The sequence below is a fragment of the Dama dama genome, chromosome 18 (genome assembly GCF_033118175.1).
Source record: "Dama dama isolate Ldn47 chromosome 18, ASM3311817v1, whole genome shotgun sequence".
NCBI lineage: Eukaryota > Metazoa > Chordata > Mammalia > Artiodactyla > Cervidae > Dama > Dama dama.
The window spans coordinates 100,551,101-100,693,826 of record NC_083698.1 but is presented as its reverse complement, the minus strand read 5'-3'; the positions used below and the strand labels follow the sequence as shown (position 1 = coordinate 100,693,826).

The 142,726-nt window shown below is 47.8% G+C and overlaps 1 protein-coding gene, 1 long non-coding RNA gene, 3 pseudogenes and 16 gene segments (V, D, J or C); all 21 read right to left on the bottom strand.

Moving 5' to 3' along the window:
• Positions 1–49,397: 49,397 nt before the first annotated feature.
• Positions 49,398–49,997, bottom strand: LOC133073078 (T cell receptor beta variable 6-4-like). The segment is given in 2 exon segments: positions 49,398–49,801; positions 49,887–49,997. Coding segments are annotated over 2 exon segments (453 nt in total).
• Positions 49,998–53,724: 3,727 nt separating this feature from the next.
• LOC133073077 (T cell receptor beta variable 6-4-like) lies at positions 53,725–54,310 on the bottom strand. The segment is given in 2 exon segments: positions 53,725–54,083; positions 54,171–54,310. Coding segments are annotated over 2 exon segments (480 nt in total).
• A 309-nt stretch (positions 54,311–54,619) lies between these two features.
• Positions 54,620–56,014, bottom strand: LOC133072573 (T cell receptor beta variable 9-like). The segment is given in 2 exon segments: positions 54,620–55,770; positions 55,902–56,014. Coding segments are annotated over 2 exon segments (453 nt in total).
• Positions 56,015–60,072: 4,058 nt separating this feature from the next.
• Positions 60,073–62,647, bottom strand: LOC133072577 (uncharacterized). The gene is made up of 3 exons (XR_009696770.1): positions 62,529–62,647; positions 60,897–60,959; positions 60,073–60,165 (listed from the first exon to the last, which is right to left on the bottom strand). It is a non-coding gene; the product is annotated as an uncharacterized LOC133072577 (long non-coding RNA).
• Positions 62,648–68,139: 5,492 nt separating this feature from the next.
• LOC133073075 (T cell receptor beta variable 6-5-like) lies at positions 68,140–68,697 on the bottom strand. The segment is given in 2 exon segments: positions 68,140–68,480; positions 68,567–68,697. Coding segments are annotated over 2 exon segments (390 nt in total).
• Positions 68,698–69,397: 700 nt separating this feature from the next.
• On the bottom strand, positions 69,398–74,458 carry LOC133072572 (T cell receptor beta variable 9-like). The segment is given in 4 exon segments: positions 69,398–70,136; positions 70,263–70,357; positions 70,863–70,921; positions 74,331–74,458. Coding segments are annotated over 3 exon segments (557 nt in total).
• LOC133072569 (uncharacterized) lies at positions 71,819–75,563 on the bottom strand. The gene is made up of 3 exons (XM_061165961.1): positions 75,364–75,563; positions 74,440–74,799; positions 71,819–72,617 (listed from the first exon to the last, which is right to left on the bottom strand). The coding sequence occupies exons 2-3, from the start codon at positions 74,732–74,734 to the stop codon at positions 72,079–72,081; spliced, it is 834 nt and encodes a 277-aa protein (XP_061021944.1). The 5' UTR covers positions 74,735–74,799; positions 75,364–75,563; the 3' UTR covers positions 71,819–72,078.
• Positions 75,564–80,075: 4,512 nt separating this feature from the next.
• Positions 80,076–80,567, bottom strand: LOC133073074 (T cell receptor beta variable 6-6-like; annotated as a pseudogene).
• Positions 80,568–93,357: 12,790 nt separating this feature from the next.
• LOC133073073 (T cell receptor beta variable 6-5-like) lies at positions 93,358–93,896 on the bottom strand. The segment is given in 2 exon segments: positions 93,358–93,761; positions 93,848–93,896. Coding segments are annotated over 2 exon segments (453 nt in total).
• Positions 93,897–98,442: 4,546 nt separating this feature from the next.
• Positions 98,443–98,980, bottom strand: LOC133073072 (T cell receptor beta variable 6-1-like). The segment is given in 2 exon segments: positions 98,443–98,846; positions 98,932–98,980. Coding segments are annotated over 2 exon segments (453 nt in total).
• Positions 98,981–100,162: 1,182 nt separating this feature from the next.
• LOC133072566 (M1-specific T cell receptor beta chain-like) lies at positions 100,163–103,730 on the bottom strand (annotated as a pseudogene).
• A 2,037-nt stretch (positions 103,731–105,767) lies between these two features.
• Positions 105,768–108,139, bottom strand: LOC133072567 (T cell receptor beta variable 6-9-like). The segment is given in 2 exon segments: positions 105,768–107,812; positions 107,899–108,139. Coding segments are annotated over 2 exon segments (465 nt in total).
• Positions 108,140–108,724: 585 nt separating this feature from the next.
• On the bottom strand, positions 108,725–109,671 carry LOC133072924 (T cell receptor beta variable 9-like). The segment is given in 2 exon segments: positions 108,725–109,471; positions 109,597–109,671. Coding segments are annotated over 2 exon segments (453 nt in total).
• A 1,456-nt stretch (positions 109,672–111,127) lies between these two features.
• Positions 111,128–112,150, bottom strand: LOC133073071 (T cell receptor beta variable 6-1-like). The segment is given in 3 exon segments: positions 111,128–111,139; positions 111,615–111,946; positions 112,033–112,150. Coding segments are annotated over 3 exon segments (393 nt in total).
• Positions 112,151–113,150: 1,000 nt separating this feature from the next.
• LOC133073070 (T cell receptor beta variable 9-like) lies at positions 113,151–114,310 on the bottom strand. The segment is given in 3 exon segments: positions 113,151–113,224; positions 113,776–114,132; positions 114,262–114,310. Coding segments are annotated over 3 exon segments (480 nt in total).
• Positions 114,311–120,585: 6,275 nt separating this feature from the next.
• Positions 120,586–121,197, bottom strand: LOC133073069 (T cell receptor beta variable 6-1-like). The segment is given in 2 exon segments: positions 120,586–120,989; positions 121,073–121,197. Coding segments are annotated over 2 exon segments (453 nt in total).
• Positions 121,198–123,970: 2,773 nt separating this feature from the next.
• Positions 123,971–126,556, bottom strand: LOC133072923 (probable non-functional T cell receptor beta variable 6-7). The segment is given in 3 exon segments: positions 123,971–124,946; positions 125,023–125,163; positions 126,426–126,556. Coding segments are annotated over 2 exon segments (471 nt in total).
• Positions 126,557–130,914: 4,358 nt separating this feature from the next.
• LOC133073067 (probable non-functional T cell receptor beta variable 6-7) lies at positions 130,915–131,553 on the bottom strand. The segment is given in 2 exon segments: positions 130,915–131,342; positions 131,429–131,553. Coding segments are annotated over 2 exon segments (477 nt in total).
• Positions 131,554–135,792: 4,239 nt separating this feature from the next.
• On the bottom strand, positions 135,793–136,539 carry LOC133073066 (T cell receptor beta variable 6-5-like). The segment is given in 2 exon segments: positions 135,793–136,331; positions 136,418–136,539. Coding segments are annotated over 2 exon segments (588 nt in total).
• A 1,736-nt stretch (positions 136,540–138,275) lies between these two features.
• On the bottom strand, positions 138,276–138,827 carry LOC133073065 (T cell receptor beta variable 5-1-like). The segment is given in 2 exon segments: positions 138,276–138,646; positions 138,779–138,827. Coding segments are annotated over 2 exon segments (420 nt in total).
• Positions 138,828–140,533: 1,706 nt separating this feature from the next.
• Positions 140,534–141,071, bottom strand: LOC133073064 (T cell receptor beta variable 6-9-like; annotated as a pseudogene).
• Positions 141,072–142,726: the final 1,655 nt, after the last annotated feature.

Genomic DNA, 142,726 nt, shown 5'->3' with positions numbered 1-142,726 from the left:
AAATTCAAACATCAGCATTGGCTCCAGTAAAGGCGGGGCTAAGATGTGTCGCCGAGTGGTAGCTCGTATCCCCTGAGATGAATGTACACCCCTGACTACTGTTTCCCCAGCAGCCAGTCTTCCCCACTGAATACAATCTGCTCACTAATTTTACCGTAATTCTGAGCCAGGAGAATAGAAAGCATCTTCCTTGCAAACAGAAGACAAACAGAAGATAGAAGTAGGAAGGTTTGGTCTGACCTGCTGAGTTCCTCCTTTAAAAAATCTCTAATCAGTAACTCAGTTCTCTTACCAAAGAGAAGAGGGAGGGGATGGCAGAGGGGCTAGGGTATTGCTCCAGGAACTCCCAGAGACGAAAGTGGGCAGTAGATGTTCCCCTAAGACTCTGAAGATTTATGTTCTCTCAACACCTTGAACTCGACCATTGCGTCCATGATCACCAAGAGATGAGCATCTGGTAGGACAAGTTTATTCCCACCTTCTTAAGGGGCTCCCCCCAGTATTAATTACTGCTCTTTGGGATCTACTCCTGGAGCCACAGCGGGCAATTAAGCTGGGCCTCACAGGACGTGAGATGGTGCACAGCAGTATAGTAACTAAAGAACTCCCAGGCCAGGCTGGCGGAAACACTGGGAATCAGCTCTCCGTTTCCTTTTCCCTCTCCAGTCTCTCCTGCTGTATTTCCCATTATGACCAAACAGAGGTTCCAGGACACACTTACATGACATCATAGGGACTTCTGATGTGGCTCAGTGGTTAGGATTTCACCTTCCAATGCAGGGGGTATGGGTTTGATCCCTATCCAGGCAGGTAAGGTCACACATGCTTCAAGGCCAAACAACCAAGAGATAACACAGAAGCAATATTGTAACAAATTCAATAAAGAATTTAAAAATGGTCCACATCCAAAAGAAAAAAACCTTTAAAAAAAATAACATCATGATGAGCTACCAATGATTAAATGCCAATACTCAAAGTCGCCCCAAACTTAAATAAATACTACTTCTGTTATGAAATTCTAGAAAACAGCAATCTAAGTCATTAATTTTTTTCATCAATTCACACTCTTTTTTCAAATCTGGAATGCTCCAGGCTTTGAATAGTATTTCCATTACAGCATTTTGTTTCTACAAGAAAGATCCCAATTTAATCATCTTATTTCCCTCTGTGATTACCTAATCCTTTAAGAAAGATTTAATTGAAGTTCTCAAAATTATAAATACCTTTAAAATTCATTCTGTTTCTCCTCAGACACAGTGGTGTTAGCAGCAGTCACTGGAATTGAATACCTTCTTTAATGTTATGTTTGTATCCTGGCCCAAATCATTAATTTCTTTAATATGTTCTTCTAGATTTTTTTTTATCTCTGCTGTCTTCCCTAGTGAGAAATGTGAAATTAAGCTCTGAGTCTTCTAAAACAAACACTATTAAAACAAATATTGCATATCTTCAATTTCCTCTGTTGAGCAACCCCATCTACAAGGCATTCTCTTGTTTTGCATACTTTTGCTTTAATATATCCTGTTTTTTCCTAAACCTTTCATAGGAATCATAATTTTGTAAGTGTATTAGGCATGGCCCTTTAAAATAGCCTATAGATAATGTTTGTACAATAATGTGAACTTTTTCAATTCAATCCCTTCCAATACTGTCCAGATTGTACTTAGCCCTTCAATCAGGTTGATTTTTAGAGTCATTCCTATCTTCCCTGCGACCTCTGAGACTGTGCATTTATTTCTCAAGGACTTTGCTTTGTGTGCACTTAGTAGCTCAGCCGTGTGCCACTCTTTGTGACCCCATGGACCACAACCTACCAGGGTCCTCTGTCCATGGGGATTCTCTAGGCAAGAATACTGGAGTAGGTTGCCATGTCCTCCTCCAGAGAATCTTCCCAAAGGGCTTTGGGGGGCCCAGTTATCTTGTCAACCTAGGTAACAACTAAGAAAACAGTTCTGTCTTTTCTAACAACTTTGAGAGCAGTTGAGCCCAAATGCATTCCCGCTTCCCTTTAAAATCTGTCTCTCCTGACTGGAGGCTGTCTTTTCCTTCTACGTAAGAACACTGAACCTTCTAAGATTTTAGCACTTTTCCTAAAGATGTGTCTTTCTTTCTCCAGTTTAGTGAATCTATACTTTTGATTTTGTTTATTAGTGGTTTGCAAATGATTAAAAAGAATCTGGCCTCAAATTTCTTGTATTTGGATCCTTTCCCACCATTTTTTAGCTGGGTGACTTTTGGAAAATTACATACAAGCTTTCTTCTTTGGTTTCCTTGTGTGTAATATGGGGTACTAATGGAATGTGTTCAGCATCTAGTGGAATGCCCATCACATAGGAAGAAGCATAGAAGAACTTTCTACTATAGATATTGTTCCTGTCTTCCTATCCTAATGGTAAGAAGGAAGAATAACTTCAAACCACTGTAATGTCTCATCCATTCTCTTAGCAATTTTAAATTCCCTGTGACAGTGTTTCAGGCATAAGTGCTCTTTTAAGTGTTCTCTAAGCTTTTGCAATAATTATGTTGAATAATTTGGGATTTCTCTGTGCACATGATCTATTCCATTTCTCCTTAAGAGTCTTCCCTATTCATTTTTTCTTCAGGAGAGAGGGCCTGGCCAGTCATGCTTATTATCACATGCTCCCTAAATTATTTCTGTCTGAGAGTTCATTAGTTACTGATAGTTCACTCTAATTTCAAGAAGAACCTTGGAAATATAGATTTTTTTCTGTGACAATCCACCTAAAAAGGCTGTTTTCATGAGTTTCTTTTTACTGTCTGAAGACTCAATATCAAGCTTGATCTTGAATTTTTTTTCCATTTATTTTTATTAGTTGGAGGCTAATTACTTTACAGTATTGTAGTGGTTTTTCTCATACATTGACATGAATCAGCCATGGATTTACATGTGTTCCCCATCCCAATCCCCCCTCCCGCCTCCCTCCCCATCCCATCCCTCTGGGTCTTCCCAGTGCACCAGCCCTGAGCACTTGTCTCATGCATCCAACCTGGGCTGGTGGTCTGTTTCACCCTTGATAGTATACTTGTTTCAATGCTATTCTCTCAGAACATCCCACCCTCGCCTTTTCCCATAGAGTCCCAAAGTCTGTTCTGTACATCTGTGTCTCTTTTTCTGTTTTGCATATAGGGTTATCGTTACCATCTTTTTAAATTCCATATATGTGTGTTAGTATACTGTATTGTCTTTATCTTTCTGGCTTACTTCACTCTGTATAATGGGCTCCAGTTTCATCCACCTCATTAGAACTGATTCAAATGAATTCTTTTTAATGGCTGAGTAATATTCCATGGTGTATATGTACCACAGCTTCCTTATCCATTCGTCTGCTGATGGGCATCTAGGTTGCTTCCATGTCCTGGCAATTATAAATAGTGCTTCGATGAACACTGGGGTGCACGTGTCTCTTTCAGATCTGGTTTCCTCGGTGTGTATGCCCAGGAGTGGTATTGCTGGGTCATATGGCAGTTCTATTTCCAGTTTTTTAAGGAATCTCCACACTGTTCTCCATAGTGGCTGTACTAGTTTGCATTCCCACCAACAGTGTAAGAGGGTTCCCTTTTCTCCACACCCTCTCCAGCATTTATTGCTTGTAGACTTTTGGATAGCAGCCACCCTGACTGGCATGTAATGGTACCTCGTTGTGGTTTTGATTTGCATTTCTCTGATAATGAGTGATGTTGAGCATCTTTTCATGTGTTTGTTAGCCATCTGTATGTCTTCTTTGGAGAAATGTCTGTTTAGTTCTTTGGCCCATTTTTTGATTGGGTCATTTATTTTTCTGGGGCTGCTTGTATATTTTTGAGATTAATCCTTTGTCTGTTTCTTCATTTGCTATTATTTTCTCCCATTCTGAGGGTTGTCTTTTCACCTTGCTTATCGCTTCCTTCATTGTGCAAAAGCTTTTAAGTTTAATTAGATCCTATTTGTTTATTTTTGCTTTTATTTCCATTACTCTGGGAGGGGGGTCATACAGGATCCTGCTGTGATCTTTGTTGGAGAGTGTTTTGCCTATGTTTTCCTCCAGAAGTTTTATAGTTTCTGGTCTTACATTTAGATCTTTAATCCATTTTGAATTTATTTTTGTGTATGGTGTTAGAAAGTGTTATAGTTTCACTCTTTTACAAGTGGTTGACCAGTTTTCCCAGCCTCACTTGTTAAAGAGATTGTCTTTTCTCCATTGTATATTCTTGCTTCCTTTGTCAAAGATAAGGTGTTCATAGGTGTGTGGATTTATCTCTGGGCTTTCTATTTTGTTCCATTGATCGATATTTCTGTCTTTGTGCCAGTACCATACTGTCTTGATGACTGTAGCTTTGTAGTATAGCCTGAAGTCAGACAGATTGATTCCTCCAGTTCCATTCTTCTTTCTCAAGATTGCTTTGGCTATTTGAGGTTTTTTGTATTTCCATACAAATTGTGAAATTATTTGTTCTAGTTCTGTGAAAAATACTGTTGGTAACTTGATAGGGATTGCATTGAATCTTTGCTTTTTAATATGCTATCTAGGTTGGTCACAACTTTTCTTCCAAGGAGCAAGCATCTTTTCGTTTCATGGCTGCAATCACCATCTGCAGTGATTTTGGAGCCCCCCAAAATAAAGTCTCTCACTGTTTCCATTGTTTTCCCATCTATTTGCAATAAAGTGATGGGACTAGATGCCATGATCTTAGTTTTCTGAATGTTGAGTTTTAAGCCAACTTTTCCACTCTCCTCTTTCACTTTCATCAACAGGCTCTTTAGTTCTTCACTTTCTGCCATCTGCATACCTGAGATTATTGATATTTCTCCAAGCAATCTTGATTCCAACTTGTGCTTCATCCAGTCCAGCATTTCTCATGATGTACTCTGCATATAAGTTAAATAAGCAGGGTGACAATATACAGCCTTGATGTGCTCCTTTCCCGATTTGGAGCCAGTCTATTGTTCCATATCCAGTTTTAACTGTTGCTTGTTAACCTGCATACAGATTTCTCAGGAGGCAGGTCAGGTGGTCTGGTATTCCTATCTCTTTCAGAATTTTCCACAGTTTTTTTGTGATCCACACAATCAAAGGCTTTGGCATAGTCAATAAAGCAGAAATAGATGTTTTCCTGGAACTCTCTTGCTTTTTCTATCATCCAACAGTTGTTGGCAATTTGATCTCTTGTTCCTCTGTCTTTTCTAAATCCAGCTTGAATATCTGGAAGTTCTCTGTTCAAGTACTGTTGAAGTCTGGCTTGGAAAATATTTAGCATTACTTTACTAGCGTGTGAGATGTGTGCAATTGTATGGTAGTTTGAGCATTCTTTCACATTGCCTTTCTTTAGGATTGGAATGAAAACTGACCTTTTCTCATCCTGTGGCCACTGCTGAGTTTTCCAAATTTGCTGGCATATTGAGTGCAGCACTTTCATAGCATCATCTTTTAGGATTTGAAATACCTCAACTGGAATTCTATCACCTCCACTAGCTTTGTTCATAATGATGATTCCTAAAGCCTACTTGACTTTGCATTTCAGGATGTCTGGCTCTAGCTGAGTGATCACACCATCGTGATTATCTGGGTCATGATCTTTTTTGTACAGTTCTGTGTATCTTGCCATCTCTTCTTAATATCTTCTGCTTCTGTTAGTAGCATTTCTGTCCTTTATTGAGCCCATCTTTGCATGAAATATTCCCTTGGTTTCTCTAATTTTCTTGATGAGATTTTCCCATTCTATTGTTTTCCTCTATTTCTTTGCATTGATGACTAAGGAAGGCTTTCTTATCTCTCCTTGCTATTCTTTGGAACTCTGCATTCAAATGGGTATATCTTTCCTTTTCTCCTTTGCTTTTTGCTTCTCTTCTTTTCACAGCTGTTTGAAAGGCCTCCTCAGACAACCATTTTGCCTTTTTGCATTTCTTTTTCTTGGGAATGGTCTTGATTCCTGCCTCCTATACAATGTCATGAACCACCATCCATAGTTTTTCAGACACTTATCAGATCTAATCCCTTGAATCTATTTCTCACTTCCACTGTATAATTGTAAGGGATTTGACTTAGGTCATACCTGAATGGTCTAGTGGTTTTCCCTACTTTCTTCAATTTAAGTCTGAATTTGGCAATAAGGAGTTCATGATCTGAGTCACAGTCAGCTCCCGGTCTTGTTTTTTCTTACTGTATAGAGCTTCTCCATCTTTGGCTGCAAGAAATATAATCTATCTGATTTCAGTATTGACCATCTGGTGATGTCCATGTACAGAGTCATCTCTTGTGTTGTTGGAAGAGGGTGTTTGCTATGACCAGTGTGTTCTCTTGGCAAAGCTCTGTTATATTTGCCCTGCTTCATTCTGTACTCCAAGGCCAAATTTGCCTGTCACTCCAGTTATATCTTGACTTCCTACTTTTGCATTCTGGTCCCCTATAATGAAAAGGGCATCTTTTTTGGGTGTTAGTTCCAGAAGGTCTTGCTGGTCTTCTTAGAATTGTTCAACTTCAGCTTCTTCAGCATTACTGATCGGGGCATAGTCTTGGATTGCTGAGATATTGAGTGGTTTTATTTCAATATCAATATCTCTCCTAGACAGGAGATTCAAGGAGTGGCAACTTACACCTAATGAATTAAGTTGTTTACTTTACCCAAAATGTTTTGAAAAAGTCCTATATGTGTTAAGTTGATATTATCATTAGAATGGGATGTCTGTAATCACGATAAAGAGGGTCCTATTAAAAAAAAAACAAACTTGTGTTGGGGTGGGGCAGGATTCTGTTAACAACTTAGAGTTGAAAAAGAATGGAGAATGCTGAGCAGCCATTATCTGGAGCTTCTTCCATTCAAATGGGGGTGGCAAGTGCAGGAAGGCAGGAAATTCAATGATCTGAGTAATTAAGGCTTATCTTATATGTGGGATGAATTTTGAGTCCATTGACAATTTCAGAGCAATCCCTAAATCCCATTCCTATAGGATTTCTCATATAAGATCGTCTATGTTAATACCTTATTTTCTGTTCTTGTTAAGCCCCAAACCCACTCACTTCTCTTGGTGAAAGAGAAGTAGGGATGACTTAGAGAGCTGGGGGCAGAACCGGAAGGGGAAGCAGAGGTTTTCTGCTCAGGAAGGGGCAACTCTGCAGCGCTGTGTCTTACTGCTGGCACAAAGGTACGTGGCTGAGTCCCCAGGATCCGTGGGCTGGATCATCAGAGCGGAGAATGACGCGTTAAGCATCTTAGCTGAGAATCGGTCCTTGGGCATCCCTGACTCATCTATAGGAGCTTCGTTGCGGAAGTAAATCAGGAACTCCAGTCCCCGCACCGAGGTCTGTCTGTACCAAAAAAGGGCAGTGTGGCTTTTAATCGGCTCACAACTCAGAGTGACTGCCTGTCCCTTTTCTGTCACCTCATGCCTAGGGGTCTGGGTGACCCCGAGGTTAGCATCTGTGGATCCTGTGAAAGAATTTGGAAACAGAATAAGAAAAATATTGGAGTCACAATAGGGCAAACCAACAGGAGGACACCACATGTTCCGAGGACTCACCTACCCCTAGGAGACAGAGGGCCATACAGCAGAGGGCTCGGGTGCCCATGGCAGGATGAGAATGGTGGGGCCAGAGCAGGGCCCTTGTGAGCATGAGCAGAGAAGTGTGTTCGGGACTGCTTATCCTGGCAAGATGTGTCTGTCAGTGACGTCACTGAACGAGCCACCACTCCCAGCTTGGCAGCTCCCTTCAGAGAAGGCCGCATCTCTGGGAGATGAATCAAGCAGGACTGAACTCAATTATAATTGGTATGAGATAGAGGTTCCCACAGATTTATTTTGATATCAACAATTCATAATGTCTTCTCTATACTCTCTCTCATCTAGATCTTGCCAACCCAATTTTTCCACTTGAATCTCATACTCCGAGTACTTAAAGATGAATTCACTGTCTCGTTACAACCCAGCTTCTCCATGAACCCTCGTATTCCTCTCACCGGTGGCTAGATGACCCTGGTCATATCACACTCAAACTCATCCATTGGTCAGGAGTTTAGTTCTGAGCGCTCCAGGATAAACAAGCATAGCAACTGCCTTGTTAGGGCTTCAGGGGCTGAACTGATGACCTGAGAACTGATTCAATTTGAAATCTCTTTTTGCAGTGAAAGATCTTTCTGAGTTTATATATCCTCAAGTTCTATTAAATTCTCAAAACCCCTAGCATAGAATTTCCCATATTTCTCTATCCCCGCCATGAAATAAGCAGAGGATTTTCATGTTCTCTTTGCAAATAAAATTCTCTAGCATTGAGTTATATACTATCCTTATTCCTGGAAAAACTCAATGTCTTTACATTAACATTTTGCCTTTTGCCTGTAAAAGGGGTCTGGTGCCACAAGCCCACTTCCCCTCATGGTTGAAGTTACAGAAAATTGAGAGAAGCAAGCCTCTGTTTACTGGATTGTTCAAGTGAGTTATTTGTTAACCAAGAAGAAGGACCAGTTCAATCCTTATTTTGTGATTAACACAGAGACACAGTACTAAGTCTTCTGAACCAAGGAGTGTTAGTCACTCAGTCATGCCCAACTCTTTGCAACCTCATGGACTGTACCCCATAGGGATCCTCTATCCATGGGATTTCCCAGGCAAGAATACTGGAGTGGGTTGTGATTCCCTTCCTCAGGGGATCTTCCTGACCCAGGGATCAAATCCGGGTCTCTTGAATTGTAAGCAGATTCTTTAACACTGAGCCACTGGGAGAAATGGAAGATATACATGCCAATTTTAAAGAGCAGAGAGTCTACAGGCTAAATTATGTTACCAGAGGTACCTGTTCCCCTTGCAGAGTCCATCCCTTTGGTTTCTGTTGGATCCTAAACATAAAACTGAGGCCATTATTATATTTTTATAAAGGATCATTGTTTGTTCCTTCCTTGTTACCAGGTACCTAGGGTATGGTAGACAGAATGATGGCTCCCCAAAGATGTCAGTGCCTGAGCCCTGGAACTGTGGATATGTTATCTTACGTAACATGGGAGAAGGAATCGGGTTCTCAATGGAATTAAGGTTGCTAATCAGCTGACATTAATGTAGGGAAACAAGCCAGGATTTTTCAGATGGGCCCAATGTAATCACAAGGACTGTAAAAGTTGGAAAAAGAAGGAAGAAGAGTAAGGGTCACAGCGATGCAGCATGAGAAGAGACTTGATCTGTCATTGTTGGCTTTGAAGATGGAAACACCCATGAGCCAAGAAATCCTGTGGCCTCTAGAAGCTGAGAAAGGCAAGAAAACAAAGGCAGCCCTGCTGACACCTTGATTCTAACCCACTTAGACCCATTTTGGTGCTTCCCTGGTAGCTCAGCTGGTAAAGAATCTGCCTGTAATCCAGGAGACCTGGGTTTGATCCCTGGCTTGGGAAGATCCCCTGGAGGAGGGCACGGCAATCCCCTCAAGTATTCTTGCCTGGAGAATTCCATGGACAGAGGAGCCTGGCGGGCTACAGTCCATGCGGTCACACACAGTCAGACACGGCTAAGCGGCTAAACACAGCACAGACTCATTTTGGACTTTTGACCTTCAAAAGCATCAGACAATAAACTAGTATTGTTTTAAGCTACAAAATGTATGGTAATTTGTTAGAATAGCAACAGGAATCTAATCAATCACAGTATAGGGGGCTCCTGGTTGAAAGAGGCCACAGCTAGACAGGAGATACAGAGGGGGGACTGATGCAGTCCCATAGAAAGAACTTGAAATCAGACCAAGGTAGCCCAGACAAAAAAATTCTCATTTCTGCCAGATCTCTTCTGCTTCAAAGGGACACATGAATCTGGAGTGAATGGCAAAACTCCATTACGTATCTTCCTGCTGAGAGCAAAACTTCCTGGGGAGAAATTCTGTTGTTCCGATCCACCCAGTCCCTGCCTGACACGTGGGTTTGCCAGAGGTGTCCCGGTAGTTGTCAGCTGCCCGGGACAGGGTCCCCTGATGAGGTCCAGGTTAGCCCTGTCCTTCTCCCAGCCCTGCCCTCCGAGCTCAGCAGAGCCGGTGGCTTGAGCTCTGTCTCGCTAAGCTGGGCTTCTCTGACACTCAAACGGCTTCTCTGCTTTCTCCACCCCAGAACCTGCAAGCTGCAGCATCCCAGTTCCGTGTGCAGCCACGACTTAAGGAAATTCAGAGAAATGCCCGCTGGGCAGGCGCACCTGTAGTTCACAGCCCGCTGGGCCGCGGTCCACGGGGTCGCAAAGAGTCGGACACGACTGAAGCGAGAGAGCACTCAGAGGTCCCGTCAGAGCAAAACCCACCGATACAACAGAGGAAGAAGGGTTGGCTTCTCGTTCCTTCACTCTCAGTCTTTACTTAAGACATCTGCAACTCCCTAACTCTAAACCCAACCCTCTGCTTTCCCTTAATGCCATCCAGGCAGCACCACCGCATAGACACTGGACGACAACGAGGCAACGGCGCCTCCTAGTGGCCAGTGGGTAGAAGCAGCACAAAGACGCTCTAACTAAACCGAGCGCCGAAGAATTGATGCTTTTGAACTGTGGTATTGGGGAAGACTCTTGAGAGTGCCTTGGACTGCAAGGAGATCCAACCAGCCCATCCTAAAGGAAATCAGCCCTGAATATTCACTGGAAGGACTGATGCTGGAACTGAAACTCCAATACTTTCGCCACCTGATGTAAAGAACTGACTCATTGGAAAAGACCCTGATGCTGGGAAAGATTGAAGGCAGGAGGAGAAGGGGATGACAGAGGATGAGATGGTTGGATGGCATCACCAGCTCAATGGGCATGAGTCTGAGCAATCTCCAGGAGTTGGTTGTGGACAGGGAAGTCTGGTGTGCTGCAGTCCATGGAGTCACAAAGAGTTGGACGCGACTGAGCAACTGAACTGACTGAAAACATAAGGGGATTGTATGTTGTACCACTAGGTACAGGGCATATGGGTATTACTATTTCTTGGTGTTAGAGGAACAGTGAATAATATTGTCTTATGGCCTAAGATGGAACCACCTGAGAGTTAGACATTGGAGTCAGGTAAAGAAAATAATATCAGTTTTTATATTGGTAATAACAGGGCTCAGATGTGAAACCATAAGGGTTGGTTTACAGTATGCTGAGTAGGAACTTAACTCATTTCTCTCTCTTCCAAACTACAGGATGACCCTGTATGGATAAGAAAGGTCTTTGCGATTCTTGATGTGTGTTGAGAAAGCACCAAAGCATCTATCTCTTATGTAGGTAGCCAGCAAGAAGAAGGCAAGAAAATGAGAGAATAAAGTAGAAAAAGAGATTAAATAAGATTATCTATTTCTCTTCTCATAGAGTAGATTCAGCAAGGAATAGGAAGATTAAAACAGGATGATTACCTTATCAAATTCCCAAAAATGGGGAATATCAAATAAAGCATTGTCCTAGAAGACTGAACTAATGGGGAGATGAAAAGATAGAAACACGTCAGTTATTCTCCCCAAATCCAACCACTGCTCTTCTGGTATACTTAAGAAAATGGCACATATATGTCCTGACATTGCAACAATTAAACAAATCCCAAATCTATTCTATACTCTGTGATCAAGTCTAAATATCCATTCCCTATCTCATTTCCCAACCTGCTATGGGGTCCAATGGAACATCAGAGGTCATACAATAAAGGTTAAAAAAAAGAAAACATTTTAAAACACCAATAATAAAATGACAAAGTCAATCTCTCAATTTGATTACAAATACTCTTTAAGTTTTTTAAAAGAAATACTTTGCTTAAAATTAAACATTAAGTGTAACATCTCTCAGTCATTTAAGCTAAATATGTAAGCAATCTCAGAATAAGAATCTAACATTGATCAATTTTATTTAAAATTCCAAATAAAATTCTTTTGACTCTAATTCTAGTACTTATGGATGAGAGCTCTCAAGCCAACCCTTCTTTGTTTAAATAGTTGGGTAAAAACAATCATCAAACTTTAATTCATTAATGTTTATTGCAGCACTATTTACAATAGCCAGGACATGGAAGCAACCTAAATTTCCATCAACAGAGGAATGGATAAAGAAGATATGGTGTACACATGCAATGGAATATTACTCAGCCATAAAAAGGAGTGAAATTGTGTCACTGGCAGAGACATGAACTGACTAGAGACAGTCCTCAGAATACAGCAAGTCAGAAAGAGAAAAACAAATGTTGTATAATATTGCTTATATGTAGAATCTAGAAAAATAGTACAACTGAATATATTTGTAAAACAGAAATGGAGACAGATGTAGAGAATGGGCTTCCCAAGTGGTACTACTGGTAAACAACCTGCATGCTAATAGAGGAAACACGAGAGACAAGAGTTCAATCCCTGGGTCGGGAAGATCCCCTGGAAGAGGACAAGGCAACCCACTCCAGCATTCTTGCCTAGAGAATCCCACGGACAGAGGAGCCTGGCAGGTTACAGTCCATAGGATCACACAGAGTCAGACACGACTGAAATGACTTAGCACATATCTATGTATATAAAGAACAAACTTATGGATACCAAGAAGGGAAGGGGGATAGAATGAATTGGGAGATTGGGCTTGACATAAATACACCACTATGTATCAAATCGGTAACTAGAACCTACTGTACAGCCCAGGGAACTCTACTGAATGCTCCAGGGTGACCTAAATGGGAAAGAAATCCAGGAAAGAGAGGATACATGTATATGTATACATGTGTATATACGGGACCACAAGAGTCTGACACGACTTAGCAACTAATCAGCAACAGCAAAGAGATGGTCATCAGTGACTGAAGTTTTTATCAGACAAATAAGTTGGATGGAGATATGGGCAGAGCCATGGAGAGGAATGTGCGTTGAGTGAATGAACATGTATTATGACTTTCAGTCTTGGTTGGATAAGCAGAGAAGTGAAACCAACAGAGGCTGAGGGGTAGTGACCATGCCTTCAAGAGGATCTCAGTAAGTTGCTTTCCAAATAGTTCCAACCAATGCTTCAGAGTGATTTCTATAATTATCTTCAAGAACCCAGGCAGAAGTTGGAGGATAGAGTCAGAGGGGGCAATTGGATCAGGGCAATTGAATGCTTTAGAAGTTCTTACTAAAAAATGTTTTAATGCTAAGGAACTACTTTCATGTACTAAGCCAGACAAGTGGAAATGTCCTACATAGCCTCTGAATGTCTGTCTCAAGCCTACATACCGTGTTTTTTATTTTTGGTGTTTTTTTTTAATTCACTTACTTAATTAGCTGCACAAGGTCTTAGTTGCAGCACACGGGATCTTTAGTTGTGGCATGTGGGATCTAGTTCCCTGACTAGGGATCAAACCCTGGCTCCCTGCACTGGGAATGTGGAGTCTTAGCCACTGGACCACCAGGGAAGTCACAAGCCTATATAGAGTGTTGAGTTGTGTTAGTTATCATGAAAAGTTAGACAATTCCAGAGCAAGAAGTTGTTTTGGGCTAGGATTTAAGACTGGTTACCAGGATATCTATTTGTATATATTTCTTTGAAGCTAAAAAATGGCTGAATAAAATAGCTAAAATTAACATCACCATCAATGACATCATAATTAACCCCCATAAAAATGGGGGAGGGAGTGTTTTCCAAACACATACTCTATGTTGAGACTTTGATGCCTAAAGTTTCCTAAGTAAAAGCAAAAAGAGAAGGATGTAAACTTGAATCATTCAGATGATGAAAAAAACCTCAGGGAGCCTGCTGTTTGCTGCACTCACAGAATCACCACCTGTATTATTAAAGTTTATTGGACATGCTTTTTGATTGCATATTACAGGAGAACAACCGTCACTAGCCCCTGAGGGCTGAATCTGTGACAAGTACTTTCATTTTGGATTCTTGAGTTGTCACCATGAAATGATTCTAATCCCTGAGTCGTAATGATTTTCAAACCACAATTTCAGCTCTTGTGTTTTAAGGAAAAGCGTGTGTTCTCCATTTATATGCATCATAGCTTATCTCTGCAAACCCACGTCTGCCCCTGGCATAATGAGGAATAAGTGGGGGGCAGGGGAGCCTGTCTGGAGCTGCCACGAGCTACAAAGAGGGAGAATCATGAAATTTGGGCAGAGAAAGGAAGGGTCTCTGTGAGGCTATGATTGAGCTGCTGGCACAGAAATACACATCTGAGTCCCCCAGCTCTGCAGACTGGATCCCGAGAGTGGAGTCTGCGCCTCTGGGCCTCTCTGCAGAAAATCGATTCTCAGGCAACTGCATAATGTTTATTTCAGTCTCTTCCTCAAAGACAGTCAGCAACTCCAGACTTCGTCCCAGGGTCTGACGGTACCAGTAAAGGATACTGTGGTTAGAAACAGGATCGCACCATAAAGCCAGGGTCTTTCTTTCCTCTGTGATCTTGTGTCTGGGGGACTGGGCTACCCCAACCTTCTGTGAGTTCTGTTGAGGTTGGGGGGAAAGATAGAATTTGAAAATGGAAAAAGGAGATGATTGAAACTTTAACTGGAAAGACAAAAACGCAGCGAGAGCTTGATGTTCTCAGGACTCACCCACTCCCAGGAGACAGAGGGTCACCCAGAAGAGGAGCCTGGAGCCCATGGCAGGTAGGAACAGCAGTGGGAGGTTCGCCATCTCAGGGTCCTTGTGGGCATGAGCAGAGGAGGTGGGGGGGGGGGTGCCTTGTCCTCACTGGAAATTCCCACAGTGACATCACTGCCTCTGCAAAGGCCCATGGCCTTCAAAGCCAACCACTATTAACTAAAACATATCTAGAGTTTGTTGAATGTCATAGACTGGGGGTGAATTCATCCAAGCATCCTCACCCATCACTCCAGAACCTGAGGAGTGGATCTCCCATCACCATCGTCTAACTCTCTGCTGGATGTTCCTATTTAGATGTGTCAAAGGTGACTCAAGTTTGAGATATCAATTAATGCCCTCTTTCTGTTATCTATACTTATCCTTCTCTTCAGAGATATCTCTTTTACCAGGTTCTCTATTTTCCCAATCAGATGAGCTTAGATAAGGTGGTGTGTGTGCATGCATGCTCAGTCGTGTCTGACTTCTTGTGACCCACCAGTCTCCTCTATCCATAGGATTTCCCAGGCAGGAATACTGGAGTGGGTTGCCATTTCCTCCTCCTCCAGGGGATCTTCCCAACCAAAGGACTGAACCCTAGTCTCCTGCATTGCAGGCGAATTCTTGACCACTGAGCTATCTGGAAGCCCCAGACAAGGTGGAAGCTGAGGTAATTGCCACAGCTTTATCCTAGGAGCACAGTGAACCAACTGACACAGTTGAAGATAAAGGGATAAAATGATGCCCTGGGTGTAGATTTAAGTTGGCAGCTTTCGTTCTGTCTGAAGGTCAAAGACCAACTTCCTCTTTGCTTTTGCAAAACCTTTGTCATGGTGCTGCCTGTACTTCAAGGTCATCAATGCAATACCTTTAATCTTAGTTGAGAAGGCAGAGAACCCCCTTATCCCTGGAAGTACAAGGATGGATAGCAATAACAATAAATGCAAAATTGAACAGAGCTTCTGGAATCTTAAAAAAAAGCATAGCAGACGTACAATTGAATTTCAGGGGTTAGTATCTTTTTTAAAATGGCTTATTTTCTTTTTTTATTGTGAAACACATTCTTCATTGTCCGAGGGGTGAGGTTGAAAGGGTTAGAGGACTGAAGAAGGCCCTGAGGGTTGGTATGAAACAAGAAAACAAGAAAATGTGTGTCAGAGAGCTGGAAGCAGTAGAGTCACGTTCTCTGAGATAATCTTCTGAGTATTCAAACCCTAGGGCTTACATGCCAACATTATCCATTTAAGACCCATAGATGTAGAACTACTAGGACCATCCATTTCGCTCATAAATTCTCTATTATTGAGACGGAAAACCCATTGGCCTGAGTCCAGTTTATGTTGGCACCAGTTAATCACCCCCTGCTGGGAAGCTTCTTCACACTGAGGTGTCATTACTTGTTCCATCCTTGTGCCCAAGGGTTAGAGATTGAGTGACAACACCATTCATGGTGGGTGGTGACCTGGGTGACTGGAGACGGGGCCCTCCCGGGCTACATACGAAATGCTTGTGGCTGAGGTGTGTGCATTCCAGGAGGAAATCCCCTCTGTGTTCCTGGCCTCCCCTGCTTCCTGGGCCGCAAAATGGAACAAATCCAAGACAAAATCCAGGTGGAGCGGGAAGGGGGCATCTCACTGCTCAGAGGAGGAAAGGCTGGCATTCTGGCTTATCTGATTCTTTTTAAGGATATTTGCAGTGTCACTGGTGTGAGCAACTCAAGACTAGCCTAGACAAGGTCTAGAATTATCTACTCTCCTCCCTTGAATCTCTCTTGCATCATCCTACACAGTATCTAGGGCACACAACTAGAAGGGGTTAGGTTTGGGGTATAGGTGCTTCTCTAGGGTTTCTCTGATGGTCTCCCAAAGCAGTTGTTTTCCATTCCACAGGTTCCTAAGAATTTGGCTGACTTCTGCCAAGGGAGCCCATTGAGAACTCTGCCCAAGCTTTTTGGGGGGATCTGAGCCCATAGGCACGCTTTGCCTACCATTAATGAAAAAAATCTAGTCTCCCAGAAGGAAATTCAGGGTACAGCATAAGCTATGTTGTTCACACTAATGGTGGGGCACAATGAGATACTCTTCTTAAGAAAAGTTTCTATCAATGTAGACAGCTGTTCACCAGCCAAGTTCCCAGGTGCCAGCCAGAGTCCAGATTTGCAGAGTCCTCAATGGGCTCCCGTGGCGGGATCATCACACCCATGTTGCTGCATTTTTGTGACCCAGGGACAGTGGGCTCTGCTGTGTGAGCCCTCCCAGGAGGAAGAGAGCATAAGGAAGTCCGTGTCTGGATTCTTCCAAACTCTGTCTGTCTTTTTCCTTGATGATCTGCCACTGAATATTTCTTTTGTAAACTAATAAATCTTAGCCATGACTACAACTCTGTGTCATATCTGATGAGTCTTTAAAGCAAATCTCCAAATGGGAGGATACTTGGAGATCCCATCACAGTGCCATAGAAAATTATAAGGGCCAAGGCTGGAAATTGACTTACATAATTGGCTTACATGCATCCCATTGTTCAGAACCAGGTCTTAGGTTCTCAACCCTCCAACCGTACGTGATATTGGAATCACAGAGGGGCCACAGGAATTTGTGAGCACGGTTAGACTCTGTCACACTGATTCTGTATCATTTGTCTGCAGCCTTCATGTCTTTTCCTAGTCTGCAGCTTGCTTTTTCATTTTTTTACAGTGTGTTTATATACAAGGGTTTAATTGAATGCACTCGCATTATAAATATTTTCCTTGCAGTTTGTGGGTTTTTTTTTTTTTTTTTTGCTTTTATTTTATTTTTATTTATTTATTTTTGGCTGCGCTGGGTCTTCATTTGTGCACGTGGGTTTTCTCTGGTTCCCGATAGAGGGGGCTCCGCTCTCATTGCGGTACATGGGATTCTCAGTTCAGTGGCTTCTCTTGTTGTGGCCCACAGGGTCTAGAGTGCAGGCTTAGCAGTTGTGGTGCATGGGCTTAGTTGCCCCATGACACGTGGAATCTTCCCAACCCAGGGACCAAACCCATGTCCTCTGCATTGGCAGGCTGATTCTTAACCACTGGACCACCAAGAAAGTTCACGTAGTTTGTGTTCTTTTGTGTTTCTCTTAAAAAAAAAAATCCTTTTGCAGATGAACACCCCCAAATATTTTTCCCTTCATCTCTCCTAGTAAAATTTAATTTTGCTCTTCACAATTGCAATTAGGTATACTGGAGGAGGAAATGGCAACCCACTCTAGTATTCTTGCCTGAAAAATCCCATGAACAGAGGAGTCTGGTGGGCTCCAGTCCAAAGGGTTGCAAAGAGTCGGACACGACTGAGTGACTAAGCAGGCACAAATACCTGAAATAGATTTTCATGTAAAGAATGAAGCAGAGATCTAGAAATAAGAAGGAGGGATGTATGTTTAGTGCAGAATAAATAGTCTATAAAAAAGATCCTAGAGTGACAAGGAACACGACACAGAGGAGGAAATAACTAAATGTAGATGCGTATGGCTGGAGCAGGAAGAGTCTGGGGAAACTCATGCAGAATGATGGTGAGGGATGGAAGGAAGGCAAACATTATAGGAATTTGTAGGACTAAAGAAAGGCAGTCGGGAATAGAGACCATATGAGTGAAGGTTTCTGACTTGTAAGGTGAAGGATAGCAGAGAGTGGGGTAAGTGGTAGATGAAGAAGTTGCAAAGCCCACAGCGGGGAGAAGAAGGTGGGACTCTGAGATTATCAAGGGGCTCTTCATGTATCTCAACTAAAGATGCATTTTCCTAAGCAGAGGGACTTCAGAAGAGAGAAGCAGCAAGCTAAGGTGTTGGGGTGACCTGCAGTCAGACTGAGACTGGCGTAGGGCAGACTTCAGCATTGAGGGTCACACTGCCTACTGCAGTCAAGCCCCTAGGCTGGCAAGAGCTCTGTGACTTTGATGGAGACAGGGACTTCCAGGTGTTTGGACCAGACCTCACAAGTGCGGTCAACCCTCAGTCTCTCTAGCCACTCTTTCTATGCAGAGAGGAAGTGGGCATGCAGCGCTGTGGGGTTACTGCTGGCACAGGAGCACACGGATGTGTGGGAGGGGATATCAGACTCTGGGGTCAGGTAGAAATCCTCTGTATTTGATCTCGAGACGCTGTATGCGTTGGAGATTTCAACTTTCTCAGTGTTGCCAACATCATAGGTGTCACGGATCAGCCTCAGCCCCTGTCCCAGGTCTTGTTGGGACCAGTACATACAGTCACGGTTATCAGTCTGGTGACATTCCAGACTCATTGTCTCTCCTGTCTCATCCTGTATCTTCGATGATCCCAACCTCCACAGGTTCTGTGGTAGACAGAGCTGATGTCGTCATCCCAAAAGGAAGGCTTGTATTGAGGTCTTGGGAATTTCAGGGAGCGATCCCACCTGTACTTACCTGCCCACAGGAGATAAAAAGCCACACAGAAGGAGTGCCTGATGACCATTTCTGGTCCAGGACAGAGGCCTGTGTCATCCAGCTCTGTTTCGGGGAAATAGAACTTGAGTGCTTAGGAATTCCCTGGAGGTCCAGTGGTTAGGACTTGGCGCTTTCACTGCCAGGAGCCGATTTCGATCCCTGGTTGGGAACTAAGGTCCCGAGAGGCATGTGACACCATCAAAAATTAAAAAAAGAACTTGGGCTCTCAGTAACTCAATGATGTCACTGTCCTTGACACATGCATGAGCTGCAAAGCTCAGCAGTCACAGACCTTCCCACGGGAGCAAGTCAATAATCTATATAAAGCTGAACAGCTCAGAACAGGAAGAATTAGTAAGTCTGCTTTAAAAAGAAATCTTAGATCTATGAGCGTTCCTTCCACCTTTTAGTAAGGAATTTTTTTCCTCTCTGCATAATGATCATATTCCTTATTTGGACACTGTTAAAAATTTTTCATGCTTCTGTGGACTAAGAAATATTCTCTTGGCAGTCCTGGTACTTTTGTGACTTCTGTACTCAAAATTTTACTAGTTCTTTTTCTTTTTTTTCCTAACCTCTGGATACTTGACTATCAGCCAACAGAGATCTTTCCATTGAAAAAGAGCTAGCTCAAAAAAAAAAAAAAAAAAAAAAGAAAAGAAAAAAAGAAAAAGAGCTACCTGATTTCCAGAATGTTTTCGGTCTCAAGGTCAAAGTCATGGGAATTTCAAGAATTATTTATGATGGGAGCCCCACCATCCATGCTCCGGTCTCTGTACCATTGGGGGGTAAAATTCCTCCCTTTGTTCCAGAGGAGGCCATGGAGAGCTAGATCACTCAATTCCATGACTGTGTTTTCTGTGACAAAAGGAATGAGGCTTGTTAGCAACGTGGATAAAATACTCGCCCAGATATCTGTACACATACTTGATGCCTCCGGGGCCACAGGGGAATGTTCTGTCTCCACGTGGCAGGTGTTCTATCCACCAAATGAGAGCGTATTGATTGAATCATAAATTGGCTATAGTGCAAAACTTACAGCTAGACAGTATCAGTGCTTACTGTTAAGTCATATATAGGTCATGGATGTGTGCATGGACGGCTCCCCTATTTCTGTGATCACCTATCTTGGTGATATCTGGATGGGGAATCCCTATGATCACACGACAATGAGGAAGGATATGGAACCCAAAGTCAGATAAGGAGGAGGGTGATGTAGAACGGCATGGAAAAGCTTGTGACTGGGGCCTGGAAAACTTGGGAAAGGGTTTTTCCATCTCTTCCCAGGACCCACTTGGTCCCAGGGACCAAAAGCCTCACAGCAAAGCAGCCTACTTCCTATGGCTGAGTTAGTGCCAAAAAGAGTTTTTCAGCTGAGACTCACATTCTTTGAAGTAGGTGCATGGAATTCTTGAAAGCTGAGGACTGTTCTCACAATAAGGTATTAGCTACCTCTAATATTAGTATTTTCAACAACATTCTGACTTTTAGGGAGAAGAGTATTTGCCAGAAACTTTCCTTTTTATTTTTAAATTAACTGCTGAGTCTCAACTTTGGTATTGCTGAAAACATACACCTCATCTAGAAGCTTTGTCTGTTTGGAGGTTTGGGCTTTTTTCGTTTTTTGCGCTGGTGTTTCCAAGCACCCAGAACAGTATGGAACAGAACCTACACACGGTGAGTAGTAAATAGTAGATCAACCATGAAGTCGGTGAAGAATAAAATAACTTCAGGCCTTCTCATTTGCACAGAATCTAAGACTTTTAAAAGATTTCTATTCTTTATATAAGATTTAGGTCCTACAAAACCTGGATCTATGTTGCACTCAACAAGTGTTTGTTGAATGACTGAAGAAAAAAATGACTATCTGAGTTCAAGCCAACTCTACTTTTGTAAATGTAATTCTAGTTGCAAGTAGGTTCAGAGCTTTAAGGGAGCAGAGACTATGTGAGTCTGTTGGGAATTCAAAATCAACCAAAATGAACGAGGAAAGATTCATTCATATAGGCTACCATAAGACTGTTTGAATGACTGAACGGCAGTATGAAGAAAAGGAAAATGGCGGTCTCTTCCAAGGAGAAGCCTCCCTTGATGACGTCATTCCATCCCTGTCAGAGAGCAGGCAGGATGAAGCACAGAAGGAGAAAACCAGGATAAGGCACCACACTGAGGTTGTGCCGGGCAACAGAAGATGGGTTCCATGAGGACCTTCCAAGAAGCACAGGGATGCCTCCCTCAACTATCCCTGATGGAAACACTAGAGTTGTGTCCTTTGGCTTCTGTCCCACCAGGAGCATTTGCACCCCTACAGCTCTGCCTGCTCTGGGTACAGGCCATGGGGGCTCCTAGGACATCACAGAAGACCCTGGGGCAGAAAGCAGAAGGAGCAACTCCCAGCATGCGTGGAAGGAGACTGTTCAGTTCAGTCGCTCAGTCATGTCTGACTCTTTGCAACCCCATGGACTGCCGCACGCCAGGCGTCCCTGTCCATGACCAACTCCTGGAGTTTACCCAAACTCATGTCCGTTGAGTCGGTGATGCCGTCCAATCATCTCATCCTCTGTCGTCCCCTTCTCCTCCTGCCCTCAACCTTTCCCAGCATCAGGGTCTTTTCAAATGAGTCAGCTCTTCATATCAAGTGGCCAAAGTATCAGAGTTTCAGCTTCAACATCAGTCCTTCCAATGAACACCCAGCACTGATCTCATTTAGGATGAACTGGTTGGATCTCCTTGCAGTCCAAGGGACTCTCAGGAGTCTTCTCCAGCACCACAGTTCAAAAGCATCAATTCTTTGGTACTCAGCTTTCTTTACAGTCAGATCTATACATGACTTCTGGAAAAACCATAGTCTTGACTAAACAGACCTTTGTTGGCAAAGCAATGTCTCTGCTATATAATATACCCTCTAGTTTGGTCATAACTTTTCTTCTAAGGAGCAAGCGTCTTTTAATTTCATGGCTGCAGTCACCATCGGCAGTGATTTTGGAGTCCCCCAAAATAAAGTCTCTCATAGCTTGGGGCAAAGGGATGCAGACTTGCATGTAACCTTCACTGCAGTTGAGGCTGAAATCAGAAGGGCCCGAGGATGTGATGGAAAACCCTAGAAGCTCCATGATGGCCGCTCTTCAGGTGAAAAAACTGTCCCCTCTTCTAGCAGATCTTGTACATAACTGCTAACGGCTTGAAAACTGGAATTTTCTGGAAGCACCACACCTTCTTGCATATCAGACTTAATATCAAACAGGAAAGACTGTCCTGGGTTCCCTTTTTACTGAAGAGGCAAGTCTTTGTAGCCAGTTTCACATAATAAATTATCAGGTGACTGTATTTGCATTTCAAATGACTTTCTGTCTGGAACACAGGTGACTCAGACAAGAGTAATCAGTTCTTGTCTTTGATCCTAGAATTGGGCACAGTAAGTAATTGTGCTAGGCCAGAGATTTGTCAGAGAGTTAACAGAGAACTAAGGTTTCTTAAGCCTGCACTTTGCATTTGGCAATCTGTTTCATTTTCTTGCATAAAATCTCTGCAAGTCACGTATCACTTGCTTCAGTTTACAAGTGGGAAAACTCAGCCAAAGCTTCTCCAAGTCACCAGCTCAAGGCAGGTCAGAATAGTCAAAGGCAGAACAGACCAAGGTCCCTGAAGTCAGAACTCTTGTCCTTTTGGCCTCCCATTTGAAAGATGTTGTGATGATAACTTGTGTCAGAGTTAGTGTTTCTGAAAGAGACTTGGGTCAGTGGTTCGATGCTGGAGATGTCTCCTGCTACCAAAACACAGAAGTGGATCAATAGCATGGGTGGGTTTGAGTCCCAGTTGTTATTTGTTAGCTGTGCCTGCTTTAGCAAATTAACTAAACTCTTCAGGAGTCAGTTTTTTCACCTTAATGTGGCTACACCACTCTATCTCACATGGTTCTTAAGAAAACTAATTGAAATAATGTATAGGGCACAGAGAAAATAAAGGATAAATAAAAGAATTTTCTATAACTTCACCAGACTAAAAGCAGTCTGCATTCACTAATAAACTTGTGCCTGTGATCTATAAGTGGCAACACCATGCATTTAATAGTTGTGACTCTTGGCTACTTTCTGTAGTGACTGATCTGGGAAAAAGTAGAAATTTCAGATTTTTTGATCAAAAGCAGTCCACGTGAGAACAAGCCACAAACTTCGGAGACCCTTCCTTCTCCAGACCCACCCATGGCTTAGAAGCACGAATTCCCTGTATTCACTCCCATTTTGCTGAAAATTCCTGGAGGGTTTCTGTTTCCTTTACTGAATCCTCTGATAGACTAGAAATCCCCCTCTCTCCAGTCACTAGTTCCTGTATTGGGGGCTATCATGCCTCATTCTATAAGGAATTAAGTCTGGGCAAACATTCTCTGGCTTGAAGTCAAATGTCCTGGAAGTTCACAGGTAGTAAGCTTGTAGTAACCACACCATGATGTGTGACCACCCACTACAGCTCAGCCAGTCTTAAGATGGAAGAGACAGTGTTCTGCTACAACTTGTTGACCAGAGCCCAGGAAACCTCATGGAATTTTAGGAGAACATTGATTTTGGAAGCATGATGATGTAGGTTGGATCCTGTCTCTGATACTTTAAAATAGGAAATATTTGGAAAGTCCATGATCTCCAGCTTGCTGTTTATTCCATGGTTTACTGAGAACTTTCTCATCTACAGAGTGGACATACTCATGTTTGTTGTTGTTCAGTTGCTAAGTCATGTCTGACTTGCTGTGACCTCATAGACTGCAGCATGCCAGATCCTCTATCCTCCACTATCTCCCAGAGTGTGCTCAAATTCATGTCCACTGAGTTGGTGATGCTATCGAATCATCTCATCCTCTGCTGCCCCCTTCTCCTCCTGCCCTCAATATTTCCTAATATCAGGGTCTTTTCCAGTGAGTCAGCTCTTCGCATCAGGTGGCCAAAATATTGGAGTTCAGCTTCAGCATCAGTCCTTCCTGTGACTATTCATGGTTGATTTCCTTTAGGATTGACTGGTTTGATTTCTTTGCAGTCCAAGGGACTCTCAAGAGTCTTCTCCAGCACCACTATCTTGCATTGAAACACATAGTGGATTCCTCCACTCTAGCACAGAGGAGGAGTGCCTGCCATTTGCTAGGAATGGATGAGAATGTTCAGTGAATCTGGGGTCTGAATGTTCAGGAGTGCTTTGACTTGAGCTCAGCAGGACAGAGAGAGTGTTAGAAAAGAAATCAAGACATCCCCCGAACTTGGTTAAGAGCCCCCCTCCTTCTCCCCATTATATCTTCTGCTGGGACAGGAAGGTTTGAGTACAGAAAGCCAGGGACTCTGCAGGGCTGTGCTAAGCTGCGAGCACAGAGGCATGAGGCCAAGTCTCCCAGCTGCAAAGGAGCCCATGTCCAGCTCAGAGCTATGGTCACTGAATTGTTGAGCTGAGAAACAATCAGTGATGTTTCCTTTGTCTCTCTATGCCTTTTCATAATACTAAGGGGGACTGGGGTCCTGCCACAAGGCCTGCTGGTACCAGCACACACTGTTGTGTCCAGAGATGGGACAGGATTCCAGAACAGCCGTCCCCCACTGCTTCTGACTAGGTGTCTTGGGACTGGCTGACTCCAGCATCCACGGAGCCCAGGAGGAAGGAGGGGAAGCTGGAGACCTAGCCCGGGTCTGACACTCCAGCAAGAGTTAAAGCCTTGGGGTCCGGGGCTGTGCCGCTGATCTCAGGGCTCCTCTGCTCCTGGGAGACAGCAGGGCACACAGCCAAGAAGCCGAGCACCCTGGTCAACTCCGGCGGAAGGAGACTGGGCTTCTCCCTACTCGGGGCTCGGGGCTCTGGGCTCTGGGGTGAGAGAGCAGTTGTGTGATTCCCTCCTTTTCCCTTTGGAGGGCTTACCTGTGACAGTACTGTTCAGACGTCCCTGTCCCTGTGGGCCCCCGCAGGCACTCTGCACCACCCCCATCCCCCCATCTCCCGCCGATCAGGCTCAGCTGGTTGAGAACGTTCTCTTTTCCCGCCGATCGATCAGGCTCAGCCGGTTGAGAACATTCTCTTTTGTCCTGTCAGCCTGTGCTAAGTCGCACAGTCCTGTCCAACTCTCTGTGACCCTGTGGACGATAGCTCGCCAGGCTCCTCTGTCCATGAAATTCTCCAAGCAAGAATACTGGAGTGGGTTGCCATTTCCTCCTCCAGGGGATCTTCTCCACCCAGGGGTTGAAATAGAGACTCCTGCATTGGCAGGCAGATTCTTTACCCTTGATCCCCCAGGAGAGTCCCCAAGGAGCAGGTAGAGCTCACTCTGTAGGGCCGGGCCAGGTGACCACCCCCACTGCCTCTCTACTGCCCTTGGAGCAGATTCTCCTGTTTTTTACATCTGGTTTGTATTATCCAGGCTGCCCCACTGAAGCCCCAGCACACTCTGTACTAAATGTAGCCTCCAAGAAAGAGAGGCCTTTGCTCCCCGCCAGGGGAAGTTCATGGCTCCCTGCTGTGACAAACACATCGGCATATCTGTTAATGCGAGAAGATTAAGATCAGCTCTCTAACTGCTAGTAGTAACTGATTCATCAAATGACCTCCCTGACTCAGGGACCAAGCCAGGACTGAGTCTCGCTTGACACCCCCTCCCCTCCCTCTCGAGCTCTCTGCATGCCCCTCCCAGGTGTTGTTAACAGAGGCTCACTCAGCGGATCCACAGTGCCCTCAAGTGGCCCCTTGTGCAGTAGTGTTATTGAAGAAGCTCAAGCAGACCTCTGTGTGTGTGTGTGTGTGTGTGTGTGCGCGCGCACGCGCGCGCTTGCACTTAGTAGTGTCTTTTGTGACCCCATGGACTACAGCCTACTAGGCTCCGCTGTCCATGAAATTCTCCAGGCAAGAATACTGGAGTGGGTTGCCATGCCCTCCTCCAGGGGATCTTCCAGGTATAGGGATCGAACCCATATCTCCTGTGTCTCCTGCATTGGCAGGTGGATTCTTTACCACTAGCGCCACCCAGGAAGCCAAGGCAGGCTTGGTACTATCTAAACTAGGATCTGAATCAGGATCTGCCAGGACACTCAAGGCACAGATCTTGCTGATTTGCTGTTTATCTGTCGGGCTCACCCATTGCACATGGTAGTGAGGGAGGCATGAGGCAAACACTTTTCCAGAAGAGAATAAAAATTCTAAACCTCATTAATTAGTGTTCCAGGAAAGGGGATACTGGCCAGTCATTAGATGCCAGGCTTCCCTGGTAGCTCAGCTGGTAAAGAATTCACGTGCAATGCAGGAGACCCTGGTTTGATTCCTAGGTTGGGAAGATCCCCTGGAGAAGGAATAGGCTACTCACGCCAGTATTCATGAGCTTCCCTTGTGGCTCAGATGGTAAAGAATCCACTTTCAATGCAGGAGACCTGGGTTTAATCCCTGCTTTGGGGAGATCCCCTGGAGGAGGGCATGGAAACCCACTCCAATATTCTTGCCTGGAGAAGCCCATGGACAGAGGAGCCTTGCGAGTTACAGTCCATAGGGTCACAAAGAGTTGGACACGACTGAGCGACAAACACAGCAAGAGGTGGGACTTTGAGCAAAGCTTTCTCTTTAACCAAAGATAATTCCAAGAGAGGCTGCCAGTGGAGATCTATCAACCAAAACATCTTCCAAGCAGCCAGGGAAACAAGCCCATCAGTTCCTTGAAGGGGAAACTGCCTACCTATATATCTTCTCTTATCTGAACACTGTATTCGAATCTTTTAAAAACTGATTTACAATTTTCAATTAAATTTGTCACCTTAAGTATTGATTTGTAGGAATTCTTTATATTCTGAATACGCACTCTTTCTCATCTATCTGTGCTGCGCTGTGCTTAGTCACTCGGTTGTGTCCGACTCTTTGCAACCTGATGGACTGTAGCCCATCAGGCTCCTGTATCCATATATTATCTAATTTTATCTTTTGATGAACACAATTTTTAAAACTTTGATAAAGAAAAATTTAATACTTTAAAAAATTAGAACATTTTTTATCTTCTTTTTTCTTTCAGAAATTTTATAGTTCAGAAGCTTTAAGACACTGGGAAATTGCTCCATCTCATATTAATTTTTGCTTTTGGCAAGGGTCAGCAAACCTTTTCTGTAAATGATCAGATAGTAAATATGTCTGGTTTTGTGCACCCCATGAAGTTTCTGCTACAACTACTCAACTCTGCCATTGCTGTGCAAAATCAGCCAGAAGTAATACACGGAAGATTGAGTTTAGCTTTATTCCAACAAAACTTTACTTATGGATACTGAAATATGAATCTCATATAATCATTATCTGCCACAAAATATTATTCTTTATATTTTAACCATTTAAAAATGCAAAATCCATTGTTAGCCCCTGGGCTGTATAAAAATAGACAGAGCCCCTATTTGGCTTATGAATCTTACTGTGTCCAGTCTTGGTTTACGGATTGAGATGAGAATTGAAAGTCATTATTTTCCCACAAGATATACATTTTTTTCCACCACCATTTGTTAAAAAGATTATTTCTTTTTCCTCTTTGGCTACTTGTAGTATTTAGTCTAGAGATTACAGTATGCCTCTTTACCTTATCATAGTCTATCTGCAGAAAGTTTCTATTAACCATCGGTTTCCCATAAATGGGCTTCCCTGGTGGCTCAAATGGTAAAGAAACTGCCTGTAATGCAGGAGACCTGGGATTGATCCGTGGGTCAGGAAGATCGCCTGAAAAAGGGAATGGCAACCCACTCCTGTAGTCTTGCCTGGAGAATCCCATGGACAGAGGAGCCTGGTAGGCTACAGTCCATGGGGTCACAAAGAGTTTGATACAACTGGGTGACTAACACTTCCCATAAATGCTCTTTATTAGGAAGTTTCCAGTTATTCCTAATTTGCTAAGAATTTTTTCTTAAAATCAGGAATGGATGTTAGATTGTATCAAACTTTTTTTTGAACATCTGTAGACATAATTGTATGGTTTTCCTTTTATAGTGTTTGATATGATAAATTATAAAGCTACAGTAAATAAGGCAGTGTATCATTTGTGCAAGAACTGACAAAACAGACCAACACATATGCAATGACTGATATATGACGAAAGTGGAATTACAGAGTGGTAAGAAAAGTACTGCTGCTGCTGCTGCTGCTAAGTCACTTCAGACGTGTCCGACTCTTCGCGACCCCATAGACGGCAGCCCACCAGGCTCCCCCGTCCCTGGGATTCTTGAGGCAAGAACACTGGAGTGGGTTGCCATTTCCTTCTCCAATCCATGATAGTGAAAAGTGAAAGTGAAGTCACTCAGTTGTGTCCGACTCTTAGCAAGAAAAGTATTATGCTTCAACAAATAATATTGACTCAATTTAATATCTATATGGAATATCATAACTTGACCTCTTCCTCATTTCATATACAAAGAATTAACTCCAGTTGGATTAGATTGTAATGCAAAAGTTTAAAATATAAAGAATTTAGAAGGAAATATAAGAAAACATGATTATTTTGAAATAGGAAAAAATTCCTAGATAGTAAAATACAAAATGCAAACCACAAATGGGGGGAGGGTAGAATAATTTTGGATTAAGAAGTTCTCCTCATCAAAAGACATCATTAAGAGAGTGAAAAAGTAACCCACAGAGTGTGTGTGCATGTATGTGCATGTGTCTATATAAGCCAGCTGAAAGGCTCATATACTTCTGGTGGGAGTATAAATTGGAAACCTCCAAGAACCCTGAATGGTTGACATGACTCTTATTCCAATCTTTTTTAACTATTCTCCTTTGACATCTTCTCAAGTAGGGTTATCTTTTATGAAAACAAAGCTGAGTTTCTATTTAAAAAAAAAATAGACTAGAGAAGAAGGAAATTAAACACAAAATGACTTCAGGATTGTCAAGAAGTAAAAAGCAATATATGGACATACATTAGCATACATTATTGTGGATGACAATTCCTTGTGGATAATTTATATCAGTGGCCATTGTCACTTAGGATTCTAATTTATTTATTGTTAAGACTAGTAGCTACAGATGACCTTCAAAGGGTTCTGCATTGGCTGGCCTACATCTGGGCACTGTGTGGTCTGAGCTGGTAACACTCAGTATGAAGAGTTCATTATAAATGTGCTAAAACTACACAGTTTTACAAGAGTGTATTTCAGTCTACCCTGAGACTAAAGTCTGATATTCTAGCCCAATTATAGAATTTTATAGTTCCTATATAAAGGGATCTCAGAAACCCATAAACAAAAATTATGACTACCCTACAGATGCTCTAGTCCTTCAAAGGTAATTTTCTGACCTCCAACTATCAGAACAGCTGAAGCCCCAAATTGACTTACTCCCCCTGCAGAGGATAGAACAGGTAGCTCCTTTTCCTGGCATTTCTGGGAACCATGAAGAGAAGTGAGCACGTAGGGGTTTGTGAACAGGAAGGAGGTGACTGTGCCACGCTGTGGTTTTGCTGCTGGCACAGAGATACACAGCCGAGTCCCCGGGCTCTGTTGACTGGATCTTCAGAGAGGAGTACGTGCCGTCAGGCCTCTCAGCAGAAAACCGGTTGTTAGGCATCCCTGATTTGTCTGGTTCCTCCTTGCCCTGAAAATAAGTCAGGTACTCCGGGCCCTGCCCCAGCATCTGTCGGTACCAGTAAAGGCCTTGGTGACCAGGAATTGGATCACAGCTGAAATTCACACTCTGGCCCCTCCCTGTGACCCTGTGCCCAGGGGACTGGGACACTACTCCAGCTCCTGTGTGACCTGTGGGGACAGAAGTGGGGGACAGTCAGGTAGAGCCTATTTGTAATCATCATCATACATACACAGACACACACACGCACACACACACTGGACCTGCTTGCTGAGGACTCACCCACCCCCAGGACACAGAGGGTCGCCCAGCAGAGGAGCCTGGAGCCCATGGCAGGGTCAGAGCAACAATGGGAGGTTCACCAGCTCAGGGTCCTTGTGAGCATGAGCAGAGGAGGACCTGCGTCACCTGTTCCCACAAGGCAGTTCCCATGGTGACATCACTGAGCCTCATTGATAGTAATCAATTAAGTATATCTAAGATGCCTGCGGGCTACCCACGTGGTTCAGTAGTAAAAAGTCTGCCTATCAATATAGGAAAGGCAGGTTTGATCCATGGGTTGGGAAGATCCCCTGGAGGAGGAAGTGGCTACCCACTCCAGTTTTCTTGCCTGGAAAATCTCATGCACAGTGGAGCCTGGCAGGCTACAGTCCACGGTGTCGTAAAAATTGGAGACAACTGAGCATGCACTTATGCAGACCGCGCCTTCATAAAAGGAACAAGAATCATAATCCCTTCCAGAAGAAGAAAAGTTTCCTGCAACTTTATTATGCAGGAAAACTGACCTATGCCCAGCCCTGAGAGTCTCTTTGGTCAGGGCATGATTTAGTAGTGCATCCCACTGAACAAGTGCTGATGCTGCGGAAGACTGAGGGCAAGAGAAGAGGGGGGCAACGGAGGGTGAGATGGTTGGATGGCATCACTGGCTCAATGGACATGAGTTTGACCAAGCTCCAGGAGATAGTGAAGGACAGGGATGCCTGGCATGCTGCAGTTCATGGGGTTGCAGAGTCAGACACGATGTAGAAAGTGAACAGCAAACGACAACTGAACAGGCAAGCTGTGGTCCCAGCCCCACCACTCCTCCCTTTGTCACCAGCCTCCACGGACAGAAAAGGAGTAGTCCAGATGGTAACTTCACCCTCACAATAAATTATCCCATTTCTATCCACCTTAGCAAGCAAAACTGATCAGAACCAGAGTGGAGTTTAGTTAATAATGTATTCCTCTGCATTTCATGCTTGTTAAGTGACCACTCAGCCCCAGCAGGATCCAGGGGTACCCTCAGGATGAACGGCATCGGTGAGAGATAGAAGACACGTGAGACCAGCCTTGATAGGGCCAAGTCTTCGAGGGAGAGAGATAGAAAGAGACAGAGAGAGAGAGAATGACCAGATGGGGGTGTTTGCAGGGTCTGGCAGACCTGGCAATGCTTTATTTTTTACCGTGGCTTTTATACCCTAAATTAGTACATTTCTAAGGCGAAGATAGTTTAACATTACATCAGCTTGTTCTTCACAAAACCAGGGTGTTTTCTGCATACTTCTTTGTTTATGAGGGTCTTGTACATTATCTTCTGGCCTTGGGGCCTATTAACATTTTATGTAAGTCAGGTGAATGTAAACCTGTTTTCTGTTTCTGTGGTGACCTTAACAGAAGAGTTACAGTCTCATAGGGCAATAGTACAGCATGTCACAACATAGTAAAAATATGACCCTGTTAATACCAACATCAATTCTTCTGCAAAAGTTGTCAGTTAAATTTATCCAAAAGTTTTACCCCATACAGACTCTGCGGCTCTAATTAGGCAGCCTCTGCCTAGCACTCCTGGCTAATAATTAACAACTATTTCATTGTTACAACACTAGGGCTAAGCTCTTATTTTTCTAGATCTATAACTATATTAACAATGGTTTCCAATAGCACAGCCTTAGCACAGTAAAAGCAAAAACACAGCAAGCAAACGTTAACCCAATAACCACTTTTATAATAACTTTTTCTTATATTTTCTAATAAAACTCCTTCACCCCTCAAAAATGCTCTATGTCTATTAGGGCTTTTATATAATCAGGTTCTTTATGCTACTTTATGATTAAAATATTATAAGCAACCATGCATATTAGCACCAAGGGCATAAATGCATTTGCCAAACAAACTAAAATATCAGCAAAGGAGTTTAAATTAAAACACTCCTTTCACCCTGGATAATCTCATAAAATACCACCACCCGGGAAACTTATTGATTAAAGTGCTAAATTGATTCTTATTTGGAAAGAGATCTGGGAAGGCCTTCTGCCTGTGTCACAGAAATTAGGGAGTAGTCTATTGAGGGAGGCATCAGAAAAACAGATACCATCTTTAAGGTGAGCACTGGGGGCAGCTTTGGGGCAGCTTTTCAGAATCCCTGAAAACCTGATCCACCTTGCCCGTCAGGTTTTCTCCCTCATGACCTTGTCATGGGTGGGATCTTGTGTGCTGGCTCCCGGCAACTCAGTTGTCTCTTTCCCCACTTCTCATTTTAACAATAGTTTCTCACAAAATTTCCTTCCCTAATTTATTTCCATTTGTGTCTCTGATGCATCTTGGGATTGGAATAATTTGCTCAAAGCTTGGCTTTTCTGGGGCTTAGCCCCAGTCAGTCACCTCTAACACTTCTCCTCTGCCAATATCATGATACTCTTACCTGCAGTACTATAAGAAATGCTCAGACCCTCTTAACCTCTCGTGTCTGACTTGAAGACCAAAATCCCCCAGTGGTTCTGTATCTTTGATTCCCACAGTGACCCTATAGCTCCCATGCCCTACAACACAGATGCAGACAAACTGTGCTTTGTAATCTGGTTCCATCACTTATCAGCTCTGAGACCATGCATGAGGCCATTAACCTACCTGTCCACCCCCATTATGCAATATGAAGCAGTTAATAGAAGCAAGTTAGATCTCTATCTACTGATCTGAAAAAAATGTCCGAAGTAGACTAAGAGAAGAAAGCATGCAAGTGGCAGTTAATGTATACATATGGCCCCACTTTTGTGGTGTATTTGGGTAGATAGGTTTGCATCAGCATTGAGAAGAAGGTAAGAAACACACCCTGAAGATGAGATTGGATAGGGGTATGTCTGGAGAGGGAGCGGGATTATTAACATTTAACATTGTCTTTATACCTTGTTGATGCTTTTTTTTTTTTTTTAAGCTGTAAAACGTGTGTGTGTATTAGTCGCTCAGTCATGTCTGACTCTTTGTGACCCATGGACTGTAGCCGATCAGGCTCCTCTATTCATGGAATTCTCCAGGCAAGAATACTGGAGTGGGTAGCCATTCCCTTCTCCAGGGGATCTTCACAACCCAGGTATGGAACCCAGGTCTCCTGCATTGCGGGCAGATTCTTTACCAGTTAAGCCACAGGGGAAGCCCTAACTATAGAACATAGCTAAGCATTATTAAGAATGCATAGAAGCAACTCAAGTGCCCATCAACAGATGAATGGACAAAGATGTGGTGTGTGTGTGTATATATATATATATATATATATATATATGTATGTATATATGCTACATTACATAATATATATTATATATTGTATATATACAATGGAATATTATTCAGATATAAAAAGAATGAAATATTGCCATTTGCAGCAATGTGGATGAACCTAGAGAACATTATGCTTAGTGAAATAAGCCAGACCAATTTCACTTAGTGAAATAAGAAGACCAATACTACATGGTATCGGCTGTATGTGGAATCTAAAAAATAAGACGAATGTATATACAAAACAAAAACAGACTCACAGCCATAGAAAGCAAATCTATGGTTACCAAAGGGGAAACAGAGGGAAGGAGGGACAAATTAGGAGTAAGGGATCAACGGATACAAACTGCTATACATAAAATAGATAATCAACAATGATTTACTGAAAAACAAAAACAGCCTAACCACATGACAGCTTTAAACTCAGATCCTTGATCAGATTGCAGAATTTGTGGTGTCTAAATAGGCAATATCCAGAGAGGCACTGATCGTGGAATACAGTATAAATGCTTATTTTAAAACATAAGCCAAGGGTGAAGGAACACAGGTGACCTATGCATATGGACATACCCTGACTGGTGAAGTGGGTGAATAATGAGGTCAATGGTGACTTCATTTTGTGCTGAGTGCGGATTAATGTGACTTCTGTTTGTACAAGAACTGGCCAGCACCTGGAGTGGAGCCTCTGACCCCTCATTCTAGAACAAGCCTTGAATAATCCTTATTTGAAAAGGAAGGTAAATGAGCGCCCCCTAGTGCCTGCATTTCCAAGCGCAATTTAAAAAATGTTATATTTTCACTGGCTCTAGAAATGTTCAAGTCTTTTACTTTTAATTCAAGTAGCAGTATTACTCATTCCAGTGTCGGTGGTGATGTTATTCCAGTGTTCATCAGCAGCTCACAGCTTTCTCCAAAGGGTGATAAGGGGTGCTGTCCCCAGGGCACATGTTCTAACTCCAGTCTTTCTAAGGTTCGACTCTTTGAAACGAGTAGTCTGTTTTTAGTCTTCGCTGCCTAAGGAGATGAAGCTGCATTAATTTTTAAAGCATTGATGTGAATCATTCAGGCGAAACCAGGGCTTTGGTCTATCCTTGGGCCATGCTAGGCAATTGTATATTTGATTATTTCTGCCCAGAAAGACTCACACAATTATTCAAGGACTAATACATGGCCTCTCTATAAATGGAGGCTTTGCTGTCACAAACAGCATTTCTGAAATGGCTGAGGGTGAAGAGGGGGAGCCCAGAAAGAGCCCTGCCTAGCAACCAATCCCACAGGCAGGGTGTGGGCTGGAAGAATCTGGGGCTTGAGGACAAGTGATCCTCAGCTCTGTATCTCTGGCATTGCCCAGTGATCCATGGAAGTGGACATCCACCACACACTTCAGTGGACCAGGTCCTCTGACCTCTAATTTATCCAACAAAGATTTGTTCATCTGCACCATTTTCTTAGATTCCGCTTATAAACGTTAATACATGATATTTCTTTTTCTGCTTCTGAATTACTTAGTTTTGTATGACCCTGTCTAGGACCATCCACATCTCTGCAAATATATTCCTTCCTCATAATCCCAGAGGAATCCCTTTACTTAATTACTTACATGAAACTATATTTCATGTATATTTTATTATTACTTATGAAAAGTAAAATTTAAATTTACTAGACTAAATTAAGAATATTTCCAGGCACTTGTTTGAGGAAGCATTTGTCTAGTTGAGACAGAAAGAAAACTATAATGTCAGTTGCATAAACTTTTGTCCATCAAAACAGACTGTAAAAAATGAAGACGTGAGCTATAGACTGAAAAAAAAAAAAAATATGAGAGGGCTGCATACAAATGAGAATGAATCTGTGTGAAATCTTATGTTCTTCAGTGTTGCCAAGGAGGAGGCCATGGTGATGTCCATGATGAGGTATCAGCTTTCCACTGCTGACTAGCAGGACAGGTGACGATGGAGCCCTGCCTTTGCTCTCACTGATGGGGTTGAAGAGGCTAATGATGGAACATCTGGGCGTATGGAGGAAGTATGGATTCTGTAAACAGACACGTTTGTCTCCCAGTTCTGCTTCTTCTAAATCATGAGACATTGGAAAAATGATTTAATGTCCCTGAGCTCTTTTACCTATAAAGTGGGTATAAGAATATTTGATTTGCATGATTGTCACAGAGCTTTGGTGTAGTCAATAAAGCAGAAATAGATGTTTTTCTGGAACTCTCTTGCTTTTTCGATGATCCAGCGGATATTGGCAATTTGATCTCTGGTTCCTCTGCCTTTTCTAAAACCAGCTTGAACATCTGGAAGTTCTCAGTTCACATATTGCTGAAGTCTGGCTTGGAGAATTTTGAGCATTACTTTACTAGTGTGTGAGATGAGTGCAATTGTGTGGTAGTTTGAGCATTTTGGGGGATTGCCTTTCTTAGGGATTGGAATGAAAACTGACCTTTTCCAGTCCTGTGGCCACTGCTGAGTTTTCCAAATTTGCTGGCATATTGAGTGCAGAACTTTCATAGCATCATCTTTCAGGATTTGAAATGGCTCAACTGGAATTCCATCACATCCACTAGCTTTGTTTGTAGTGATGCTTTCTAAGGCCCACTTGACTTCACATTCCAGGATGTCTGGCTCTAGGTGAGTGATCACACCATTGTGATTATCTGGGTCATGAAGATCTTTTTTGTACAGTTCTTCTGTGTATTCTTGCCACCTCTTCTTAATATCTTCTGCTTCTGTTAGGTCCATACCATTTCTTTTCTTTATTGAGCCCATTTTTGCATGAAATGTTCCCTTGGTATCTCTAATTTTCTTGAAGAGATCTCGCCTTTCCCATTCTGTTGTTTTCCTCTATTTCTTTGCATTGATCACTGAGGAAGGCTTTCTTTCTTTCTTTTTTTTTTTTTAATTTTAATCATCTATTTTACTTTATTTTTATTTTTTTTTTATTATTATTTTGGAAGGCTTTCTTATCTCTCCTGGCTATTCTTTGGAACTCTGCATTCAAATGGGAATATCTTTTTTTCTCCTTTGCTTTTCGCTTCTCTTCACACCTATTTGTAAGGCTTCCTCAGACAACCATTTTGCCTTTTTGCATTTCTTTTCCATGGGGATGGTCTTGATCCCTGTCTCCTGTACAATGTCACGAACCAGTCCATCCTAAAGGAGATCAGTCCTGGGTGTTCCTTGGAAGGACTGATGTTGAAGCTGAAACTCCAATACTTTGGCCACCTCATGCGAAGAGTTGACTCATTGGAAAAGACCCTGATGCTGGGAGGGATTGGGGGCAGGACAAGAAGGGGATGACAGAGGATGAGATGGCTGGATGGTATCACCGACTCAATGGGCATGAGTTTGAATAAACTCCAGGAGTTGGTGATGGACAGGGAGGCCTGGCATGCTGCGATTCATGGGATCGCAAAGAGTCGGACACGACTGAGCGACTGAACTGACTGACTGACACAGAGCTTTAAAAGGTATGAAATGTACAGAGACTCTAGCACAAGCGAAGGGCTCAGGTGCCCCCTTCTGTTGATGATCCCCAGTACTTGGTTGATGCTGGGCGATGTGGAAACATTCAGTGCACAGAGGAGACCCTGATTGCGCTTCTCCAGGAGTGCTCTGAGCTCAGCAGGGCACAAGAAGCAAATCTGAAGCGGCTAAAAACATCCCTTGGAGGAGGGAAACCTGGGTGGGAGGCTGCACCGCTCTGTCACTGCTCAAGCCAAGGCAGAGAGGTTTGTGCGCAGAGCGCGGGTGACTCAGCACAGCTGTGCCAAGCTGCTGGCACAGAGGTACAGGGCGGAGTCTGTCAGCTCCAAGGAGGTCACGTTCAGCTCAGAGCTGAAGTCGCGGAACTGTTTTGCTGAGAACCGATTCGAAAAGTTTCCTTTAGCTCTTGGCTGAGTTTCATAAAACTCAGCGATGAACTGGGGTCCCTGACTCCAGGCCTGTTGGTACCAAGATACACTGCTGTGCCCAGACATAGGAGAACATCTCAGGGTTACTGTCTGTCCCGGCCTTTTGATCAGGTGTCTTGGAGTTTGGGTGACTTCAGCCTCCAAAGGGCCTGTGGGAACCACAGAGATCAAATGAGCGCCGGAGAGAGCTTGATGATTACCCCCGAGGTGAGGTGGAGCGTTCAGGAGTCGGCAAGCTCCGAAGGGCAATCATCTCTTTGTCTACAGGACTTACCTGCTCCCAGAAGATACAGCAGCACCCAGGGAAGGAGCCTGGAGCCCATGGCACCCGGGGGTGGGCAGCAGGCGCCGAGCGCTCAGAGTCTGGTCCTCCTGGCTGAGAGCGGAGTTCCGGCCGCGCTCTCTCTGATTGGAGGATTATCCTGTGATAGCCCCGCCCCTTTGTCCTGACCCTGTGGACTTCCCGAAGACAAGCAGGAAGATGGCTCAGGGTGACGCCTGTCTCCACACAGTTGTGCTGATGTTTCTCTGAGGCGGGTGTCCCTTTGCTGCCCCCGCCTCCACCCCCACCAGCAACCAGGAAACCCTGTCTCCCCTCACCTTCCTTAGCCCCACGGCTTCTGCTCCCTGGTTTCCTTGCTGAAGCCCACCCACCCTGACGTCAGCCGAGGGGGAGGGTCTGTGAGGAAGCCTCCAGGTCTCTCTCAGCCTGTGCGCCCTCGTCTCGTTGATGCCGGGGTCAAACCAAGCCTTGTCTGGATATTTTCCTTTCCTGGGCGCCCCCCCCTGTTCTGACTGGCCAGTAATGCAGAGACTAAGATTTAGTCCATCTGACTGGGTCTTCAGGGGGTCTGGGTTGTCTATAAATTCTTGGGAGTGAAGGTCCTCCAGAAACAAGTCTCAGCCTTGATCTGCTCACGGGCAGGGACCTAGCTAACTTGGGATTTACTGTCCTCAAGCCCATCTTCAGTTCTGGGGAGTTACTGTTTATCTCTACAGACTCGTCTTACCCTGTGATTCTGACCTTTATGGATTCTAGTAACTGGGCTTCCTCTAGATTGAGTTTTGTTTATAGGAGATGATGGCAGGAGAGTGAAGGGGAAGCAGGTCACCACTGTCCTCGTTTATAATAAATGTCTAACCCATGGCTTCCTTCTCCCTACATTTGATCCTAGCTACTCTTTCTTACCAAAGGCCAGACCTAGCTCCCTGAATTACAGCACCCTACTGCCCAGGAAACAGCCCCCCTGCCTTTCAGGCCTGAAAGGATAAGAGCCACCCACTTATGCCCCCCTAGGACGCTTCTCCTTCCTTTACTGGTTTCCCTGAACCCTGTCTCACCTTTATAAATAAGGTCTTCATTGGTCCTCCTCAACCTGCCATCACCCTGCGGGGTAAAATAGTAGATGTAGCCTGGCGAAAAGGGGAAAATGAGCTCAGAGAATGTATTCTGCCTTAAAAAAAAAGTTCTACCATTCTGCAATTAGCAGTAACAAAAGTTCTAACTGTCTGCAATTAGCAATGACAAATTTCCAACATTCTGCAATTAGCAGTAACAAAATTTCTAATGTTCTGCAATTAGCATTGCTGAGACAGGCAGCAGAAGCAGAGAGGAATATGCAATGTGAAAATAAATAGTGTGACCTCGGAACATGGACTCTGAAGGGGATCCAGGGAAGTCGGACTCCACTCCTCACCTACCTCTACTCAGGGAGGTCTACAGCAGGGTGGGTTTCTTCACATATGTGGTAGAGACCAGGGGCCCCACAAAGATCCCCCTTGAAGGGCACTGCCCTCTGCTGTAGGATTCACCTTTGAATTAGGAGGCAAGAAGTGGACACATTTTACAGAGAGTGGAAAGCATTTTAGATATTTGGAATAGAGTGTTGGAAAGTGAGAGAGTGAGCTAACTGGTATCTCAAAACAGAGATGTAAAAGCAGGTAAGGTTAGTGACTCGATTTTTCATATTAGATACTAGTTTGTGCAGGTGTGACTTACTCTGACAGCTCTCACCTGCTGTTGTGAAAAGGACGGATCAATGCATTCACTCTGGTTTGGGTTTCTGTAATGTGAGGGCAACCTAAAAGATCATGGCCAAAGAAGGAATATTTGCAAGGAAGGGTTAAAAGAATGTAACATCATCAAATCTCTATCAGGAGGTGATGAAAATATGGAAGGACCCTAAGGAATAGAAAAAAGGAAGACTAGTTACCAATGGATAGGAGATCCTGGTATTGTCAAAGAATAGGTGTGGGAGGATAGGAAGCTGTGGGCAAAGTGAGATGTTTAAGTCGTCATTTTGGAGGTGGGTCATTTTCAGCTGACGGCAAGGAACAGGGAATGATATTATTAAAGTGAAGCAGTGGAGAAATAGAAAGAAAAGGATCATAACTTTGGGATAGGCAAACAGGATGAGAAGGGCACCAAGTGAAAAAGAAAAAAAATGGTAAGTTAGGCCTTAAAAAAATGTAAATATTCAATTTACCAAAAGGCGACATTAAAAAAGCAAGAAGGCAAGCCAAGTGGGAGAAGACAGATTCAATCTATTTAATGGCCAAAAGCTCCTATCTAGGATATAAAAATATCCTCTACAAATCAGTAATATAAAGCAAAATGATTTTTAAATATGAACAAATTTAAAAGCAGGCACATTATAAAAAAGATAGGAAGATAGGAAAAAATAAATATCATTACTGATTAATGAAGTGTAAATGAGACATCACTATGAAGCCAATAGAATGGCTAACAATAAAAAGAAGAGTACCAAATATTGATGTGGATGGAGGTGCAGGGGAAGCCCTACACTTGGTGCTACACATTGGTGCAGTTACTTTGGAAAACTGTAGTCATATAATCACGAAAGTGGTTTTCTCGGAAATGAACTGATTGGGAAGAGGCACGAGGAAATTTTCTTGGGTGAAGGGAATGTTCTTTATTTTGATTTCAATTATGGTTGCATTGGTGTATGCCTTTGTCAAAACTTACCCAGAAATATGTATATTATTGTGGGCTTCCCTGATAGCTGAGTTGATAAAGAATCCACCTGCAATGCAGGAGACCCCGGTTTGATTCCTGGGTCAGGAAGATCTGCTACCCACTCCAGTATTCTTGGGCTTCCCTTGCAGCTCAGCTGGTAAAGAATCCGCCTGCAAGGTGGGAGACCTGACTTCAATTCTTGGGTTGGAAAGATCCCCTAGAGAAAGGAAAGTCTACCCACTCCAGCATTCTGGACTGGAGAATTTCACGGACAGTCCATGGGGTCACAGAGTTAGCATGACTGAGTGTATATTATATTAGAGCATTTTGCATATTATTTGTATATTTAGATATTATTAGAGTGTTATGTATATTAATTAGAGCATTTTCTCCCTATTAATTACACTTTAAAGTGTTCACTGGAAGGTCTGATGCTGAAGCTGAAACTCCAGTACTTTGGCCACCTCATGCAAAGAGTTGACTCATTGGAAAAGACCCTGATGCTGGGAGGGATTGGGGTCAGGACGAGAAGGGGATGACAGAGGATGAGATGGCTGGATGGCATCACTGACTCAATGGACATGAGTTTGAGTAGACTCTGGGTGTTGGTGATGGACAGGGAGGCCTGGCATGCTGCGATTCATGGGATCACAAAGAGTCGGACACGACTGAGCGACTGAGCTGAACTGAACTGAAAGTATTCCTAAACCATAAATATACAATTACACAGGAGAAGGGAGTCACATTTTTGCTTATATTCCAAGCAACCCACAAGTGAACCACACACAAGTAAGAGAAGACAAGAACTATCACATGCATCAAATATTGAGAACGTGAAAAGTCCTCAGTGACTGAAGTATACAACATCCAAATTTGACCTCAAAATAAGCTGGACTGACAAGTTTTCCCAGAAATAGCTGAGGATCAATGGCTGAAAGAAAGCTGTAGCTAATCAAAAACTTCAAAAGAAAAAAATCCCAAAGGCTGTTGAAATCATTCCAAGCATCCTGAACTGCTGTAAACACCATAACTTGTCAAAATTGGTTATTCATCAGTTTCACAACTTAGACTTTCAGCAGATTGGCCAATTAGTGAGTGGAGTTTTTGCCCAGCAAGCAGTCTGCTCTCTTGTCTGTGATCAGGTCCTGGGTCAACCGGTGTTCCCCTGTCCCAGGGTGTATGTGGCACAGAAGGTCAAGGGGTGAGAAGCACTTGGGGTTTGGCCTTCCTGTGAAACCCAGCTGTGAATCCCCAGTCTTGGAGTCAGTGGATCCCATGTGAAGAAACTCTGCCCTTTGTGTGTGGACTTCTACCTGTAAGGAGCCAAGGAGGGATACAGCCTACTAGGGGTGAATAAAATTGTTGCCCAATAAAAATTTTATATTTTACAAGAAAAAAATTGAAAAGCTCATAGATTTTAATCCAAATCAAATGGATGATAAAAGTGAAGTTATTTCTTAATTAACAAATTGCATACAAATGGGAGTCATGTACAATTTTATGCTTGTGTTCCATGCAGTTCAACTTAGAAATGAATCACACACAAGCAAGAAACTATGGGAATAGTCATATGTATAAAATATTGAGTATGTGAGATGGTTTCTGTGACCTTGGAAGACCTCGTAACCTGAGAAGATGCAAAATACTGCCCTGTGCCGGCAGGAGAGACTTTGTCACCCAGTTTTGATAATTCTGCAGCTGATCATCTTGGTGTTTAATGCAGCTGTTTGACGCATCTACTAACATTTCTCCTAAGTGTTTTGTTTACTTGTGTATTTTATAATTTATTACTGAGATTTTTTTTCTCTGGAGAATTCTTGCCTGGTATTCAGTGAGCCCCAAGCAGTTTTATGTAACAGTTTCAAGATGGGAGAGCTCAAATCACTCAGGGAATTTAAAGCTGCCAGGATGCTTTCTGCTTAAAAAAAGAAAGAGAAATATATATTTCATGTTGGATGCTACTGTTCCTTGGCTTTGCTCAATTACCAGAATATTCTCAATTGAGAGATGTAACATTAAGTGCTATTTGAATTTACTTTTGTAAACCGTTTTTAAATTGAAGTATTGATATAATTAATTTACAACGTTGTGTTAGCTTCAGGTGTTCAGGAAAGTGATTCAGTTATATATGCACATATATAATCTTTTTCAGATCATTTTCCATTATATGCTATTATAAGACATAGAATACAGTTTCGTGTGCTATTTTGTCTATTAGGTCCTTTTTGTCTATTTTCTATATAGTGGTGTGCATATATTAACTCCAGTCTCCTAATATATCTCCCTCCCACCCTGCTGCCCCCTCGGGTAACCATAAGATTGTGTTCCATGTCTGTGAGTCGATTTCTGTTTTGTAAATAAATTCGTTTATATCATTTTTAGATTCCATGAAAGTGATATCATATATTTGTCTTTCTCTGTCTGACTTCACTTCTTATGATAATCTCCAAGTCCATCCATGTTGTTGCAAATGGCATCTTTTCATTCTTTTGATGGCTGAGTAATATTCTATTTATATATGTATCACATCTTTATTCATTTATTCATTTGTTGACAGACAGTTATGTGGCTCCATGTCTTGGCTGTTGTAAATAGTGCTGCAGTGAACAATGAGGTCAGGTATCTTTTGAATTAGAGCACACACACACGTCACGCTGATGGAGCTCAGTTCACACTAGTTGCGTGAGATCTTCAAAATGAGGAGTTTTCTCCCCTGCTGAGACATGGCCTCGGGAAGAAGGGTCCGCCTCATGTCTGTGGCTGCCCTTTTTGTGCAGAGAGCAGCTGGCTATGCCATTTCTGCTGGCACAGAAGTACAAGGAGGTCTGGTTGGTGCTGGCCGACTCCAGGGACAGGGGGAAATGCTCCTTCTTGCTTCGGGAGACACTGTATCCCTCTGTAATCCCCCACCCCCACCCCAGCCAGTGTCGTGGACACCATTTGAATAATGGATCAGCCTTAGCCCCTGTTCTAGATCTTGCCAGTACCAGAACATTCTCAAGTGGTTCATATGCTGAGAACATTCAAGGACCATCTTGTTTCCTGTGTGTATAATACAGTCTCTTGGTTTCTGGCTGACTGTTGCATCCACCAGTCCTGTTGGAGAGGCAGACACACACAGCAAAGATAAGGTTTAGTGAGTAGAGTAACCTGGGTCCGAGAAGAAAAGGGATGGCTTGGAGCTGGGGCTCTGCAAACCCTACAGAGGTTTCAGCCAGTTTCTAACTCATCTGATGCCAGGAGACAAAGAATCATGCAGAGTTTGGGGCTCGTGGCAGGGTCAGGGCGAGGAGGACTGTCCCTGCTAAATGCTCTGATCCACAGGTCTGAGAGAGGGAGCTGGGGGCTCTTCTTCAAAGGCCAGAAGGGCCTGCCTGGGATGTCACCCCTCACACCTGCAGATTCTCGCAGGGTTCCTTGTGACTTGGCTTAGGAACATCAGCTCCTCCTGGCTTAGATGTTGCTGCAGGCGAGGTGGGCGGGGCTGCAACGTGCTGAGTTTTGGGTGCATGGATTCAGCCCCTGGGTCCCTGGTATTCCTCTGAGACAGTTGCTCCTCTGTCTGCACCTGCCCCTTGCCTGACATCAAAGCTGCTTTGCCCAAACCCTTCAACTGCTGATCTCATTAAGGTTTAGAGGGGCCTCCCACTTCTTCCATAGTTGTTAGGTAGCCTGGAAATAACTGAAAACTTCAACAGCTGCCTAGTGCTGAATCCCTGCCTGTGTTTCTTAACACTTTCCCTCCCAGGTTTCTCTCCCAGACTCTGTCCAGGGCCCCTCAGATCTCAGTTGCATCACAGTGCCACCTTGTGGCCAACAACTGAAGCTTCACCATTGTTTCTTCTGCAGTGGTCCAAGGGGTGTTGGGAAACGTCTGCGTGATCACATTTTATACTCAATTTCCTTCAATTCTAATCCCAACACTAATTCTAATCCTAACTGTTCCTTTGATTTATCACACTTAATAGGCAATCTTCATTCTACTTAACCTCTATCTCATTATCTGGCAGTTACATTCCAACTGAGACCTTCCTTCTTAAAACTGTCTTCTGAAAGGGAGAGGAATAGAATGGGAGAAATGACAGAAAATGTTTTTTAAAGGTAGTAAGAAAAACGCAGAAGTTGAAGTGTAAGGAGATTCTTTTATCTTCATTACTAAAGATAAACAAAACTGCTAAAAAAAAAAAAAACCAATCAATGTTAACTCCAAAATATAGTTCAGCAAAGGACTGAGAAAATAAGGAAATTGCCTTCAAGATGGGGTCAATTGTGTCTGAATAAAAAGTAAAATTGGAATGTAAGAACAAAAAAGAACATCTTATAAAGCCATAAACCATCACGGAGGAACAGCATCTCATGGGGAGATAAGGATGGGTGAAATTGAGATCAGTCTCCACTAAATGATTAACTTCAACACTGTGCCAATTTGAGCAGCAGGGAGGGAGCAGATGGTTCTGGAAGAAGCAGTGGAGTTGGAAGATATGAAAACAGCAGTACAAAATAGTATAAGGAAGCTGAATCTGCCAGGTTCATGTGGCAAAGATGGGAAAAATGGGGGGGAAAAATTGAAGACAAAAATCTGGAAAGGGAGTCCTTCAAATGGGATTGCTAGAGCAGGGAATTCTCATGTGTATCTGGCCTTCCTTGCTCCCCAGAGCCAGGAAAGCTTTGCTGATACCACAATTCAAAGACTAGGAGAACTCCCTTCCAAGGGCACTCATGCTCTTGGGAAAGAACCTTGGTGTCCTGAGTGACTACAGTTTCTAATAAGTGGATTTGGGGTGACTGTCATTCCCTTTACCCGCTATGCAAGGCTCAGGGTGCCCCTATCATGGCTGAGGCTATGCCATTCAATCCCAGTCTTACAGCTGGGTTACCTCTTGAAAAGTGAAAGTGTTAATAGCTCAGTCCTGTCCCACTCTTTGGGACTCCAAGGACTGTAGCCTGCCAGGCTCCTCTGTCCATGGGATTCTCCAGGCATGAATACTGGAGTGGGTTGCCATTCCCTTCTCCAGGGGATCTTCTCAAGACAGGGATCAAATCCAGGTCTCCTGCATTACAGATGGGTTCTTTACTATCTGACCCACCAGAGTTATCTGGTTATCTCTTTGAACTCTCAGAAACCATGACCTATAATCACATCCACTCTGACCAGGGCTTTAGAGTTCATAGATTCATCTGTGGGTGAAGATGGATAGAAGGTATTATTTACAATACTCTGGGCTGCTGGCACAGAGATACACGGCCGAGTCCTCGGGCTCTGCTGGCTGGATCTTCAGAGAGGAGTACGTGCTGTCAGGTCTCAGCAGAAAACCGGTTTTTAGGCAGCCCTGATTTGTCTAGTGCTCGCTCGTTTTGAAAGTAAGCCAAAGTTATAAATATAAATACTATAACCAATATGTATAACAATATATAATATAGCAGACACATAAAAAGGAATAGGGGCATTAGAAAATATTCTGTCTTCTTGAGTTAAAGAACTCAGGGAAATTATTTCAAATCAAAAGCCTAGGGTGTGAATTACAACAACCTCTAGAGAACAGATTTATTTAGGGAATCAGGATAAAACTGGAGAGGTTGTGAAAGTATGCTTTAGTCTAACTGTCAGGACTGCAACAGTGAAAACATGAAAACAAAATACAGAAAGTGGGTTGCTTAAATGAGGCAAAGGAAATAAAGTCTTACTGTTTTCAATGCTGTATTTGTCAACTAACTGGCACAGAAGTAGTAAGGCTTTTACTTCCAACAGGAAGATAGCCTTGATGCTACATTGTGGAAAACTTGCAATGAAACAGGGACGTGTGTGCTCAGTCACTTCCGTCGTGTCCGACTCTATGCGACACTATGGATTGTACCCTGCCAGACTCCTCTGGCCGTGAGATTCTCCAGACAAGAATACTGGAGTGGGTTGCAGGCCCTCCTCCAGGGGATCTTCCCAACCCAGGGATCGAACCCAAGTCTCTTACGTCTCCTGCATTGGCAGTTGGGTTCATTACTGCTAGTGCCACCTGTGACAGGGATGGAAGAGACTTTAGAAGAAAGAATATGAGGTAGTCGAAAACTTTCCAGTTGCCAACAACAACCGAGGGGAACTCACTACAAACACAGGCAGCTAAAGTCGCGTGTGTGGGCAGCCACCCACAGGTCCCATAGAAGACTGTGGTGTCCAGGACTTTGGGTCCATGCCCCAGAGCACTGAGCTGGCCCTGGGACTGCTAGAACACAATGAGCCCTACTGATTTCTATCCACCAACATTTACGGCTGCAGTATCTCAGGAGTTAATCTATGGTCTCTTTCTATCCAAAGAACAACTGAGTCCAAATCTACCTCTTTTTGTTGGGGTGTGTGTGTGCTCATCCCTGCCTACTCTTTGCAACCTCATGGACTGTAGCCCATCAGATTCCTCTGTCCAAGGAATTTTCCAGGCAAGAATACTGGAGTGGGTAGCCATTCCCTTCTCCAGGGGATCTTCCTGACCCAGGGTTGGAACTGGGGTCTTCTGCATTGCACAGAAATTCTTTACCACTAGCACCACATATTGGTGAGTGGAAAGCAAAGAACAACCTATTTAGGGTCTCTGGGAGCTGCAAGGAGAGAGAAGGATGAGGTTTGTGAACAGGAAGGAGGTGACTGTGCCACGCTGTGGTTGGGCTGCTGGCACAGAGATACACGGCCGAGTCCTCGGGCTCTGCTGGCTGGATCTTCAGAGAGGAGTACGTGCTGTCAGGTCTCTCAGCAGAAAACCGGTTTTTAGGCAGCCCTGATTTGTCTAGTGCTCGCTCGTTTTGAAAGTAAGCCAAAAACTCCGGGCCCTGCCCCAGTGTCTGTCGGTACCAATAAAGGGAAATGTGACCAGAAATTGGATCACACCTAAGATTCACAGTCTGGCCCCTCCTTGTGACCCTGTGCCTGGGGGACTGGGACACTACCCCAGCTCCTGTGTGACCTGTGGGGACAGAAGTGGGGGACAGTCAGGTAGAGCCTACTTGTAATTATCTCTCTCTCTCTCTCTCTCTCTCTCTCTCTCTCACACACACACACACACACTGGACCTGCTTGGTTTGCTGAGGACTCACCCACCCCCAGGAGACAGAGGGTCGCCCAGCAGAGAATCCTGGAGCCCATGGCAGGGACAGAGAAGCAATGGGAAGTTCACCAGCTCAGAGTTCTTGTGAGCATGAGCGGTGGTGGGAGGGGTGGGCTGTCGCCTGTCCCCATAGGGCAGCTCCCATGGTGACATCACTGCCTCTGTCAATGCCCATGACTTCAGGGACATGTAATTTATACTGGGTTGGTCGAAACATTCATTCGAGATTTTCCATAAAATGTTACGGGAAAACCCGAATGAACGTATTGGCCAGCCCAATATTATAACATACATAGATGACTAATTTAAATATTTATAATCTCCCCTTTTTTGGGCTTCCCCAGAGTCTCAGCAGTAAAGAATCTGCCAGGGATGCAGGAACCCCAGGAAATGTGGCTTAGATCCCTGGTTCAGAAAGATCCCCTGGAGGACGACATGGCAACCCCTTCCAATATTCTTGCCTAGAGAATCCTTTAGACAGAGGAGCCCGGTGGGCTACAGTCCGTAGGGTTGCAAAGAGTTGGACACAACTGAAGCGACTTAGCACGCACGCATGCAAGCTCCCCTTTTAACACAAACAATGTGTGGGTTTCAGGGCTGCCTTCCCACAGGGCTCACATGTTGTTGCATCTCTACATTCATCTTCTCATCCTCCATCTCCCCTTGCCTGCAGGGAACTTTCACTCAGAGGGTCAACAGCACCTCCAATGTCAGATGTGTGCGTGCTAAGTTGTTTCAGTTGTGTCTGACTTTTTGTGACCTTATTCTCCCAGGCTCCTCTCTCCACGGGATTTCCCAGGCACGAATACTGGAGTGGGCTGCCATTCCCTTCTCCAGGGTATCTTCTCTACACAGGGGTCGAACCTGCATCTCAAGTCTCCTGCATTGTCAGGTGGGTTCTTTACCATTAGTCCCATCTGGGAAGCCCCCAAAACCAGATACCAGGTGGTGAATTCATTGTCTTACCTGCACATCATGGTCTCCCATGAGCACCCCTATTTCTGACCTAGTCCAGCACCCCCGCCCCATGGTCCCATAGTCATACAGGCTCCATGGTATTCACTTCTTAGGCAAGGGTGGGCAATGGAGGGGTAGACCCGATTTGGCCCAAGAAGCCTGATGAAGTCACTGACATATTCAGAGACACAAGGGATGAAATGATGCCCCAGGAAGAGACCTGGGCTGGAAGCTTCTATTCCCTTCTGTGGGCCAAAAACCAATTGCCCCTCTCTGTGTTCCTCAGTCTCCAGGCAGCTTCATGTCTCCACAGCCCTCAACAGAGCCTCACATTCATCTAAGTCACCACTCATTAAAACACAGGTTCCTCAGAGCTTCTTTACAGAAGACCCCATTTCACTGACCTTTAAAACACTGGTGTATAATATATCAATACAGTAATAACTCTGTCTTTCTGGAAACCCAAGAGGCTATGTTGCAAAAGTAATGTAGTTCTCACTTTCACTGCTATCAGAGCATCTGCTTGTTCAAAAGGCATTTGTTCATAGGCTAACGGTCATTACAAACATCCTCTCTTTCAGGGGGAGGAGAGAGCAGGACCAGATATGAGTGAGGGGTGGAGAGTAAGGCTATAGAGTCCAGGAGGGGGATGCTCTGTAGCTCTGTGTCTTTACTGACCTGGATGCAGGAAGGTCCTTAGAGGTGATGTTATATCCCACTGTCTCCACTGGTCTTGTTACACTGATCAGCTGTCCCAGTGCCCATGCAGCTCCATCATCACAGGAGTCAAGGAGGAGACACACATAGGAGACAGAGCCCTGCTTCTGAGTAGACAAAGAGCACATCTAGGAGAGAAAAGTTCATAATCTAGGACTCAAAAGTCAGAAGAAAGACATCCCACTTGTGCTCACAGTTCATCTGGGAAACAGGTGTACCCGGATGTGCCCGACCACACAGTGGGACCTTGAATGGAATCACAGGTAGGAGTTAATCACTAGGAAAGGCCGGATCCCTCCATAGGGCACAGGATGTATTTCTGGTGTCCCTGAGATGGGAAAGGACACGACCCAGGTGAGGGAGGAGCAGCGTGACTGGAGAAGAGAGGATGGGGAGCTGAGGCCATAGAGACGAAGAGTGGGAAGACCCTGCCCCCCAGGGAAAGATGGGCAAGATCAGAAACCACATGAAAGTCAGGCTGGTGAAGAAGTTTCAGAAAGACAGCAGTGAAGTGCCCAGGGAGAGACGAGAGGGAATAGATGTATTTGATTTCCCACAAGCTTTCCTCCTGGAGGTCTCAGGCTCAGGTGACGACCAGGAGTCGGAGCTAAAGAAGCATCTTCCTGGGTCACAGGGAGGATACAGAGGAAAGACAGAGATGGATGGTGGACACGTGTCCGCAAGGCCTGGAGTGAGGTCCGGGCCAGCACAGACCACACACCCAGGGTCACACTGCAGGCACGTGGCAGCAAAGCCCAGAGGCTCCCAGTCCTAGGAGCCTACAAGGGCCTCCCCTGTCATTTTGCACAGAGAGGAGGTGACCCTGCAGCGCTGTGGAGTAACTGCTGGCGCAGAAGTACACAGACGTCTGGGAGGGGTTGGCGGACTCCAGCGTGAGAGGGAAGTTCTCTGCCCTTGATCTGGAGACACTGTAGCCTTCGGGCACATCTCCTTGGTAAGTGGTGTCAGTGGCAGATGAATAATGAATCAGCCTCAGCCCGTGTCCCAGGTCTTGTCGGTACCAGTACATACTGTCGTGGTACATATCCTGAGTACATTTCAGTGTTGTCCTCTGTCCTGTCCTCACGACCTGGAATCTGGGGTCTTGAGTGACACCAGCGTGGACCACCCCTGTGGAGAATGAGGACCGATGCTGCAGTCACAGCGGACATGCTTAGCGCTGGCACCCGAAGGGGACCCTGCCCCCAGGACTCACCTGCCTGCAGGAGACAGAGGACCACACAGCCCAGGAGGCAGGGGCTCATGGTGGGGGCGGGGCAGGCAGAGGGCCCTCTGGTCTGAGTGTGGATGAGAGGGGAGAGGGGCTCTCCAGGCATTCCTTCTGAGATGTCCCTGTCCCTGCCAGGCCCCAGAGCCAACCTGTCACTCAGGGGGCCACGCCCCTTCCCCCAAGGCTCAAATCAGAAATGAACCTGAGTGAACTGTTCACAGCAGGGAGACCCATCCAGCTCAATGGACATAAGCCTCACACGTTGTAATCTTTCTGTAAACAGTTTGCAACTTGATGTACATTTTCTACAGATAGATAATTCTTCATTCATACGTATATTACTTTTGCCTGCATATTTCTGTAGTGTTGAATCTCAGGAAAATCTCTGGGGATTCCTGCTGCCCTTTATCACTCATGAATCCCAAATACACCTTCAGGTGTCTAAGTAAGTGTTAGTGTTAGTTGCTCAGTCATGTCTGACTCTTTGTGACCCCGTGGACTGTAGCCCACCAGGCCCCTCTGTCCATGGGATTCTCCACGCAAGAATACTGCAGGGGGTTGCCATTTCCTCCTCCAGGGGATCTTCCAGACCCAGGGACCGAACCCAAGTCTCTTACATCTCCCTCATTGGCAGGCGGAATCTTTACCACTAGCTCCACCTGGGAAAGTGTCCGTTTCTACTATTGTTAATAAATCACAGTCCTGATCCTGTTCCTGTCCCTTGAAGAAGGACATGGCTACCCACTCCACTAGTCTTGCCTGGAGAATCCCATGGACAGAGGAACCTGACTTGCTACAGTCCATGGGGTCACAAAGAGTCGAACATGACTGAACCCTCACACACACACAAGCAGAAGACAAAGGAACTTATATGTGGGAGGGATGCAGGGGAACGTGGCCGACTCCAGGTTGAATGAAAAGGGCTCTGATTTTCCGTGAGATGTGCATTCCGTGGGAATGCTTCCTTGGGAAGCGGGGATTGCATTAATTGAGTAACAAATATCATAGAGCTCCTCAAAGTCTTATCTTGTGCATCATTCCACACAGCAGGACCCCACACATGCTGCAGAGCTCTACTTTCTGCAGATTCTCATGGTATTGGAAAGCAGGGATCCTAAAAATTATGTAGCTATTCCTGGTTACAGGCCTGTGGACCTGTGGTGACCTCCTGATGTGCTGGTTTCCCTGGAGCATGACCACACGTCACAGGTCTGGGTGACGCATCATTCCTGGCAGAGGTCAGTTGGGGGCATGGTGAGGACCACAAGTGAAAAGGTCAGACTCGGGTAGGATTCCTTGCTCTAACAGTTAAGAAATATGAGATCTGGGCAGGTCACTTCCCCTTAGATAAATAAGCAGATAAAAATAATACTTATCTTGCAGTATCATTGTGAGCATTTAAAACATATCAGGAAAGAATGTCTAGGAAAGGCTGTCCACTCTACCAGCGCCTGGGTCTCATTGGCTGGCAGTTGATGCCCAGCAACCACTTCCTGAGCTGGGGCAGGAGTGTTTTTGTACCAGAGATACCTGATCATGTAGGGCTGTGTATTCCCTGCTGGCACAGAGATACAGAGCAGAGTCTGACAGCTCCAAGGAGCTGAGGTTCATCTGAGATCGAGAATCACTGAACTGTTCACCTAAGAATCCATCTGGCATGTTTCCTTTTGTATGCACTTTCCCATCATAATACAGAACGAGGAACTGGGGGCCCTGGCCCAGGGCCTGTTGGTACCAGGATACATAGCGGTGTCCAGATTCAGGGGAACATCTCAGTGTCACTTGCTGTTTTCTTGATTTGATCAGATATTTGGGGGTCTGGGTGACTTCAGAATCTACCAGGCCTGTTGGGGAGAAGACAGACGGAAGCTGAGGGCAGAGCACACGGAAGCCTCCCGCTGCAGCCCTCATCTCCAGGCTTCTATCTCAGGGAGGCAAAGGCATCTCAGAAGCTCCCACACTGTGTCCAGGCCTCACCTGTTCCCAGGAGGCAGAGAGTCACCCCAGCGGAGGAGCCTGGAGCCCACGGCAGCATCAGGAACTCAAGACTGCTGCTGGCTGGGGGCGGGGCTCCTGGGGTGAGTGGTGTAAGTCTGACCCTCCTGCTTCCCTGATTGGAGCGTTTGCCTATGACGTCACTGCTCTGTGTCTCTGCAGGCTGCCCTTGTCCCCTGGACCCCTTGGCAGGACCCAGGGCTGGCTCCTCTATGCCCTTCCCCATCCTGCATAGCCCCTCAGCAAAGGGTGGGTGTGAGGAGTGTTTCATCCCCTGGTCCATGTGCCCACAACATGTCTTGTTCTGCTCTGTCTGACCCTGCCTGACGCTCACCACCCAACCCTCACCAGATACCCCAGCCTCTCACCCTCCCCTTCCCACGCTGCTCCAGGAGACGCCCCCTGGGCACATCCTGAAGCTCCAGGTAGGTGCCCACTCCCCTGGGCAGTGAGGAGTCTGTGCTGGCTCCACGTGTCCCAGGACCACTCAGGGAACTCAAACCTGCTCCCAGGTGCAGGCATGTAGCCAAGGGTCCCTTACGCTGCCCTCCCCATGGTGACCCTCAAGCCCTCTCAAAACACCATGCTTACCATGGAAACACAGTGCCTCCAAGCGGCCAAAGGTCTAGGGTCTCATGGATTAGCAGCCTCTGTTTAAAGCAAGGGTACAAAAATCCCACACCCTGAGCAAACACACACACACACACACACACACACACACACACACCTGTTCTACTGCCTTCCTAGCCTGGCTGATTAGGGTTGATTTTCAAATCCACTCTTAGCCTCTGGAGGTGGAATACTGTATGATCTGACCGTTTTACTAAGAAGGATAGCTGCTGCATCACCTCAAAGATGGTAGTTAGCTAAGGATGGAAATATATTATCATAAAATAAATATTCAGAGGATCTCAAGTGAATCTGCAAACATGTCTTCATAACTACTTCTGATTAATCAGAGGCATGTATTTTGAGATTTCCTATTTAAATTAAGCATTATAAAATTCCATGTAATACTTTTTATAAAGAAGTTTTATAAATGTGGCCTCAATTATTTCTGCAGTTATAAAATCATGATATAATGGGGGAAATGCAGGATATATTGTGATGTTCATAAGATTTTGATGAGGGTGCCAGGTGGTACCAACCTGGCCTACGTTAGGTGAGATGCTAAGGATGTTGGAGGGGGGTTGTGTCGAGAACACAAAGACAGTCTATCCTCCTTCAGATGGACTCACGTGAGTTTTTGGATGATTTATAATTAACTAAAGTTTGTTTCTTTTTCATGACTCCATACATCTTGCTCAAAACAGACCACATGGAGTGGCCACTCTAAAAGCCTCCCTGTGACTTGGGAAGGGACCTGACCCAGATGAGGGAGGAGCAGTGTGGCTGTGGTAGAGAGGGCCAGGGAGCTGATGCAGGGAGGTGGGGAGAGGAAGTCCTGCCTGCCTGGGAAAGGTGGACCAGAGCCGAGACCAGGTGAGAGCCAGGCTGGGGGAGAACCTCCAGAAAGACAGAAACAGCTGCCTGAGGTGAGACAAGAATATCTAGATGCATCTAATTTACCAACAATCTTCCTCCTCGATCTCAGGCTCAGGTGATGACTAGGAGTCTGAGCTGGAGAAGCATCTCCTGATTCACAAGGAGGATGCAGAGGAAAGACTGAGACCGATGGAGGACATATGGCCCAGAGGCCCGGGAGTGAGGCTGAGGCCAACCTAGTGCACACACCCAGGGTCACGCTGCAGGCATGTGGTCTGCAAAACCCTCAGACTCCCAGTGCTAGGGCCCTGCATGTGGCTAACAAAGCCCTGGGGCTCCTGGTTTAGGGCCCTGCACGTGGCCTCCTGTCTTTTTGCACAGAGAGGAGGTGGCCTTGCAGCGCTGTGGAGTCACTGCTGGCGCAGAAGTACACAGATGTCTGGGAGGGGTTGGCGGACTCCAGCGTGAGAGGGAAGTTCTCTGTGCTTGGTCTGGAGACGCTGTACCCGTTGGGCATGTCTCCTTTCTCTGTGTCCGGAGGGCCATTTGAGTAATGGATCAGCCTCAGCCCATGTCCCAGGTCTTGTCGGTACCAGTACATGCGGTCATGACCCAGATCCTGAGTACATTTCAGTGTTGCCCTCTGTCCTGTCCTCACAACCTGGAATCTGGGGTCCTGGATGACACCAGCGTGGACCGACCCTGTGGAGAAGGAGGACCGATGCTGCAGTCACAGCGGACATGCTTCGTGCTGGCACCCTCACGGGGACCTTGACCCCCAGGACTCACCTGCCTGCAGGAGACAGAAGACCACACAGCCCAGGAGGCAGGGGCTCATGGCAGGGGCAGGGCAGGTGGAGGGCCCACTGGTCTGAGTGTGGATGAGAGGGGAGAGGGGCTCTCCAGGCATTCCTTCTGAAATGTCACTATCCCTGCCTGGCCCCAGAGCCGACCTATCACTCAGGGGGCCACGCCCCTTCCCCCAGATGCTCAAATCAGAAATGAACCTGAGTGAACTGTTCACAGCAGGGAGACCCATCCAGCTCAATGGACATAAGCCTCACACATTGCTGTAACCTTTCTGTAAATGTTAAAGATTTTTTCTATAAATGTTAAAGTGATGAAATGATTTGTACGGTCTAGTCAAGAGATAAGTCTTCTTTAACATGTATATTACTTTTATTTATCTACATATTTCTGGAGTTTTGAATCCTGGGGAATCCTTCTGGTGTCCTCCTGCCCTTTATGATATGTCCCAATAGCATTTCAAGGCTCCATTTCCGCAAAACTGACTCCATTCCGCAGTCTTGAGAATGTCCCTCCACCTACCATGTTTCTCCAGGTTTCTGCTGCCAACCTCATCACAGGCTCATCAACATTTGAGGAATTCTTTGGTCTGTTTCTAATCAGTTCACTGACAGACGGTCCACCGGTCAAAGCAGGTACAGCCCCTTCATGTTCACACATGTTTCCCGTGTTGGGGGGAAGGGAGCCAGCAGAGCCCCCTCAGGCCTGTGACCCACCTTTCTGGGTGGAGAGAAGCTGGGCACCCAGCACAAGATGACGTTTTGGCACAAGGAATACAGATGTAGGAGGGACCTGGAGGGAGGTGCAGATGCCACGGTAAACGAAAAAGGCTCTGTTTTTATTTGAGACATTCCTCCCATGGGAATACCTCCTTGTGAAGTGTGGCTGCCATTCATTGAGTAGCAATTCATATCATAGAGCCCAAAATTGTATCTTGTTACAGATAATATAACGTGTAAATGTAATTTGCTTGTACAGAGAAATATCTGTGAGCGAAGGGACCACAGGTTTAGAGAACAGACTTGGGCCGGAATGCTCGCTGTAACACTTATGAAGTATGAGATCTGGGCCACTCACGACCCCTCAGAATTACAAACAGTTAAAACAATACTTGTATTGATGACCTTAGTGAGCATTTAAACATACCAAGGAGTAAATGTCTGGGAAAGTCTATCGCTCTACCAGAGACTGGGCTTGGCAGCCTGGCAGCTGACACTCTGGGCACCACTTCCTGAGCTGGGGCAGGAGTGTTTTTGTCCCAGAGGCACCTGATCATGCAGGACTGTGTCTTGGCTGCTGGCACAGAGATACAGAGTGGAGTCCCTCAGCTCCAAGGGGGTCAAGCTCAGCTCAGAGCAAGAGTCATTCAACTGTTTTGCTGAAAATCGATCCGATATGTTTCCTTTTTGATACTCTTCCCCATCATAATACTGAACAAGGAACTGGGGGCCCTGGCCCAGAGCCTGTGGATACCAGTACACAGAGAGGTGTCCAGAGTCAGGGGAACACATCAGAGTCGCTTGCTGCTTTCTTGATTTGATCCGGTACTTGGGGGTCTGGGTGACTCCAGAATCCACCAGGCCTGTTGGGGAGGAGACAAGGAAGCTGAGGGCAGAGCTCACGGAAGCCTCCTGCTGCAGCCCTCATCGCCGGGCTTCTATCTCAGGGAGGCAAAGGCATCTCAGAAGCTCCCACACTGTGTCCAGGCCTCACCTGCTCCCAGGAGGCAGAGAGTCACACAGCAGAGGAGCCTGGCGCCCATGGCAGCATCAGGAACCCAAGACTGCTGCTGGCTGGGGGCGGGTCTCCTGGGGTGAGCGGCGTAAGTGCTGACCCTCCTGCTTCCCTGACTGGAGCGTTTGCCTATGACGTCACTGCTCTGTGTCTCTGAGGCTGCCCTTGTCCCCTGGACCCCTTGGCAGGACCAAGGGCTGGCTCCTCTATGCCACTCCTTGTCCTGACAGCCCCTCAGCAACTTTGGGTGTGAGGTGAGTTTCGTCCCCTGGTCCCATGAGACCACAACATGTCTTGTTCTCCTCTGCCTGACCCTGCCTGACACTCAGCCCCAACACCTCACCAACCACCCCAACGCCTTCACCTCCTCCTCACATGCTGATCCAGGATACGACCACTGTGAACATCCTGAGGTTCCAGGCATGTCTCCAGTTCCCTGGGCAGGGAGGAGTCTGTGCTGGTTCCATATGTCTTGGAACAATTCAGGGAACTCAAACCGCTCCCAGATGCAGGCATGATATAGCCAAGGTTCCCTTAAACTGCCCTCTCCAGAGAGATTCTCAACTCCTCTAATACACCCTACTTACCTTTAAACACAGTGCCTCCAAGTGGCCAAAGGTCCAGGGTCTCATGGATTTGTACCATCTGTTTAAAGCAAGGGTACAAAAATCCAGGACCCTGCACACATTCACACACACACACACTCACACAAACACACACACACAGACACACACACATACACACACACACACACACAGACACACACACACAGACACACACACACACACATCTGTTCTACCGCCTTCCTAGCCTGGCTGATAGGGTTTATCTTCAAATCTACTCTTAGCCTCTGGAGGCAGAAGACTTTATGATCCAAACTTTTTACTGAGAGAGAAATGATTGCAGCACCACTACAATGATGTAGTTATCTAAGATGGAAATATATAATCATAGAATAAATACTCTGAGGCTCTCAAGTGAATCTGGCAGCAAACATGTGTTCCATAACTACTTCTGATTAATCAGATGTATATATTTCCAGATTGTGTATTTAAATTGAGCATTATCAAATTCTAGATAAAACTTTTTATAAAGAAGCTTTAGAAACATGAACTCATCTATTTCTGCACTTATAACATCTTGATATAATGGGGGTGATGTATGATATATTTTGACTTTGAGAAGATTTTGATGAGGGCGCCAGGTGGTGGCAACCTGGCCTTGGTTAGATGAGATGCTAAGGAAGTCGGGGCGGGCGGGGGGGTGGGAAAACACACAAAGATCATCTGTCCCCCTGAGATGAACTCCCATGAGTTTTTGGATGATTGATGATTAACTGAAGTTGATTTCTCTTTGATGATTCCATCCAGCTTGCTCAAAGCAGAGCACGTGGAGGGGCCATTTTAGAAGCCTCCCTGTGAAATGAGAAGGGACCCGAGGCAGATGAGGGAGGAGCCTGTGGCTATGGGAGAGAGGGCCAGGGAGCTGATGCAGAGAGGTGGGGAGAGGAATGTCCTGCCTGCCTGGGAAAGGTGGGCAAGAGAAGAGAGCATGTGAGAGTCAGGCTGGGGGAGAACCTTCCAGAGAGACATTGATGAAGTGCCTGAGGTAAGACAGGAGGGCCTATTTAAATCTAATTAACCAACATCCTTCCCTCCTAGAGGTCTCAGGCTCAGGTGATGACTAGGAGTCAGAGCTGGGGAAGCATCTTCCTGATTCACAGGGAGGATGCAGTGGAAAGACAGAGACCGATGGTGGACACATGGCCCTGAGGCCTGGGAGTGAGGTTGGGGCAGCGTTGTCCACACACCCAGGGTCACACTGCAGACACTTGGCCCACAAAGGCCCAAGATTTCCGGTGCTAGGAGCCTGGCTGTGGGCACCTAGTACTTTTTGCACAGAGAGGAGGTGGCCGTGCAGTGCTGTGGAATAACTGCTGGCGCAGAAGTACACAGATGTCTGGTTGCGGATGGCAGACTTCAGTGTCAGAGGGAAGTTCTCTTTGTTTGATCTGGAGACGCTGTAGCCCTCAGGCACATCTCCTGGCTCGCTACTGGGCGCACCAGCTGAGTAATAGATCAGCCTCAGCCCGGGTCCCAGGTCTTGTCAGTACCAGTACATATCATTATGACCCAGATCCTGAGTACATTTCAGAGTTGTCCTCTGCCCTGTCCTCACTACCTGGAATCTGGGGTCCTGAGTGACACCAGCGTGGACCGCCCCTGTGGAAAAGGAGGACCGATGCTGCAGTCACAGCAGACATGCTTCGTGCTGGCACCCCCAAGAGGACCCTGCCCCCAGGACTCACCTGCCTGCAGGAGACAGAAGACCACACAGCCCAGGAGGCAGGGGCTCATGGCAGGGGCAGGGCACGTTGACGGCCCTCTGGTCTGAGTGTGGATGAGAGGGGAGAGGGGCTCTCCAGGGAGTCCTTCTGAGATGTCACTGTCCCTGCCAGGCCCCAGAGCAGACCTGCCCCATAAGGCGGCCACACCCTTCCCCCAGAGACTCAAATCAAAGATGAACCTCAGAGAGTCACTTCCTAGACTGGCTGAGAAGAAGTCCAGGGTCCCCAAGGAAGAGAAAGAAGTCCAGAGCCCTAGAGAAGGTGAAAGGGGTCCAGGGCTCTCAAGGAGAAAAAAAAAAAAAAAAAGATGTATGTTGTGAGTGGGTCTGATAAAACTATATAAGGCCTTGTTTAGACTAGCAAGTAGGGGCACTCTCCCTCCCCCTTCAATGTCTATGTCAGAAGCTTTCCTTGTCCCTTTTTATACTTTAATAAAACTCAGCTACACAAAATCTCTTGAATGATCAAGACTGGTCCCTGGTCTCGAGGCTAAATCGTCTTCGGAAATCATGAATCTGACACCTTTCAATGGAAGCTATCAACCCTGAGTGAACAGTTCATAACAGGGAGACCCTTTCAGCTCACCGGACATAAGCCTTACAAGTTGATTTAATCTTTCTGTGAAACAGGTCAAATTTTTGTATGTTCTAGTCCAGAGATAATTTTTCATTAACACACATGTTATCTGCATATTTCTGTAGTTTTAAGACTTGGGGAAATCCTTCTGGCTTCCTGTTGCCCCTTATGACTCATGTGTCCCAGTAGGACTTCAAGGCCTATTTGCACTTTAATTGCCTGCAGTCCTGAGAAGGTCCCTCCACCTACCATGTTTCTCCAGGTGTCTGATCCTACCCTTATCACAAGCTCATCAACATTGAGGAGTTGTTTGGTCTGTTTCTTATCAATTCACTGGCAGTTGGTCCACCAGCCAAAGGCAGGTACAGCTCCTTCAAGTTCACAGGAGGCCCTGCTTTCCAGGTCTGGGGAGGGAGCAAGCAGATACCCTCAGGCCTGTGACCCACCTTTCTGAATGGAGAGAAGCTGGTTGCCCAGCACGAGTTACTTATTGGCACAAAGGAATGCAGACTTAGGAGGGACATGGAGGGAGATGCAGGTTCCTGAAAAAAAAAAACAAAAACTGCTCCGTTTTTATTTGAGAGATTCCTCCCATGGGAATACCTCCTTGTGAAGCAGGGCTGCCATTCACTGAATAACAATTCATATCATAGAGCCCCAAATTCTGTCTTGTTACACATGACCCCCATGCATATCTAATTTGTTCTGTAGGGAGACAGTCCCATTGGTGGCAAGGGACCACAGGTGTTGAGAACAGACTTGAGTCAGAGTTCTTGCTATAATAATTATGAAGTATGAGAGCTGGGCAATCATGTTCACTCAGATGTATAAACAGTTGAAATAATATATACCTTGCATGATCGTTGTGAGCACTAAAATATATCAAGAAATGAACATCTGGGGAAGATTGTCTACTCCACCAGAGACTGGGCTTGCCAGGACGGCAGTCGACACACTCACTACCACTTCCTGAGCTGGGGCAGGAGTGTTTTTGTCCCAGAGGCACCTGATCACGCAGGGCTGTGTCTTGGCTGCTGGCACAGAGATACAGAGCGGAGTCCGTCACCTCCAAGGGGGTCAAGCTCAGCTCAGAGCGAGAGTCACTGAACTGTTCCCCTGAGAATCGATCCGATATGTTTCCTTTTTGATATTCTTCCCCATCATAATACTGAATGAGGAACTGGGGGCCCTGGCCCAGGGCCTGTTGGTACCAGTACACAGAGAGGTGTCCAGATTCAGGGGAACATCTCAGAGTCGCTTGCTGCTTTCTTGATTTGATCAGGTACTTGGGGGTCTGGGTGACTCCAGATTCCACCAGGCCTGTTGGGGAGGAGACAAGGAAGCTGAGGGCAGAGGACAGGGAAGCCTCCCGCTGCAGCCCTCATCTTCAGGCTTCTATCTCAGGGAGGCAAAGGCATCTCAGAAGCTCCCGCACTGTGTCCAGGCCTCACCTGCTCCCAGGAGGCAGAGAGTCACCCAGCAGAGGAGCCTGGCGCCCATGGCAGCATCAGGAACCCAAGACTGCTGCTGGCTAGGGGCGGAGCTCCTGGGGTGAGTGGTGTAAGTGCTGACCCTCCTGCTTCCCTGATTGGACCATTGCCTATGACGTCACTGCTCTGTGTCTCTGCAGGCTGTTTCCTGATCCCCTGGACCCCTGGCCAGGTCCCATGGTGGGCTCCTCTATGCCCTTCCCCGTCCTGCACAGCCCCTCGGCAAAGGGTGGGTTTGAGGTGAGCACTGTCCCCATATGCCCGTAACATGGCTTCTTCTCTTCCTGTCCCTGCCTGACACTCCTCACCCAGCCCTCACCAGCTGCACTAATCCATCACCCACCGCTCCCCAGGCTGCTCCAGGAGACGACCCCCTGGGCACATCCTGAGGATCCAGGCAGGTCCCCACTCCCCTGGGTAGTGAGGTGTCTGGGCTGAGTCCATGTGTCTGGACCACTCAGGGAACTCAAACCTGTTTTCTGATTCAGGCATGTAGCCAAGGTTCCCCTAAGCTACCCTCCCCAGGGTGACTATCAACCCCTCCCAGGGCACCCAGCTTACCATGGAGCCACAGTGCCTCCTAGTGGCCAGTGATCCACAGTCTCACAGATCTGTGCCTTCCATCTAAAACAAGAATAGAAATCCCCCACACTCCACATTTTCAACCCCTACACACACACACACACACACACACACACACACACAAACACACACATCCCTCATCTGCTCCCTTACCCGCCTGGCTGAACTAGGGTTGATCTTCAAGTCTAGTCTTGGGCTGTGGAGTTAAAAGACTGTATGATCAGACTTTTCTGCTAAGAAGGAAATAATTCCTGCATTACTACAATGACAGTAGTTAGCTAAAGTGGAGTAATACAGGCAATAGAAATAAGCCCTCTCATGATCTCAAATGAAGCCAGCCTTGACACCTGGATTCGAGACCTCTTTCTGATTAATCAGATCCATATATTTACCGATTTCATATTTAAATTAAGCATTACCAAATTCTAGTTATTGCATTTTATTAAGAAGTTTTATGGATATTAACCTATTTATTTCCTATGAACTTGTAAAATCTTGTTATAATAAGATACCATGGAGGAAATATTTTGACTTTGAGAACATTTCTCTGAGGGAAATAGTGGAAAACTGGTCCAGGTTAATTGAGATGCTAAGAAAGAGGGGCAGGGGGGAGAACACACACACCCAGCCTGTCTCTCCTCCTTTGAATGGACTCCTGAGGGATTTTGGATGGTTTCTAATTAACTGAGGTTGTTTTCTCTTTGATGACCGCAAGAGCTTTCTCAAACACAACCACTTAGGCATGGTTACAAAGTTCCCTGTGTCATGGGAAGGGCCATGCCACAGATGAGGGGAGAGCAGTGTGTCTGGAGCAGAGAGGGCAGGGGAGCTGAGGCCAAGGCAGTAAGGGAGGAAAGACCCGCCCCTCTGGTGGGCAAGAGCAGGGAGCACTTGAGAGCTAGGCTGGGGGAGAAACTTCCAGAGAGATAGCAATGAGGTGCTGGGGAGAGACAAGTGGGTCTAGATGTATCTGATTTACCAATATCCTTCCCTCCCCGGGGTCTTAAGCTGATGAGTAAGAGGTAGAACTAGTCAGAACTGGATGCTTTCAGAAAGACAGAGACGGATGGTGGACACATGTCTCCGAGTCCCTGGGGTCAGATCCAGGCCTGTTCAGATCGCACATCCAGGGTCACAGTGCTGGCACGTGGTCCCCAGGGCATGAGGCTCCCGGTGCTTGGAGCCTGCGCGTGGGCCCCCTGTCTTTTTGTACACAGAACAGGTGGCCGTGCAGTGGCATGGAATAATAGCTGGCACAGAAGTATGGAGCGGTTCTCAGACTCCACCGTGAGAGGGAAATTTTCTGTGTTTGATCTGGAGACACTGTACCTATCTGGTACGTCTCTTGCTCCATGGAGGGAGGCATAGCTGAGTAATGGCTCAGGCTCAGCCCAAGTCCGGGGTCTTGTCCGTACCAGCGCATATAGTTATGACCCAGATCCTAAGTACAATTAAGTATCACGCTCTGTCCTGTCCTCACGACCTGGAATCTGGGGTCCTGAGTGACACTTGCGTGGACCGCCCCTGTGGAGAAGGAGGACCGATGCTGCAGTCACAGCAGACATCCTTCCTGCTGGCACCCCCAAGGGGATCCTGCCCCCCGGGACTCACCTGCCTGCAGAGGACAGAAGACCACGAAGCCGAGGAGGCAGGGGCTCATGGCAGGGGCGGGGCAGGCGGAGGGCCCTCTGGTCTGAGTGTGGATGAGAGGGGAGAGGGGCTCTCCAGGGAGTCCTTCTGAGATGTCACTGTCCCTGCCAGGCCCCAGAGCCAACCTGTCAGTCAGGGACCACGCCCCTTCCCCCAGAGGCCCAAATCAGAAATGAACCTGAGTGAAGTGTTCACAGCAGGGATACCCATCCAGCTCAATGCACATAAGCCTCACAAGTTTTTGTAAACTTTCTGTAAAACTGTTCACATCTATAGGTACATTTTATTCCAGAAATTGCTGTTCATTAATACATATATTCATTTTATTTATCTACATATTTTGGTGGTTTTGAATCTCAGGGAAAATCCTGAGGTCTTCCTGTTGCCCTTTATGATTCATGTGTCCCAAATAATCCCTCATGCTTCTACTTTGTTAAATTGAGAGCAGTGCTCTTCATGTCCTTCCACCCACAATGATTCTGGATCTGTTTCCCCAACCTTAGGGCAGGCTCATCAACACTTGAGGAATCCTTGGGCTCTATCACTTATTAATTCACCGACTGACAGGGGGGCTGTCAGACGCAGGCTCAGTGCCGTCATGCTCACCTGAGCACGTCTTCTGGTGTCTGAGGGGTGGGGGAGCAGCAGGCCGAACCACCTCAGGCCTGTGGCCCACCTTGCTTTGAGGAGAGAAGCTGGCTGCCCAGCACCACGGATGACATGTTGGCACAAAGGAGTCCAGACATGGAGAGATATCTCAAGAGATGGCTGACACCAGGGCAAAGGAAAAATGCTCCGATTCTACGTGAGACATCAATTGCATGGAATACTTCCTTGTGAAGCGTGGCAGTCATTCAGTAACTCATGTCCTAGACCCTAGACTCTATCACACCACACAAACCTCACATTTAGAAGGACCCTGTACTAGCTGCTATGCTCAGCTGCTGTGATTTCCAGCTTCTCAATAATTTCTGAACCTGAATATCAATCAGCTGGTCATGAGTGGGTGACCGTGGTGACCTCCTGATGTGCTGGTTTCCATGGAACCCAATCTCACGTCTGGAGTCTCGGGGACTAACCATCCCTGGGGCCTCAGAGACAAAAACACAGAAACTAAAGTCAGAAGCAACAAATGAGCCCGATGTTGTAGCCACAAAAACAAGCCTTGAATTGGGGCCTGGCAAGTCGATGGGATCCACACCTGTGCTCAGAGTGTCTCTGCTCCAAGAGACAGTGGGGCCCACAACACAGGAGCCTAGTGCCCAGGCCAGGCCGCTACAGAAAAGGGGGACTTTTCAACTCAACTCCTGTGACTTGTAGCTGGGGTCAAATCAAAGGCAAGCTTCTCCTGACATGAGATGATCTCTCACCCTAGTTGCTGCTTCTGGTTGCCTACTCAGTCCCAGCACTCAGTGTGGGCACAGGAAGACTTGTTGTGTGTGTTTCACATGGGACCGCAAAGGAATTTCCTAGGAGATGAGGACTTCCTGTCAAAAGAGCACCATAAAATCATTTCAGACAATGTGTGCACAAGAGGGAAATTTTTAAAAGTGCATAAATAATTTAAAAAAAAAAAAGCTTGTACCAGCAGGGAAGATCTTTGGATGGTCATTTTCCAAAGCATCCATCTCCAGATAAGATAGTCCCTGACATGGATATGGTGCTCACATGCTTTCAAGAAAGACTTTAACTATAATCCTCTCCAGCAGTAATGTTTTAAATATTTAGCTCTGGGCCAAAGAGGACTTTAAAACAGAATGACAGCAAAAGAAATCATATTGTTCACTGTCAGGGAAAGAGACAGGCCTGGGAAGGGGGCTTGAGAGAATTTCTGGTGATGATATGTTCTCAGTCTTTATAGGTGAATTTTCCATGGGCACATACAGATGGATGGATCAAACCCATTCTTCGGTTCACTGTACAGTGTGTAATGTTATTGTATATACAGAGGATCCCTTGAACCACACTTTTTTGAACTTCCTGGGTCCAGTTTTGTGTGGAATTTTTAATAGATACTAACTACAGACCTTGTTGTTCATCTGGTAAAGAATCTCCCTGCAATGGGAGAGACCTGGGTTGGATCGCTGGGTGGGGAAGATCTGCTGGAGCAGGGAAAGGCTACCCAGTCCAGTATTCTGGCCTGGAGAATTTCATGGACTGTATGGGGGTCACAAAGAGTCAGACACAACTGAGTAACTTTCACTTTCACTTTTGACAGTACTACACAATTGTGGCTGGTTAAATCTGCAGCTGTGGAATCATAAATAAGGAGAGTTGACTGAATTTAAAGAAACTTTTACAGCAGGGTTAGGGCTGGGTCAGGGTCCCCAAACTTCACATTATTCAAATGTTTACTATAATTCATATGACAATAAAGTTGATGTAAAAACGCCTGAGGGTACGTTACATACTGTTTATCTCATGTAGTGAACAAGCAAGCACAATTACTTTCTTTCCTGTGACATCTGAATATCTCAAGTATAGCGTTTGAATTCACAATGTGTCCATATCTACTTTAGTACCTAGGAAGCACTAGAGGAGGCTGTCAGAGATTAGCAAAGGGAATCAAGAAATCCAGAGTCCTGTTACCTGCCAGGGACTTCATGCTTACTAAATTCCTGTGAAACCCTAGAAGATGGTGTCCTGACTAATAAAATATGTCAACTAGACTGCCATGGATATTTAGCTTTATTTTTCTGGGTGCTCCTAGGAGGGGTATTTTTGGAAAAGGTAATATGTTAATAGGTAAATTTTAATAATAGATTAGATTAGCATTTTAATTGGTAAAGCAGATGACCCTCCATAACGTAGGTGGGCTTCATGAAACCAGAAGAGATGAACGGACAAAAGAACACTGATCCTCCCCCAAGTAAGACATAATTGTCAGTTCATGGCCTTCACACGGGGCCACTAGTTCTTCTGCTTTTGAACTTAAACATCAGTTCCCCCTCAGTCTCTCGTAGCACCAGACCAGCCTGCAGCTTTTGCACTTGCCAGCCTTAACAACTGTGTGAGCCAATCGCTTTTAAAACATGTGTGTGTGTATGTATTTGTGTGTGTGTGTATATTATTTATTCTTATGGGGGACAGTTTTGGGGGGCAAAGAACACAAGAGATGAGGACAGACTTGAATCAAATACCTTGACTGAAAGGAATGAAATATGAGAAGTGGGCAAGTCATTTCCACTCAGATGTATAAACAGGGAAATAATACATGCCTAGGATGATCTTTGGGACCATTAAAACACAGCAGAGGAAGAATATCTGGGAGAGACTATTGGATCTATCTAGGCCTGGAAGGCAAGCAGTCACCCTCACCACACTTCCTGAGCTGGGGCAGGAGAGTTTTTGTGCCAGAGGCACCTGATCATGCAGGGCTGTGTCTGGGCTTCTGGCACAGAGATACACGGCTGAGTCCGTCAGCTCCAAGGTGCTCAAGTTCAGCTCAGAGCGAGAGTCACTGAACTGTTTTGCTGAGAATCCATCCGGGAGCTGTGCTTCTCCCCTCACTTCCTGCCTGTAATACTGAACGAGGAACCGGGGGCCCTGGCCCAGGGCCTGTTGGTACCAGTACACAGAGAAGTGTCCAGAGACAGGGGAGCATCCCAGTGTCACTCACTCTTCTCTTGCTTTAATCAGGTATCTTGGGGTTTGGGTGACTCCAGCATCCACAAGGCCTGTGGGGGAAGAAGACTGGGGCTGACAAAGAAACCAGGAGAGAAGCCGATGGTGCCTTGGTTTCAGGCAAAGTCAGCCTAGGAACAGAGATTCTCTCCTGTGCCAAGGACCCACCTGCTGCCAGGAGACAGAGCCACACAGCAGACGCGGCTGCAGCCCATGGCAGGAGGGGTAGAGCGGTCCGGCGTCTCCTTGCTCAGAGCTCTGCTTCTCTGAGAGCTGGGGTTCTGGGCCTCCTTCCCCTGATTGGAGGTGAGGCAGGGACGTCACTGCTCTGATGTCATTGCCTCTGCTGGTTCCCAGGAATCTGACCTCTCATTCCCGGTCAGCTGATCCACGAATGCTGCTCTGTCCTGCAAAGTCTCTTAGATGACGTGTGAGCTGGACTGCTGGTCTGGGCGAGGCTGGGTTGATGCCCGACGCCCTTCCCCGTGGCTCCTTCGCTTCTCTCTTCAGGCCGGTGTTTCTCTTTTCTGTTTCTTTCCTACCAAGTCCCAGATCCATACCCTTCACTTTTTCTGCAACCTCAGAGGCTCCTTCAGCATTGCATAGTTGAAGTTCATGGCTCCCACCTGGGACAGCTAGCCTACAAGCTAGCGCCTGTGCTAGTCAGTCTTCTAGAGATGAAAACACCAAATGAAGCTTTCTCTTAACCCTCCTGGTCCCAGGCACTAGCACTGTCCCCTTGCTCTGCCCCAGAATCTTCTGGAGTTTGGCATTTCCACAGCATCCCCCTGTGGTCTATGTGTGGAAACCAAGATTGTCTGCCCAGATTTAATAGTCATGGGATGTTTTTATATTAGAAAATATTTCACTGTTTGCTGACCGCACTGCGTTTTTGCTTGTTTAGATTTTCTAAAGAACATACAGGCAATTAGAAACACAGACTCACAAACCAGCCTGCCTTAGCTGATTTATGAGTTTGTATTTCAAGAGTAAAGAAATGTGTTCGTGCAGGAAATATATAATTCTTTAACTTTTAGAAGATTGTGATGAGGGAAATGCTACAAACTTGGGTTAGTTCTTGGTGGTGGTGGTGGTGTTCAATTGCTAACACCAGTCCAACTCTTTCAGACCCCATGCATCGCAGCACACCAAGCTGCCCTGTTCTTCACTGTCTCCCAGAGTTTGCTCAAATTCATGTCTTTTGTGTTGGTGATGCTATCTAACCACCCTTTCTCTGCCACCCCCTTCTCCTTTTGCTTTCAGTCTTTCCCAAAATCAGGGTCTAGGCTATTTAGATGCTAAAGACAGGGAGTGGTGGAGAACAGATACACACACAGCTTGCCTCTCCTCCTGAGATACTACAGGAATTATGGATGATTAATCATTAACTGAGGTTGCATTCTCTTTGAGGAACCCAGGGAGCCTACTCAAACATGAAAACTTAGGGATCATTACAAGGTTCCCTGGGTGACGGGCCAGGACATGACCCAGATGAGGGAGGAGCAGCAAGGCTGAAGTAGAGAAGGGTCGGAACGAAAGCCAGGAAGGTGGGAGAGGAAAGACCCCACATTTGGGGAAGTTGGACAATGCAGAGCCGACACAAGGGCCAGCCTGGGGAGAACCTTCCACAGCGACAGGCATGTGGTGCCCGGGGCGAGACAAGAGGGTCTAGATGTACCTGATTCCCCAACACCCTTCCCTCCCGGAGGCCTCATTTTCACTGATGACTAGGAGTCAGAGCTGGCTAGCATCTTTAATTCAGGCTCACGTGGCAGCTCTGGTGAATATACAGAGAGTAAGAGCGGACACATGTCCATGAGGCCCTGTTGTCAGGTCTGTGACAGCAAAGATAAAAAACTACTGCCTATGCTGCCAGTGTGTCTGTGGGCTCTGATCTCCAGGTGCTAGGAGCCTGCAGGGGCTCCCTAAGTTCCAGGCTGCAGGGCCCTCATCTGCCTTTTTGCACAGAGAGGAGGTGGCCGTGCAGCGCCGTGGAGTCACTGCTGGCGCAGAAGTACACAGATGTCTGGGAGCGGTTGGCAGACTTCAGCGTGAGAGGGAAGTTCTCTGTGCTTGGTCTGGAGACGCTGTACCCGTCGGGCACGTCTCCTTGCACCGTGGAGGGAGCCACAGCTGAGTAATGAATCAGCCTCAGCCCGTGTCCCGGGTCTTGTCGGTACCAGCACATATAGTTATGACCCAGATCCTGAGTACAATTAAGTGTGGCGCTCTGTCCTGTCCTCACAACCTGGAATCTGGGGTCCTGAGTGACACCAGCGTGAACCGCCCCTGTGGAGAAGGAGGACCGATGCTGCAGTCACAGCGGACATGCTCAGCGCTGGCACCCCCAAGGGGACCCTGCCCCCAGGGCTCACCTGCCTGCAGGAGACAGAAGACCACACAGCCCAGGAGGCAGGGGCTCATGGCGGGGGCGGGGCAGGCCGAGGGCCCTCTGGTCTGAGTGTGGATGAGAGGGGAGAGGGGCTCTCCAGGGAGTCCTTCTGATATGTCCCTGTCCCTGCCAGGCCCCAGAGCCAACCTGTCACTCAGGGAGCCACACCCCTTCCCCCAGAGGCTCAAATCAGAAATGATCCTGAGTGAACTGTTCACAACAGGGAGATCCATCCATATCAATGGACATAAGCCTGAGAAGTAGATGTAAATTTTCTGTCAAACTAATTAAATTTTGTGTGTGTTCTAGTCCAGAGATAATTCTTCATTAATACATTTTTTACTTGTATTTATCTGCATATTTCTGTAGTGTTAAATCTTGTGCAAATCCTTCTGTCTTTGCATTGACTTTATGACTGATGTGACCCAGTGGGACTTCAAGGTTCCATTTCTGCATAATTTACCACAGTCCTGAGATTGTCCCTTCACCTACCAAGTTTCTCCAGAAATCTGCTCATAAGCTCATTGCAGGCTCATCAACATTTGAGGAATTGTTTGGTCTATCTAATCAAATCACTGACAGACGGTCCACCAGCTAAATGCAGGTACAGCTCATTCACGTTCACAGGAGCCCGTGTTTCCCATGTCAGGGAGGGAGCAAGCAGAGCCCCCTCAGGCCTGTGACCCACCTTTCTGGGTGTAGAGAAGCTGGTTGCCCACCATCCCAGATGACACATTGGCACAAAGGAATACAGATGTAGGAGGGACACGGCAAGAGGTGGCAGACTCCAGGGTAACTGAAAAATGCTCTTTATTTATTGAGAGGTTCTTTCCATGGGAATACCTCCTTGCGATGCACAGCTGCCATTCACTGAGTAACAGTTCATATCTTACAGCCCCACACTGTCTCTGTTACACATAGCCCAGCATGGGTATGGACTTTGCTCTGTATGGAGCTATTTCCATGAGGAAAGGAACCACAGGTGCTGAGAACAAACCTGAGCGGAAGCCTAGGTGTAAGTTATAAAGTGTGAGATCTGGGCAATTCCCGTCCCCTCAGATGTACAAACAGTTAAAATTATACTTATGTTGATGATCTTAGTGAGCATTAAAGCATGTAAAGAAATGAATGTCTGGGAAAGTCTATCGCTCTACCAGAGACTGGGCTTGGCAGGCTGGCAGCTGACACACGGGGCAACACTTCCAGAGCTGGGGCAGGGGTGTTTTTGTCCCAGAGACACCTGATGACGCAGGGCTGTGCCTTGGCTGCTGGCACAGAGATACAGGGTGGAGTCCGTCAGCTCCAAGGAGCTCAGGTTCAGCTCTGCGCAAAGATCACTGAACTGTTTTCCTGAGAATCGATCTGATATGTTTCCTTTCTCACTAACTTCCCTGTTGTAATATTGAATGAGGAACTGGGGGCCCTGGCCCAGGGCCTGTTGGTACCAGTACACAGAGAGGTGTCCAGATTCAGGGGAACGTCTCAGAGTCACTTGCTGTTTCCTGATTTGATCCGGTACTTGGGTGTCTGGGTGACTTCAGAATCCACCAGGCCTGTTGGGGGAGACAAGGAATCTGTGGGCAGAGCACAGGGGAAGCTTCCCGCTTCAATCCTCATCACCGGGCTTCTGTCGCAGGGTGACAGAACATCTCAGAAGCCCCCACTGTGTCCAGACTCACCTGCTCCCAGGAGGCAGAGAGTCACACAGCAGAGGAGCCTGGAGCCCATGGCAGCATCAGGAACCCAAGACTGCTGCTGGCAGGGGGCGGGGCTCCTGGGGTGAGTGGCGTAAGTGCTGACCCTCCTGCTTCCCTGATTGGAGCGTTTGCCTATGACGTCACTGCTCTGTGTCTCTGCAGGCTGCCCTTGTCCCCTGGACCCCTTAGCATTACCCAGGGCTGGCTCCTCTATGCCCTTCCCCGTCCTGCATAGCCCCTCAGCAAGTTTGGGTGTGAGGTGAGTTTCATCCCCTGGTCCCATGTGCCCACAACATGTCTTGTTCTCCTCTGCCTGACACTCAGCCCCAAGACCTCACCAACCATCCCAACCCCTTCACCTCCTCCTCACATGCTGATCCAGGATACGACCCCCGTGAACATCCTGAGGTTCCAGGCACATCTCCAGTTCCCTGGGCAGGGAGGAGTCTGTGCTGGTTCCATATGTCTTGGAACAATTCAGGGAACTCAAACCTTCTCCCAGGCAGGCATGATATAGCCAAGGTTCCCTGAAACTGCCCTCTCCAGAGAGATTCTCAACCCCTCCCAATACACCCTACTTACCTTGGAAACACAGTGCCTCCAAGTGGCCAAAGGTCCAGGGTCTCATGGGTTTGCACCATCTGTTTAAAGCAAGGGTACAAAAATCCAGGACCCTGCACACACACACACACACACACACACACACACACACACACACACAGACACACACACACTCACACACACACAGACAGACACAGTCACACACAGAAACACACACACAGAGACACACACACACTCACACACACACAGACAGACACACATAGACACACACACAGACACAGACACACACACAAACACACACTCACACACACACACTCACACACACACACACACGCACACGCACACCTGTTCTACTGCCTTCCTAGACTGGCTGATAGGGTTTATCTTCAAATCCACTCTTAGCCTCTGGAGGCAGAAGACTTTATGATCCAAACTTTTTACTGAGAGAGAAATGATTGCAGCACCACTACAATGATGTAGTTATCTAAGATGGAAATATATAATCATAGAATAAATACTCTGAGGATCTCAAGTGAATCTGGCAGCAAACATGTGTTCCATAACTACTTCTGATTAATCAGATGTATATATTTCCAGACTGTGTATTTAAATTGAGCATTATCAAACTCTAGATAAAACTTTTTATAAAGAAGTTTTAGAAACATGAACTCATCTATTTCTGCATTTATAAAATCTTGATATAGTGGGAGCGATGTATGATATATTTTGACTTTGAGAAGATTTTGATGAGGGCACCAGGTGGTGGCAACGTGGCCTTGGTAAGATGAGATGCTAAGGAATTTAGGGCGGGCGGGCGGTGGGAGAACACACAAAGATCATCTGTCCCCCTGAGATGAACTCCCATGAGTTTTTGGATGATTGATGATTAACTGAAGTTGATTTCTCTTTGATGATTCCATCCAGCTTGCTCAAAGCAGAGCACGTGGAGAGGCCATTTTAGAAGCCTCCCTGCGAAATGAGAAGGGACCTGAGTCAGATGAGGGAGGAGCCTGTGGCTATGGGAGAGAGGGCCAGGGAGCTGATGCGGAGAGGTGGGGAGAGGAATGTCCTGCCTGCCTGGGAAAGGTGGGCAAGAGAAGAGAGCATGTGAGAGTCAGGCTGGGGGAGAACCTTGCAGAGAGACATTGATGAAGTGCCTGAGGTAAGACAGGAGGGCCTATTTAAATCTAATTTACCAACATCCTTCCCTCCTAGAGGTCTCAGGCTCAGGTGATGACTAGGAGTCAGAGCTGGGGAAGCATCTTCCTGGTTCACAGGGAGGATACAGTGGAAAGACAGAGACCGATGGTGGACACATGGCCCTGAGGCCTGGGAGTGAGGCTGGGGCAGCGTTGTCCACACACCCAGGGTTACACTGCAGGCACGTGGCCCACAAAGGCCCAAGGTTTCCTGTGCTAGGAGCCTGATCGTGGGCACCCAATACTTTTTGCACAGAGAGGAGGTGGCCATGCAGTGCTGTGGAATAACTGCTGGCGCAGAAGTACACAGATGTCTGGTTGCGGATGGCAGACTTCAGTGTCAGAGGGAAGTTCTCTTTGTTTGATCTGGAGACGCTGTAACCCTCGGGTACATCTCCCGGCTTGCTACTGGGCACACCAGCTGAGTAATAGATCAGCCTCAGCCCGTGTCCCAGGTCTTGTCGGTACCAGTACATATCATTATGACCCAGATCCTGAGTACATTTCAGTGTCGCCTTCTGTCCTGTCCTCACTACCTGGAATCTGGGGTCCTGAGTGACACCAGCGTGGACCGCCCCTGTGGAGAAGGAGGACCGATGCTGCAGTCACAGCGGACATGCTCAGTGCTGGTACCCCCAAGAGGACCCTGCCCCCAGGACTCACCTGCCTGCAGGAGACAGAAGACCACACAGCCCAGGAGGCAGGGGCTCATGGCGGGGGCGGGGCAGGCGGAGGGCCCTCTGGTCTGAGTGTGGATGAGAGGGGAGAGGGGCTCTCCAGGGAGTCCTCCTGAGATGTCACTGTCCCTGCCAGGCCCCAGAGCAGGCCTGCCACAAGGCAGCCACGCCCCTTCTCCCAGAGACTCAAATCAAAGATGAACCTCAGAGAGTCACTTCCTAGACTGGCTGATAAGAAGTCTAGGGTCCCCAAGGAAGAGAAAGAAGCCCAGAGCCCTAGAGAAGGTGAAAGGGGTCCAGGGCTCTCAAGGAGAAAAGAACAAACATGTTTTCTACATTGTTTTGTTTAGTCAATAGAGCACTGTATCTTGCTTGAGGAGATGTTTCTCCTTACAAAGAACCTTCTAACTAATCTTGTTATCCTAAGATATATTTTGTGGAAGTGGGTTCGGGGAGACCTCTCTATTGTCAGTTCTTGTTAGTTTAAGATGTATGTGGGTCTGATAAAACTATATAAGGCCTAGATAAGACTAGCAAGTAGGGGCACTCTCCTTCCCCCTTCAATGTCTATGTCAGAAGATTTCCTTGTCCCTTTTTATACTTTAATAAAACTCAGCTACACAAAATCTCCTGAATGATCAAGACTGGTCCCTGGTCCCGAAGCTATATCGTCTTCGGAAATCATGAATCCGACACCTTTCAATGGAAGCTATCAACCCTGAGTGAACAGTTCATAACAGGGAGACCCATTCAGCTCACAGGACATAAGCCTTACAAGTTGATGTAATCTTTCTGTGAAACTGATCAAATTTTTGTATGTTCTAGTCCAGAGATAATTTTTCATTAACACACATGTTATATTTATTTATCTGCATATTTCTGTAGTTTTAGGTCTTGGGGAAATCCTTCTGGCTTCCTGTTGCCCCTTATGACTCATGTGTCCCAGTAGGACTTCAAGGCCTATTTGCACTTTAATTGCCTGCAGTCCTGAGAAGGTCCCTCCACCTACCATGTTTCTCCAGGTGTCTGATCCTACCCTTATCACAAGCTCATCAACATTGAGGAGTTGTTTGGTCTGTTTCTTATCAATTCACTGGCAGTTGGTCCACCAGCCAAAGGCAGGTACAGCTCCTTCAAGTTCACAGGAGGTCCTGCTTTCCAGGTCTGGGGAGGGAGCAAGCAGATACCCTCAGGCCTGTGACCCACCTTTCTGAATGGAGAGAAGCTGGTAGCCCAGCAAGGGTTACTTATTGGCACAAAGGAATGCAGACTTAGGAGGGACATGGAGGGAGATGCAGACTCCAGAAAAAAAAAAAACAAAAACTGCTCCGTTTTTATTTGAGAGATTCCTCCCATGGGAATACCTCCTTGTGAAGCAGGGCTGCCATTCACTGAATAACAATTCATATCATAGAGCCCCAAATTCTGTCTTGTTACACATGACCCCCATGCATATCTAATTTGTTCTGTAGGGAGACAGTCCCATTGGTGGCAAGGGACCACAGGTGTTGAGAACAGAATTGAGTCAGAGTCCTTGCTATAATAATTACGAAGTATGAGAGCTGGGCAAATCATGTTCACTCAGATGTATAAACAGTTGAAATAATATATACCTTGCATGATCTTTGTGAGCACTAAAATATATCAAGAAATGAACATCTGGGGAAGACTGTCTACTCCACCAGAGACTGGGCTTGCCAGGCTGGCAGTCGACACACTCACCACCACTTCCAGAGCTGGGGCAGGAGTGTTTTTGTCCCAGAGGCACCTGATCACGCAGGGCTGTGTCTTGGCTGCTGGCACAGAGATACAGGGCTGAGTCCGTCAGCTCCAAGGAGCCCAAGTTCAGCTCTGAGCAAAAATCACTGAACTGTTCTCCTGAGAATCGATCTGATGTGTTTCCTTTCTCATTAACTTCCCTATTGTAATAATGAATGAGGAACTGGGGGCCCTGGCCCAGGGCCTGTTGGTACCAGGTCACGGAGCGGTGTCCAAATTCAGAGGAACATCTCAGCATCACTTACTGCTTTCTTGATTTGATCAGATATTTGGGGGTCTGGATGACTTCAGAATCCACCAGGCCTGTTGGGGAGGAGACAGATGGAAGCTGAGGGCAGAGCACAGGGAAGCCTCCTGCTGAAGCCTTCATCAACGGGCTTCTATCTCAGGGAGGCAAAGACATCTCAGAAGCTCCCACACTGTGTCCAGGACTGACCTGCTCCCAGGAAGCAGATTCACACAACAGAGGAGCCTGGAGCCCAAGGCAGCATCAGGAACCCAAGACTGCTACTGGCTGGGGGCGGGTCTCCTAGGGTAAGTGGGGTAAACTGCCCACCCTCCTGCTTCCCTAATTGGAGCATTTGCCTATGACGTCACAGCTCTGTGTCTCTGCAAGTTGCCCTACCCACTGTACACCCTGCCAGGGCCAAAGGTGAGCCCACTATGCCATTCCTTGCCCTTCACAGACCCTGAACAAGGGGTGGGTATGAATGGTGCACCATTCCCATGTCCCCATATGCCCACAACAGAGCTTGCTGTCCTCTGCCTGCCCTGCCTGATACTCAGCCAGGCACTCACCTGGCTCCAAGTCACCCTGCAATCAGCTGACAATCACCCAGCCCTCACCAGCCACCCCAAACCCCTCACCTCCACTTCCCTTGCAGCTCCAGGAGGCTATCTCCTGGCCACATCCTGAGGATCCAGGCACATCCCCACTTTCCCTGGCAGTGAGGAGTCTGTGCTGGTCACATGTGTCCTGGAACCTCAGGATCTCAGGGATCTCAATCCTGCTTTCTCAGGCAGGCATGTAGCCAAGGTTCCTTAAAGCTGCCCTCCCCAGGGTGAATCTCCACCCCTCCCAAGTCCCCTGCTTACCGTGGGCCCACAGCGCCTCCTAGTGGCCAAAGGTCCAGAGTCTCATGGGTCTGTGCCTTCTGTCTAAAGCAAGAATGTAAACACCCCACACACTGAACACACACACACACACACACACACATTCTACTGTCTTCCCAACCTGGCTGACTTCAGATTGGTCTTCAAAGTCCCTCTTAGCCTCTGGAGGTAAAAGACTGTAGAAAACAACATTTCCATTAAGAAGAAAATAATTTCACTGACAGTAGCATGCTCAGGTGGAATCACACAGACCTTCAATACAGACACTCTGATGAGCTCAGGTGAATACAGTCTGGGACACTGCATTTCTTAGATCCCTCTGATTAGTCAGATCCACATATTTCTTGATTGTCTACATTAATTAAATATCACTAATTCTAGGTAATGGATTTATATACAGAGATTATATATTAACCCATTGATTATTAAAGTTATTAGACTTTGAAATTAAAAAAACCAACCGTGCACTGTATTTAACGTAGATGTAGCTGGGCGTGATAAGAGACTGCACCCTCCGTGTCACACTACAGACATGTGGCCCTGGGCTCCGAGGCTCCGCGTGTGATAAGCCTGCAAGGGGCTCTCCTACTTCCAGGCCACAGGGCATCCCTTATCACTTGCACAGACTGGAGGTGGCCGTGTAGTGCCGTGAAGTAACCACTGGCGAAGAGGTACACAGATGTCTGGGAGCGGTTGGCAGACTCCAGTGTGAGAGGGAAGTTCTCTGTGTTTGGTCTGGAGACGCTGTACCCATCGGGCACGTCTCCTTTCTCCGAGGCAGGACGGATAACTGAGTAATGGATCAGCCTCAGCCCGTGTCCCAGGTCTTGTCGGTACCAGTACATATAATCATGGTTCATCCTGAGTACAATAAGTGTGGCTCTCTGTCCTGTCCTCATGACCTGGAATCTCGGGTCCTGAGTGACACCAGCGTGGACCGCCCCTGTGGAGAAGGAGGACCGATGCTGCAGTCACAGGGGACATGCTCAGTGCTGGCACCCCCAGGGCACCCTGCCCCCAGGACTCACCTGCCTGCAGGAGACAGAAGACCACACAGCCCAGGAGGCAGGGTTCATGGCAGGGCCGGAGGTGGCAGGCCCTCTAGTCTGAGTGTGGATGAGAGGGGAGAGGGGCTCTCCAGGGAGTCCTTCTGAGATGTCACTGTCCCTGCCAGGCCCCAGAGCCGACCTGTCACTCAGGGAGCCACGCCCCTTCCCCCAGAGGCTCAAATCAGAAATGAACCTGAGTGAACTGTTCAGAACAGGGAGGCCCATCCAGGTCAACGGACATAAGCTCACACATTGCTGTAATCTTTCTGTAAATGTTAAATATTTTTTCTGTAAGTGTTAAACTGATTAAATGTTTTGTAAGTTCTGTTCCACAGATGAGTCTTCATTAACATGTACATTACTTGTATTTATCTACATACTTCTGGAGTTTTGAATCCTGGGCAATCCTTCTGGCATCCTCCTGTCCTTTATGATTTGTGTCCCAATAGCACTTCAAGGCTCCTTTCTGCAACATTGACCGCAGTCCTGAGAATGTCCCTCCACCCACCATGTTTCTCCAGGTTTCTGCTGCCAACCTCATCACAGGCTCATCAACATTTGAGGAAATGTTTGGTCTGTTTCTAATCAGTTCACTGACAGACAGTCCACCGGTCAAAGCAGGTAGAGCCCCTTCATGTTCACACGTGTTTCCTGTGTTGGGGGGAAGGGAGCCAGCAGAGCCCCCTCAGGCCTGTGACCCACCTTTCTGGGTGGAGAGAAGCTGGGTGCCCAGCACAGGATGACGTTTTGGCCCAAAGAAATACAGATGTAGAAGGGACCTGGAGGGAGGTGGAGACGCCACAGTAAACGAAAAAGGCTCTGTTTATATTTGAGACATTCCTCTCGTGGGAATACGTGCTTGTGATGTGTGGCTGTCATTCATTGAGTAGCAATTCATATCATAGAGCCCAAAATTGTATCTTGTTACAGTTAATATAACGCGTAAATGTAATTTGCTTGTACAGAGAAATATCTGTGAGCGAAGGGACTACAGGTTTAGAGAACAGACTTGAGCCGGAATGCTCGCTGTAACATTTATGAAGTATGAGATCTCGGCAACTCACGACCCCTCAGAATTACAAACAGTTAAAATAATACTTATCTTAGTGACCTTAGTGAGCATTTAAACATACCAAGGAGTAAATGTCTGGGAAAGTCTATCGCTCTACCAGAGACTGGGCTGGGCAGGCTGGCAGCCGACACCCTGCGCACCACTTCCTGAGCTGGGGCAGGAGTGTTTTTGTCCCAGAGGCACCTGATCACTCAGGGCTGTGTCTTGGCTGCTGGCACAGAGATACAGGGAGGAGTCCATCAGCTCCAAGGGATACACTTTCCCATCATAATACTGAACAGGAACTGGGGACCCTGGCCCAGGGCCTGTTGGTACCAGTACACAGAACAGTGTCCAGATTCAGGGGAACACATCAGAGCCGCTTGCTGCTTTCTTGATTTGATCAGGTATCAGGGGGTCTGATTCCAGATTCGACAAGGCCTGCTGGGGAGCAGACAAGAAAGCTGAGGGCAGAGCACGGGGAAGCCTCCTGCTTAAACCCTCATCTCCGGGCTTCTATCTCAGGGAGGCAAAGACACCTCAGAAGCTCCCACACTGTGTCCAGACTCACCTGCTCCCAGGAGGCAGAGAGTCACACAGCAGAGGAGCCTGGAGCCCATGGCAGCATCAGGAACCCAAGACTGCTGCTGGCTGGGGGCGGGGCTCCTGGTTTGAGTGGTGTAAGTGCTGACCCTCCCGCTTCCCTGATTGGAGCGTTTGCCTATGACGTCACTGCTCTGTGTCTCTGCAGGCTGTTTCTTGACCCACTGGACGCTTCGCAAGGTCCCATGGTGGGCTCCTCTATGCCCTTCCCCGTCCTGCACAGCCCCTCGGCAAAGGGTGGGTGTGAGGTGAGCACTGTCCCCATATGCCCGTAACATGGCTTTCTCTTCTCTTCCTGTCCTTGCCTGACACTCCTCACCCAGCCCTCACCAGCCACACTAATCCATCACCCACCGCTCCCCAGGCTGCTCCAGGAGACGACCCCCTGGGCACATCCTGAGGATCCAGGCAGGTCCCCACTCCCCTGGGCAGTGAGGAGTCTGGGCTGGGTCCATGTGTCCTGGACCACTCAGGGAACTCAAACCTACTTTCTGATGCAGGCATGTAGCCAAGGTTCACCTAAGCTGCCCTCCCCAGGGTGACTCTCAACCTCTCCCAGGGCACCCAGCTTACCATGGACCCACAGCGCCTCCTAGTGGTCAATGGTCCACAGTCTCACAGATCTGTGCCTTCCATCTAAAACAAGAACAGAAATCCCCCACACTCCACATTTTCAACCCCTACACACACATACACACAAGCACACACACACACAAACACACACATCCTTCATCTGCTCCCTTACCCGCCTGGCTGAACTAGGGTTGATCTTCAAGTCTAGTCTTAGCCTGTCAAGGTAAAACACTGTATGATCAGACATTTCTACTAAGAAGGAAACAATTCTTGCTCCACTATAATGACAGTAGTTAGCTAAAATGGAGTAACCGGCAAAAGAAATAAGCACTCTCATGATCACAATTGAAGCCAGCCTGAACACCTGTATTCCAGACCTCCTTCTGATTAATCAGATCCATATATTTCCAGATTTCATATTTAAATAACCCGTTACCAAAATCTAGCCAGTGCATTTTATTAAGAGGCTTTACATGTATTAACCTATTTATTTCCTATGAACTTCTAAAATCTTGATATAATAAGATAGCATGGAGGAAATATTTTGACTTTGAGAAGATTTCTCTGAGGGAAATGGTGGAAACCTGGTCCAAGTTAATTGAGATGCTAAGAAAGAGGGGCAGGGAGGAGAACACACACACCCAGCCTGTCTCTCATCCTGCGAATGGACTCCCGAGAGATTCTGGACGGTTTCTAATTAACTGAGGGTGTTTTCTCTTTGATGACTGCAAGAGCTTTCTCAAACACAGCGGCTTAGGCATGGTTACAAATTTCCCTGTGTCATGGGAAGGGCCATGACCCAGATGAGGGGAGAGCAGTGTGTCTGGAGCAGAGAGGGCAGGGGAGCTGAGGCCAAGGCAGTAAAGGAGGAAAGACCCGCCCCTCTGGTGGGCAAGAGCAGGGAGCACTTGAGAGCTAGGCTGGGGGAGAAACTTCCAGAGAGATAGCAATGAGGTGCTGGGGAGAGACAAGTGGGTCTAGATGTACCTGATTTACCAATATTCTTCCCTCCTGGGGTCTTAAGCTGATGAGTAACAGTCAGAACTAGTCAGAACTGGATGCTTTCCGAAAGAGAGACGGATGGTGGACACGTGTCTCCGAGTCCCTGGGGTCAGATCCAGGCCTGTTCAGATCGCACATCCAGGGTCACAGTGCTGGCACCTGGTCCCCAGGATATGAGGCTCCTGGTGCTAGGAGCCTGCGCGTGGGCCCTTGTCTTTCTGCACAGAGAGGAGGTAGCCATGCAGCGCCATGGAGTAACTGCTGGTGCAGAAGTACACAGATGTCTGGGAGCGGTTGGCAGACTCCATCGTGAGAGGGAAGTTCTCTGTGCTTGGTCTGGAGACGCTGTACCCGTCGGGCACGTCTCCTTTGTCTATGACCGGAGGGCCATCTGATTAATAGATCAGCCTCAGCCCGTGTCCCGGGTCTTGTCGGTACCAGTACATGCGATCATGACCGAGATCCTGAGTACATTTCAGTGTCGCCCTCTGTCCTGTCCTCACGACCTGGAATCTGGGGTCCTAGTGACACTAGCGTGGACCGCCCCTGTAGAGAAGGAGGACCGATGCTGCAGTCACAGAGGACATGCTCAGTACTGGCACCCCCAGGGGACCCTGACCCCAGGACTCACCTGCCTGCAGGAGACAGAAGACCACACAGCCCAGGAGGCAGGGGCCCATGGCAGGGGCGGGGCAGGCAGAGGGCCCTCTGGTCTGAGTGTGGATGAGAGGGGAGAGGGGCTCTCCAGGGAGCCCTTCTGAGATGTCACTGTCCCTGCCAGGCCCCAGGGCCGACCTGTCACTCAGAGGCCACGCCCCTTCCCCCAGATGCTCAAATCAGAAATGAACCTGAGGGAACTGTTCACATGTGACCGACCTAGGCAGCATATTAAAAAGCAGAGACATTACTTTGTCAACAAAGGTCCCTCTAGTGAAATCTATGGTTTTTCCAGTAGTCATGTATGGATGTATGAGTTCAACTATAAAGAAAGCTGAGCACCAAAGAATTGATGCTTTTGAACTGTGGTCTTGGAGAAGACTCTTGAAAGTCCCTTGGACTGCAAGGAGATCCAAGCAGTCCATCCTAGAAAATCAGTCCTGAATATTCATTGGAAGGACTGATGCTGAACCTGAAACTCCAATACTTTGGCCACCTGATGCAGAGAACTGACTCATTTGAAATGACTCTGATGCTGGGCAAAATTGTAGGCTGGAACAGAAGGGGACAACAGAGGATGAGATAGTTGGATGGTATCACCAACTCGATGAACATGGGTTTGAGTAAATTCCAGGAGTTGGTGATGGACAGGATAGCCTGACGTGCTTCAGCCCATGGGGTCGAAAAACGTCCGACACGGCTCTGTGACTGAGCTGAACTGAACAGTTCCCTACAGGGAGACCTATCCAGCTCAATGAACATAAGGCTTATAATTTGTTGGAAACTTTCCGTAAAATTGTTCACAACGTTATCTACACTTTATTCCAGAAATAGCTGTTCATTAATACATATATTCAGTTTATTGATCTCTAGTTTATTATTTCTGTAGTTTTGAATCTCAGGGAAATTCCTCAGGGCTTCCTGCTGCCCTTTAGGAATCACATGTCCCAAATAATCCCTCATGTTTCTACTTTGTTTAATTGACAGCAGTCTTCTTCATATCCTGCCACCCACAATGATTCTGGACCTGTTTCCCCAACCTTAGGGCAGGCTCATCAACACTTGAGGAATCCTTGGGCTCTATTGCTTATTAATTCACTGACTGACAGGGGGCCTGTCAGACGCAGGCTCAGCGCCATCATGCTCACCTGAGCACGTCTTCTGGTGTCTGAGGGGAGGGGGGGCAGCAGGCCGAACCACCTCAGGCCTGCAGCCCACCTTGCTTTGAGGAGAGAAGCTGGCTGCCCAGCACCACGGATGACACGTTGGCACAAAGGAGTCCAGACGTGGAGGGATGTCTGGAGAGATGGCTGATCCCGGGGCAAAGGGAAAAAGCTCCGATTTAACGTGAGAAATCCGTTGCATGGGATACTTCCTTGTGAAAATGGCAGCCATTCAGTAACTAATGTCCTAGAGCCTAGACTCTATCACATCACACAGACCTCACATTTAGAAGGACCCTGTGCTAGCTGCTATGCTCTGCTGCTGTGATTTCCAGCTTCTCAATAATTTCTGAACCTGAATATCAATCAGCTGGTCATGAGTGGGTGACCGTGGTGACCTCCTGAGGTGCTGGTTTCCATGGAACCCAATCTCACATTGGGGTCTGGGGGACTAACCATTCCTGGGGCCTCAGAGACAAAACACAGAAACTAAAGTCAGAAGCAACGAATGAGCCCAATGTTGTAGCCACAAAAACAAGCCTTGAATTGGGGCCTGGCAAGGCCATGGGATCCACACCTGTGCTCAGAGTGTCTCCGTCCAAGAGACGGTGGGGCCCACAACACAGGAGCCTAGTGCGCAGGCCAGGCCGCTACAGAAAGGGGGACTTTTCAACTCAACTCCTGTGACTTGGACGCTGGGGTCAAATAAAAGGCAAGCTTCTCCTGACATGAAATGTCTCTCATTTTGGTGAGGTCAGGGCCCCCAAACTTCACATTATCAAATGTTTACTATAATTCATATGCCAATAAAGTTGATGTAAAAATGCCTGAGGGTAAGTTACATGCTCTGTTTATCTCATGTATTGAACCAGCAAGCATAAATACTTTCTTTCCTGTGACATCCGAAGACCTCAAGTATAGGGCTTGAAGTCACAATGTGTCCATATCTACTTTAGTACCTAGGAAGCACTAGAGGAGGCTGTCAGAGACTACTAAAGGGAGTCAAGAAATCCAAAGTCCTGTTACCTGCCAGGGACTTCAGGGACTTCATGTTACTAAATTCTTGCGCAACCCTGGAAGATGCTGTCGTGACTAATAAAATATGTCAACTTGACTCTGCATTGGATATTTAGCTTTATTTTTCTGGGTGCTCCAAAGAGGGATATTTTTTGGCTCAGTCAGTAAAGCGTCTGCCCGCAATATGGGAGACCCAGGTTCGATCTCTGGGTCAGGAAGATCCTCTGGAGAAGGAAATGGCAACCCACTCCAGTACTCTTGCCTAGAAAATTCCATGGATGGGGGAGCCTGGTGGGCTACAGTCCATGGGTTGCAAAGAGTTGGACACGACTCAGTGACTTCACTTTCAACATGTGAATAGGTATATTTTAATAATAGATTAGATTAACATTTTAATTCATAAAGCAGATGACCCTCCATAACATAGGTGGTCTTCATGAAACCAGGTGAAGAGATGAACAGACGAAAACACTGACCTTCCCCCAAGTAAGAGATAATTGTCCGCTGATGGTCGTCACACTGGGCCATTAGTTCTTCTGCTTTTCAACTTAAACATCAGCTCCCCCTCAGTCTCTAGAGGCACCAGACCCACTTGCAGCAGTTGGACTTACCAGTCTTGACAAATATATGAGCCAGTTGCTTTAAAACATGTACGAGTGTATGTGTGTTTATGTGTATTATTTATTCTATGTGGGGGACAGTTTTATGGGGGTGAAGACCACAAGTAATGAGGACAGGGTTGAATCAAATTCCTTGCTCTGAAAGGAATGACATAGAAGATGTGGACAAGTCACTTCCACTCAGATGTGTAAACAGGGAAAATAATACTTACCTAGGATGATCTTTGGAACCATTAAAACACAGCAGAAGAAGAATGTCTGGGAGAGTCTATCGGATCTATCTAGGCCTGGAAGGCAGGCAGTCACCCTCACCACACTTCCTGAGCTGGGGCAGGAGTGTTTTTGTCCCAGAGGCACCTGATCATGCAGGGCTGTGTCTGGGCTGCTGGCACAGAGATATACGGCTGAGTCCGTCAGCTCCAAGGCGCTCAGGTTCAGCTCAGAGCGAGAGTCACTGAACTGTTTTGCTGAGAATCGATCCGGGAGCTGTGCTTCTCCCCTCACTTCCTGCCTGTAATACTGAACGAGGAACAGGGGGCCCTGGCCCAGGGCCTGTTGGTACCAGTACACAGAGAGGTGTCCAGAGACAGGGGAGCATCCCAGGGTCACTTGCTGTCCTCTTGCTTTAATCAGGTATCTCGGGATTTGGGTGACTCCAGCATCCACAAGGCCTGTGGGGGAAGAAGACTGGGGCTGACAAAGAAGGCAGGAAGGAAGCCGATGGTGCCTTGGTTTCAGGCAAAGTCAGCCTAGGAACAGAGATTCTCTCCTGTGCCAAGGACCCACCTGCTGCCAGGAGACAAAGAGCCACACAGCAGACGGGGCTGCAGCCCATGGCAGGAGGGGCAGAGCTGTCTGTGTCTCCTTGCTCAGAGCTCTGCTTCTCTGAGAGCTGGGGTTCTGGGCCTCCTTCCCCTGATTGGAAGTGAGGCAGGGACGTCACTGCTCTGATGTCATTGCCTCTGCAGGTTCCCAGGAACCTGACCTCTCTTTCCAGGTCAGCTGATCCAGGAATGCTGCTCTTTCCTGCAAAGTCTCTTAGATGACGTGTGAGCTGGACTGCTGATCTGGGCGAGGCTGGGTTTTTGCCCGACGCCCTTCCCCGTGGCTCCTTGGTTACTCTCTTCTTGACGGTATTTCTCTTTTCTGTTTCTTTCCTACCAAATCCCAGCTCCATACCCTTCACTTTTTCTGCAACTTCAGAGGCTCCTTCAGCATTGCATACTTGAAGTTCATGGCTCCCAGCTGGGACAGCAAGCCTACAAATTAGTGTCTATGCTAGTCAGGATTCTAGAGATAAAAAGACCAAATGAAGCTTTCTCTTAACCCTCCTGGTCCCAGGCACTAGCACTGTCCCCTTGCTCTGCCCCAGAAACTTCTGGATTTTGGCAGTTCCACAGCATCCCCATGTGGTCTATGCGTGGAAACCAAAATTGTCTGCCCAAATTTAATAGTCATGGGATGTGTTCATATTAGAAAATATTTCACAGTTTGCCTATCGCACTGTGTTTTTCTTTTGCTTTTCAAAAGGACACACACACAATTAGAAACACAAAGACACACAGCAGCCTGCCATAGCTGGTTTATAATTTTGTGTTTCACAAGAAAAGAAATGTGCTCATGCAGGAAATATTTAATACTTTGACTTTTAGAAAATTGTGATGAAAGAGATGCTATAAACTTGGGTTAGCTTTTGTTGGTGGTGGTGGTGTTCCATTGCTAACTAAGTGAACTGTTCACAAGAGGGAGATCCAATCAGCTCAATGGACATAAGCCTCACAAGTAGATGTAAACTTTCTGTCAAACTAATTAAATTTTGTGTGTGTTCTAGTCCAGAGATAATTCTTCATTAATACATTTATTACTTGTATTTATCTGCATATTTCTGTAGTGTTAAATCTTGTGCAAATCCTTCTGGCTTCGCGTTGACTTTATGACTGATGTGACCCACTAGTACTTCAAGTTTCCATTTCTGCATAATTGACCACAGTCCTGAGATTGTCCCTTCACCTACCATGTTTCTCCAGGAAACTGCTCCCAACCTCACTGCACACTCATCAACATTTGAGGAATTGTTTGGTCTATCTAATCAACTCACTGACAGACGGTCCACCAACTAAATGCAGGTACAGATCGTTCACGTTCACAGGAGCCGTGTTTCCCGTGTCAGGGGACGGAGCAAGCAGAGCCCCCTCAGGCCTGTGACCCACCTTTCTGGGTGTAGAGAAGCTGGTTGCCCACCACCCCAGATGACATATTGGCACAAAGGAATACAGACGTAGGAGGGACATGGCAAGAGGTGGCAGACTCCAGGGTAACTGAAAAATGCTCTTTATTTATTGAGAGGTTCTTTCCATGGGAATACCTCCTTGTGATGCACAGCTGCATTCACTGAGTAAGTTCATATCTTACAGCCCCACACTGTCTCTGTTACACATAGCCCAGCACGTATATGGACTTTGCTCTGTATGGAGCCATTTCCATGAGGAAAGGAACCACAGGTGCTGAGAACAAACCTGAGCGGAAGCCTAGTTGTAAGTTATGAAGTATGAGATCTGGGCAATTCCCGTCCCCTCAGATGTACAAACAGTTAAAATTATACTTATCTTGATGATCTTAGTGAGCATTAAAGCATATAATGAAATGAATGTCTGGGAAAGTCTATCGCTCTACCAGAGACTGGGCTTGGCAGGCTGGCAGCTGACACACGGGGCACCACTTCCTGAGCTGGGGCAGGGCTGTTTTTGTCCCAGAGGCACCTGATCACGCAGGGCTGTGTCTTGGCTGCTGGCACAGAGATACAGGGAGGAGTCCGTCAGCTCCAATGAGCCCAAGTTCAGCTCTGAGCGAAAATCACTGAAACTGTTCTCCTGAGAATCAATCTGATATGTTTCCTTTCTCACTAACTTCCCTGTTCTAATACTGAATGAGGAATTGGGGGCCCTGTCCCACGGCCTGTTGGTACCAGTACACAGAGAGGTGTCCAGATTCAGGGGAATATCTCAGCGTCACTTGCTGTTTTCCTGATTTGATCCGGTACTTGGGTGTCTGGGTGACTTCAGAATCTACCAGGCCTGTTGGGGGAGAAAAGGAATCTGTGGGCAGAGCACAGTGGAAGCCTCCTGCTTCAACCCTCATCACCGGGCTTCTGTCGCAGGGTGACAGAACATCTCAGAAGCTCCCCGGTGTGTCCAGACTCACCTGCTCCCAGGAGGCAGAGAGTCACCCAGCAGAGGAGCCTGGAGCCCATGGCAGCATCAGGAACCCAAGACTGCTGCTGGCAGGTGGCGGGGCTCCTGGGCTGAGTGGGGTAAGTGCTGACCCTCCTGCTTCCCTGATTGGAGCATTGCCTATGACGTCACTGCTCTGTGTCTCTGCAGGCTGCCCTTGTCCCCTGGACCCCTTAGCATTACCCAGGGCTGGCTACTCTATGCCCTTCCCCGTCCTGACAGACCCTCAGCAAGTTTGGGTGTGAGGTGAGTTTCTTCCCTGGTCCCATGTGCCCACAACATGTCTTGTTCTCCTCTGCCTGACCCTGCCTGACACTCAGCCCCAAGACCTCATCAACCACCCCAACCCCTTCACCTCCTCCTCACATGCTGATCCAGGATACGACCCCCGTGAACATCCTGAGGTTCCAGGCACGTCCCCAGTTCCCTGGGCAGGGAGGAGTCTGTGCTGGTTCCATATGTCTTGGAACAATTCAGGGAACTCAAACCACTCCCAGATACAGGCATGATATAGCCAAGGTTCCCTTAAACTGCCCTCTCCAGAGAGATTCTCAACCCCTCCCAATACACCCTACTTACCTTGGAAACACAGTGCCTCCAAGTGGCCAAAGGTCCAGGGTCTCATGGATTTGCACCATCTGTTTAAGGCAAGCGTACAAAAATCCAGGACCCTGCACACACACACACACACACACACACACACACAGACACACACTCACACAGACACACACTCACACACACTCTCACACACACACATTCACACACCGACACACATAGACACACACACACAGACAGACACACTCATACACAGACACACACACAGACACACACACACTCACACACAGACACACACACACTCACACACACACACAGACACACACACCCACAGACACACACAGACACACAGACAGACACACAGACAGACACACACACACAGAGACACACAGACACACACACACAGACACACACACACAGACACACAGACACAGACACACACACAGACACACACACAGACACACACATACACAGACACACACACTCACACACACACAGACAGACACACACACACAGAGACACACAGACACACACACAGACACAGACACACAGACACAGACACACACACAGACACACACAGACACACACACACGCACACGCAAACCTGTTCTACTGCCTTCCTAGCCTGGCTGATAGGGTTTATCTCCAAATTCATTCTTAGCCTCTGGAGGCAGAAGACTTTATGAGCCAAACTTTTTACTAAGAGAGAAATGACTGCGGCACCACTACAATGATGTAGTTATCTAAGATGGAAATATATAATCATAGAATAAATACTCTGAGGATCTCAAGTGAATCTGCCAGCAAACATGTGTTCCATAACTACTTCTGATTAAACAGATGTATATATTTCCAGATTGTGTATTTAAATTGAGCATTATCAAATTCTAGATAAAACTTTTTATAAAGAAGTTTTAGAAACATGAACTCATCTATTTCTGCACTTATGAAATCTTGATATACTGGGAGTGATGTATGACATATTTTGACTTTGAGAAGATTTTGATGAGGGCTCCAGGTGGTGGCAACCTGGCCTTGGTAAGATGAGATGCTAAAGAAGTCAGGGCGGGCGGGTAGTGGGAGAACACACAAAGATCATCTGTCCCCCTGAGATGAACTCCCATGAGTTTTTGGATGATTGATGATTAACTGAAGTTGATTTCTCTTTGATGATTCCATCGAGCTTGCTCAAAGCAGAGCACGTGGAGGGGCCACTTTAGAAGCCTCCTTGCGAAATGAGAAGGGACCTGAGCCAGATGAGGGAGGAGCCTGTGGCTATGGGAGAGAGGGCCAGGGAGCTGATGCAGAGAGGTGGAGAGAGGAATGTTCTGCCTGCCTGGGAAAGGTGGCAAGAGAAGAGAGCATGTGAGAGTCAGGCTGGGGGAGAACCTTCCAGAGAGACATTGATGAAGTGCCTGAGGTAAGACAGGAGGGCCTATTTAAATCTAATTTACCAACATCCTTCCCTCCTAGAGGTCTCAGGCTCAGGTGATGACTAGGAGTCAGAGCTGGGGAAGCATCTTCCTGGTTCACAGGGAGGATGCAGTGGAAAGACAGAGACAGATGGTGGACACATGGCCCTGAGGCCTGGGAGTGAGGTTGGCGCAGCGTTGTCCACACACCCAGGGTCACACTCCAGGCACGTGGTCCCCAAAGGCCCGAGGCTCCTGGTGCTAGGAGCCAGCTCGTGGGCACCCAGTACTTTTTGCACAGAGAGGAGGTGGCCGTGTGACACCGTGGTGTAACTGCTGGCGCAGAAGTACACAGATGTCTGGTTGCGGATGGCAGACTTCAGTGTCAGAGGGAAGTTCTCCTTGTTTGATCTGGAGACGTTGTAGCCCTCGGGCACATCTCCTGGCTCGCTATTGGGCGCACCAGCTGAGTAATAGATCAGCCTCAGCCCATGTCCCAGGTCTTGTCGGTACCAGTACATATAATCATGGTTCAGATCTTGAGTACATTTCAGTGCTGTGCTCTGTCCTGTCCTCACGACCTGGAATCTCGGGTCCTGAGTGACACCCGCGTGGACCGCCCCTGTGGAGAAGGAGGACCGATGCTGCAGTCACAGAGGACATGCTCAGTGCTGGCACCCCCAAGGGGACCCTGCCCCCAGGACTCACCTGCCTGCAGGAGACAGAAGACCACACAGCCCAGGAGGCAGGGGCTCATGGCGGGGGCGGGGCAGGCCGAGGGCCCTCTGGTCTGAGTGTGGATGAGAGGGGAGAGGGGCTCTCCAGGCAGCCCTTCTGAGATGTCTCTGTCCCTGCCAGGCCCTAGAGCCAACCTGTCACTCAGGGACCACGCCCCTTCCCCCAGAGACTCAAATCAGAAATGAACCTGAGTGAACTGTTCACAACAGGGAGATCCATCCAGATCAATAGGCATAAGGCTAACAAGTTGTTGTAATGTTTCTCTAAGCAGTTTGCAACTTGATGTACTTTTTCTAGAGATAATTCTTCATTCATACGTATATTACCTTTACCTGCATATTTCTGTAGTGTTGAATCTGAGGAAAATCTTTTGGGCTTCCTACAGCCCTTTATGACTCATGAATCCCAAATACACCTTCAGGTGTCTAAGTAAGTGTTAGTTGATCAGTCATGTCTGACTCTTTGCGACCCCATGGACTGTATGTAGCCCACCAGGCTCCTCTGTCCATGGGATTCTCCAAGCAATAATACTGCAGTGGGTTTCCATTTCCTCCTCCAGGGATCTTCCAAACTCAGGGATCAAACCCAAGTCTCTTACATCTCCACATTGGCAGGCAGGATCATTACCACTAGCGCCACCTGGGAAAGGGTCTGTTTCTGCTTTCGTTAATTAACCACAGTCCTTTGGTGTCCTTCTACCTGCCATGATTCTTTTGGCATCTGGTTCCCCAACCGTAGGTCAGAATTATCCCCACTTGAGGAATCCCTTGGCTCTATTTCTTATCTATTCACGAACAGACAGGTCACCTGCCAGATGCATCTACATTCCCATCCTGTTCACTGGACGCAGTGCTTGCAGTTTCTGAAGTGAGAGGGGGAACAGCAAGCAGAACCACCTCAAGCTTGGGACTAGCCTTTCTTTTTTGGAGAGAAACCAGTTGCCCTGCACCACAGATGACGTGGGCTTCTCTCAGATTGTGAGAGTGGGAAGGAACCTGCCTGCCAGTGCAGGAGACGTAAGACATGCAGTTTTGATCCCTGGGTTGGGAAGAACTCCTGAAGGAGGACATGGCTACCCACTGCACTAGTCTTGCCTAGAGAATCCCATGGACAGAGGAACCTGACTGGCTATAGTCCATGGGGTCACAAAGAGTCGAACACGACTGAAGTGACTGAGCCCTCACACACACGCAAGCGGATGACATGTTGGCACAAAGGAACTTGTATGTGGGAGGGATGCAGGGGGACGTGGCCGCCTCCAGGTTGAATGAAAAGGGCTCTGATTTTATGTGAGACGCGCATTCCGTGGGAATGCTTCCTTGGGAAGCGGGGATTGCATTAATTGAGTAACAAATATCATAGAGCTCTTCAAAGCCTTATCATGTTGTGCATCATTCCACACAGCAGGACCCCACACATGCTGCAGAGCTCTGCTCTCTGTAGATTCCCAAAGGTATTTGAAAGCAGGGACCCTGAAAATTATGTAGCTATTCCTGGTTACAGGCCTGTGGACCTGTGGTGACCTCCTGATGTGCTGGTTTCCCCGGAGCAAGACCACACGTCACAGGTCTGGGTGATACATCAATCCTGGCAGAGGTCAGTTGGGGGCATGGTGAGGACCACAAGTGATAAGGTCAGACTCGAGTAGGATTCCTTGCTCTAACAGTTAAGAAATATGAGATCTGGGAAGGTCACTTTCCCTAAGATAAATGAGCAGATAAAATAAAACGTACCTTGCAAAATCTTTGTGAGCATTGAGACATACCAGGAAAGAATGTCTGGGAAAGGCTGTCCACTCTACCAGCACCTGGGTCCCGCTGGCTGGCAGTTCACGCCCTACAACCACTTCCTGAGCTGGGGCAGGAGTGCTTTTGTACCAGAGGCACCTGATCATGCAGGGCTGTGTCTTTGCTGCTGGCACAGAGATATACGGCTGAGTCCGTCAGCTCCAAGGAGCTCAGGTTCATCTGAGAGCGAGAATCACTGAACTGTTCACCTAAGAATCTATCTGGCAGGTTTCCTTTTTCATTCACTCCCCTGTTGTAATACTGAACGAGGAACTGGGGGCCCTGGCCCCGGGCCTGTTGGTACCAGGATACATAGAGGTGTCCAGACTCAGGGGAACATCTCAGAGTCGCTTGCTGCTTTCTTGATTTGATCAGATATTTGGGGGTCTGGGTGACTCCAGAATCCACCAGGCCTGTTGGGGAGGAGACAAGGAAGCTGAGGGCAGAGCACAGAGGAAGCCTCCTGCTGCAGCCCTCATCACCAGGCTTCTATCTCAGGGAGGCAAAGACATCTCACATGCTTCCACACTGTGTCCAGGACTCACCTGCTCCCAGGAGGCAGAGAGTCACACAGCAGAGGAGCCTGGAGCCCATGGCAGCATCAGGAATTCAGGACTGCTGCTGGCTGGGGGTGGGGCTCCTGGGGTGAGTGGTGTAAGTGCTGAACTTCCAGGTCCCTGATTGGAGCATTGCCTATGACGTCACTGCTCTGTGTCTCTGCAGGCTGTTTCCTGATCCACTGGACCCCTTGGCAGGACCCAGGGCTGGCTCCTCTATGCCATTCCCTGTCCTGACAACCCCTCAAAAAGATGGGTGTGAGGTGAGCTTCATCCCCTGGTCCCATGTGTCCACAACACTCTTGTTCTGCTCTGTGTGACCCTGCCTGACCCTCATGACCCAGCCCTCACCAGATACCCCTAGCTCTCACCTCCCCTTCCCACGCTGCTCCAGGAGACGGCCCCCTGGGCACATCCTGAAGCTCCAGGCATGACCCCTCCTCCTGAGCCTTGAGGAGTCTGTGATGGCTCCACGTGTCCCAGGATCATTCAGGGAACTCAAATCTGCTCCCAGGTGCAGGCATGTAGCCAAGGTTCCCTTAAGCTTCCTTCCCCAGGGTGCCTCTCAGCCCCTCCCAGGGCACCCTGCTTACCATGGAAACACAGTGCCTCCTTGTGGCCAAAGGTCTATGGTCTTATTGATTTGCAGCCTCTCTTTGAATCAAGGTTTCAAAAATCCCACACTAGGAATACACATACAGACACACACACACACACACACACACACACACACATATCTGTTCTACTGCCTTCCTAGCCTGGCCAATTAGGATTGATCTTCAAATGCACTCTTAGCCTCTGGAAGTAGAAGACTGTTTGATCTGACCGTTTTACTAAGAAGGAAATAATTGCTGCACCACTACAATGATGGTAGTTAGCTAAAGATGAAAATATACGATCATAAAATAAATGCTCAGAGGATCTCAAGTGAATCTGCCTGCAAACATGTATCTATAACTACTTCTGAATAATCACAGGCATATATTTTCAGATTTCCTATTTAAATTAAGCACTATCAAATTCTAGATAATACGTTCTTTTTATAAAAAATTTTATAAATGTGGACTCAATTATTTCTGCACTTATCAAAGCATGATATAATGGTGTGATGCAGGATAGATTTTGACTGTGAGAGGATTTTGATGAGGGAGGTTAGGCGAGATGCTAAGGATGTTGGGGGCAGGGGTGTTGAGAACACACAAAGACAGTCTGTCCTCCTTCATGTGGGCTCAGCTGAGTTTTTGGATGATTTATAATTAACTAACGTTTGTTTCTCTTTGATGACTCCATACATCTTGCTCAAAACAGACCACGTAGACAGGCCGCTTTAAAAGCCTCCCTGTGACCTGGGAAGGGACCTGACCCAGATGAGGGAGGAGCAGTGTGGCTGTGGTAGAGAGGGCCAGGGAGCTGATGCAGGGAGGTGGGGAGAGGAAGTCCTGCCTGCCTGGGAAAGGTGGACCAGAGCCGAGACCAGGTGAGAGCCAGACTGGGGGAGAACTTACAGAAAGACAGAAACAGCTGCCTGAGTGAGACAAGAGTGCCTAGTGTATCTAATTTACCAACAACCTTCCCTCCTACGTCTCAGGCTCAGGTGATGACTAGGAGTCAGAGCTGGGGAAGTGTCTCCTGGTTCACAGGGAGGATGCAGGGGTAAGACTGAGACCGATGGAGGACACATGGCCCCGAGGCCCGGGAGTGAGGCTGAGGCCAACCTAGTGCACACACCCAGGGTCATGCTGCAGGCATGTGGTCTGCAAAGCCCTGAGGCTCCCGGTGCTGGGAGCCTGCACGGTGCCCCCTGTCTTTTTGCACAGAGAGGAGGTGGCCGTAAAGCGCCGTGGAGTAACTGCTGGTGCAGAAGTACACAGGTGTCTGGGAGTGTTTGGCGGACTCCAGCGTGAGAGGGAAGTTTTCTGTGTTTGGTCTGGAGACGCTGTACCCGTCGGGCACATCTCCTTGCTCCTTGGTGAAAGGGCCAGTTGAGTAATGGATCAGCCTCAGCCCGAGTCCTGGGTCTTGTTGGTACCAGCACATATAGTCATGACCCAGATCCTGAGTACAATTAAGTGTCGCGCTCTGTCCTGTCCTCACAACCTGGAATCTGGGGTCCTGGGTGACACCCGCGTGGACCGCCCCTGCGGAGAAGGAGGACTGATGCTGCAGTCACAGCGGACATGCTCAGTGCTGGCACCCCCAAGGGGACCCTGCCCCCAGGACTCACCTGCCTGCAGGAGACAGAAGACCACACAGCCCAGGAGGCAGGGGCTCATGGTAGGGGCGGGGTAGGCGGAGGGCCCTCTGGTCTGAGTGTGGATGAGAGGGCAGAGGTGCTCTCCAGGCAGTCCTTCTGAGATTTCCCTGTCCATGCCAGGCCCCAGAGCCAACCTGTCACTCAGGGGCCACGCCCTTCCCCCAGAGGCTCAAATCAGAAATGAACCTAAGTGAACAGTTAACATATGACCAACCTAGACAGCATATTAAAAAGCAGAGACATTTACTTTGTCAACAAATGTCCATCTGGTCAAAGCTATGGTTTTTCCAGTAGTCACATATGGATGTGAGAGTTGGACTATAAAGAAAGCTGAGTGCCGAAGAATTGATGCTTTTGAACCGTGGTGTTGGAGAAGACTCTTGAGAGTCCCTTGGACTGGAAGGAGATACAAGCAGTCCATCCTAAAGGAAGTCAGTCCTGAATATTCATTGGAAGGACTGATGCTGAAGGTGAAACTCCAATACTTTGGCCGCCTGATGTGAAGAACTGACTCATTTGAAGAAACCCTGATGCTGGGCAAGATTGAAAGCAGGAGGAGAAGGTGACGACAGAGGATGAGATGGTTGGATGGCATTGCCGACGTGATGGGTATATGTTTGCATAACCTCCGGGAGTTGGTGATGCACAGGAAAGCCTGGCATTCTGCAATCCAGGGGGTCGCAAAGAGTCAGACACGACCTAGCAACTGAACGAACTGAACAGTGCACAACAGGGAGACCCATCCAGCTCAATGAACATAAGCCGTACACGTTCTTGTAAACTTTCCGTAAAACTGTTTGCAACTTTATGTACATTATATCCCAGAAATAGCTGTTCATTAATACAAACATTCATTTTCTTTATCTACATATTTCTGCGGTTTTGAATCTCAGGGAAATTCCTCAGGGCTTCCTGCTGCCCTTTAGGACTCACGTGTCCCCAGTAATCCCTCATGTTTCTACTTTGTTTAATTGACAACAGTCTTGTTCATGTCCTTCTACCCACAATGATTCTGGAACTGGTTCCCCAACCTTAGGGCAGGCTCATCAACACCTGAGGAATCCTTGGGCTCTATTGCTTATTAATTCACGACTGACAGGGGGCCTGTCAGACGCAGGCTCAGTGCCGTCATGCTCACCTGAGCAAGTCTTCTGGTGTCTGAAGGGTGGGGGGGCAGCAGGCCGAACCACCTCAGGCCTGTGGCCCACCTGGCTTTGAGGAGAGAAGCTGGCTGCCCAGCACCACGGATGACATGTTGGCACAAAGGAGTCCAGACGGGGAGGGTTGTCGGGAGAGATGGCTGACCCGGGGTGAAGGAAAAATGCTCCGATTCTACATGAGACATCTATTGCATGGGAGTACTTCGTTGTGAAGCGTGGCAGCCATTCAGTAACTGATGTCCTAGACCCTAGACTCTATCACATCGCACAGACCTCCCATTTAGAAGGACCCTGTACTAGCTGCTATGCTTGTCTGCTGTGATGTTCAACTTCTCAATAATTTCTGAACCTGAATATCATGCACCTGGTCATGAGTGGGTGACCGTGGTGACCTCCTGATGTGCTGGTTTCCAAGGAACCTGATCACAAGTCTGGGCTCTGGGGGACTAACTATTCCTGGGGCCTCAGAGACAAAAACACAGAAACTAAAGTCAGAAGCCATGAATGAGCCCGATGTTGTAGCCATAAAAACAAGCCTTGAATTGGGGCCTGGCAAGTCCATGGGATCCACACCTGTGCTCAGAGTGTCTCTGTTCCAAGAGATAGTGGGACCCACAACACAGGAGACTGGTGCCCAGGCAAGGCCATCATAGAAAGGGGGACTTTTCATTTCAACTCCTGTGACTTGGATGCTGGGGTCAAATCAAAGGCAAGCCTTCTCCTGACATGAAATGATCTTTCACCAAAGTTGCTGCTTCTGGTTACCTGCTCAGTCCCACCACCCAGTGTGTGAACTTGAAGCCTTTCTATGTGTATGACATGCAACCTCAAAGTGATTTTCTAGGAGATGAGGACTTCCTGTGAAAATAGCATCATAAAATCATTTCAGACAATGTGTGCACAAGAAAAGAAATTTATGAAAGTACATAAATAATTTAAAAAAAAAAAACAGCTTGTACCAGCAGGGAAGACGTTTGGATGCTCATTTTCCAAACCATCCATCTCCAGATAGGATAGTCCCTGACATGGATATGGTGCTCACATGCTTTCAAGAACATTTTGCAAGATATTTGTCAGCATTAAACATATCAAGAAAGAATGGGAAAGGCTGTCTACTCTACCAGCATCTGGGTCTCGCTGGCTGGCAGTCCATGCCCAGCATCCACTTCCTGAGCTGGGGCAGGAGTGTTTTTGTACCAGAGGCACCTGATCATGCAGGGTTGTGTCTTGGCAGCTGGCACAGAGATACAGGGCAGAGTCTGACAGCGCCAAGCAGCTCAGGTTCATCTGAGATCAAGAATCACTGAACTGTTCACCTGAGATTCAATCTGACATGTCTCCTTTTGTATGCACTTTCCCATCATAATATTGAACAAGGAACTGGGGGCCCTGGCCCAGGGCCTGTTGGTACCAGGATACATAGCGGTGTTCAGATTCAGGGGAACATCTCAGTGTCACTTGCTGTTTTCTTGATTTGATCAGATATTTGGGGGTCTGGGTGACTTCAGAATCTACCAGGCCTGTTGGGGAGAAGACAGACGGAAGCTGAGGGCAGAGCACAGGGAAGCCTCCTGCTGAAGCCCTCATCTCCAGGCTTCTATCTCAGGGAGGCAAAGGCATCTCAGAAGCTCCCACACTGTGTCCAGGCCTCACCTGCTCCCAGGAGGCAGAGAGTCACACAGCAGAGGAGCCTGGAGCCCAAGGCAGCATCAGGAACCCAAGGCTGCTGCTGGCTGGGGACGGGGCTCCTGGGGTGAGTGGAGTAAGCGCTGACCCTCCTGCTTCCCTGATTGGACCATTGTCTATGACGTCACTTCTCTGTGTCTCTGCAGGCTGCCCTTGTCCCCTGGACCCCTTGGGAGGACCCAAAGCGGGCTCCTCTATGCCCTTCCCCGTCCTGCATAGCCCCTCAGCAAAGGGTGGGTGTGAGGAGTGTTTCATCCCCTGGTCCATGTGACCACAACATGTCTTGTTCTGCTCTGTCTGACCCTGCCTGACGCTCACCACCCAACCCTCACCAGATACCCCAGCCTCTCACCCTCCCCTTCCCACACTGCTCCAGGAGACGCCCCCTGGGCACATCCTGAAGCTCCAGGTAGGTGCCCACTCCCCTGGGCAGTGAGGAGTCTGTGCTGGCTCCACGTGTCCCAGGAACACTCAAGGAACTCAAACCTGCTCCCAGATGCAGGCATGTAGCCAAGGGTCCCTTACGCTGCCCTCCCCATGGTGACCCTCAAGCCCTCTCAAAACACCATGCTTACCATGGAAACACAGTGCCTCCAAGCGGCCAAAGGTCTAGAGTCTCATGGATTAGCAGCTTCTGTTTAAAGCAAGGGTACAAAAATCCCACACCCTGAGCAAACACACACACACACCCACACACACACATCTGTTCTACTGCCTTCCTAGCCTGGCTGATTAGGGTTGATTTTCAAATCCACTCTTAGCCTCTGGAGGTGGAATACTGTATGATCTGACCGTTTTACTAAGAAGGAAATAGTTGCTGCATCACTACAAAGATGGTAGTTAGCTAAAGATGGAAATATATCATCATAAAATAAATATTCAGAGAATCTCAAGTGAATCTGCAAATATGTCTTCATAACTACTTCTGATTAATCAGAGGCATATATTTTGAGATTTCCTATTTAAATTAAGCATTGTCAAGTTCCATGTAATACTTTTTAAAAGAAGTTTTATAAATGTGGCCTCAATTAATTCTGCAGTTATAAAATCATGATATAATGGGGGAAATACAGGATATATTTTGACTTTCAGAAGATGTTGATAAGGGCGCCAGGTGGTGCCAACCTGGTTATGTGAGATGCTAAGGATGTTGGGGATGGGGGGTGCATGTCGAGAACACTCAAAGACAGTCTGTCCTCCTTCAGATGGACTCAAGTGAATTTTTGGATGATTTATAATTAACTAACGTTTGTTTCCTTTTCATGAGTCCATATATGGTGCTCAAAACAGACCACATGGAGAGGCCACTTTAAAAGCCTCCCCGTGACCTGGGAAGGGACCTGACCCAGATGAGGGAGGAGCAGTGTGGCTGTGGTAGAGAGGGCCAGGGAGCTGATGCAGGGAGGTGGGGAGAGGAAGTCCTGCCTGCTTGGGAAAGGTGGACCAGAGCCGAGACCAGGTGAGAGCCAGGCTGGGGGAGAACCTCCAGAAAGACAGAAACAAGCTGCCTGAGGTGACACAAGAGTGCCTAGATGTATCTAATTTACCAACAACCTTCCCTCCTAGGTCTCAGGCTCAGGTGATGACTAGGAGTCTGACCTGGGTAAACATCTCCTGGTTCACAAGGAGGATGCAGAGGAAAGACTGAGACCGATGGAGGACACATGGCCCTGAGGCCCGGGAGTGAGGCTGAGGCCAACCTAGTGCACACACCCAGGGTCACGCTGCAGGCATGGGGCTAACAAAGCCCTGAGGCTCCCGGGTTAGGGCCCTGCACGTTGTCCCCCTGTCTTTTTGCACAGAGAGGAGGTGGCCCTGAAGCGCCGTGGAGTCACTGCTGGCGCAGAAGTACACAGATGTCTGGGAGCGGTTGGCAGACTTCAGCGTCAGAGGGAAGTTCTCTTTGTTTGATCTGGAGACACTGTAACCCTTGGACACATCTCCTGGCTCGCTATTGGGCACAGAGACTGAGTAATAGATCAGCCTCAGCCCGAGTCCCGGGTCTTGTTTGTACCAGTACATATAGTCATGACCCAGATCCTGAGTACAATTAAGTGTCACGTTCTGTCCTGTCCTGACGACCTGGAATCTGGGGTCCTGAGTGACACCAGCGTGGACCGCCCCTGTGGAGAAGGAGGACCGATGCTGCAGTCACAGCGGACATGCTTCGTGCTGACAACCCAAGGGGATCCTGCCCCCAGGACTCACCTGCCTGCAGGAGACAGAAGACCACACAACCCAGGAGGCAGGGGCTCATGGCAGGGGAAGGGCAGGCGGAGGGCCCTCTGGTCTGAGTGTGGATGAGAGGGGAGAGGGTTCTCCAGGGAGTCCTTCTGAGATGTCCCTGTCCCTGCCAGGCCCCAGAGCTGACCTGTCACTCAGGGGACCATGCCCCTTCCCCCAGAGGCTCAAATCTAGAAATGAACCTAAGTGAACAGTTCACATATGACCTACCTAGACAGCATATTAAAAAGCAGAGACAATTTATTTGCCCACAAAGGTCCACCTAGTCAACGCTATGATTTTTCCAGTAGTCACATATGGATGTGAGAATTGGACTATAAGCAAGCTGATCTCTGAAGAATCTACGTTTTTCAACTGTGGTGTTGGAGAAGACTCTTGAGAGTCCCTTGGACTGCAAGGAGATCCAAGCAGTTCATCCTAAAGGAAGTCAGTCCTGAATATTTATTTGAAGGACTGATGCTAAAGCTGAAACTCCAATTCTTTGTGCGGGGAGCCGGCCTGACTGCTCAGGCTCTTTCTTGGCCCTGAGAGAGATCTGAGAGGTCCCTCTCTGTCCCGCCACCCCTGATTTATTAAAGTGCAAATTGGCCTTTCTCACCTCCCTCAAGGAAATCGCTGCAGCCACCATTTGCCCATTTTCCTGACTCTGATAACATTATCGGGCTCCTGTGAATGGTTTATGTCTAGGTAGTCTTTAACTGATTGTAAGACACTGGTGCCATGCTCTGCTAGAGTTAAGATAAAACTCCTGAGCTAAAACTAGTGTCTGCAGTTCTGCACGTATGCATGTCTTTGATCTAAAATTTGGTGAATCCTGTTAGCATATATATGTATGTTACCCCTCAATAAAGTCGTCGGAATCAGTCACAAGCTGACTCCGTCCCTCTCAACCCCATCTTTCCGAGTCTTTGTTTCTCAGGTGCTCTGGTGATTGTGTCCTCGACCTGTTTGTTTTGCCGGCAGGCCCGGCAACTTTGGACACCTGATGTGAAGAACTGACTCCTTTGAAAAGACCCTGATGCTGGGCAAGATTGAAGACGGGAGGAGAAGGGAAGAACTGAGGTTGAGATGGTTTGATGTCATTACCGATGTGATGGACATACACAACTTCTTGTAAACTTTCCATAAAACTGTTCACAATTTTAGGTACATTTTATTCCAGAAACAGCTGTTCATTAATACATACATTCATTTTCCTTATCTACATATTTCTGTGGTTTTGAATCTCAGGGAAAATCTTCAGGGCTTCCTGCTGCCCTTTATGACTCACGTGTCCAAATAATCACACATGCTTCTACTTTCTTAAATTGACAGCAGTCCTGTTCATGTCCTTCCACTCACAATGATTCCGGAATCTGGTCCCTCAGCCTTAGGGCAGGCTCATCAACACCCGAGGAATCCTTGGGCTTTATTGCTAATTAATTCACTGACTGACAGGGTGCCTGTCAAATGCAGGCTCAGTGCCGTCATGCTCACCTGAGCACGTCTTCTGGTGTCTGAGGGATGGGGGGCAGCAGGCCGAACCACCTCAGGCCTGTGGCCCACCTTGCTTTGAGGAGAGAAGCTGGCTGCCCAGCACCACGGATGACACATTGGCACAAAGGAGTCCAGACGTGGAGGGATGTAGGGAGAGATGGTTGACCCCGGGGTAAAGGGAAAATGCTCTGATTTTACATGAGACATCCTTTGCATGGGAGTACTTCCTTGTGAAAGTGGCAGCCAATCAGTGACTGACATCCTAGGGCCTAGACTCTATCACATCGCACAAACCTCACGTTTAGAAGGACCCTGTGCTAGCTGTCATGCTCTGCTGCAGTGATTTTCAACTTCTCAATAATTTCTGAACCTGAATATCAATCAGCTGGTCATGAGTGGGTGACCGTAGTGACCTCCTGATGTGTCGGTCTCACATCTGGGGTCTGGGGGACTAACCATTCCTGGGGCGTCAGAGACAAAAACACAGAAACTAAAGTCAGAAGCAAGGAATGAGCCCGATGTTGTAGCCATAAAAACAAGCCTTGAATTGGGGCCTGGCAAGTCCATGGGATCCACACCTGTGCTCAGAGTGTCTCTGGTCCAAGACACAGTGGGACCCAAACATAGGAGACTAGTGCCCAGGCCAGGTCGCTGCAGAAAGGGGGACTTTTCAACTCAACTCCTGTGACTTGTAGCTGGGGTCAAATCAAAGGCAAGCTTCTCCTGACATGAAATGATCTCTCACCAAAGGTGCTGCTTCTGGTTGCCTGCTCAGTCCCAGCACCCAGTGTGTGACCAGGAAGCCTTGTTGTGTGTGTTTCACATGGGACCTCAAAGGAATTTCCTAGGAGATGAGGACTTCCTGTCAAAAGAGCATCATAAAATCATTTCAGACAATGTGTGCACAAGAAAAGAAATTTATGAGAGTGCATAAATTATTAAAAAAAAAAACAAAAAGAAACTTGTACCGGCAGGGAAGATCTTTGGATGCTCCTTTTCCAAACCATCCATCTCCAGATAAGATTGTCCCTGACATGGATATGGTGCTCACATGCTTTCAAGAAAGTCCTTAACCATAATATTTTCCAGGAGTAATGTTTTAAATATTTAGCTCTGGGCCAAAGAGGACTTTAAAACAGAATGACAGCAACAGAAATCATACTGTTCACTGTCAGGGAAAGAGACAGGCCTGGGAAGGGGGCCTGAGAGAATTTCTGGTGATGAAATGTTCTCAGTCTTTACAGGTGAATGTTCCATGGGCACATACAGATGGAAGGATCAAAGCCATGCTTCGGTTCACTGTACAGTGTGTAATGTTATTGTATATAGACTGGGTCCCTTGAACCTCACTTTTTTGAACTTCATGGATCCAGTTCTGTGTGGAATTTTTAATAGATGCTAACTACAGACCTTGTTGTTCATCTGGTAAAGAATCTCCCTGCAATGGGAGAGACCTGGGTTGGATCCCTGGGTGGGGAAGATCTGCTGGAGGAGGGAAAGTCTACCCACTCCAGTATTCTGGCCTGGAGAATTTCATGGACTGTATCGGGATCACAAAGCGTCAGACACAACTGAGTAACTTTCACTTTCACTTTTGACAGTGCTACACAATTGTGGCTGGTTGAATCTGCAGTTGTGGAATCATAGAGAGGGTTGACTGAATTTAAACAAGCTTTTACAGTAGGGTTAGGGCTGGGTCAGGGCTCCCAAACTTCACATTATTCAAATGTTTACTATAATTCTTATGCCAATAAAGTTGATGTAAAAACGCCTGAGGGTAAGTTACATGCTCTGTTTCTCTCTTGTATTGAACCAGCAAGCACAATTACTTTCATTCCTGTGACATCTGAAGAACTCAAGTATAGGGCTTGAAGTCACAATGTGTCCATATCTACTTTAGTACCTAGGAAGCACTAGAGGAGGCTGTCAGAGATAAGCAAAGGGAGTCAAGAAATCCAGAGTCCTGTTACCTGCCAAGGACTTCATGTTTACTAAATCCTTCATGCTTACTAAATTCTTGTGCAACCCTGGAAGACGGTGTCCTGACTAATAAAATATGTCAACTAGACTCTGCCATGGATATTTAGCTTTATTTTTCTGGGTGCTCCTAAACGGGGTATTTTTGGAAAAGGTACCCTGTAAAAGGTACCCTGTTAATAATAGATTAGATTAGCATTTTAATTGGTAAAGCAGATGACCTTCCATAACGTAGGTCGGCTTCATGAAACCAGGAGAAGAGATGAATAGACAAAAAAACACTGATCCTCCCCCAAGTAAGAGATAATTGTCAGCTAACAGCCTTCACACGGGGCCACTAGTTCTTCTGCTTTTGAACTTAAACATCAGTTCCCCCTCAGTCTCTCTTAGCAACAGACCAGCCTGCAGCTTTTGCACTTACCAGCCTTAACAACTGTGTGAGTCAATTGCTTTAAAACATGTGTGTGTGTATATTATTTATTCTTGTGGGGACAGTTTTGGGGGGCAAAGATCACAAGAGATGAGGACAGACTTGAATCAAATACCTTGCTCTGAAAGGAATGAAATAAGAGATGTGGGCAAGTCAGTTCGACTCAGACGTGTAAACATGTAAAATAATACTTACCTAGGATGACCTTTGGGACCATTAAAACACAGCAGAAGAAGAATGTCTGGGAGAGTCTATCGGATCTATCTAGGCCTGGAAGGCAAGCAGTCACGCTCACCACACTTCCTGAGCTGGGGTAGGAGAGTTTTTGTCCCAAAGGCACCTGATCATGCAGGGCTGTGTCTGGGCTGCTGGCACAGAGATATACGGCTGAGTCTGTCAGTTCCAAGGAGCTCAAGTTCAGCTCAGAGCGAGAGTCACTGAACTGTTTTGCTGAGAATCGATCGGGAGCTGTGCTTCTCCACTCACTTCCTGCCTGTAATACTGAACGAGGAACAGGGGGCCCTGGCCCAGGGCCTGTTGGTACCAGTACAAAGAGACGTGTCCAGAGACAGGGGAGCATCCCAGGGTCACTCGCTGTCCTCTTGCTTTAATCAGGTATCTTGGGGTTTGGGTGACTCCAGCATCCACAAGGCCTGTGGGGGAAGAAGACTGGGGCTAAGAAGGAACGCAGGAGAGAAGCCGATGGTGCCTTGGTTTCAGGCAAAGGCAGCCTAGGAACACAGATTCTCTCCTGTGCCAAGGACCCACCTGCTGCCAGGAGACAAAGAGCCACACAGCAGACGGGGCTGCAGCCCATGGCAGGAGGGGCAGAGCTGTCTGTGTCTCCTTGCTCAGAGCTCTGCTTCTCTGAGAGCTGGGGTTCTGGGCCTCCTTCCCCTGATTGGAAGTGAGGCAGGGACGTCACTGCTCTGATGTCATTGCCTCTGCTGGTTCCCAGGAATCTGACCTCTGATTCCACGTCAGCTGATCTACAAACGCTGCTCTGTCCTGCAGGCTCTTAGATGACGTGTGAGCTGGACTGCTGTTCTGGGTGAGGCTGGGTTGATGCCCGACGCCCTTCTCCGTTGCTCCTTTGCTTCTCTCTTCAGGCTGGTGTTTCCCTTTTCTGTTTCTTTCCTACCAAATCCCAGCTCCATACCCTTCACGTTTTCTGCAACCTCAGAGGCTCCTTCAGCATTGCATAGTTGAAATTCATGGCTCCCAGCTGGGACAGCAAGCCTGCAAATTAGTGTTTATGCTAGTCAGGCTTCTAGAGATAAAAACACCAAATGAAGCTTTCTCTTAACCCTCTTGGTCCCAGGCACTAGCACTGTCCCCTTGCTCTGCCCCAGAATTTTCTGGAGTTTGGCAGTTCCACAGCTTCCCCATGTGGTCTATGTGTGGAGACCAAGATTGTCTGTCCAGATTTAATAGTCATGTGATGCGTTCATAGTAGAAAATATTTCATTGTTTGCCGATCGCACTGTGTTTTTGCTTGTTTTGTTTTTCTAAAGAACATACACACAATTAGAAACACAAACTCACAAACCAGCCTGCCTTAGCTGATTTATGAGTTTGTATTTCAAGAGAAAAGAAATGTGTTCATGCAGGAAATATTTAATACTTTGACTTTTAGAAGATTGTGATGAGGGAAATGCTACAAACTTGGGTTAGTTTTTGTTGGTGGTGGTGGTGTCAATTGCTAACTCCAGTCCAACTCTTGAGACCCCATATATCACAGTGCACCAAGCTGCCCTGTTCTTCACTGTCTCCCAGAGTTTGCTCAAATTCATGTCTTTGTGTTGGTGATGCTATCTAACCACCTCTTTCTCTGCCACCCCCTTCTCCTTTTGCTTTCAGCCTTTCCCAACATCAGGGTCTAGGCTATTTAGATGCTAAAGACAGGGAGTGGTGGAGAACAGATACACACACAGTTTGCCTCTCCTTCTCCTGAGGGACTACAAAGGAATTATGGATGATTAATCATTAACTGAGCTTGCATTCTCTTTGAGGACCCCAGGGAGCCTACTCAAACACGACCACTTAGGGATCATTAAAAGGTTCCCTGAGTGGTGGGCTAGGACTTGACCCAGATGAGGGAGGAGAATCAAGGGTAAAGTAGAGAAGGGTCGGAACGAGGGCCCAGAAGGTGAGAGAGGAAAGACCCCACATCTGGGGAAGTTGGACAAGAGCAGAGACTATACAGGGGCCAGCCTGGGGGAGAAACTTCCACATCGACAGGCATGTGGTGCCCGGAGAGAGACATGAGAGTGTAGATGTACCTGACTTCCAAACACACTTCCCTCCTGGAGGCCTCATGTTCAGACTGATACTAGGAGTCAGAGCTGGCTAGCATCTTTAGGCTCACGTGGGAGCTACGGTGAAAAGACAGAGAATGAAAGTGGACACCTGTCCATGAGGCCCTGTTGTCAGGTCTGTGCCAGCAAAGATCTAAAACTCCTGGCTATGCTGCCAGTGTGTCTGTGGGCTCCGAGGCTCCAGGTGCTAGGAGCCTGCAAGGGGCTCCCCAACATTCAGGCTGCAGGGCGCTCATCTGTCCTTTTGCACAGAGAGGAGGTGGCCATGCAGCGCCGTGGAGTAACTGCTAGCACAGAAGTACACAGATGTCTGGGAGCGGTTGGCAGACTTCAGCGTGAGAGGGAAGTTCTCTGTGCTTGGTAGGGAGACATTGTACCCGTCGGGCACATCTCCTTTCTCCTTGTAGGGAGTCCCAGCTGAGTAATGGATCAGCCTCAGCCCAAGTCCTGGGTCTTGTCGGTACCAGTACATATTGTCATGATTCATATCCTGAGTACAATTAAGTGTCGCCCTCTGTGCTGTCCTCATTACCTGGAATCTGGGGTCCTGAGTGACCAGCGTGGACCGCCCCTGTGGAGAAGGAGGACCGATGCTGCAGTCACAGAGGACATGCTTCGTGCTGGCACCCCAAGGGGACCCTGCCCCCAGGACTCACCTGCCTGCAGGAGACAGAAGACCACACAGCCCAGGAGGCAGGGGCCCATGGTGGGGGCGGGGCAGGCGGAGGGTCCTCTCATCTGAGTGTGGATGAGAGGGGAGAGGGGCTCTCCAGGGAGTCCTTCTGAGATGTCCCTGTCCTTGCCAGGCCCAAGAACCAACCTGTCACTCAGGGGGCCACGCCCCTTCCCCCAGAGGCTCAAATCAGAAATGAACCTAAGTGAACAGTTCACATATGACCGACCTAGACAGTGTATTAAAAAGCAGAGGCAATTTATTTGCCAACAAAGGTCCATCTAGTCATTGCTATGATTTTTCCAGTAGTCACGTGCATATTTGAGAGTTGGACTATAAAGAAAGCTGATCGCTGAAGAACAGGCTTCTAAAGATAAAAACCCCAAATGAAGCTTTCTCTTAACCCTCCTGGTCCCAGGCACTAGCACTGTCCCATTGCTCTGCCCCAGAAACTTCTGGAGTTTGGCAGTTCCACAGCATCCCCATGTGGTCTCTGTGTGGAAACCAAAATTGTCTGCCCAAATTTAATAGTCATGGGACGTGTTCATATTAGAAAATATTTCACAGTTTGCCTATCGCACTGTGTTTTTCTTTTGTTTTTCAAAAGGACACACACACACAATTAGAAACACAGACACAGCAGCCTGCCATAGCTGATCTATAATTTTGTATTTCACAAGAAAAGAAATATGCTCATGCAGGAAATATTTAATACTTTGACTTTTAGAAAATTCTGATGAAAGAGATGCTATAAACTTGGGTTAGCTTTTGTTGGTGGTGGTGCTGTTCAAATGCGAACTGGAGTCCATCTCTTTGTGACTTCATGCATCGCAGTGCACCAAGCTCCCCTGTTCTTCACAATTTCCCAGAGGTTGCCCAAATTCATGTCTGTTGAGTCAGAGATGCTATCTAACCACCGCTTTCTCGGCCACCACCTTCTTGTCTTGCTTTCAGTCTTTTCCAGCATCAGGATCTAGGCTATTTAGATGCTAACGACAGGCAGTGGTGGAGAATACATACACACACAGCTTGTCTCTCCTTCTCCTGAGGGACTAGCAAGGAATTTTGGATGATTAATAATTAACTGAGGTTTCATTCTCTTTGAGGACCACAAGGAGCCTACTCAAACACGACCACTTAGGGATCATTATCAGGTTCCCTGGGTGATAGGCAAGGACATGACCCAGATGAGGGAGGAGCAGTTAGCCTGAAGTAGAGAAGGGTGGGAACAAGGGCCAGGAAGATGGGAGAGGAAAGACCCCACGTCTGGGGAAGCTGGACAAGAGCAGAGACAACACAAGGGCCAGCCTGGGGGAGAACCTTCCACAGCGACAGGCATGTGGTGCCCGGGGAGAGACAAGAGGGTCTAGATGTACCTGATTTCCCTACACCCTTCCCTCCTGGAGGCCTCATGTTCACACTGATACTAGGAGGCAGAGCTGGTAGCATGTTACGTTCACCTGGCAGCTACGGTGAAAAGACAGAGACTGAAAGTGGACACATGATCATGAGGCCCTGTTGTCAGGTCTGTGCCAGCCAAGATCAAAACTGCAGGCTATGCTGCCAGTGTGTCTGTGGGCTGCGAGGCTCCAGGTGTAGGAGCCTCCAAAGGGCTCCTCAAGTTCCAGGCTGCAGGGCCTTTTTGCACAGAAAGGAGGTGGCCGTGCAGCGCCGTGGAGTCACTGCTGGCGCAGAAGTACACAGATGTCTGGGAGCGGTTGGCAGACTCCAGCGTGAGAGGGAAGTTCTCTGTGCTTGGTCTGGAGACGCTGTACCCGTCGGGCACGTCTCCTTGCTCCGTGGAGGGAGCCACATCTGAGTAATGGATCAGCCTCAGCCCATGTCCCGGGTCTTGTCGGTACCAGCACATATAGTCATGACCCAGATCCTGAGTACATTTCAGTGTTGTCCTCTGTCCTGTCCTCACGACCTGGAATCTGGGGTCCTGGGTGACACCAGCGTGGACCGCCCCTGTGGAGAAGGAGGACCGATGCTGCAGTCACAGCGGACATGCTCAGCGCTGGCACCCCCAAGGGGACCCTGCCCCCAGGACTCACCTGCCTGCAGGAGACAGAAGACCACACAGCCCAGGAGGCAGGGGCTCATGGTGGGGGCGGGGCAGGCAGAGGGCCCTCTGGTCTGAGTGTGGATGAGAGGGGACAGGGGCTCTCCAGGGAGTCCTTCTGATATGTCCCTGTCCCTGCCAGGCCCCAGAGCCAACCTGTCACTCAGGGGCCACGCCCCTTCCCCCAGAGGCTCAAATCAGAAATGATCCTAAGTGAACTGTTCACAACAGGGACATCCATCCAAATCAATGGACATAAGCCTGACAAGTAGATGTAAATTTTCTGTCAAACTAATTAAATTTTGTGTGTGTTCTAGTCCAGAGATAATTCTTCATTAATACATTTATTACTTTTATTTATCTGCATATTTCTGTAGTGTTAAATCTTGTGGAAATCCTTCTGGCTTCCTGTTGACTTTGTGACTGATGTGACCCAGTAGGACTTCGAGGTTCCATTTCTGCATAATTGACCACAGTCCTGAGATTGTCCCTTCACCTACAATGTTTCTCCAGGAATCTGCTCCCAACCTCATTGCAGGCTCATCAATATTTGAGGAATTGTTTGGTCTATTTCTAATCAATTCACTGACAGACGGTCCACCAGCTAAATGCAGGTACAGCTCGTTCATGTTCACAGGAGTCCGAGTTTCCCTTGTCAGGGGAGGGAGCAAGCAGAGCCCCCTCAGGCCTGTGACCCACCTTTCTGGGTGTAGAGAAGCTGGTTGCCCACCACCCCAGATGACACATTGGCACAAAGGAATACAGACATAGGAGAACACGGCAAGAGGTGGCAGACTCCAGGGTAACTGAGTGTTTATGTCTTTATTTATTGAGAGGTTCTTTCCATGGGAATGCCTCCTTGCGATGCACAGCTGCATGCATTGAGTAACAGTTCATATCTTACAGCCCCACACTGTCTCTGTTACACATAGCCCAGCACGGATATGGACTTTGCTCTGTATGGAGCCATTTCCATGAGGAAAGGAACCACAGGTGCTGAGAACAAACTTGAGCGGAAGCCTAGTTGTAAGTTATGAAGTATGAGATCTGGGCAATTCCCGTCCCCTCAGATGTACAAACAGTTAAAATTATACTTATCTTGATGATCTTAGTGAGCATTAAAGCATATAATGAAATGAATGTCTGGGAAAGTCTATCGCTCTACCAGAGACTGGGCTTGGCAGGCTGGCAGCTGACACACGGGGCAACACTTCCTGAGTTGGGGCAGGGGTGTTTTTGTCCCAGAGGCACCTGATCACGCAGGGCTGTGTCTTGGCTGCTGGCACAGAGATACAGGGCGGAGTCCGTCAGCTCCAAGGAGCTCAGGTTCAGCTCTGCGCAAAGATCACTGAACTGTTTTCCTGAGAATCGATCTGATATGTTTCCTTTCTCACTAACTTCCCTGTTGTAGTACTGAATGAGGAATTGGGTTTCCTGGCCCAGGGCCTGTTGGTACCAGTACACAGAGAGGTGTCCAGATTCAGGGGAACGTCTCAGAGTCACTTGCTGTTTTCCTGATTTGATCCGGTACTTGGGTGTCTGGGTGACTTCAGAATCCACCAGGCCTGTAGTGAGGAGACAACGAAACTGAGGGCAGAGCACAGGGAAGCCTCCTGCCTCAACCGTCATCACGGGCTTCTGTCACAGGGTGAAAAAACATCTCAGAAGCCCCCACTGTGTCCAGACTCACCTGCTCCCAGGAGGCAGAGAGTCACCCAGCAGAGGAGCCTGGAGCCCATGGCAGCATCAGGAACCCAAGGCTGCTGCTGGCTGGGGGCGGGGCTCCTGGGGTGAGTGGCGTAAGTGCTGACCCTCCTGCTTCCCTGATTGGAGCGTTTGCCTTCACTGTCTGTGTCTCTGCAGGCTGCCCTTGTCCCCTGGACCCCTCAGCATTACCCAGGGCTGGCTCCTTATGCCATCCCCTATCCTGACAGCCCCTCAGCAAGTTTGGGTGTGAGGTGACTTTCATCCCCTGGTCGCATGTGCCCACAACATGTCTTGTTCTCCTTTGCCTGACCCTGCCTGACACTCAGCCCCAAGACCTCATCAACCACCCCAACCCCTTCACCTCCTCCTCACATGCTGATCCAGGATACGACCCCCGTGAACATCCTGAGGTTCCAGGCACGTCCCCAGTTCCCTGGGCAGGGAGGAGTCTGTGCTGGTTCCATATGTCTTGGAACAATTCAGGGAACTCAAACCTGCTCCCAGATGCAGGCATGATATAGCCAAGGTTCCCTGAAACTGCCCTCTCCAGAGAGATTCTCAACCCCTCCCAATACACCCTACTTACCTTTAAACACAGTGCCTCCAAGTGGCCAAAGGTCCAGGGTCTCATGGATTTGCACCATCTGTTTAAAGCAAGGGTACAAAAATCCAGTACCCTGCACACACACACACACACACACACACACTCACACACACACACCCAGACAGACACACACACATACACACACAGACACACACTCACACAGACACACACTCACACACAGAGACACACACACACACAGACACACACACACACACTCACACACACAGACACACACGCACACACACAGACACACACTCGCGCGCTCACACACACACACACACACACACACACACACACACCTGTTCTACTGCCTTCCTAGACTGGCTGATAGGGTTTATCTTCAAATCCACTCTTAGCCTCTGGAGGCAGAAGACTTTATGATCCAAACTTTTTACTGAAAGAGAAATGATTGCGGCACCACTACAATGATGTAGTTATCTAAGATGGAAATATATAATCATAGAATAAATACTCTGAGGATCTCAAGTGAATCTGCCAGCAAACATGTGTTCCATAACTATTTCTGATTAATCAGATGTATATATTTCCAGATTGTGTATTTAAATTGAGCATTATCAAATTCTAGATAAAACTTTTAATAGAAGTTTTAGAAACATGATCTCATCTATTTCTGCACTTATAAAATCTTGATATAATGGGGGTGATGTACGATATACTTTGACTTTTAGAAGATTTTGATGAGGGCTCCAGGTGGTGGCAACCTGGCCTTGGTTAGATGAGATGCTAAGGAAGTCAGGGCAGGTGGGGCGGTGGGAGAACACACAAAGATCATCTGTCCCCCTGAGATGAACTCCCATGAGTTTTTGGATGATTGATGATTAACTGAAGTTGATTTCTCTTTGATGATTCCATCCAGCTTGCTCAAAGCAGAGCACGTGGAGGGGCCGCTTTAGAAGCCTCCCTGTGAAATGAGAAGGGACCTGAGGCAGATGAGGGAGGAGCCTGTGGCTATGGGAGAGAGGGCCAGGGAGCTGATGCGGAGAGGTGGGGAGAGGAATGTCCTGCCTGCCTGGGAAAGGTGGGCAAGAGAAGAGAGCATGTGAGAGTCAGGCTGGGGGAGAACCTTCCAGAGAGACACTGATGAAGTGCCTGAGGTAAGACATGAGGGCCTATTTAAATCTAATTTACCAACATCCTTCCCTCCAAGAGGTCTCAGGCTCAGGTGATAACTAGGAGTCAGAGCTGGAGAAGCATCTTCCTGGTTCACAGAGAGGATGCAGCGGAAAGACAGAGACAGATGGTGGACACATGGCCCCGAGGCGTGGGAGTGAGGTTGGGGCAGCGTTGTCCACACACCCAGGGTCACACTGCAGGCACGTGGCCCACAAAGGCCCAAGGTTTCCTGTGCTGGGAGCCTGATCGTGGGCACCTAGTACTTTTTGCACAGAGAGGAGGTGGCCATGCAGTGCTGTGGAATAACTGCTGGCGCAAAAGTACACAGATGTCTGGTTGCGGATGGCAGACTTCAGTGTCAGAGGGAAGTTCTCTTTGTTTGATCTGGAGACGCTGTAACCCTCGGGCACATCTCCTGGCTCACTACTGGGCACACCAGCTGAGTAATAGATCAGCCTCAGCCCGTGTCCCAGGTCTTGTCGGTACCAGTACATGCGATCATGACCCAAATCCTGAGTACATTTCAGTGTCGCCTTCTGTCCTGTCCTCACGACCTGGAATCTGGGGTCCTGAGTGACACCAGCGTGGACCGCCCCTGTGGAAAAGGAGGACCGATGCTGCAGTCAGAGCAGACATGCTTAGTGCTGGTACCCCCAAGGGGACCCTGCCCCCAGGACTCACCTGCCTGCAGGAGACAGAAGACCACACAGCCCAGGAGGCAGGGGCTCATGGCGGGGGCGGGGCAGGCGGAGGGCCCTCTGGTCTGAGTGTGGATGAGAGGGGAGAGGGGCTCTCCAGGGAGTCCTTCTGAGATGTCCCTGTCCCTGCCAGGCCCCAGAGCTGACCTGCCCCACAAGGGGGCCACGCCCCTTCCCCCAGAGCCTCAAATCAAAGATGAACCTCAGAGTGTCACTTCCTAGACTGGCTGAGAAGAAGTCCAGTGTCCCCAAGGAAGAGAAAGAAATCCAGAGCCCTAGAGAAGGTGAAAGGTGTCCAGGACTCTCAAGGAGCAAAGAACAAACATTTTTTCTACATTGCTTTGTTCAGTCAATAGAGGGACCTATCTTGCTGGAGGACATGTTTCTCCTTACTAATCTAACTAATCATCTAACTAATCTCGTTATCTTAAGATGTATTTTGTGTAAGTGTGTTTGGTGAGACCTTTCTATTGTCACTTCTAATCTTGTTAATTTAAGATGTATGTTGTGAATGGGTCTGATAAAACTATATAAGGCCTAGATAAGACTAGCAAGTAGGGGCACTCTCCCTCCCCCTTCTATGTCAGAAGCTTTCCTTGTCCCTTTTTATATGTTAAAAATACTCAGCTACACAAAATCTCTTGAATGATCAAGACTGGTCCCTGGTCTTGAAGCTAAATCGTCTTCGGAAATCATGAATCCAACACCTTTCAATGTAGGCTATCAAACCTGAGTGAACAGTTCATAACAGGGAGACCCATTCAGCTCACGGACATAAGCCTTACAAGTTGCTGTAATCTGTCCGTGAAACTGATCAAATTCTTTGTATGTTCTAGTCCAGAGATAACTTTTCATTAACACACATGTTATATTTATTTATCTGCATATTTCTGTAGTTTTAAGTCTTGGGGAAATCCTCCTGGCTTCCTGTTGCCCCTTATGACTCATGTGTCCCAGTAGGACTTCAAGGCCTATTTGCACTTTAATTGCCTGCAGTCCTGAGAAGGTCCCTCCACCTACCATGTTTCTCCAGGTGTCTGATCCTACCCTTATCACAAGCTCATCAACACTGAGGAATTGTTTGGTCTGTTTCTTATCAATTCACTGGCAGTTGGTCCACCAGCCAAAGGCAGGTACAGCTCCTTCAAGTTCACAGGAGCCTCTGCTTCCCAGGTCTGGGGAGGGAGCAAGCAGATACCCTCAGGCCTGTGACCCACCTTTCTGAATGGAGAGAAGCTGGTAGCCCAGCAAGGGTTACTTATTGTCACAAAGGAATGCAGACTTAAGAGGGACATGGAGGGAGATGCAGACTCCAGAATAAACAAAAACTGCTCTGTTTTTCTTTGAGAGATTCCTCCATGGGAATACCTCCTTGTGAAGCAGGGCTGCCATTCACTGAATAAAAGTTCATATCATAGAGCCCCAAATTCAATCTTGTTACACATAACCCCCATGCATATCTAATTTATTCTGTAGGGAGACAGTTACATTCGTGGCAAGTCACCACAGGTGATGAGAAGAGACTTGAGTCAGAGTCCTTGCTATAATAATTATGAAGTATGAGATCTGGGCAAATCATGTTCACTCAGATATATAAACAGTTAAAATACTACTTATCTTGCATGATCTTTGTGAGCATTAAAGTATATCAAGAAATGAACATCTGGGGAAGACTGTCTACTCCACCAGACACTGGGCTTGCCAGGCTGGCAGTCGACACACTCACTACCACTTCCTGAGCTGGGGCAGGAGTGTTTTTGTCCCAGAGGCACCTGATCACGCAGGGCTGTGTCTTGGCTGCTGGCACAGAGATACAGAGCGGAGTCCGTCAGCTCCAAGGGGGTCAAGCTCAGCTCCGAGCGAAAATCACTGAACTGTTCTGAGAATCGATCTGATATGTTTCCTTTCTCATTAACTTCCCTGTTGTAATACTGAATGAGGAACTGGGGGCCCTGGCCCAGAGCCTGTTGGTACCAGTACACAAAGCGATGTCCAAATTCAGAGGAACATCTCAGCATCACTTGCTGGTTTCTTGATTTGATCAGATATTTGGGGGTCTGGGTGACTTCAGAATCCACCAGGCCTGTTGGGGAGCACAAGAAAGCTGAGGGCAGAGCACAGGGAAGCCTCCTGTTGCAGCCCTCATCGACGGGCTTCTATCTCAGGGAAGCAAATACATCTCAGAAGCTCCCACACTGTGTCCAGGAGTCACCTGCTCCCAGGAAGCAGAGAGTCACACAGCAGAGGAGCCTGGCGCCCATGGCAGCATCAGGAACCCAAGACTGCTACTGGCTGGGGGCGGGTCTCCTAGGGTAAGTGGGGTAAACTGCCCACCCTCCTGCTTCCCTGATTGGAGCATTTGCCTATGACTTCACAGCTATGTGTTTCTGCAAGTTCCCTACCCACTGTACACCCTGCCAGGACCAAAGGTGAGCCCTCTATACCATTCCTTGCCCTTCACAGACCCTGAACAAGGGGTGGGTGTGAAGGGTGCACCATTCCCATGTCCCCATATGCCCACAACAGAGCTTGTTGTCCTCTGCCTGGCCCTGCCTGACACTCAGCCAGGCACTCACCTGGCTGGGAATCACCAGGCAATCAGCTGACAATCACCCAGCCCTCACCAGCCACCCCAAACCCCTCACCTCCACTTCCCTTGCAGCTCCAGGAGGCTATCTCCTGGCCACATCCTGAGGATCCAGGCACATCCCCACTTTCCCTGGCAGTGAGGAGTCTGTACTGGTCCCATGTGCCCTGGAACCTCAGGATCTCAGGGATCTCAATCCTGCTTTCTCAGGCAGGCATGTAGCCAAGGTTCCTTAAAGCTGCCCTCCCCAGGGTGAATCTCCACCCTTCCCAAGTCCCCTGCTTACCGTGGGCCCACAGCGCCTCCTAGTGGCCAATGGTCCAGAGTGTCATGGGTCTGTGCCTTCTGTCTAAAGCAAGAATGTAAACGCCCCACACATTGAACACACACACACACACACACACACACACACACACACACACGTTCTACTGTCTTCCCAACCTGGCTGACTTCAGATTGGTCTTCAAAGTCCCTCTTAGCCTCTGGAGGTAAAAGACTGTAGAAAACAACATTTCCATTAAGAAGAAAATAATTTCACTGGCAGTAGCATGCTGAGGTGGAATCACACAGACCTTCAATATAGACACTCTGATGAGCTCAGGGGAATACAGCCTGGGACACTGCATTCCTTAGATCCCTCTGATTAGTCAGATCCACATATTTCTTGATTTTATACATTAATTAAATATCACTAATTCTAGATAATGGATTTATATACAGAGATTATATATTAACCCATTGATTATTAAAGTTATAAACGCTGGAAATTAAAAAAACCAACCATGCACTATATTTAACGTAGATGTAGCTGGGCGTGATAAGAGACTGCACACTCCGTGTCACACTGCAGACATGTGGCCCTGGGCTCCGAGGCTCTGCTTGTGAGAAGCCTGCAAGCAGCTCTCCTACTTCCAGGCCACAGGGCTTCCCTTATCGTTTTGCACAGACTGGAGGTGGCCGTGTAGCGCCGTGAAGTAACCGCTGGCGAAGAGGTACACAGATACCTGGGAGCGGTTGGCAGACTCCAGTGTGAGAGGGAAGTTCTGTGTATTTGGTCTGGAGACGCTGTACCTGTCAGTCACGTCTCCCTTCTCCGAGGCAGGACGGATAACTGAGTAATGGATCAGCCTCAGCCCGTGTCCTGGGTCTTGTCGGTACCAATACATATAATCATGGTTCATCCTGAGTACAATAAGTGTGGCGCTCTGTCCTGTCCTCACGACCTGGAATCTGGGGTCCTGAGTGACCAGCGTGGACGACCCCCGTGGACAAGGAGGACCGATGCTGCAGTCACAGGGGACATGCTCAGTGCTGGCACCCCCAAGGGGACCCTGCCCCCAGGACTCACCTGCCTGCAGGAGACAGAAGACCACACAGCCCAGGAGGCAGGGACTCATGGCAGGGGCGGGGCAGGCGGAGGGCCCTCTGGTCTGAGTGTGGATGAGAGGGCAGAGGGGCTCTCCAGGCAGTCCTTCTGAGATGTCACTGTACCTGCCAGGCCCCAGAGCCAACCTGTCACTCAGGGGGCCACGCCCCTTCCTCCAAGGCTCAAATCAGAAATGAACCTAAGTGAACAGTTCACATATGACCGACCTAGACAGCATATTAAAAAGCAGAGACATTTACTTTGCCAACAAATGTCCATCTGGTTAAAGCTATGGTTTTTCCAGTAGTCACGTATGGATGTGAGAGTTGGACTATAAAGAAAGCTGAGTGCCGAAGAATTGAGGCTTTTGAATTGTGGTGTTGGAGAAGACTCTTGAGAGTCCCTTGGACTGGAAGGAGATACAAGCAGTCCATCCTAAAGGAAGTCAGTCCTGAATATTCATTGGAAGGACTGATGCTGAAGCTGAAACTCCGATACTTTGGCCACCTGAAGCGAAGAACTGACTCACATGAAGAGACCCTGATGCTGGGCAAGATTGAAAGCAGGAGGAGAAGGTGACGACAGAGGATGAGATGGTTGGATGGCATTGCCGACGTGATGGGTATACGTTTGCATAACCTCCGGGAGTTGGTGATGCACAGGAAAGCCTGGCATTCTGCAATCCAGGGGGTCGCAAAGAGTCAGACACGACCTAGCAACTGAACGAACTGAACAGTGCACAACAGGGAGACCCATCCAGCTCAATGAACATAAGCCGTACACGTTCTTGTAAACTTTCCGTAAAACTGTTCACCACTTTATGTACATTTTATTCCAGAAATAGCTGTTCATTAATACATATATTCATTTTCTTTATCTACATATTTCTGTGGTTTTGAATCTCAGGGAAATTCCTCAGGGCTACCTGCTGCCCTTTAGGACTCACATGTCCCCAGTAATCCCTCATGTTTCTACTTTGTTTAATTGACAAGAGTCTTGTTCATGTCCTTCCACCCACAGTGATTCTGGATATGGTTCCCCAACCTTAGGGCAGGCTCATCAACACCTGAGGAATCCTTGGGCTCTATTACTTATTAATTCACGACTGACAGGGGGCCTGTCAGACGCAGGCTCAGCGCCGTCATGCTCACCTGAGCACGTCTTCTGGTGTCTGAAGGGTGGGGGGGCAGCAGGCCGAACCACCTCAGGCCTGTGGCCCACCTTGCTTTGAGGAGAGAAGCTGGCTGCCCAGCACCACGGATGACATGTTGGCACAAAGGAGTCCAGACGGGGAGGGTTGTCGGGAGAGATGGCTGACCCGGGGCAAAGGAAAATGCTCCGATTCTACTTGAGACATCCATTGCATGGGAGTACTTCCTTGTGAAGCGTGGCAGCCATTCAGTAACTGATGTCCTAGACCCTAGACTCTATCACATCGCACAGACCTCACATTTAGAAGGACCCTGTACTAGCTGCTATGCTCAGCTGCTGTGATGTTCAACTTCTCAATAATTTCTGAACCTGAATATCATGTACCTGGTCATGAGTGGGTGACCGTGGTGACCTCCTGATGTGCTGGTTTCCAAGGAACCTGATCACAAGTCTGGGCTCTGGGGGACTAACTATTCCTGGGGCCTCAGAGACAAAAACACAGAAACTAAAGTCAGAAGCCATGAATGAGCCCGATGTTGTAGCCATAAAAACAAGCCTTGAATTGGGGCCTGGCAAGTCCATGGGATCCATCTCTGTGCTCAGAATGTCTCTGGTCCAAGAGACAGTGGGACCCACAACACAGGAGACTGGTGCCCAGGCAAGGCCATCATAGAAAGGGGGACTTTTCATTTCAACTCCTGTGACTTGGATGCTGGGGTCAAATCAAAGGCAAGCCTTCTCCTGACATGAAATAATCTTTCACCAAAGTTGCTGCTTCTGGTTACCTGCTCAGTCCCAGCACCCAGTGTGTGAATTTGAAGCCTTTCTATGTGTGTGACATGCAACCTCAAAGTGATTTTCTAGGAGATGAGGACTTCCTGTCAAAATAGCATCATAAAATCATTTTAGACAATGTGTGCACAAGAAAAGAAATTTATGAAAGTACATAAATAATTTAAAAGAAAAAAAAAAAAAAAACAGCTTGTACCAGCAGGGAAGACCTTTGGATGGTCATTTTCCAAACCATCCATCTCCAGATGGGATGGTCCCTGACATGGATATGGTGCTCACATGCTTTCAAGAACATCTTGCAAAATCTTTGTCAGCATTAAAACATATCAGGAAAGAATGGGAAAGGCTGTCTACTCTACCAGCATCTGGGTCTCGCTGGCTGGCAGTCCATGCCCAGCATCCACTTCCTGAGCTGGGGCAGGAGTGTTTTTGTACCAGAGGCACCTGATCATGCAGGGTTGTGTCTTGGCAGCTGGCACAGAGATACAGGGCAGAGTCTGACAGCTCCAAGGAGCTCAGGTTCATCTGAGAGCGAGAATCAATCTATCTGGCATGTTTCCTTTTGTGTGCACTTTCCCATCATAATACAGAATGAGGAACTGGGGGCCTGGCCCAGGGCCTGTTGGTACCAGGATACATAGCGGTGTTCAGATTCAGGGGAACATCTCAGCATCACTTGCTGTTTTCTTGATTTGATCAGATATTTGGGGGTCTGGGTGACTTCAGAATCCACCAGGCCTGTTGGGGAGAAGACAGACGGAAGCTGAGGGCAGAGCACAGGGAAGCCTCCTGCTGCAGCCCTCATCTCCAGGCTTCTATCTCAGGGAGGCAAAGGCATCTCAGAAGCTCCCACACTGTGTCCAGGCCTCACCTGCTCCCAGGAGGCAGAGAGTCACACAGCAGAGGAGCCTGGAGCCCATGGCAGCATCAGGAACCCAAGGCTGCTGCTGGCTGGGGGCGGGTCTCCTGGGCTGAGTGGTGTAAGTCTGACCCTCCTGCTTCCCTGATTGGAGCGTTTGCCTATGACGTCACTGCTCTGTGTCTCTTCAGGCTGCCCTTGTCCCCTGGACCCCTTGGCAGGACCCAGGGCTGGCTCCTCTATGCCCTTCCCCGTCCTGCACAGCCCCTCAGCAAAGGGTGGGTGTGAGGTGAGTTTCATCCCCTGGTCCCATGTGCCCACAACATGTCTTGTTCTGCTCTGTCTGACCCTGCCTGACGCTCACCACCCAGCCCTCACCAGATACACCAGCCTCTCACCCTCCCCTTCCCACTCTGCTCCAGGAGACGCCCCCTGGGCATATCCTGAAGCTCCAGGTAGGTGCCCAGTCCTCTGGGCAGTGAGAAGTCTTTGCTGGCTCCACGTGTCCCAGGACCACTCAGGGAACTCAAACCTGCTCCCAGATGCAGGCATGTAGCCAAGGGTCCCTTACGCTGCCCTCCCCATGGTGACCCTCAAGCCCTCCCAAAACACCATGCTTACCATGGAAACACAGTGCCTCCAAGCGGCCAAAGGTCTAGGGTCTCATGGATTAGCAGCTTCTGTTTAAAGCAAGGGTACAAAAATCCCACACCCTGAGCAAACACACACACACACACACACACACACACACACACACACCTGTTCTACAGCCTTCCTAGCCTGGCTGATTAGGGTTGATTTTCAAATCCACTCTTAGCCTCTGGAGGTGGACTACAATATGATCTCACCGTTTTACTAAGAAGGAAATAGTTGCTGCATCACTACAAAGATGGTAGTTAGCTAAAGATGGAAATATATCATCATAAAATAAATACTCAGAGGATCTCAAGTGAATCTGCAAACATGTCATCATAACTACTTCTGATTAATCAGAGGCATATATTTTGAGATTTCCTATTTAAATTAAGCATTATCAAATGCCATGTAATACTTTTTAAAAGAAGTTTTATAAATGTGGCCTCAATTAATTCTGCAGTTATAAAATCATGATATAATGGGGGAAATACAGGATATATTTTGACTTTCAGGAGATTTTGATAAGGGCGCCAGGTGGTGCCAACCTGCCCTAGGTTATGTGAGATGCTAAGGATATTGGGGGGTGGGGGCTGCGTGTCGAGAACACACAAAGACAGTCTGTCCTCCTTCAGATGGACTCAAGTGAATTTTTGGATGATTTATAATTAACTAAAGTTTGTTTCCTTTTCATGAGTCCATATATGTTGCTCAAAACAGACCACATGGAGAGGCCACTTTAAAAGCCGCCCTGTGACGTGGGAAGGGACCTGACCCAGATGAGGGAGGAGCAGTGTGGCTGTGGTAGAGAGGGCCAGGGAGCTGATGCAGGGAGGTGGGGAGAGGAAGTCCTGTCCGCCTGGGAAAGGTGGACCAGAACCGAGACCAGGTGAGAGCCAGGCTGGGGGAGAACCCCCAGAAAGACGGAAACGAGCTGCCTGGGGTGAGACAAGAATGCCTAGTGTATCTAATTTACCAACAACCTTCCTCCTAGATCTCAGGCTCAGGTGATGACTAGGAGTCTGACCTGGGGAAGCATCTCCTGGTTCACAAGGAGGATGCAGAGGAAAGACTGAGACCAATGGAGGACACATGGCCCCGAGGCCCGGGAGTGAGGCTGAGGCCAACCTAGTGCACACACCCAGGGTCACGCTGCAGGCATGGGGCTAACAAAGCCCTGAGGCTCCCGGGTTAGGGCCCTGCACGTTGTCCCCCTGTCTTTTTGCACAGAGAGGAGGTGGCCCTGAAGCGCCGTGGAGTCACTGCTGGCGCAGAAGTACACAGATGTCTGGGAGCGGTTGGCAGACTTCAGCGTCAGAGGGAAGTTCTCTTTGTTTGATCTGGAGACACTGTAACCCTCGGACACATCTCCTGGCTCAATATTGGGCACAACAGCTGAGTAATAGATCAGCCTCAGCCCAAGTCTTGGGTCTTGTCGGTACCAGTACATAGAGTTATGACCCAGATCCTGAGTACAATTAAGTGTGGTGCTCTGTCCTGTCCTGACGACCTGGAATCTGGGGTCCTGAGTGACACCAGCGTGGACCGCCCCTGTGTAGGAAGAGGACCGATGCTGCAGTCACAGCGGACATGCTTCGTGCTGACACCCAAGGGGACCCTGCCCCCAGACTCACCTGCCTGCAGGAGACAGAAGACGACACAGCCCAGGAGGCAGGGGCCCATGGCGGGGGCGGGACAGGCAGAGGGCCCTCTGGTCTGAGTGTGGATGAGAGGGGAGAGGGGCTCTCTGGGGAGTCCTTCTGAGATGTCACTCTCCCTGCCTGGCCCCAGAGACAACTTGTCACTCAGGGGGCCACGCCCCTTCCCCCAGAGACTCAAATCAGAAATGAACCTGAGTAAACTGTTCACAACACGGAGACCCATCCAGCTCAACGGACATAAGCCTCACACATTGCTGTAACCTTTCTGTGAAAGTTAAAGATTTTTTCCGTAAATGTTAAAGTGTTTAAATGATTTGTACGTTCTAGTCTAGAGATAAGTCTTCATTAACATGTATATTACTTTTATTTATCTACATATTTCTGGAGTTTTGAATTCTGGGGAATCTTTCTGGCGTCCTCCTGCCCTTTGTGATATATGTCCCAATAGCACTTCAAGGCTATGTTTCCGCAAAATTGACTCTATTCCGCAGTCCTGAGAATGTCCCTCCACCTACCATGTTTCTCCAGGTTTCTGCTCCCAAACTCATTGCAGGCTCATAAACATTTGAGGAATTCTTTGGTCTATTTCTAATCAATTCACTGACAGACGGTCCACCGGTCAAACATAGGTAGAACCCTTCATGTTCACACGTGTTTCCCTTGTTGGGGGGAAGAAGCCAGCAGAGCCCCCTCAGGCCTGTGACCCACCTTTCTGGGTGGAGAGAAGCTGGGCACCCAGCACAAGATGACATTTTGCCACAAGGAATACAGATGTAGGAGGGACCTGGAGGGAGATGCAGACGCCCCGGTAAACGGAAAAGGCTCTGTTTTTATTTGAGACATTCCTCCCATGGGAATACCTGCTTGTGAAGTGTGGCTGCCATTTATTGAGTAGCAATTCATATAGCAATTCATAACTGTGTCTTGTTACACACAACAAAACGCGTATATGTAACTTGCTCGTACAGAGATAGTTCCATGAGCAAAGGGACCACATTTTAGAGAACAGACTTGAGCCGGAATGCTCGCTGTAACACTTATGAAGTATGAGATCTGGGCCACTCATGACCCCTCAGATGTTCAAACAGTTAAAACAATACTTGTCTTGATGACTTTAGTGAGCATTAAAACATACCAAGAAGTGACTGTCTGGGGAAGTGTATTGCTCTACCAGAGACTGGGCTTGGCAGGCTGGCAGCTGACACTCTGGGCACCATTTCCTGAGCTGGGGCAGGAGTGTTTTTGTCCCAGAGGCACCTGATCATGCAGGGCTGTGTCTTGGTTGCTGGCACAGAGATACAGAGCGGAGTCCATCACCTCCAAGGAGGTCAAGCTCAGCTCAGAGCGAGAGTCACTGAACTGTTCTCCTGAGAATCGATCAGATATGTTTCCTTTTTGATACACTTTCCCATCATAATACTGAATGAGGACTTGGGGGCCCTGGCCCAGGGCCTGTTGGAACCAGTTCACAGAGAGGTCTCGAGAGTCAGGGGAACACATCAGAGTCGCTTGCTGCTTTCTTGATTTGATCAGGTATTTGGGAGTCTGGGTGACTCCAGAATCCCCCAGGCTTGTTGGGGAGGAGACAGACAGAAGCTGAGGGCAGAGGACAGGGAAGCCTCCCGCTGCAGCCCTCATCTCCAGGCTTCTATCTCAGGGAGGCAAAGGCATCTCAGAAGCTCCCACACTGTGTCCAGGACTCACCTGCTCCCAGGAGGCAGAGAGTCACACAGCAGAGGAGCCTGGCGCCCATGGCAACATCTGGAACCCAAGACTGTTGCTGGCTGGGGGCGGGTCTCCTGGGGTGAGTGGCGTTAAGTGATGACCCTAATGCTTCCTTGATTGGAGCATTTACCTATGACATCACTGCTCTGTGTCTCTGCAGTCTACCCTTGTCCCCGGGACCCCTTGGCAGGACCCAGGGCTGCCTCCTATATGTCCTTCCCCGTCCTGCACAGCCCCTCAGTTAATGGTGGGTGTGAGGCGAGCACTGTCCGCATATGTCCATAACATGGCTTCTTCTTCTCTTCCTGTCCCTGGCTGACACTCCTCACCCAGCCCTCACCAGCCACACTAATCCATCACCCACTGCTCCCCATGCTGCTCCAGGAGAAGATCCACTGGGCACATCCTGAGGCTCCAGGCAGGTCCCCACTCCCCTGGGCAATGTGTAGTCTGGGCTGGGTCCCTGTGTCTGGACCACTCAGGGAACTCAACCCTACTTTCTGATGCAGGCATGTAGCCAAGGTTCCCCTAAGCTGCCCTCCCCAGGGTGACTCTCAACCCCTCCCAGGGCACCCAGCTTACCATGGACCCACAGTGCCTCCTAGTGGCCAAGGGTCCACAGTCTCACAGATCTGTGCCTTCTGTCTAAAACAAGAATAGAAATACCATGGACTCCACACTTTCAACCCCTACACACACACAAACACACACACACATCCATCATCTGCTGCCTTCCCAGCCTGGCTGAATTAGGGTTGATCTTCAAGTCTAGTCATAGGCTGTGGAGGTAAAAGACTGTATGATCAGACATTTCTGCTAAGAAGGAAATAATTGCTGCACCACTACAATGACAATAGCTAACTATTGTTAGCTAAAATGGAGTAATGTGGGCAATAGAAATAGCCCTTTCATGATCTCAAATGAAGCCAGCCTGGACACTTGGATTCGAGACCTTCTTCTGATTAATCAGATACATATATTTCCAGATTTCATAATTAAATTGAGCATTATTAAAATCTAGCCAGTGCATTTTATTAAGAGGTTTTATGGGTATGAATCTATTTATTTCCTATGAACTTGTAAAATCTTGATAAAGTAAGATACCATGGAGGAAATATTTTGACTTTGAGAAGATTTCTCCGAGGGAAATGGTGGAAACCTGGTCCAAGTCAATTGAGATGCTAAGAAAGAGGGGCAGGGAGGAGAACACACACACCCAGCCTGTCTCTCATCCTGCGAATGGACTCCCGAGAGATTCTGGACGGTTTCTAATTAACTGAGGGTGTTTTCTCTTTGATGACTGCAAGAGCTTTCTCAAACACAGCGGCTTAGGCATGGTTACAAATTTCCCTGTGTCATGGGAAGGGCCATGACCCAGATAAGGGGAGGGCAGTGTGTCTGGAGCAGAGAGGGCAGGGGAGCTGCGGCCAAGGCAGTAAGGGAGGAAGACCCGCCCCTCTGGTGGGCAAGAGCAGGGAGCACTTGAGAGTTAGGCTGGGGGAGAAACTTCCAGAGAGATAGCAATGAGGTGCTGGGGAGAGACAAGTGGGTCTAGATGTACCTGATTTACCAATATTCTTCCCTTCTGGGGTCTTAAGCTGATGAGTAACAGTCAGAACTAGTCAGAACTGGAGCTTTCCAAAAGAGAGACGGATGGTGGACACATGTCTCCGAGTCCCTGGGGTCAGATCCAGGCCTGTTCAGATCGCACATCCAGGGTCACAGTGCTGGCACGTGGACCCCAGGGCATGAGGCTCCCGGTGCTCGGAGCCTGCACGTGGCCCCCTGTCCTTTTGTACACAGAGCAGGTGGCCGTGCAATGGCGTGGAGTAACTGCTGGCGCAGAAGTACACAGATGTCTGGGAGAGGTTGGTGGACTCCAGCGTGAGAGGGAAGTTCTCTGTGTTTGGTCTGGAGACTCTGTCCCCGACGGGCACGTCTCCTTTCTCGGAGTTGGGAGCAACAGCTGGGTAATGGATCAGCCTCAGCCGGTGTCCCAGGTCTTGTCGGTACCAGTACATATAATCATGGATCATATACTGAATACAATTAAGTGTCGCCCTCTGTCCTGTCCTCACGACCTGGAATCTGAGGTCCTGGGTGACACCAGTGTGGACCGCCCCTGTGGAGAAAGAGGACCGATGCTATAGTCACAGTGGACATGCTTAGTGCTGGCACCCGCCCCCACCGGGACTCACCTGCCTGCAGGAGACAGAAGACCACACAACCCAGGAGGCAGGGGCTCATGGCGAAGGTGGGGCAGGCCGAGGGACCTCTGGTCTGAGTGTGGATGAGAGTGGAGAGGGGCTCCAGGGAGTCCTTCTGAGATGTCACTGTCCCTGTCAGGCCCCAGAGAAAACCTGTCACTCAGGGGATCACGCCCCTTCCCCCGGAGGCTCAAATCAGAAATGAACCTAAGTGAACAGTTCACATATGACCTACCTAGACAGCATATTAAAAAGCAGAGACAATTTATTTGCCAACAAAGGTCCATCTAGTCAACGCTATGACTTTTCCAGTAGTCACGTATGGATGTGAGAATTGGACTATAAGCAAGGTGATCGCTGAAAAATCTGCGTTTATCAACTGTGGTGTTGGAGAAGACTCTTGGGAGTCCCTTGGACTGCAAGGAGATCCAAGCAGTTCATCCTAAAGGAAGTTAGTCATGAATACTTATTTGAAGGACTGATGCTAAAGCTGAGACTCCAATACTTTGGCCACCTGATGTGAAGAACTGACTCATTTGAAAAGACCCTGATGCTGGGCAAGATTGAAGGTGGGAGGAGAAGGGAAGAACTGAGGTTGAGATGGTTGGCTGGCATTACTGATGTGATGGACATGCACAACTTCTTGTAAACTTTCCATAAAACTGTTCACAATTTTAGGTACATTTTATCCCAGAAATAGCTGTTCATTAATACATACATTCATTTTCCTTATCTACACATTTCTGTGGTTTTGAATCTCAGGGAAAACCTTCAGGGCTTCCTGCTGCCCTTTAGGAATCACATGTCCAAATAATCACACATGCTTCTATTTTCTTAAATTGACAGCAGTCCTGTTCATGTCCTTCCACCCACAACGATTCTGGAATCTGGTCCCTCAACCTTAGGGCAGGCTCATCAACACCTGAGGAATCCTGGGGCTCTATCACTTATTAATTCACCGACTGACAGGGGGCCTGTCAAATGCAGGCTCAGTGCCGTCATGCTCACCTGAGCACGTCTTCTGGTGTCTGAGGGGTGGGGGAGCAGACGGCCGAACCACCTCAGGCCGGTGGCCCACCTTGCTTTGAGGAGAGAAGCTGGCTGCCCAGCACCACAGATGACACGTTGGCACAAAGGAGTCCAGACGTGGAGGGATGTCGGGAGAGACGGCTGACCCCGGGGTAAAGGGAAAATGCTCCGATTTTACATGAGACATGCTTTGCATGGGAGTTCTTCCTTGTGAAAGTGGCTGCCATTCAGTGACTGACATCCTAGAGCCTAGACTATATCACATCGCACAAACCTCACATTTAGAAGGACCCTGTACTAGGGGCTATGCTCAGTAGCTGTGATTTTCAACTTCTCAATAATTTCTGAACCTGAATATCATGCACCTGTTCATGAGTCGGTGACCGTGGTGACCTCCTGATGTGCTGGTCTCAGGTCTTGGGTCTGAGGGACTAACCATCCCTGGGGCCTCAGAGACAAAAACACAGAAACTAAGTCAGAAGCAAGGAATGAGCCCGATGTTGTAGCCACAAAAACAAGCCTTGAATTGGGGCCTGGCAAGTCGATGGGATCCACACCTGTGCTCAGAGTGTCTCTGATCCAAGAGACAGTGAGACCCACAACACAGGAGACTAGTGCGCAGGCCAGACCATCATAGAAAGGGGGAGTTTTCAACTCAACTCCTGTGACTTGGACGCTGGGGTCAAGTCAAAGGCAAGCTTCTCCTGACATGAAATGATCTCTCACCAAAGGTGCTGCTTCTGGCTGCCTGCTCAGTCCCAGCACCCAGTGTGTGACCAGGAAGCCTTGTTGTGTGTGTTTCACATGGGACCTCAATGGAATTTCCTAGGAGATGAGGACTTCCTGTCAAAAGAGCATCATAAAATCATTTCAGGCAATGTGTACACGAGAAAAGAAATTTATGAGAGTGCATAAGTAATTAAAAACAAAAACAAAAAAAAGCTTGTACCGGCAGGGAAGATCTTTGGATGGTCATTTTCCAAACCATCCATCTCCAGATAGGATAGTCCCTGACATGGATATGGTGCTCACATGCTTTCAAGAAAGTCCTTAACCATAATACTTTCCAGGAGTAATGTTTTAAATATTTAGCTCTGGGATAAAGAGGACTTTAAAACAGAATGACAGCAACAGAAATCATACTGTTCACTGTCAGAGAAAGAGACAGGCCTGGGAAGGGGGCCTAGGAGAACTTCTGGTGATGAAGTGTTCTCAGTCTTTACAGGTGAATGTTCCATGGGCACATACAGATGGAAGGATCAAAGCCATGCTTCGGTTCACTGTACAGCGTGTAATGTTATTGTATATACAGTGGGTCCCTCGAACCACACTTTTTTGAACTTCCTGGGTCCAGTTTTGTGTGGAATTTTTAATAGATACTAACTATAGACCTTGTTGTTCATCTGGTAAAGAATCTCCCTGCAATGGGAGAGACCTGGGTTGGATCCCTGGGTGGGGAAGATCTGCCGGAAGGGGAAAAGTCTACCCAGTCCAGTATTCTGGCCTGGAGAATTTCAAGGACTGTATGGGGGTCACAAAGCGTCAGACACAACTGAGTAACTTTCACTTTCACTTTTGTCAGTGCTACACAATTGTGGCTGGTTGAATCTGCTGTTCTGGAATCATAAATACAGCGGGTTGACTGAATTTTAAAGAAACTTTTACATCAGGGTTAGAGCTGGGTCAGGGCTCCCAAACTTCACATTATTCAAATGTTTACTATAATCCATATGCCAATAAAGTTGATGTAAAAACGCCTGAGGGTAAGTTACATGCTCTGTTTATCTCATGTATTGAACCATCAAGCACAATTACTTTCATTCCTGTGATATCTGAAGATCTCAAGTAAAGGGCTTGAAGTCACAATGTGTCCATATCTACTTTAGTACCTAGGAAGCACTAGAGGAGGCTGTCAGAGATTAGCAAAGGGAGTCAAGAAATCCAGAGTACTGTTACCTGCCAGGGACTTCATGTGACTAAATTCCTGTGAAACACTGGAAGATGGTGTCCTGACTAATAAAATATGTCAACTAGACTCTGCCATGGATATTTAGCTTTATTTTTCTGGGTGCTCCTAAAAGGGGTAGTTTTGGAAAAGGTAATATATTAATAGGTAAATTTTAATAATAGAAGATTAGCATTTTAATTCGTAAACCAGATGACCCTCCATAATGTAGGTGGGCTTCATGAAACCAGGAGAAGAGATGAATAGACAAAAGAACACTGATCCTCCCCCAAGTAAGACATAATTGTCAGTTCATGGCCTTCACACTGGGCCACTAGTTCTTCTGCTTTTGAACTTAAACATCAGTTCCCCCTCAGTGTCTAGTAGCACAAGACCAGCCTGCAGCTTTCGCACTTATCAGCTTTAACAACTATGTGAGCCAATTACTTTAGAACATGTGTGTGTGTATGTATTTGTGTGTGTGTGTCTATTATTTATTCTGGTGGGGGACAGTTTGGGGGGCGGCAAAATCACAATAGATTAGGACAGACTTGAATCAAATACCTAGACTGAAAGGAATGAAATATGAGATGTGGGCAAGTCAGTTCCACTCAGATGTATAAACAGGGAAAATAATACTTACCTAGGATGATCTTTGGGACCATTAAAACACAGCAGAAGAAGAATGTCTGGGAGAGTCTATCGGATCTATCTAGGCCTGGAAGGCAGGCAGTCACCCTCACCACACTTCCTGAGCTGGGGTAGGAGAGTTTTTGTCCCAGAGGCACCTGATCATGCAGGGCTGTGTCTGGGCTGCTGGCACAGAGATACACGGCTGAGTCCATCAGCTCCAAGGCGCTCAAGTTCAGCTCAGAGCGAGAGTCACTGAACTGTTTTGCTGAGAATCGATCCGGGAGCTGTGCTTCTCCACTCACTTCCTGCCTGTAATACTGAACGAGGAACAGGGGGCCCTGGCCCAGGGCCTGTTGGTACCAGTACAAAGAGACGTGTCCAGAGACAGGGGAGCATCCCAGGGTCACTCGCTGTCCTCTTGCTTTAATCAGGTATCTTGGGGTTTGGGTGACTCCAGCATCCACAAGGCCTATGGGGGAAGAAGACTGGGGCTGAGAAGGAACGCAGGAGAGAAGCCGATGGTGCCTTGGTTTCAGGCAAAGGCAGCCTAGGAACAGAGATTCTCTCCTGTGCCAAGGACCCACCTGCTGCCAGGAGACAAAGAGCCACACAGCAGATGTGGCTCCAGCCCATGGCAGGAGGGGCTGAGCTGTCTGTGTCTCCTTGCTCAGAGCTCTGCTTCTCTGAGAGCTGGGGTTCTGGGCCTCCTTCCCCTGATTGGAAGTGAGGCAGGGACGTCACTGCTCTGATGTCATTGCCTCTGCTGGTTCCCAGGAATCTGACCTCTCATTCCAGGTCAGCTGATCTACAAGCACTGCTCTGTCCTGCAGGCTCTTAGATGACCTGTTAGCTGGACTGCTGCTCTGGGCGAGGCTGGGTTTATGCCCGACGCCCTTCCCAGTGGCTCCTTTGCTTCTCTCTTCAGGCTGGTGTTTCCCTTTTCTGTTTCTTTCCTACCAAATCCCAGCTCCATATTCTTCACTTTTTCTGCAACCTCAGAGGCTCCTTCAGCATTGCATAGATGAAGTTCATGGCTCCCAGCTGGGACAGCAAGCTTACAAATTAGTGCCTATGCTAGTCAGGCTTCTAGAGATAAAAACCTCAAATGAAGCTTTCTCTTAACCCTCCTGGTCCCAGGCACTAGCACTGTCCCCTTGCTCTGCCCCAGAATCTTCTGGAGTTTGGCAGTTCCACAGCTTCCCCATGTGGTCTATGTGTGGAAACCAAGATTGTCTGCCCAGATTTAATAGTCATGGGATGCGTTCATAGTAGAAAATATTTCACTGCTTGCTGATCGCACTGTTTTTGCTTGTTTTGTTTTTCTAAAAACATACACGCAATTAGAAACACAAACTCACAAACCAGCCTGCCTTAGCTGACTTATGATTTTGTATTTCAAGAGAAAAGAAAGGTGTTCATGCAGGAAATATTTCATACTTTGACTTTTAGAAGACTGTGATGAGGGAAATGCTACAAACTTGGGTTAGTTTTTGTTGGTGGTGGTGGTGTTCAATTGCTAATTCCAGTCCAACTCTTTGAGACCCCATGCATCGCAATGCACCAAGCTCCCCTGTTCTTCACTGTCTCCCAGAGTTTGCTCAAATTCATGTCTTTGTGTTGGTGATGCTATCTAACCACCCTTTCTCTGCCACCCCCTTCTCCTTTTGCTTTCAGCCTTTCCCAACATGAGGGTCTAGGCTATTTAGATGCTAAAGACAGGCAGTGGTGGAGAATACATACACACACAGCTTGTCTCTCCTTCTCCTGAGGGACTACAAAGGAATTATGGATGATTAATAATTAATTGAGGTTGCATTCTCTTTGAGGCCCCAGGGAGCCTACTCAAACACGACCACTTAGGGATCATTACAAGGTTCCCTGAGTGGTGGGCTAGGACTTGACCCAGATGAGGGAGGAGAATCAAGGGTAACGTAGAGAAGGGTCGGAATGAGGGCCTGGAATGTGAGAGAGGAACGACCCCACATCTGGGGAAGTTGGACAAGAGCAGAGACCACACAGGGACCAGCCTGGGGGAGAACCTTCCATAGCGACAGGCATGTGGTGCCCGGGGAGAGACAAGAGGGTGTAGATGTACCTGACTTCCAAACACACTTCCCTCCTGGAGGCCTCATGTTCAGACTGATACTAGGAGTCAGAGCTGGCTAGCATCTTTAGGCTCACGTGGGAGCTACGGTGAAAAGACAGAGAATGAAAGTGGACACATGTCCATGAGGCCCTGTTGTCAGGTCTGTGCCAGCCAAGATCAAAACTGCAGGCTATGCTGCCAGTGTGTCTGTGGGCTCCGAGGCTCCAGGTGCTAGGAGCCTGCAAGGGGCTCCCCAACGTTCAGGCTGCAGGGCGCTCATCTGTCCTTTTTGCACAGAGAGGAGGGGGTCGTGCAGCGCCGTGGAGTAACTGCTAGCACAGAAGTACACAGATGTCTGGGAGCGGTTGGCAGATTTCAGCATCAGAGGGAAGTTCTCTGTGTTTGGTCTGGAGACGCTGTACCCGTTGGGCACGTCTCCTTTCGCTGTGTAGGGAGTTGCAGGTGAGTAATAGATCAGCCTCAGCCCCAGTCCTGGGTCTTGTCGGTACCAGTACATATTATCATGGTTCATATCCTGAGTACAATTAAGTGTCGCCCTCTGTCCTATCCTCATGACCTGGAATTTGGGGTCCTGAGTGACACCAGCAAGGACCGCCCCTGTGAAGAAAGACGACCGATGCTGCAGTCACAGAGGACATGCTTCGAGCTGTCACCCCGAAGGGGACCCTGCCCCCAGGACTCACCTGCCTGCAGGAGACAGAAGACCACACAGCCCAGGAGGCAGGGGCTCATGGCGGGGGTGGGGCAGGCAGAGGGCCCTCTGGTCTGAGTGTGGATGAGAGGGGAGAGGGGCTCTCCAGGGAGTCCTTCTGAGATGTCTCTGTCCCTGCCAGGCCCAAGAACCAACCTGTCACTCAGGTGGCCACGTCCCCTTCCCTCAGAGGCTCAAATCAGAAATCAACCTAAGTGAACAGTTCACATATGACCGACCTAGACAGCGTATTAAAAAGCAGAGGCAATTTATTTGCCAACAAATCTCCATCTAGTCAACGCTATGATTTTTCCAGTAGTCACGTGCATATGTGAGAGTTTGGCTATGAAGAAAGCTGATCGCTGAAGAACAGGCTTCTAGAGATAAAAAGACCAAATGAAGCTTTCACTTAACCCTCCTGGTCCCAGGCACTAGCACTGTCCCTTTGCTCTGCCCCAGAAACTTCTGGATTTTGGCAGTTCCACAGCATCCCCATGTGGTCTATGCATGGAAACCAAAATTGTCTGCCTAAATTTAATAGTCATGGGATGTGTTCATATTAGAAAATATTTCACAGTTTGCCTGTCGCACTGTGTTTTTCTTTTGCTTTACAAAAGGACACACACACATTTAGAAACACAAAGACCCACAGCAGCCTTCCATAGCTGGTTTATAATTTTGTGTTTCACAAGAAAAGAAATGTTCTCATGCAGGAAATATTTAATACTTTGACTTTTAGAAAATTGTGATGAAAGAGATGCTATAAACTTGGGTTAGCTTTTGTTGGTGGTGGTGGTGTTCCATTGCTAACTAAGTGAACTGTTCACAAGAGGGAGATCCAATCAGCTCAATGGACATAAGCCTCACAAGTAGATGTAAACTTTCTGTCATACTAATTAAATTTTGTGTGTGTTCTAGTCCAGAGATAATTCTTCATTAATACATTTATTACTTGTATTTATCTGCATATTTCTGTAGTGTTAAATCTTGTGCAAATCCTTCTGGCTTCGAGTTGACTTTATGACTGATGTGACCCAGTAGGACTTCGAGGTTCCATTTCTGCATAATTGACCACAGTCCTGAGACTGTCCCTTCACCTACCATGTTTCTCCAGGAATCTGCTCCCAACCTCACTGCACACTCATCAACATTTGAGGAATTGTTTGGTCTATCTAATCAATTCACTGACAGACGGTCCACCAGCTAAATGCAGGTACAGCTCGTTCACGTTCACAGGAGCCGTGTTTCCCGTGTCAGGGGAGGGAGCAAGCAGAGCCCCCTCAGGCCTGTGACCCACCTTTCTGGGTGTAGAGAAGCTGGTTGCCCACCACCCCAGATGACACATTGGCACAAAGGAATACAGACGTAGGAGGGACATGGCAAGAGGTGGCAGACTCCAGGGTAATTGAAAAATGCTCTTTATTTATTGAGAGGTCCTTTCCATGGGAATGCCTCCTTGTGATGTACAGCTGCATTCATTGAGTAACAGTTCATATCTTACAGCCCCACACTGTCTCTGTTACACAGAGCCCAGCACGTATATGGAATTTGCTCTGTATGGAGCCATTTCCATGAGGAAAGGAACCACAGGTGCTGAGAACAAACCTGAGCGGAAGCCTAGTTGTAAGTTATGAAGTATGAGATCTGGGCAATTCCCATCCCCTCAGATGTACAAACAGTTAAAATTATACTTATCTTGATGATCTTAGTGAGCATTAAAGCATATAAAGAAATGAAAGTCTGGGAAAGTCTATCTCTCTACCAGAGACTGGGCTTGGCAGGCTGGCAGCTGACACACGGGGCAACACTTCCTGAGTTGGGGCAGGGGTGTTTTTGTCCCAGAGGCACCTGATCACGCAGGGCTGTGTCTTGGCTGCTGGCACAGAGATACAAGGCTGAGTCTGTCAGCTCCTAGGAGCCCAAGTTCAGCTCTGAGCGAAAATCACTGAAACTGTTCTCCTGAGAATCAATCTGATATGTTTCCTTTCTCACTAACTTCCCTGTTGTAATATTGAATGAGGAATTGGGGGCCCTGGCCCAGGGCCTGTTGGTACCAGTACACAGAGAGGTGTCCAGATTCAGGGGAACATCTCAGCGTCACTTGCTGTTTTCCTGATTTGATCCGGTACTTGGGTGTCTGGGTGACTTCAGAATCTACCAGGCCTGTTGGGGGAGATAAGGAATCTGTGGGCAGAGCACAGGGGAAGCCTCCTGCTTCAATCCTCATCACCGGGCTTCTGTCGCAGGGTGACAGAACATCTCAGAAGCCCCCCGCTGTGTCCAGACTCACCTGTTCCCAGGAGGCAGAGTCACCTAGCAGAGGAGCCTGGAGCCCATGGCAGCATCAGGAACCCAAGACTGCTGCTGGCTGGGGGCGGGGCTCCTGGGGTGAGTGGTGTAAGTGCTGACCCTCCTGCTTCCCTGATTGGACCTTGCCTATGACGTCACTGCTCTGTCTCTGCAGGCTGCCCTTGTCCCCTGGACCCCTCAGCATTACTCAGGGCTGGCTCCTCTATGCCCTTCCCTGTCCTGACAGACCCTCAGCAAGTTTGGGTGTGAGGTGAGTTTCTTCCCCTGGTCCCATGTTCCCACAACATGTCTTGTTCTCCTCTGCCTGACACTCAGCCCCAAGACCTCACCAATCACCCCAACCCCTTCACCTCCTCCTCACATGCTGATCCAGGTTACGACCCCCGTGAACATCCTGAGGTTCCAGGCACGTCCCCAGTTCCCTGGGCAGGGAGGAGTCTGTGCTGGTTCCATATGTCTTGGAACAATTCAGGGAACTCAAACCTGCTCCCAGATGCAGGCATGATATAGCCAAGGTTCCCTTAAACTGCCCTCTCCAGAGAGATGCTCAACCCCTCCCAATACACCCTACTTACCTTTAAACACAGTGCCTCCACGTGGCCAAAGGTCCAGGGTCTCATGGATTTGCACCATCTGTTTAAAGCAAGGGTACAAAAATCCAGGACCCTGCACACACACACACACACACACACACACAGAGACAGACACACACAGACACACACACACTCACACACAGACACACACACACAGAAACACACACTCACACACACACTCACACACAGACACACACACTCACACACACACAGACACACACACACTCACACAGACACACACACACTCACAGACACACACACAGACACAGGCACACAGACACACACACTCACACACAGACACACACACACACAGATGCACACACACACAGACACACACACTCACACACAGACACACACACACACACAGATGCACACACACACACAGACACACCCAGACACACAGACAGACACAGAGACACACACACACACACAGACACCCAGACACACAGACACAGACTCACAGACACAGACACACACACACAGACACACAGACACACACACACACAGACACACACACACGCACACACACACACACAGACACACACACACGCACACGCACACCTGTTCTACTGCCTTCCTAGCCTGGCTAATAGGATTTATCTTCAAATCCACTCTTAGCGTCTGGAGGCAGAAGACTTTATGATCCAAACTTTTTACTAAGAGAGAAATGACTGCGGCACCACTACAATGATGTAGTTATCTAAGATGGAAATATATAATCATAGAATAAATACTCTGAGGATCTCCAGTGAATCTGCCAGCAAACATGTGTTCCGTAAGTACTTCTGATTAATCAGATGTATATATTTCCAGATTGTGTATTTAAATTGAGCATTATCAAATTCTAGATAAAACTTCTTATAAAGAAGTTTTAGAAACGTGAACTCATCTATTTCTGCACTTATGAAATCTTGATATAGTGGGAGCAATGTATGATATATTTTGACTTTGAGAAGATTTTGATGAGGGCACCAGGTGGTGGCAACCTGGCCTTGGTTAGATGAGATGCTAAGGAAGTCAGGGCTGGCGGGCGGTGGGAGAACATACAAAGATCATCTGTCTCCCTGAGATGAACTCCCATGAGTTTTTGGATGATTGATGATTAACTGAAGTTGATTTCTCTTTGATGATTCCATCGAGCTTGCTCAAAGCAGAGCACGTGGAGGGGCTACTTTAGAAGCCTCCGTGCGAAATGAGAAGGGACCTGAGTCAGATGAGGGAGGAGCCTGTGGCTATGGGAGAGAGGGCTAGGGAGCTGATGCAGAGAGGTGGGGAGAGGAATGTCCTGCCTGCCTGGGAAAGGTGGGCAAGAGAAGAGAGCATGTGAGAGTCAGGCTGGGGGAGAACCTTCCAGAGAGACATTGATGAAGTGCCTGAGGTAAGACAGGAGGGCCTATTTAAATCTAATTAACCAACATCCTTCCCTCCAAGAGGTCTCAGGCTCAGGTGATGACTAGGAGTCAGAGCTGGGGAAGCATCTTCCTGGTTCACAGTGAGGATGCAGCGGAAAGACAGAGACCGATGGTGGACACATGGCCCTGAGGCCTGGGAGTGAGGCTGGGGCAGCGTTGTCCACACACCCAGGGTCACACTGCAGGCACGTGGTCCCCAAAGGCCCAAGGTTTCTGGTGCTGGGAGCCTGATCGTGGGCACCCAATACTTTTTGCACAGAGAGGAGGTGGCCATGCAGTGCTGTGGAATAACTGCTGGCGCAGAAGTACACAGATGTCTGGTTGCGGATGGCAGACTTCAGCGTCAGAGGGAAGTTCTCCTTGTTTGATCTGGAGACGCTGTAACCCTCGGACACATCTCCCGGCTCGCTACTGGGCGCACCAGCTGAGTAATAGATCAGCCTCAGCCCATGTCCCAGGTCTTGTCGGTACCAGCACATATAATCATGGTTCAGATCTTGAGTACATTTCAGTGTTGTGCTCTGTCCTGTCCTCACGACCTGGAATCTCGGGTCCTGAGTGACACCCGCGTGGACCGCCCCTGTGGAGAAGGAGGACCGATGCTGCAGTCACAGCGGACATGCTCAGTGCTGGCACCCCCAAGGGGACCCTGCCCCCAGGACTCACCTGCCTGCAGGAGACAGAAGACCACACAGCCCAGGAGGCAGGGGCTCATGGCGGGGGCGGGGCAGGCCGAGGGCCCTCTGGTCTGAGTGTGGATGAGAGGGGAGAGGGGCTCTCCAGGGAGTCCTTCTGAGATGTCTCTGTCCCTGCCAGGCCCCAGAGCCAACCTGTCACTCAGGGACCACGCCCCTTTCCCCAGAGACTCAAATCAAAAATGAACCTGAGTGAACTGTTCACAACAGGGAGATCCATCCAGATCAATAGGTATAAGCCTTACAAGTTGTTGTAATGTTTCTCTAAGCAGTTTGCAACTTGATGTACTTTTTCTAGAGATAATTCTTCATTCATACGTATATTACTTTTACCTGCATATTTCTGTAGTGTTGAATCTGAGGAAAATCTTTTGGGCTTCCTACAGCCCTTTATGACTCATGAATCCCAAATACACCTTCAGGTGTCTAAGTAAATGTTAGTTGATCAGTCATGTCTGACTCTTTGCGACCCCATGGACTGTATGTAGCCCACCAGGCTCCTCTGTCCATGGGATTCTCCATGCAATAATACTGCAGTGGGTTTCCATTTCCTCCTCCAGGGGATTTTCCAAACGCAGGGATCAAACCCAAGTCTCTTACATCTCCACATTGGCAGGCAGGATCATTACCACTAGCGCCACCTGGGAAAGGGTCTGTTTCTGCTTTCATTAATTAACCACAGTCCTTTGGTGTCCTTCTACCTGCCATGATTCTTTTGGCATCTGGTTCCCCAACCGTAGGTCAGAATTATCCCCACTTGAGGAATCCCTTGGCTCTATTTCTTATCAATTCACCAACAGACAGGTCACCTGCCAGATGCATCTACATTCCCACCCTGTCCCCTGGACGCAGTGCTTGCAGTTTCTGAAATGGGAGGGGGAACAGCAAGCAGAACCACCTCAAGCTTGGAACTCGCCTTTCTTTTTGGAGAGAAGCCAGTTGCCCAGCACCACAGATGACGTGGGCTTCTCTCAGATTGTGAGAGTGGGAAAGAACCTGCCTGCCAGTGCAGGAGACGTAAGACATGCAGTTTTGATCCCTGGGTTGGGAAGATCTCCTGAAGGAGGACATGGCTACCCACTGCACTAGTCTTGCCTGGAGAATCCCATGGACAGAGGAACCTGACTAACTACAGTCCGTGGGGTCACAAAGAGTCGAACACGACTGACGTGACTGAGCCCTCACACACACGCAAGCGGATGGCATGTTGGCACAAAGGAACTTGTATGTGGGAGAGATGCAGGGAGAGGTGGCCGCCTCCAGGTTGAATGAAAAGGGCTCTGATTTTACATGAGACGTGCCTTCCATGGGAATGCTTCCTTGGGAAGCGGGGATTGCATTAATTGAGTAACAAATATCATAGAGCTCCTCAAAGTCTTATCTTGTTGTGCATCATTCCACACAGCAGGACCCCACACACGCTGCAGAGCTCTGCTCTCTGCAGATTCTCATGGTATTGGAAAGCAGGGAACCTAAAAATTATGTAGCTATTCCTGGTTACAGGCCTGTGGACCTGTGGTGACCTCCTGACGTGCTGGTTTCCCTGGAGCATGACCACACGTCACAGGTCTGGGTGATGCATCATTCCTGGCAGACGTCAGTTGGGGGCATGGTGAGGACCACAAGTGATAAGGTCAGACTCGAGTAGGATTCCTTGCTCTAACAGTTAAGAAATATGAGATCTGGGAAGGTCACTTTCCCTAAGATAAATGAGCAGATAAAATAAAACGTACCTTGCAAAATCTTTGTGAGCATTGAGACATATCAGGAAAGAATATCTGGGAAAGGCTGTCCACTCTACCAGCACCTGGGTCCCGCTGGCTGGCAGCTCACGCCCTACAACCACTTCCTGAGCTGGGGCAGGAGTGCTTTTGTACCAGAGGCACCTGATCATCCAGGGCTGTGTCTTTGCTGCTGGCACAGAGATACACGGCTGAGTCTGTCAGCTCCAAGGAGCTCAGGTTCATCTGCGAGCGAGAGTCACTGAACTGTTCATCTAAGAATCTATCTGGCAGGTTTCCTTTTTCATTCACTCCCCTGTTGTAATACTGAACGAGGAACTGGGGGCCCTGGCCCAGGGCCTGTTGGTACCAGTACACAGAGCGGTGTCCAGACTCAGGGGAACATCTCAGAGTCGCTTGCTGCTTTCTTGATTTGATCAGGTATTTGGGGGTCTGGGTGACTCCAGAATCCACCAGGCCTGTTGGGGAGGAGACAAGGAAGCTGAGGGCAGAGCACAGAGGAAGCCTCCTGCTGCAGCCCTCATCGCCAGGCTTCTATCTCAGGGAGGCAAAGACATCTCACATGCTTCCACACTGTGTCCAGGACTCACCTGCTCCCAGGAGGCAGAGAGTCACACAGCAGAGGAGCCTGGAGTCCATGGCAGCATCAGGAATTCAGGACTGCTGCTGGCTGGGGGCGGGGCTCCTGGGGTGAGTGGTGTAAGTGCTGAAGTTCCTGTGTCCCTGATTGGAGCATTGCCTATGACGTCACTGCTCTGTGTCTCTGCAGGCTGTTTCCTGATCCACTGGACCCCTTGGCAGGACCCAGGGCTGGCTCCTCTATGCCATTCCCTGTCCTGACAACCCCTCAAAAAGATGGGTGTGAGGTGAGCTTCATCCCCTGGTCCCGTGTGTCCACAACACTCTTGTTCTGCTCTGTGTGACCCTGCCTGACACTCATGACCCAGCCCTCACCAGATACCCCTAGCTCTCACCTCCCCTTCCCACGCTGCTCCAGGAGACGGCCCCCTGGGCACATCCTGAAGCTCCAGGCATGACCCCTCCTCCTGAGCCTTGAGGAGTCTGTGATGGCTCCACGTGTCCCAGGATTATTCAGGGAACTCAAATCTGCAGGCATGTAGCCAAGGTTCCCTTAAGCTTCCTTCCCCAGGGTGCCTCTCAGCCCCTCCCAGGGCACCCTGCTTACCATGGAAACACAGTGCCTCCTTGTGGCCAAAGGTCCATGGTCTTATGGATTTGCAGCCTTTCTTTGAATCAAGGTTTCAAAAACCCCACACCCGGAATACACATACAGACACACACACACACACACACACACACACACATATCTCTTCTACTGCCTTCCTAGCCTGGCCAATTAGGATTGATCTTCAAATGCACTCTTAGCCTCTGGAGGTAGAAGACTGTATGATCTGACCGTTTTACTAAGAAGGAAATAATTGCTGCACCACTGCAATGATGGTAGTTAGCTAAAGATGAAAATATACGATCATAAAATAAATGCTCAGAGGATCTCAAGTGACTCTGCCTGCAAACATGTATTTATAACTACTTCTGAATAGTCACAGGCATATATTTTCAGATTTCTTATTTAAATTAAACATTATCAAATTCTAGATAATACGTTCTTTTTATAAAAAATTTTATAAATGTGGACTCAATTATTTCTGCACTTATCAAAGCATGATATAATGGTGTGATGCAGGATAGATTTTGACTGTGAGAGGATTTTGATGAGGGAGGTTAGGCGAGATGCTAAGGATGTTGGTAGCAGGGGTGTCGAGAACACACACAGACAGTCTGTCCTCCTTCATGTGGGCTCAGCTGAGTTTTTGGATGATTTATAATTAACTAACGTTTGTTTCTCTTTGATGACTCCATACATCTTGCTCAAAACAGACCACGTAGAGAGGCCGCTTTAAAAGCCTCCCTGTGGCATGGGAAGGGACCTGACCCAGATGAGGGAGGAGCAGTGTGGCTCTGGTAGAGAGGGTCAGGGAGCTGATGCAGGGAGGTGGGGAGAGGAAGTCCTGCCCGCCTGGGAAAGGTGGACCAGAGCCGAGACCAGGTGAGAGCCAGGCTGGGGGACAACCTCCAGAAAGACAGAAACAGCTGCCTGAGTGAGACAAGAGAGTCTAGATGTATCTAATTTACCAAAACCCTTCCCTCCTCGATCTCAGGCTCAGGTGATGACTAGGAGTCTGAGCTGGTTCACAGGGAGGATGTGAGGAAGCATCTTCCAGGTTCACAGGGAGGATGTAGAGGAAGGACAGAGCCTGACGGAGGACACATGGCCCCGAGGCCCAGGAGGGAGGCACAGGCCAACCTAGTCCACACACCCAGGGTCACGCTGCAGGCACGCGGTCTACAAACTCTGAGGCTTCCAATGCTGGGAGCCTGCATGGGGCCCCCTGTCTTTTTGCACAGAGAGGAGGTAGCCGTGCAGCGCCGTGGAGTCACTGCTGGTACAGAAGTACACAGATGTCTGGGAGCGGTTGGCAGACTCCAGCATGAGAGGGAAGTTCTCTGTGTTTGCTCTGGAGACGCTGTACACATCGGTCACTTCTCCTTGCTCGCTAGCGGGTGCGCGGGCTGGGAAATTGATCAGCCTCAGCCCATGTCCTGGGTCTTGTTGGTACCAGCACATGTGGTCATGACCCAGGTCCTGAGTACATTTCAGAGTCCCGCCCTGTCCTGTCCTCACGACCTGGAATCAGGGGTCCAGGGTGACACCAGCGTGGACCGCCCCTGTGGAAAAGGAGGACCGATGCTGCAGTCAGAGCAGACATGCTTAGTGCTGGCACCCCAAAGGGGACCCTGCCCCCAGGACTCACCTGCCTGCAGGAGACAGAAGACCACACAGCCCAGGAGGCAGGGGCTCATGGTGGGGGCGGGGCAGGCGGAGGGCCCTCTGGTCTGAGTGTGGATGAGAGGGGAGAGGGGCTCTCCAGGGAGTCCTTCTGAGATGTCACTGTCCCTGCCTGACCCCAGAGCCGACTTGTCACTCACGGGGCCACGCCCCTTCTCCCAGAAGCTCAAATCAAAGAAGAAGCTGGGAGAGTAAATTCCTAGGCAGGTTGATAAGAAGTCCAGGGTCCCCAAGGAAGAGAAAGGTGTCCAGAGTCCTCAAGGAAGAGAAAGGGGTGTGGGGCTCACAAAGAGAAAAGAACAAAGGTTTTTTCTTCTTGCTTTGTTTAGTCCATATAGCACTGTACCTTGCTCGAGCACATGTTTCTCCTTACCGAAGACCTTCTGACTAATCTTGTTGTTTTACGATGTATATTGTGGAAGTGGGTTTGGTAAGACCTTTCTATTGTCAGTTCTAATCTTGGTAATATAAGAGGTATGTTGCAAGTGGGTCTGGTTAAACTATATAAGACCTTGATAAGACTAGCAAGTGGGGGCACTCTCCTCCCCCTTCAATGTCTATGTTGGAAGCTTTGTCTGTCCCTTTTTATACTTTGGAGCTTCCTGGTGGCTCAGAGGTTAAAGCGTCTGACTGCAATGCGGGAGACCTGGGTTCGATCACTGTGTCGGGAAGATCCCCTGGAGAAGGAAACGGCAACCCACTCCAGTATTCCTGCCTGGAGATTCCCATGGACAGAGGACCCTGGTAGGCTACAGTCAACGGGGTCTCAAAGAGTCAGACACGACTAAGTGACTTCACTTTCACTTTCACTTTTCACTTTTTATACTTTAGTAAACCTCGGCTACACAAAAGCTCTTGAGTGATAAAGACTTGTCCCTGGTCTAAGAAGAAGCTAAATCTTCTTCAGAGATCATGAATCCGACACCATTCAATGTAAGCTCTCAAACCTGAGTGAACAGTTCATAACAGGGAGACCCATCCAGGTCAACGGACATAAGCCTTACAAGTTGATCTAACCTCTCTGTAAAACTGATTAAATTTTTGTATGTTCTAGTCCAGAGATAATTTTTCATTAACACGTGTGTTACTTTTATTTATCTGCATGTTTCTGGAATTTTAAGTCTTGGGGAAATCCTTCTGGCTTCCTGCTGCCCCTTAGGACTCATGTGTCCCAATAGGAATTCAAGACCCATTTCCACTTTAATTGACTGCAGTCCTGAGAATGTCCCTCCACCTACCATGCTTCTCCAGGTATCTGATCACAACCTCATCGGAGGCTCATCAACATTTAGGAATTATTTGGATCTGTTCTTATCAATTCATTAACAGACGATCCGCCGGCCAAACGCCGCTACAGCTCCTTCTGTTCACAGGAGCCCTTACTTCCCATATTGGAGGGGAGAGCAAGAAGAGCCCCCTCAGGCCTGTGACCCACCTTTCTGAGTGGAGAGAAGCCGGTTGCCCAGCACAGGATGACGTACTGGCACAAAGGAACACAGACTTAGGAGGGACGTGGAGGAAGTTACAGTCCCCAGGGTAATGAAATATGCTGTTTTTATTCGAGAGATTCCTCCCACGGGAATACCTCCTTGTGAAGTGTGGCTGCCATTCACTGAATAACAGTTTATATCATAGAGCCCCAAATTCTATCTTGTTACACGTAACCCAC

Bases quoted from the DNA above. Each gene is read 5' to 3' on its own strand.
- LOC133072569 (XM_061165961.1), bottom strand. From the start codon at position 74,734: ATGCTGAGATGTTCCTCTGAATTTGGACACCGCTCCGTGACCTGGTAC. The intron at 72,618-74,439 runs GTGAGTGTGTCG...CCTTCTCCACAG, and splicing joins CCCCAGCTCTGGAAGTGGTG to GGGCGGTCCACGCTGGTGTC.